The 144,179-nt window shown below is 33.6% G+C and overlaps 5 protein-coding genes, 1 non-coding gene and 1 pseudogene across 7 annotated transcripts in view; 4 read left to right on the top strand and 3 right to left on the bottom strand.

Annotated features, from left to right (window-relative positions):
• Positions 1-27,961: 27,961 nt before the first annotated feature.
• Positions 27,962-28,366, top strand: LOC120140529 (uncharacterized mitochondrial protein AtMg00810-like). The gene has a single exon (XM_039155500.1). It carries the CDS (start codon positions 27,962-27,964, stop codon positions 28,364-28,366), a length of 405 nt encoding a protein of 134 aa, XP_039011431.1.
• A 3,903-nt stretch (positions 28,367-32,269) lies between these two features.
• LOC120140527 (auxin-responsive protein SAUR40-like) lies at positions 32,270-63,437 on the bottom strand. Its single transcript, XM_039155499.1, has 2 exons — positions 63,345-63,437; positions 32,270-32,542 (listed from the first exon to the last, which is right to left on the bottom strand). The coding sequence occupies exons 1-2, from the start codon at positions 63,435-63,437 to the stop codon at positions 32,270-32,272; spliced, it is 366 nt and encodes a 121-aa protein (XP_039011430.1).
• Positions 63,438-73,667: 10,230 nt separating this feature from the next.
• Positions 73,668-74,383, top strand: LOC120140502 (annotated as a pseudogene).
• Positions 74,384-75,663: 1,280 nt separating this feature from the next.
• LOC120140501 (protein yippee-like At4g27745) lies at positions 75,664-77,110 on the top strand. 2 transcript variants are annotated; one of them, XM_039155480.1, is made up of 3 exons: positions 75,664-75,777; positions 76,133-76,260; positions 76,796-77,110. In XM_039155480.1, the coding sequence occupies exons 2-3, from the start codon at positions 76,168-76,170 to the stop codon at positions 77,021-77,023; spliced, it is 321 nt and encodes a 106-aa protein (XP_039011411.1). In that variant the 5' UTR covers positions 75,664-75,777; positions 76,133-76,167; the 3' UTR covers positions 77,024-77,110. The 2 variants fall into 2 exon arrangements, with proteins under 2 accessions (XP_039011411.1, XP_039011412.1); XM_039155481.1 differs by lacking the exon at positions 75,664-75,777 and adding an exon at positions 75,900-75,996.
• Positions 77,111-78,404: 1,294 nt separating this feature from the next.
• TRNAR-UCU lies at positions 78,405-78,477 on the bottom strand. Its single transcript has one exon. It is a non-coding gene; the product is annotated as a tRNA-Arg (tRNA).
• A 3,570-nt stretch (positions 78,478-82,047) lies between these two features.
• On the bottom strand, positions 82,048-84,023 carry LOC120140526 (pentatricopeptide repeat-containing protein At3g49240, mitochondrial-like). Its single transcript, XM_039155498.1, has one exon. It carries the CDS (start codon positions 84,021-84,023, stop codon positions 82,113-82,115), a length of 1,911 nt encoding a protein of 636 aa, XP_039011429.1. The 3' UTR covers positions 82,048-82,112.
• Positions 84,024-142,145: 58,122 nt separating this feature from the next.
• The window catches only part of LOC120140429 (calcineurin B-like protein 7), a 3,784-nt gene continuing 1,750 nt past the window's right edge, over positions 142,146-144,179 (top strand). The window contains exons 1-3 of the mRNA XM_039155418.1: positions 142,146-142,161; positions 142,192-142,226; positions 143,640-143,786. Of these exons, the coding sequence (XP_039011349.1) occupies positions 143,708-143,786 (79 nt within the window). The 5' untranslated portion in view covers positions 142,146-142,161; positions 142,192-142,226; positions 143,640-143,707. The remainder of the gene's footprint in view (positions 142,162-142,191; positions 142,227-143,639; positions 143,787-144,179) is intronic.

The raw sequence follows: 144,179 nt of genomic DNA, 5'->3' as shown, positions 1-144,179 counted from the left end.
AATTAATAATATTATTAAATAATTTAAAAATTAATATTTTATATTTCTTTGAAGAAATTAATAAAATTTGGTTGTTAAGCACGAACCAAACGATCTCGATGGTAAAAAAATTGTTGTTATTCCTTGAGGTCTCGAGTTTGATTACCATGAATGTTAGGGGTATGAGTGTTAAATGTCAAATATTTGAGGGTTATTTTTAATATATAATGCTTTTTACTAACCCTAAATTAATAAAAAAAATGATTGTTAAAAATGTAAATATAATAAATTAATAAAAATGAACAACTCAAATTTTACATTTATCAATAATTACACTAATTTTTCACTTTAGTAAAATATTAAATCAGATTTTGATAAACTAAAATAAAAGAATTAATTTTCAAATTTCATAAATTAGAAGGATAAAAATTAAAATTAAACCTATTTACTTTTTTATTTAACCCGCAAAACACGTGAATTAGAAAAATAACAACAACAATTTAATTCTAAAATTAGTTGTTTCTGAAATTATGATTTATTTTTTATTTCTAGTATATCGTAGCCGTTACATATTAATTATATATTTTCTTGCTGTTAACTATTTGTTCTAAAATTAGTTGTTTCTGAAATTATGATTTATTTTTTATTTCTAGTATATCGTAGCCGTTACATATTAATTATATATTTTCTTGCTGTTAACTATTTGTTAGCCGTTGATTCAAAATTTAGAAAACAGATTTAAGCCAAGGGAGGTGCGCCATTTACCGCCCTCGAAATGTAAATAAAAACATCCGTAGGAGCGCTATTCATCTCTCCATTTTCCTCCAAATCTTCTTCTTCTCTTTTCTTTTCATTTCCAGTTTCTCCTTTTTCTTTTTCCCTAAACAAAATGCTTGAGATCATTCACAATCAAGGAGGCCAATGAAGATGTAAATCTTATAAGTCTGGGTGCTCTTCTTCTTCTCTCCGATGTCTTTCGAGATCTTCTTCTCAACGTCAGAGATTTATCTGCTACTGACTTTTTTTCGATGGGCTTTTTTTCGACACTCGGCGCATACAATTATATTATATTAATTTATTCTTAAATTAAGTTAAATTAAATTATATTAATTTATTCTTAAATTAAATTAATATGTTTATAGTTTATGTTGGTTTCCCTTTAATCTTATCTTAAATTAAGTTAAATTAAATTAAAATAATTTATTCTTAAGCTAAAATTTGATCTGATGCACGTTTCTCTTGGAGATCATAAGTTTTGAATTTCAGTAATTGTTGGTTACTTTGCAGGTACTATTTATTAGTCATTGATTTCTAAATCATTGGTTGTGAAGTTCCTCTCTTCTAGTAGCTTGAAGTACAATCTATATCACATGCATGATATCAATTACGAGTGTTGATTAATGGAATATGTTAATTAAATTTATTTATTATATAATTATAAATATAAATTTATATTTAAATTATAAATCATAAATATTATAAGAATATATTAAGTTAATTATATCAATATATTCTTAGCTTGGAAGAAAAGCTTAGAAAGACATATTCTGAGGTGAAACAAAGTGAAGACATTGCTATGGAAGCAAGTTTACTGCACTGAATCTATTTTTATTAATGCCGGTAGGAGTTTCAGATTTCTGTGACCCTGTTTTGAATTACCAACTGGCTTGTTATTCTTTTGTTTAAACCATTATTTTCTATTTTCTATTTTTTTTATTTTTTATATACTGCAAAGGGATTTTTTCTTTTTCTTTTTTCTAATTGGTGAAGGCAAATTACAAATAAAAATAAAATATTTTATAGGGCATTCATCCAATAAAAATTGTTCGCTAGCTTTTATTGCAAGATAATTGATGATGCTAAAAGAGCTAAAAAAGTGAAGATATGCATAAAAATCGGTGTTAGATTAAAGTGTCAGTTGAAGCACAAAAAGAGCTGAATTTGTTTTTAAAACTTAACCCGACTGGCATGTTATATGGTAATATTTTCATTTTTTTCATTCCGACTATGATATGCATGCGCTGGTTAACATTTGGTAAAATACATTACTCACTGGTGGTTTGTTTTGTTTAGCTGGCATCATATGGTTTTACAATTTTTTTTGCTAAAAGATCAAACTTTGTTCTTCTGATATGGTAACACTTGATGGAAATTGTAAGCATAAAATTTTGATGAAAGATCCTCCTAGAAAATTTTCATTGGACTTAAAGCAGCTACAAATCCCTGGGTGCGTTTGGTTCACGGAATGTAAGATTATCAATGAGAATAAAAGATTACAAGTCCCTGGGTGTGTTTGGTTGGTTTAATATGAATGTAAGATTATCGTGTTTGGTTAAATAAATAAAAGATTATTGGAATGTATATTTTACCAAATTATCCTTATTATATATTTATTTTTTTAACAAGTTGAATTCTACTATAATATTACTATAATTAATATATATATATTTTTTAAAAAATAAATTAATATAATTAATATAATTTTTTTACAAAATTAAAAAGATAAATAGGTTTAATGAAAGAATAAAATTTTATTTTAACCCCTGAACTTCATATAAAATTCTAATTATAGATTTTTTTGTAAATCTAAATAATTTAAGGATAAATTTGTAATTAAACATTCGTAGAATTTTTATTATTCAATGATAGAAGAATGATATTTTTGAAAAATAAATAAAATTTAAGGGCATTTTAGTCCAAAACGCCGGTAATCCAACAATACCTAAAGGAAGGGAGGTAATGACATTCCCGGTAATATACCTCAAAAAATCTACTGTTAGTAAAAAAAGATTATCGAGGGTTGGGAATGTTGGCCAACCAAACGGGAGAATGAGATTCCATTCCCCCGATAATCTCAGATTACTTGAACCAAACACCACCTAAATGTTTTTCAAGATTTGCTGTCTTCAAAAGTCTTTTCTGATGTCACTGTTGAAATGAATGACAGATCTTACACAATGAATCAAACTGATGATAAATACAATCATAATTATGTAAAACTTCAACTTTATTAGAGTAAAAAGTTTTTTTCCTTTTATATTTTACTAAAAGGAGCTTCACTGGAATGGTTAACCTGCATACTTAAGTTTTCCCTGACCAAGCACACGAAGAAAATAACTACATGTCAGTTAACTTAATCATGTTTGATACATTTGCTGTTGCTGTTTTCCTGATCAAGCGAATTAGTCCCTCCCCCTCCCTGGTTCACCTTTTGAGCAGTTTTTCTCTTTATTATAAGCTAATAATATTCCTGTTGTTATATAAGGTGGCGTGTCTCTTGATCCACACAAAATCTTAATTTTATGGGAGATGAAAAAAATTACATCATTCTGCCCGTGTGTCATCCAAATTAAGAACCTTCGTAGTAACATAAATGCTCACCAGTTTGCCTTTGCCCGAGTGCCATCCAAATTAAGGACATTCATAATAATAGATTGAGCCATCAAACCAGATCTGAGATTGTCATCGATAAACCCTTGTAAACAAGTCCAAATCCACCCTCACCCAAAAGATTACTTTTGGAGAACTTATGAGTTATCAGTTCGAGCTCTTTGAGGGTAAATACATGAAGATTTAGGGGTTGTTTGTTTACCTCTTAATAGAACCATTCAGCGTTGAATGTTGAACCGTTCAACATTAAGCGTGTTTGTTTCTGCCCTCTGAATGAAGACTGTGCTGAATCATTCAACACAACAGTTTTGAATGATTCAACACCAATGAATATTCTGAATGATTCAGAACCATTATCAAACAACATGTCACATTCAGAGTTAATTCATATAGAACCTCTGAATTATTCAGCGTTTAATCATTCTGAAGTAAACAACAACCCCTTAGAAGAGAATTGGACAAATCACTCAGTAACAGTGGAGAGTCACAGTCATTGATAAACAAAGTGTGACCCATGGGGTTTGATGCAATTTGGGAGGATGCAATTCAATCGAATTAAAATTTACTCAAATATTAGTGATTATTCGTGTAGCTCCTTTTTAATTTTATATGTTCATTGTGTCACGTCAACAATCTGTTAAAAGTCTAACGGCAATTAACTCTAAGTAACCACATCTTAATTAAATAAAAATGAAAATGATCAAATATTATGTTTTTTGAATTTAGTGAGAAAAAATATACAAAACTTAAACTAAAGTGATCAATCATGTAATTTATCATTATATATTATACATAAATTATTAATTTAGTCTGTGTATACTAATTTTTTATTTTAGTTTCATACTTTTAAATCAGTTTCATATTATATACGAGGATGATAGGGAATTTGTTTCTTCAAGGTGATGCGGATAAAGATAATTATCTTATCAAAATTCTACTTTTGTTGCTAATGCAAAAATTTGTTTCTAGAAAATCATAGAGTTTAAGGATGAGTAAAATTTGACGACTCGAAAATTTAATATTTCTGATTCGATTTGACTTCACTTGACTCGACTCATAATTATATAAATTCAACTCAAAATTTTTTTACATTCAAGTCGAGTTATAAAATATAATTCGAATAACTCAAATAGTGGTTCGAATAACTCAAAACTTTTAGTAGTTAGAGTATTGATTTTCAAGTTTGAGTCAAGTGCCTTAATTCTATATGATATATGTATATCACATATGAAAATGTTAAGAAATATGTATGTATTGTTATAGAAAATCACTTAAATTTGAATAAAATTATACCATAATATTATAAATATTTACAATTAAATTTAAACATAAACTCGAACAACTCGATTAAAAAATTAAATAAAGTTTGAGGTATAATATTAGGACTAGTTAACTCGAATAACTCAATTTTTTAAACTTGACATGACTCTCCTCAATCAAACGTTCACCCCTAATAAAGCCCATATATTGATAACAAAAATGTTATAGGTACCTTTGTTGTAGTTCTGGAATAATCATTCAATCCATACTTGAAAATTAGATGTATTTGCTTCTTGTGATATGAAATGCCCAATTTAATTTTTTTCTTTAAATAATCTAAGATTTTAAAAATTCACAATCATTTGATAATAAAAGTTCAAACACTCTTATATAACCTCTTATGTTCAAACCTAAGACCTTTAGTAGGTAACAATCACCCTTTAATCATTGAAATAGCTTGGTTTGTGGCAGTTTAAAATTTTAATTATGATTCAAATAATACAAAAAATTATGATATATAGTTGATGTATTGCCTAAACCTCAAGGGTCATGATATGGTTACACAAGTTTGAATTCACAACCTATTAGATTTGCAATAATAAAATTAATTAATCTAATATCCAATTGAGATAGATAGATAATAGATATTTTAATCCTAATTATAATTTTTATTCTTAAATTAAAAAAAAAATCAATTTAGTCTTTGAATTTTCTTTCCTCATTTTTGTCAAATTAAATTAATTATAAAAAATTCATGTTAAACTTACATCAATTATCTTTTTAACAACGCTAGCATTATTTATTTTATCATTTAACGTAAACAAATTAAAAGTGTTAAAATAAAAAAATTATCAATGTAAAAATTTAATCAAATTCATAAAATGTAAAAATTTAATCGAAGTTAAAATGATAAATTAAGTATTAGTTTGATTTGTATGTACTATTGAATATCTAGAGAATTATTAATTTAAATAATTTTAAGTGAAATTAATTTTTGTTTAAGAGTCTAATTTATCATATTGTCCTACTAATTTATGGTTCAAAAGAAAAAAAAAAAAGAAGTGGTTCTAAAAAGATAGTTTCAGGGTTTATTAAAAAAAACCTTTAAATCAAATGGGAGCGTCACAGGAGCGTACAACCAACGTCTACTTTTGCCGCCCAACGGCTGTATATCTCCCAAGAAAACCAGAGTCCTCTTTGGTTAAAATCCCCAGTTTCTTTCAAATCTACCGCGTCTCTTGTCAAGCCTTGTTCCAAGAATGTTACCGGAAACCCCAAAGAGCAATTTTCAGCGAAAGCAAAGAGTGAGATTTGCAAGGAAGAAGGCAAGAAGTATTGCGATGGGAGGAAGGATTGTGCCTGCCAAAATCTCTCTCTGTATTTTCTCGAGCTTCATTTTCTCTGTATCTCCCTCTTTAACAAATCTTTTTTTTTCTTCCTAATATGCTTTAATTCGGATCAAATATCAGAAAAAGGTAGAATTTAATTTAGCTTTCAATGTCTTTGGTCTTCGTCTCATTGACTGCTGAAAAGGCAAAAAAAAAAAAAAGCTGAAGCCATAACTACACGGTTTGAAAACGTTGTGCTACTCCCTTTGCTTTTTTAAATAATCTAGAAAGTATCAATATAAAATAATTATTATTATATTAGTTTTATAATAAATTATTATAATATAAAATTTTAATAGAAATCTAAATTCAATATTAAAAAAAATCAAGGAAAAGTAATAACATGATTGATAAGACCAAGTTTTTCTAGGTTATTTCTCTGGATTTTCCTTTTCTTGGAGCTCTTAGTGTTCTTTTGCACTTGTTCTCGTTTCTTTGTGTGATTGGTGATAATCTTGATCTAGGGTTCTATCCTGGGATTTTTCGTTGCATTTGGTGTAGTTGGGATTTGATCCGGATGGCTCGGGGGAGATTTATTGCTAAGACAGTGCCCTAATTAACTGTAGTTGATTCAGAAATATCAGAAATCAAAACAATGTGAGATTATTATTATTTTCAGTATAATTTATTCTTAATTATATTAATTTATTCTGTTTACAATCTTATAATCTGCTATACCCTTTTATATCTGTTGACAATCTTTATCAGTATTTTGTATAGCAGGGAACTGCTTTCACTCCCAGAGGCGGACCCAGGACAAAAATTTAGGGGTTGCATAAAAAAATTCTTATAACTTTTTTTAGGGTTGCACAATATTAATGGTGACACTTGTATTAATTAAAAAAAATTAGAAAAAATTAACACTAAGTAGACAATTTTGTTGTATAAATTTTTTTTTTCTATAAAAATTTAACTGAAATATAGGGATTCTACCTAAAAATCATAAAATATATATATAAAAATACTAAAATAATAACATTTAATCAATATTCCTCATAATTTGAGGGTTTGCCCGTGCTATCCCTGGTAACCATGGGTCCGCCCCTGCTCACTCCTCTAAGTACATTTTATTTAAATTGCATATATTATTCTTTTAAATTATTTTTATTTTTTTTCATAAAGTTTTTACATGCACTATTGAGAGCAGATGGGAAAAAAATTCAACAACTAATTTGCGGTTTGCGAGATTAAACCTACTTGATCTTGCTGGCTCAGAAAGGTGCAGGGCTTTTGGGATCATATGGTGTTCAAATCAATCACTTCCGTAATGAATTCTGGTTTGCTAAATAAGCTTGACTTTGATGATTTGCTTTTGCTGCCGGCTGATATGGATCCTTCTACATGTAATGAAATATAAGTTGCTGGCAAGATCAGCAAAATAATTCTTGCTGAAATGCATCATTATTTAGAGCAATCTTCTATGCTTATGGATGGCCATATCTTCGTCTAGGTTTATTAAAGGTATTCTTACTCATTAAGACTGCTTGAGATGACATGAAGTTCTTTATGCTTCATTGAAAAAAAAATAAAAAAATACAAGTTTTTTTGTTGAATATATTTGTGTTCCCTAATGCATTAAAATGTTTTGAGAAATTGAGGTGTACCTGTTTATTTGGAATTCTGGGTTCACCTTGCAGAAAGGTAAAAAAATCCTTGACTGAAGTTTTCAAGTTGCTATATATGAATTTAAGTTTTTAATACTACAAATACAATTTTCTTTTTGCAGGTTTTTAATGATTTCATTGGTTTTGCTAGACCACTGCTTCTGAATAAGCTAATTCGGTTTCTTCAACAAGGTTTTCATATCTTAAATCTAATTCTTCTTGAAAAGATGGCAGTGGCCACCACATCTCTAGTTTTGTTGTATCACTCTTTTCATTCTGTAATATCTCTGCATGATTCAGAATGAATTTTTGCTTTTTCTGCATTTCAGTTAGTAAGATTTATAGTTTTATGCTGTTAACTTAAGTCTTCGATGAGTTGGGTCATGTTATTGTTCTGGACTTATGCTGGTCCCTGTTTCTGTCCCATATGAGATGATAAAGAGAGTTCAACAAAAGGTTTCTTAGTATACTAGGATTTTAGGTTTCTACCAGTTTCTAAAGGAAGAACTGGTGTTCCTGATCGCCTCTCAAGAAAAACCATCCTTGTCAGATTTGATTGGACCGAGGGAGTGAAGGGTAAGGGTAGGGAAGGAGGGAAAATGATACTTATTTTTCGACTGTATACAAAGTTAGCCTATAAACCAACATTATGAAAGTTAATCTATTTAATGTGGTGCTCATTGTTTCATACATCAATGATACCATGTTCTGTTAAATGCATATTGCTTTAGATCACAAGTCGGCTTTCATTTATATGCATATTCGGTAATTTTAATATCTCTTGCAAAGTTTATGAATTCAGTTAATCTAAGTTCCGTTCATTCTGTTAAGTTCTATAGTTTTCCTATGAACATGGCATCTTGACTTTTCCTTGTACTCTGATTGTAATTAACTAGGGTCTGTAATAAATAATTATAATGAAGTTTTAGTTGGAATACTTATGATTGACCTTGCTATTTCAACTTCTTTTTCTTTTTTCAGGTTCTTGAAATTTGGATGGCTATGTTCTTGCTATATCGTTAGGCCTAGTATCAGTTCTCAAGTGAGCTTTTTCCTCTCTAAATAATCAATAATGATTTTATACATTTCTCTATTGTTTTGTCTATGTTTGTGTCTCCATGTATTGATCCTTCATATTTTGCAACTAAGAAGTGTCCGAAAGTCAAGTTTGTCAAGAAAATATATGTTTAACATAGAACTGGGTATATAATTAGTTGAGATCAATATCAAGTAAAGTTACAATTTTTTCATGTGATGGGTTCTTGTTCTTTTATTCCTTCCAGACCACTAGTAAGTAGATAACATGAGGATTGATTTGTTGTCACAATGTAGATAACATGAGGCCGCCGTAGTTCCCAGACTCCGGCCACCATTGTTGGCGCCGACCGTCGCTCGCCGGCGTCAAAATATAAAAAATTTCAATTTTTGTGAACCCCCTCCCTTCCGTTTTAAAAATCCGAACGACTTTTCAAAAGACACTCGCCTCGGGGGCTAGATCTACGTACATAGATCTTGAAAACGCCCCCAGTTCATCGGCTAAGAAATGATTTTTGGGGGTTGATGTGTGACCAAACAACAAACCAGATCCCTACGCATGCAGGAACGACAAAGGTAAGAGATTTTTACCTTTACTTCTTTTCGAAATATAGTAAAACTCTTCGACTGTTTTGAGTTTTTTTTTGGATGATTCCCCTGGTATTTCTCTCAAATTTCAGTATGTATTTCGTGTATCCACTGTTGTAAATCGTTCCCAAAAAAAATCTCCCCTGGAATGGGTTCTGATTACATATATTATAGGAATAAAAATCCTTTTTAGGTATTACAACCGAATAAAACTCTAATGCAATCTTGTTTGTGTTTTTTTTGGTGATGACCGAGACTCTAGCGCCGGATGGTTCGGCAAGTTGAAGCGTGTTGGTTGGACCCCACACGTCCACGATCTTGGCTTGGTTTGTTTTTGGGGTTTCATGGGACCACGACGCCGAGAAAACTGGTGTTGTTGAGAGGCTACGGCTGTGGGCTCTCGTTGAAGCTTGCGGCGCTGAGGATGAATCTGCTAGGGTTCTAGAAACCCTAGCCCGAGCATGTTCGTGGGTCCAGTTCAGGGCTTCATTGGATGCGGGTTCTAGACTGGATCGCCCCTTGTAATAATTCTAGGCCCCGTTTTTAGGCCTGAAACAAAATTAAAATGGATGTAAATGTGATGCTTCAATAAAATAATAAAACTTATAATATATATAACAATATATATATATGTTTATTTCGGTCAACAAAAGTGTGTCTACATTAGCAATGAAATGGAACTCAAATAGAAAGGTCCATGCTTAATCTATAGTTTTTTTTATTCAGTTCCATTTATGTACATTCCAGTTATATTTCTATATCATAACCAGTGGGATCTGTATGATTACTTTTCTTCTCCTGTTGACAATTTGTTAAAGATATTGCTTTGGGGTTTCATTCTTGATAGAATATAAATAATGGGGATGTGAGTTCTTTCTAATATTTTATTGTTGGTTCTACAGGTTTCAGAATACATTAACAGGTGGAATGTATAGGCCAGATTCAGGGGATATGACGACAATATGATTATGATCGTTATAGAAACATGGATTATGATGATCAAAATGGTCATGGCATATGAGGGATTCAAAAAATGTGATGGAGATTGTTATGGTAGAGATTATGAAGACCGATACAACAGGGATGTCACTACCGAGGTAGAAGTGTTGTTGATTATCAATAGGCACAAGATCTAGGAGCTATGGTAAAGACCGTGCTTTTGATGAGGATGGTTCTTCTTCTTGGTATTATTTACTTTGAGGCATTTATATTGCTATGTTCTTTCATGAAACATTAATATTGTTGATTAAATTATGTTGAACATGTCTCGATTTTTGTTGATTAATAGTTCCTATTGCACTAGATTAGGATTCTTAAATGTTGCATTTACATGGTAACTTGCCATGGAATTTTTCTATCCAAATGTGCCTTGGGTGTCATTTCACCATATAACATGTCCATATTTAATACTTGAAATCCTTGTGAAATTTAAGTACGATGCTAATACGTTTTTGATATGCTTTACATGGGAATGAAATAAGCTTGATCATATTCTCTCCAACGGAAGTGGTGCTAGAGTTAATGATCACTCTTAGGATGGAAGGTAACCATGTGTTGATGCATATGAACTTATAGTAGTTGAGTTTTATTAAAGGACATTGCAGCTAGGAATAACGGAGGAGGTTACAAGTGTGAAATTTAAAGTCTAGACTTGTTGGATCCCACCTCTTAAGTGTGTATTCTTAAACAATCTAGGCTAAACTTTAATTGTGGTGATCAATCTTTTATGAAACAATAATTGTTGGTTCTTGTTCCTTAATTTTTCTGGGGAAAAATATTATTTTGTTCAGGCAGCATGAGCTTGAGCATTCTCACCAAAATGTCGGTGCTCCTCGCAGTTATGTAGAAGCAGTAAGTGATATTTAGATTCCTTCTTATAATGAAAGGTATTTATTTTCAGAGACATGGTACTTTCAATTGTGTTTTGCTTGACATGGGGAATGTAATTAGCTTGATCATCTTCTCTCTGTCAGGGGAAGCGGTGCTAGAGCTAGTGATCACCCTTAGGATGGAAGGTAACCCTTCTTATAGTGAAAGATATTTCTTTTTTGGGACATGTTACTTTCAATTGTGTTTTGCTTGATGATGTATATGAAAAATATCTTTTATGATAGGGTTGGCCAAACTTCTGTAGCAACTGCTCCAGGGGTTCTCCTCATGCTAGCGATAATAATCCTAAGCAGGAAGCCCTTGATCTTAATAATTCAACTTCTCGAAACCATCAAGTGGAGGTTTGATGAATTCGATCCCTACGGTTCAGTTTCAGGTATGAAATTCTATATGAATTCAATGGTTTCTATGGTCCAATTCTATTACCTGGATGGTCATAGTCTACAATTATGAAACTTAGTTTATGTGTTGTTCTTTTGTCTTGATATATTGCCCTGGAAAGTGTAATGTTTTTAGTTGTCCAAATATCAGGTTTGACATACTCTGTTGTTTCAAATTCCTTTTATTATTTTTTAATTTATTTTTTAGGTAGGTTTAGTGTACTTTCTATATTGAATTACATGTTTCTTGCCAAATTGTTAGTCATTTAAATAGGGATATTACTACATTTGGGGACCTAAACCTTTTACGGTTCAGTTTCAGGTATGAAATTCTATATGAATTCAATGGTTTCTATGTTCCAATTCTATTACCTGGATGGTCATAGTCATCTTCAATTATGAAACTTAGTTTATGTGTTGTTCTTTGTCTTGATATATTGCCCTGGAAAGTGCAGTTTTTTAGTTGTCCAAATATCAGGTTTGACATGCTCTGTTGTTTCAAATTCCATTTTATTATTTTTAATTTATTTTTTATGTGATAGGTTTTAGTGTACTTTCTATATTTGAATTACATGTTTCTTGCCAAAATTGTTAGTCATTTAAATAGGGATATTACTACATTTTGGGGACCTAAACCTTTTACTGTTAGTTGCATACTAGTGATAATTTTAAATTAAAACTAAAAGACTATTTCGCTGATTATTTCAGTTTTGATTTTAAATTGAAATATAAAATCCTTGAACCTGCTTTGGATTGTCTTCATATATGTAGAGTCTTTCTTTCTCGATTTACTATTTTTGAATGTTTATTTTCTTCTCTGTAGTCTTCAATTTTTTATAACATTAAGGGAAGACATAATTCATCTGAAATCCTGCTATTTTGAATGCTTATTGTGTTCATGTTTTTTTTTGTTCAATTTGATTTTGGAAATTCAAATGTTAATTTTTTGCATAATGATTGCAGACATGATCTGTTTTTATTTCCGTAAGCTTAAAAACTAATTGCCTCTGGATAATCTTGAGGGAGACGATGGTTTAGATGGTGGTAAAATTTTTCCTCTGTCTACAACAAGTATACTGAATATGGTTTGTGGTTTTGTTGATAATTGTCCTAATGATAGGTATGGACTCTTTGTCTGTTAACCTTGTTTTTAGTAGATTGCGATGCTGCAAGTGTTGAAGGTACTCCTTACTGCTATAGCATCCACAAATTTCAAACTTCAGAGGTAAATTGTCAGGGGACCAAAATGATAATGGAACAAGTTTAGGGGATGCACTACTTAACTGTGTCAATGATGCCACATTTTCATCTATCAAAGAACTTTGAATATTTGCTGGTGGTGCTGATATCAAGGTGCATCTTTCTATTTGTTGTTTTGATTTTTTTGATTTCAAGGTCTTAAGTTTTATATGATTGCCATACATTTTGCTCTTGTGAAGTTTCTTTTGGTTTTCATGGTCTTAAGATGAAATGTATTTTCTTTATAAGGTTTAGATGAAACATTATTTGTTTCATAGGGTTGAACTTTAGTATACTTGATGTGTTATGTTGTATATGTTGTTCACATAACAAGGAGACACGTTTATTCTACACATCAGTTACATTTGATGTCATTAATTTGTCTGTGGAAAATTTATTGAGATTGATTAAAGTGGTTTTAATATCCAAAGGTGTGGCTGTATTTTCTCATCCTTGCCTTTAATTGTAAGATATTCATTGTTCACGCATTCACCAGTTGACATCAATTTTTTCTTCCTTTCTTGAGTTATAAAACTTTGAGAATATTAGCATATTAATGGAACTCAAATAGAAAAGCTCCAAGTTTAATATAGTTTTTTTATTCAGCACCATTTATGTACGTTCGAGTTACATTTCTTGATCATGATCAGTGGGATCTGTATGTTTACTTTTCTTCTCCTCTTAACAGTTTGTTAAAGATATTGCTTTTGCGTTTCATTCTTGATATGAGAATATTAATTAATGGGGATGTTGACTTCTTCCATAATATTTTCTTGTTTGTTCTACAGGTTTCAAAATACATCAACATATGGAATGTATAGGCCAGATTCAGGGGAGATATGACTATAAATATGATAATGATCATTATGGAAATAGAGATTATGATGATCAGAATGGTTATGGAAGAGACCTTGAGTAGGACTATAGAGATGATGATCGGTATGGCAGATATGAGGATTCAAACAATTGTGATGGAGATTGTTATGACATAGATTATGAAGACCGCTACAACATGGATGGTCACTACCGAGGTAGAAGTGTTGATGATTATCAATAGGCACAAGATCTAGGAGCTATAGTAGAGACCGTTATTTGATGAGGATGGTGCTTCTTCTTGGTATGCACTTATTTACTTTGAGGCCTTTATATTGCTATGTTCTTTCATGAAACATTAATATTTTGATTAAATTATGTTAATCATGTCTCAATTTTTATTGAAATAATAATGAAAAACATTCAAAATGGAAGGTGTAAATATTAATAATTTCTGTTGCACTAGATTAGGATTCTTAAATGTTGCATTTACTTGATAACTTTCCATGGAATTTTTCTATCCAAATATGCTTTTAGGTGTCATTTAAGCAAATAACATGTCCAGATTAGTACTTGGGATCCTTGTGAAATTTGAGTACGGTGCTAATACATTTTTTATGTGCTTGACATGGAGAATGTAATTAGCTTGATCTTCTCTGCCAAGGGAACGATGCTAAAGCTAATGATCACTCTCAGGATGGAAGGTAATCGTGTGTTGATGCAGTATGAACTTGTATTAGTTGAGTTTTCTTAAAGGAGATCGCAGCCTAGGAATAACGGAGGAGGTTACAAGTGTTGAAATTTAAAGTATAGACTTGTTGGATGCCATTTCTTAAGTGTGTATTCTTAAACCATCTAGGCTAAACTTTAATTGTGGTTGATCAATCTTTTATTAGACAATAATTGTTGGTTTCTTGTTTCTTAAATTTTCTGAAGAAAAAAATATTTTTTGTGCAGGCAGCATGAGCGCAAGCATTCATACCAAAATGCTGCTGCTCCTGGAAGTTATGTAGAAGCAGTAAGTTAGATTCAGATTCCTTCTTATAGTGAAAGGTATTTTTATTCAGAGACATGTTACTTTTAATTGTGTTTTGCTTGACATGAGGAACGTAATTAGCTTGATCATCTTCTCTGTCAGAGGAAGCAGTGCTAGAGCTAATGATCATTCTCAGGATGGAAGGTAACCCTTCTTATAGTGAAAGGTATTTCTTTTTAGAGACATGTTACTTTCAATTGTGTTTTTCTTGATGATGCATACTAAAAAATATCTTTTATGATAGGGTTGGCCAAACTTCTGTAGTAGCTGCTCTCGGGGTTTCTCCTGGTAGCAATAATAATCCTAACCAAGCAACCCTTGATCTTAGTAATTCAGCTTCTCGAAATCATCAAGTGGATGTCTTTGATGAATTTGATCCATGCGGTTCAGTTTCAGGTATGAAATTCTATATGAATACAATGGTTTCTATGTTCCAATTCTATTACTTGGATGGTTATTGTCATCTTCAATTATGAAACTTAGTTTATATGTTGTTCTTTTGTTGACATATCACCCTGGAAAGTGTAATTTTCTAGTTTGACATGCTCTGTTGCTTCACATTCCATTTTATTATTATTTTTATTTATTTTTCATGTGATAGGTTTTAGTGTATTTTCTATACGTGAATTACATGTTTCTTGCCAAATGATTAGACATTTAAATGGGGATATTACTTTTTGGGATCTAAGCTTTTTGTTGTTAGTTACATCCTCTTTATCCCTTCCTTTGATGTAGTGTTTGACAGATTGGGACCATTGAATATAATTATGACAATTCAATTTGTGGTATGGCCATTCAATTTGTGGTGTGTGATAGAGAGTGGATATGCATCAGTTAAGTTGAGAGAAAAAGAACCAGGCTGAGAAACCTGATTATTGGTTAAGTTATTTTCAAAATTTGTAGGATTGCTCATCTCGACAAAATTTGGGGAATGGATCAAAAATCCTAAACTGGTACCATGTAAAAACTAATAAGAAATAGTTTGTTTTTTCATAAAATCTCATTCAATCTCAAAAAGAATACAACAGTCTTTTATAGATTGTAATACAAGAACTGTATCTGGTTAGGATTCTTATAACTTGAACATATCCATATAACTTTACAACATTAAACCCTAATTCTCATATAACTTTACAACATTAAACACTTAGATTGGAATCTTGTTGAACCTTGTTGCATTTATCACCTATAACTACGACTAATCTATCTATTTCTCATCAATTACAACTGCTCCGCCTACTGCTTCTGCTGCAATAGTTGTTTCCTTGCTACTGTTGTTTATTCTGTTTCGATCAAATTGAAACATACTTATTGCATGTTTTGTCTGATGCATTTGCTATCGTCCGAGTTACACTTGAAAACCCTGCTACTGATTCTGATGCCCGTGCCAACTCTGGTGCTATGACCACCTTTGTTACTATTCAGCCATCATCTAATTTTGGAAATCATGTAACATGATTCTTTTAATTGAGGAACTTGTTAAAGATTTTCCCCTATTTTGTCTTTCCTATCTCCCCCTTATTGACTCTAAGCTTTTTCTTTTTTTTTATTCCAGTGGACTTCAATATATATATATTAGTTAATCTATTACCATCTATATTTTTGTTATATTGCTTATGATTCAGGGTTTTGATAATCCATGTGGTGATGACCCTTTTAAAGTTGTCCCTTCAACTGATGTCGTCTCATCTGTGTAACAAATTTTTACTTAAAAATTTGGAGACAATCACAAACTTCACTTTGGGGACTCATTCTCTACCAATACTACTCTGCACCTAGTGTATCCTGCATTCAACCCCCATAAGCAAGTTCTCAGGTTCTGCCTCAAGAATTGTCAACTCCAAATAAGGAAAATGATATATTGGTTGATGTTTTTCTAGCTTATTGACCTACTCAACAACGGGTTAATATGTATGGCCAATCTATACAGCCAAGTGCTAATCCATATAGTCAATCGTCACAACCCGGTGCTAGTCATTGAGGCCAACCCTCACAGCCAAAATATTAATCCATATGTTCAGTGGACACAATTCATTTTGCTATAAGTCATTTAGTTATAAGTCATGAGTAGATCCGTTCAGGTTAAACTCGGCCCAATTTTTTGTAGCCCAAATCAAGAACCCCTCTTGGCAATTGGTTTATTTTGTGTATAGACCCGATTTTTTGATTGGTCTGGACCTAACCATCAAGTCCAATGGAATGAATTGAATTGAGTTTGACCCAAAACTAGTCTCGACCATTTTGTTTGAGCCAAGATGTTACATGCCTACTTAGTGTGACCACCTCTGGATTTTGTGACCAAGCCCAAGAATCTGACCCAATCGTCTAAACTAATTTGCTTGAGCTTAGGTTGTATGAGTTCAGAAGTATGCCGAGCCTAACTAGGTTTGACCTAGTACTAACCCATATCTCGAATAAACATTTTTAACTTGATTTTACTAATCAATTTTGACTAAGGTTGACCTTATTCAATTTTGACTCATGACTTGATTTGTTGATTGAACCAAGTTATTAATATTCTCTATGTCAGAAATATGTCGAGTCCAAATAGTATTGACCTAGTATTGACCCATATCTCGAATAGACATTTTTAACTTTACCAATTGACTTTGACTAAGGATGGCCTTGTCCAACTTTACTCATAACTCGATTCGTTGTGTAACATCCCAAACTATGGGTTAGTAACTAAATTGTAAAGTTTCAGAATTTGGTGACTAAAGTAGAACAATGAATTAATTCAATGATTTATTTGGAAATAAATCCTTAAAGTTATTAGTAATTATTAAAGGATTTTAAGGGCAAAATGGTCATTTGACTTGGAAAGGATAAGATAATTATTTATATGAGATAAGGTTGGGAGATTTCTCCAAAAATCTCTTCTTTCTTCTTTCTTCTTCTTCTTCATATGTGAAAGCTTGAACCAAAAGTGAGTATTCTATTTAGTTAATTTCTAATTAAATTTAAGGTTGGGTTATGATCATTAGATGATAACTAAGCTTAAGGAAAGCTTAAGTTATCTTAACAACAAAAGATAAAAGAGATAGAGAAGATTAAATATTAGAGGTTCTTGAATGAAATCTTAGAATAGAGTTCATAACTAGAATTGAAAGTTAAATTTGACTTGTCATCAATCTAGTTAAGATATACGAAGTGTTAGAAGTGAAATTAAAACTTGTTGCAAAATTGATGTAATTCTTGAATTACATATGAATGATAGGATTTTGAGGTTTAAGATGAAATAAATGAGTATAGATTGGTTTAAGTATGTGTACTGGAGTTAAGAATGAAAAAGGGGATGAAACATGAAGGATTTAAGCTAAAATGGATGAATTTTCGGGTTCAAAAAGAGGATTCTGGGCAAGTGCATCGATGCACATTCAATGTGTATCGATGCATCAAGGTTAAAACCCAGAAATTGTTGAAGGTGTACCGATGCACAAGTAGTGCATCGATGCACTTCTTAATAATGAAATATCGAATGCAATTAGTGCATCGATGCATAAGGCGTGCATCGATGCATCCCAGTAATAATACATCGAATGCATTTTATGCACCGATGCACAAGTAGTGCATCGATGCATACCTTCATTGAAAGATGAAATTTGCTTTTCTTTTAGTCTAAGGAGTGAATCATTAGAGTATATTAGTTATAATACTGATATAGATCAATGTGTGATTATGTAGATACTAAACGTTAGCTTGTTCCGGAACGATCAAAGGATTAGAATTGAATCAAAGCAAGGCTAAGATGAGTGCAATTTAAATTGTACTTATGTATCAAATAAACATTGGCTTGCGATGAGCCAGTGATGGAGTTACTATAGTAAGAAAAGACTTCTAAAATGTTATTTGTATGAGTACATGAAAATGGGTACATATGTTATATGAATTGAGTGAATAAATGTTAGTGTGATGAGTTATGTGAACTGGTTTAAGTAGTGGATGTGATTATAAGTTATATAAATATGTGATATAAGACATAAGTTAAAGAACTATATGATATGAGATAAATAAATATGCTATAAGTGACTATAGGATCACGAACTATGTAAAATAACAAAGACTTATGTGATAACAAGAGAAAGTGATATAAACTAGGTGGTATAGATATAAATGATAAGTTAAACGACATGGACATATGTGATTATATGAGAAATAATATAAGCTATGTGATTATGAACATGTGGTTATAGGTCTAGTTGAAGATATAATAACAAGATATAAAGTGCATTAGTTAGATATATAGGAACTGGTATAACCAACTTATGAGATTAGATGAAAAGTGAGATAAGTTAAATAACATTGATTTATAGGACAATATAAGAATAATATATAAATTAGGAGACATTGACAGAAGTGATGATATGAACCTATAAAATAAGTTATACGGAGATGAGTTATGAGCTGAAATGAACATATAATATATGAGTCATATGGTAAAGATTTATGAAGTTATAGGAAAATGTTATGGGAACTATGTGATGATAAGTTATGAGAAAATATTTATATAGGTAACAAGCTATGTGAAATTGAATTAAGTAATATATGAAACTAGAATATAATTAAGGTGAAATAAGTGATTATGTAAAACTGTGAGAAGTTATATGGCATTGTTATTCGAAGTATATGAAAGTATATATATAGATACATGTATAAGTTTATATGTTATACTATATGCTATGTGATGTATATATGAACACATGTGAACAAGATATGACATGTGAGTTTATATGAACAAATGAGAAATAATATAAGCCATATGAAATGATCTACGTGAATATATGCACTTGTGATACATGTGATATGATATGAAATATATGGTTACACATACATGTGGTATGTGACAGAAGAGAATGAACAAGTGATATGAAATGTATAAATGATAATGCCCATGGTATATGATACGAGAGCTATAGGTGTAGTTGACATGCCAAGATTCAAGGGTTCTACGTGGTCCTTCGGGACATATATGTATCATTTGGAACATTTACATGGTCTTTTGAGACAGATTTGATCCACTGGAATATGTATATGGTTCTTAAGGAGTAGTCTTACGAGACATATACAGTGGTCCTACGAGACATATACAATGGTCCTTCGGGACATAGTGGTCATTCGGGACGAATCCTGAACAAATGTTCGGTGCCCCATGAGGGAATTTATACGAGCTGTGGTGACAACATTAGTGCACAACCTCAATGTACTCACATACCTTAAGTTCTCACAGGTGTATATGGGCTATGAAATATGTTACATGAATTATATGATGTTTATATGTTTATTTGTGATATGATAAATGTGTTATATGATATACAGAAATGATAAATACAAGATCATATGATAAATAGAGATTTCAATAATGATGGTATATGTGCATATATGTATTTTGATATATGAAATGTACTATGATTTCTATTATATGTTTTATGCGAGTCACTAAGTTAATGACTTAGCGTGTGATTGTTTCACACGTAGGTACCAAGAAGAGGAAGATTGATAAAAGTTAAGCAAGACAGGCAAGTTCCTCCTTTCCAAAGATCAGATCAGAAAAGCATTGGATAATATGTATTCTATAATATTGATGGTAGTTGGCATGTAAATAAAGTCTTGAATATGATATGCTTTAATTAGTTTTGCTAAAATCATATGAATATCTTTTATATAATTTAGTCAGTAGTTTTTAATAAAAGTTTTAAAATTATTCACTATTTTGCACAAGTACAAGTTTTGAAAAGTCAATGTGACACCTCGGATTCGTATCTGAGTCGGGTACGGGTTGGGGGTGTTACATTTAATGGTATTAGAGCTACAGTTTAGCCGATTCTAGGTTAAAAACAAAGTCAAAAGTGTTTTAAAAAGTATAAATGCCAACACTAAGTGAATTTTTTTTTGATCTGATAGGATAAAGACTGTGTTGTCTTGTTAATAGAGTTAAATTGTTATGCTATATAAGATAAGTGAATACCTGAGAATGATTTATTAGATATATATGTTTATATGATATGATAGATGATATGTGAACATATGCAAATGACATATGTTATATGATATGAATTGGATGATTATATGCACACGTGATATGTGATAGAAGAAATGATATGAGCACATGAATATATGAGAGCTTCCAAAGTGAAACACAATGCGATAAACCTGAAGGTAATAGCATTCACCTGCCCTGGCCAAGCAAGGAGAAGAGCGAAAAACCTCAGGGAGTTCTTATATAAGATTAGAAAATTTTTCATTATGTCGAAAGAATGTATCGAAATAGTTAAATAATTAAGAGCACCCGAGCTCGAGGGTGAATTGGGAAATGTTGTTGTTACAGACATTTAGTTGAATGATATGAAGATAATGTTAAAAGGTTTTCATTTCTTCAAAGTGAAGAAGTTAAATTGATAAGTTTCGTTACTACGTGGGAAAGCTAGAGTATGGTGGACAATTGTTACCATAAGAACGTTAAAAGATCAAATGACATGGTTATTGTTTGTAGAATAGTTCAAGAATAAGTGATCAGTGATACGTTTATAAGATGAATGAAATCAGAGTTATGGATTTTAAATAAAATGATAGTATTGTGTATAAGCAAGAGTGTGGATATGATAAGGGTTTGTACTATAGAAGTAAGAGTTAAGCATTGGCTAACAATATTATATGATGAAATTGTGTTGATCAAATGAATGTGATATAGTGAAGGAAATAACGATTCCTATGTTTGAGAGAAAGTAAGGATTGAAAGAGAAGTATAAAGTAATATGACAAGATCATGTGTATTAAAGTACATATAAGGATTAAGAAATGATGAAAGGTCGGAAGATATATGATTGGATAATTAGGGCTTGTGCCCTATATTAACAGTTGATGTTTATTAACTGTAATAGTAAAGGTGATAGAGTTATAAGATTTGGAAAAAATATACGGTTAAGTTCATCAAGTATGATAAATTTGAATTTGGTTGTGTATTTGGATTATATAGATATGATAAAGGTAAAGAGAAGAGTATTTACAAGTTTTAAAAGGAGCTTTGAGGAAGAAAAATACAAATGCAAGAGATGATAAAGTATGAGGTTCTGTATAAGTGAAGTTGATTATTAACGTTATGAAGAGGTGATAAAGATATGATTTGTATATAAGAAGATCTTGATTATAAAAGGATAAATGGATAAAGAAATGGAAGGATGAAGTATAAAGGATCAGATGTGATAAATGTTATATGGAAGTGTAGATGATAAGTTCGATATAGAAGTAAGAAAAGTATATAAGGTTATATGAAGAGATTATGTGTATCGTAATACAGACAAGGATGAAAGAATGAGTAAAAGTTTGGTTATTGTTATAAGGTAATTAGAGATGGATTTATAATGTTGAGTGATGATATGGATGTTACTGTCTATATGATAAGTGACATGATAGAATGTATAAAGGAAAAAGATAGTTGGAAAACTAAAGGATTGAAAAGTAAGTTTTCTGATGATGACAAGAAAGAATAAGTCAGGGAAACAACATAAAAACTTTAGAAGATATGTTTTTATCAAGAGGTGCAGTGAAAATTCGAAGACGAATTTTTTTAAAAGGAGGGGAGAGTTGTAACATCCCAAACTATGGGTTAGAAACTAAATTGTAAAGTTTTAGAATTTGGTGACTAAAGTAGAACAATGGATTAATTCAATGATTTATTTGGAAATAAATCCTTAAAGTTGTTAGTAATTATTAAAGGATTTTAAGGGCAAAATGATCATTTGACTTGGAAATGATAAGATAATTATTTATATGGGATAAGGTTGGGAGATTTCTCCATAAATCTCTTTTTCTTCCTTCTTCTTCTTCATACGTGAAAGCTTGAACCAAAGGTGAGTCTTCTATTTAGTTAATTTCTAATTAAATTTAAGGTTTAGTTATGACCATTAGATGATAACTAAGCTTAAGGAAAGCTTAAGTTATCTTAACAACAAAAGATAAAGGAGATAGAGAAGATTAAAGATTAGAGGTTATTGAATGAAATATTGGAATAGAGTTCATAACTAGAATTGAAAGTTAAATTTGACTTGTTATCAATCTATTTAAGATATACAAAGTGAAATTAAAACATGTTACAAAATTGATGTAATTCTTGAATTACATATGAAGGATAGTATTTTGAGGTTTAAGATGAAATAAATAGTATAGATTGGTTTGAGTATGTTTACTGGAGTTAAGAATGAAAAAGGGGATGAAACATGAAGGATTTAAGCTAAAATGGATGAATTTTCGGGTTCAAAAAGAGGATTATAGGCAGAGTGTATCGATGCATCAAGGTTAAAACCCAGAAATTGTTGAAAGTGTACCGATGCACAAGTAGTACATCGATGCACTTCTTAATAATGAAACATCGAATGCAATTAGTGCATCGATGCATAAGGCGTGCATCGATGCATCCCAGTAATAATACAACATCGAATGCATTTTATGCACCGATGCACAAGTAGTGCATCGATGCATACCTTCATTGAAAGATGAAATTTGCTTTTCTTTTAGTCTAAGGAGTGAATCATTAGAGTATATTAGTTATAATACCGATATAGATCCATGTGTGATTATGTAGATACTAAACGTTAGCTTGTTCCTAAATGATCAAAGGATTAGAATCGAATCAAAGCAAGGCTAAGGTGAGTGCAATTTAAATTGTACTTATGTATCAAATAAACATTGGCTTGCGATGAGCCAGTGATGGAGTTACTATGGTAAGAATGGACTTCTTATGTTTGCATGAGTACATGAAAATGGGTACATAGGTTATATGTATTGCATATGTTACATGAATTGAGTGAATAAATGTTAGTGTGATGAGTTATGTGAACTGGTTTAAGTAGTGGATGTGATTATATAAGTTATATAAATATGTGATATAAGACATAAGTTAAAGAACTATATGATATGAGATAAGATAGACATGTTATTATAAGTGACTATAGGATCACGAACTATGCAAAATAGCAAGGACTTATGTGATAACAAGAGAAAGTGATATAAACTAGGTGGTATAGATATAAATGATAAGTTAAACGACATGGACATATGTGATTATATGATAAAGAATATAAGCTATGTGATTATGAACATGTGGTTATAGGTCTAGTTAAAGATATAATAACAAGATATAAAGTACATTAGTTAGATATATATGAACTGATATAACCAACTTATGAGATTAGATGAAAAGTGAGATAAGTTAAATAACATTGATTTATAGGACAATATAAGAATAATATATAAATTAGGAGACATTGACAGAAGTGATGATATGAACATGTAAAATAAGTTATACAGAGAGGAGTTATGAGCTGAAATGAACATATAATATATGAGTCATATGGTAAAGATTTATAAAGCTATAGGAAAATGTTATGGGAACTATGTGATGATAAGTTATGAGAAAATATTTATATAGGTAACTGTTGGAAATCCTAGAATTAAGGGACTGAATCTTCTTCCTTATTTTTAGGAGTTAACTTAATGTAAATATGTCTCTAATTGTAGTTCCTAATTTTTAGGGATACTTTCTTATTTTTTGCACTAATTCGTACTTTAAAAGATGTAATCTGCTGTTAGAGAAATATCATAATCATTTTTCTCAAAACTGTTCATGGTATTAGAGCTGTATGGATATTTCTGATCCATTCTACTTCTTTAATTTTCTCCCGTGTCTTGTTTTTCTATCATGGCAAACACTGGAAATATTTCTGATTCTGAGACTTCACAAGTAACTCAGAATGTCAACTAAACACTATCTCATAGTGATGTTAATTCGTCCCTCACAATCACTAATCACCGATTTGATGAGAAGATTTTTTACAGTGGTCTTAATCGGTACTCATGGTGATTCGAGGTCGTGGGAAACTAGGATATATCAGTGGTGAAATTCCACGTCCTCACCTTACTGATCCTACATATGCTATGTGGGAACTCAATAATTCTATTGTCATGGCCTGGCTGATCAACTCCATGGAGAGTCACATAAACCGAACCTACCTCTTGTTCAAGACTGCAAAAGAAATGTGGGATGCAGTCAAGGAGAAATTCTGATCTAGGAAATGCTTCTCAAGTTTTTGAAATCGAGCTAAAATTAAAAGATATTCAGCAAGGAACTCTTGAAGTTACAAAGTACTATAACAACTTAAAAGTCTTATGGCAGGAACTCGATATGTACTATGAAGTGGACTGGGGTGAAGGCTTGGAGCACACCAAGTTCATGTCACATCTCAATAAAGAACGGCTCTATGAGTTCTTAGCAGGGCTGAACCAAGACTTGGATGAAGTTCGTGGCCGTATTCTAGGTAGGAACCCTCTTCCAACCATTGGAGAAGCATTTGCAGAGGTTCAGAGAGAAGAAAATCGTCGCCAAGTAATGATGGGAGATTCCAAGGAACCAAAATCTGTGACTAATTCTGGTCATAGTCCTACTGAATCATCTGCCCTGGTCTCAAGGGGCCCTCAATCTCAAAAAATTCGTGCAGGGAATGATTCAAAACTAAGTCGCTCAGGAGATCGACTATGGTGTAGCTATTGTAACCGTACCGGTCACACAAAGGATAAATGTTTCAAGCTCCACAGTTATCCTGGTACAACAAAAATTCAGAAGGAAAATAAGGCTCTTTTATCCTTGGGCAGCTCATCCACTGCGACCCCTGTACCTACTGAAGCTGTTCAGGATGTTTGCCTAACAAAGTCCCAACTTGAAACTCTTCACAAGTTACTCGGTGCACCAATAAGCTATGGTTCCTTGGCTATTAAAGGTACTGCTTTTAATATTACTCTGAATCTAGTAATCATCCATCCTGGATTCTAGATTCAGGAGCATCCGATCACATGACATGTAATTTATCATTATTCCATACGTATGCCCCCTGCCACAACCAATCTCGAATTCGGATAGCTGATGGTTCATACTCATCTATTGCTAGAATTGGGGTTGTTCGACTCACTAAGGACTTCTCACTCGAGAAAGTTCTTCATGTCCCGAATTTATCTTGTAATTTACTGTCAGTAAGTAAACTTACTGAAGACAAGGTTGTTTGTGCTGAATTTTCTGCTGATGGTTGTATTATACAGGAATAGAAATCGGGGAGGATGATTGGCACTGCTAAGGTTGATGATGGACTCTATATTTGGGATGACTACAAGGACAAGAATAAAAAAGGAGTATTTGCTCTCTCTGCTTCAAACGAGGACACTATCATGATGTGGCATCGTAGGTTAGGACATCCAAATTTCCTGTATTTGAAGCATTTGCTCCCTATGTTATTTCGGAATAAAAAAATCAATTCCCTGAAATATGAAATCTATCAATTGTCAAAACATACCCGTGTTCCTTATCCTTTGAAGCCTTATATACAATCCAAACCTTTCTCTTTGATTCATAGTGACCTATAGGGGCCAAGTCGTGTTAAAAACATCACGGGTGCTAGATGGTTCATAACATTTACTGATGACCATACTAGAGTATGTTGGGTTTACCTTCTAAAAGAAAAAACAGAAACACCAAAGGTATTCCAGAATTTCCACTCCATGATCCGAACCCAATTTGACTCAAACATACACACGCTCTGCACTGATAATGGAAGGGAGTATTTCAATTATGTTTTAAGCCCCTATCTCTCTGAACAAGGCATTATTCATCAAAGCTCTTGTCCAGACACCTCAACAAAACGGGATCTCAGAAAGAAAAAATAGACATCTACTAGCTATTGCTCGAGCCTTAATGTTTATTATGAAAGTTCCAAAATACCTATGGGGGGAGGCTGTCCTTACTGCATGTTATTTAATAAACCGTATGCCCTCTAGAGTTCTTAATCTCCAAACTTCTTTATATGTCCTACAAAAAAACTTTCCCCTATTTCGTGTTCCTATTCTACCAGCCAAGATATTTGGTTGTAAAGCCTTTGTACATAATCATCAACCTAATCAATCCAAACTTGATCCTCGAGCACACCTATGCATCTTTGTTGGCTACTCATCCACATAAAAATGATACAAATGTTACTCACCCACCTTACGTCGTATATTTGTCTCTCGTGATGTCACATTTTTTGAAACCGACCTGTATTTTTCTGCTACTCATCTTCAGGGGGAGACTCTTAGTGAAGATGAGACTCTTCATACTCTTCTTATTATACCACCTGAGCCTATCCTTAACACTACTGTCACACAAAATTCTAAGGGTGACCCTGTCCTCATAACACCAGATTTGAGTGTTCCACTTGAGAGAAGTAAATTTTCCAGCGATGAAATCCACATTGGAAGTAAGTTTCAGCAACTTTATCCTTCTCAGAAACCCCAGCTACAACCTCCAAAAATCATTGTTTATTCTCGGAAATATTTTCCTCCTAAAAACGACACAGCAGCAGTGCCAAATTCATCCAACTCCAAGGGCTGTCCTGTTTCAAATCAGTCTCCTGGTTCGTCGGATATGGATCTTCCTATCGCTGTTCGTAAAGGCACAAGAGCTTGTACTCAGCATCCAATCTCTCGGTTTGTATCCTATGGAAATTTATCTAAAGCTTACAAAACTTTTGTAACTAATATTGACACTGTAGAGACTCCAAGAAATGTAAAAGAGGCTTTGGAATCAACCGAATGGAGACATGTTGTTTTTGAAGAAATGAATGCACTAAAAAAATGGGACATGAGACGTTACAAATCTGCCACAAGGGAAGAAAATCGTGGGTTGTAAATGTATTTTCACCACAAAAATCAAGCATGATGGGAGTATTGATCGACACAAGGCCCGACTTGTGGCAAGAGGCTTTACTCAAATCTATGGTCTCGACTATGATGAGACGTTTACCCCTGTTGCAAAGCTGAATACTGTTCGAGTGCTACTTTCCTTAGTTGTCAACCTTGATTGGCCCTTAACACAACTTGATGAAAAAAATGCATTCCTCAATAGAGACTTGAGCGAGGAAGTATACATGGACTTTCCACCAGGTTTTGAAGAAGAAAAAGGGCGAGTATGCAGATTAAAGAAGTCACTATACGGACTAAAACATCCCCAAGAGCTTGGTTTAGCCGGTTTGCCAAGGCTATGACCAGTAGGAATTATACCCAAGGGCAAGCAGATCATACACTATTTTACAAACACTCGGGAAGTGGGAAATACTCTATTCTTATCGTCTATGTTGATGATATTATTCTAACAGGGGATGATTCGAGTGAGCTGTTGAAACTAAAAGACTTCCTCAGCACAAAATTTGAGCTTAAAGATTTGGGGAATCTCAAATACTTCCTTGGCATGGAAGTAGCACGGACTCAGACAAGCATTTCTATTTCCCAACGAAAGTATTGGCTGAAACTGGCATGCTAGGTTGTAAACCTGCCGAGACCCCAATGGAGTTTAATTCTAAGCTAGGCAATGATGATGATGGGGAAGAAGTAGACAGGGGGAGATATCAGCGACTCGTGGGAAAACTAATTTATCTATCTCACACCCGACCTAATATTGCATTCGGTGTGAGTGTCATCAGTCAGTATATGCATGCTCCAAAGGAAAAACATTTGGAGGTAGTTTACAGGATGCTAAGGTATTTAAAGGTAACACCGAGTAAAGGTCTTCATTTCAAGAAAAACACCAGTCGTGACATAGAACTTTACACTGATGCTGATTGGGCAGGATCAGTGAGTGACAAACGATCTACAAGTGGTTATTGTAGCTATGTTTGGGGCAATCTTGTGACATGGAGAAGTAAAAAACAGTCCGTTGTGGCTCGTAGCAGTGCAGAGGCAGAATATTGAGCTTTATCTCATGGTATATGTGAAGGAATTTGGTTACAAAGATTAATGAAGAAACTTAAAGTATCCTATGTTAAACCTGTGAAGGTATATTGTGATAATCAAGCTGCTGTCAGTATAGCACATAACCCAGTTCATCACAATCGTACTAAACATGTGGAGATAGATCGTCATTTCATCAGAGAGAAGGTAAATTCAGGAGAAGTTTGTATCACCTATCTTCCTACTAAGCAAAAAGTTGTAGACTTGCTAACTAAAAGTCTGAGGAAGAATGTGTTTGAAGATTTTATTGGCAAGCTGGGATTGATAAATATCTACACACCAGCTTGAGGGGGAGTGTTGGAAATCCTAGAATTAAGGGACTGAATCTTCTTCCTTATTTTTAGGAGTTAACTTAATGTAAATATGTCTCTAATCGTAGTTCCTAATTTTTAGGGATACTTTCTTATTTTATCACTAATTCGTACTTTAAAAGATGTAATATGATGTTAGAGAAATATCAGAATCATTTTTTCTCAAAACTTTAAGTAACAAGCTATGTGAAATTGAATTAAGTAATATATGAAACTAGAATATAATTAAGGTTAAATAAGTGATTAGGTAAAACTGTGAGAAGTTATATGACATTGTTATTCGAAGTATATGAAAGTATGTATATAGATACCTGTATAAGTTTATATGTTATACTATGTGCTATGTGATGTATATATGAACATATGTGAACAAGATACGACATGCGAGTTTACATGAACAAATGAGAAATGATATAAGCCATATGAAATGATCTACGTGAATATATGCACTTGTGATACATGTGATATGATATGAAATATATAGTTACACATAAATGTGGTATGTGATAGAAGAGAAAGAACAAGTGATATGAAATGTATAAATGATAATGCCCATGGTATATGATACGAGAGCTATAGGTGTAGTTGGCATGCCAAGTCCTTCGGGACATATATATATATCCTTTGGAACATTTACAGGGTCTTTTGAGACAAATTTGATCCACTGGAATATGTATATGGTTCTTAAGGAGTAGTCCTACGGGACATATACAGTGGTCCTACAGGACATATACAGTGGTCCTTCGGGATATAGTGGTCCTTCGGGACGAATACTGAACAAATGTTCGGTGCCCCATGAGAGAATTTATACGAGTTATGGTGACAGCATTAGTGCACAACCTCAATGTACTCACATACCTTAAGTTCTCACAGGTATATATGGGCTAATAAAAAGACAATACCAAATTCAATACATATGATGTTACATATGTTATATGAAATATGTTACATGAATTATATGATGTTATGTATGTTTATTTGTGATATGATAAATGTGTTATATGATATACAGAAATGATAAATACAAGATCATATGATAAATAGAGATTTCGATAATGATGGTATATGTGCATGTATGTATTTTGATATATGAAATGTACTATAATTTCTATTATATGTTTTATACGCGTTACTAAGTCAACGACTTAGCGTGTGATTGTTTCACACGTAGGTACCAAGAAGATGAAGAATGATAAAAGTTAAGCAAGACATGTCAGTTTCTCCTTTCCAAATATCAGATCAGAAAAGCATTGGATAATATGTATTATATAATACTGATGGTGGTTGACATGCAAATAAAGTCTTGAATTTGATATGCTCTAATTAGTTTTGCTAAAATCATATGAATATCTTTTATATAATTTAGTAAGTAGTTTTTAATAAAAGTTTTAAAATTATTCACTATTTTGTACAAGTACATGTTTTGAAAAGTCAATGTGACACATCGGATTCGTATTCGGGTCGGGTACGGGTTGGGGTTGTTACACGTTGACTGATTACTAATTATATAAGGATTTATGTCATTTGTTACTATAGATTAGGAATTCGACATGTTTGCATGATTAGTTTTATAAAATGTATATTTTATTGGAACTTGTCATGCAGACATGATGAGTTCTATAAATAAATTTCATAAAATATTTTTTTTATTAAAATCCGTCATGTCTACGTGACAAGCTTCTAATCTATTGTAATAAATGTCTTAGATTCCTATATAATTTTTTACCAGTCTTATATTCTAAAATAATTTTGATGCCTAGATTATTTTATTAAATTTGTCAAAGATTTGATGTATAGATTCCATAAAATTTCTCTGCTTGTATTCTAAAGATTAGTTTATTAAAATATGCGTTTTGCTTATAATATTGAGTTTGAGGAATTTCAGTTATAGTTTCACAAATTTTTTTATTGTTCACATCATTTACTTATTATTTTTTTAAAATAAATAAATAAATTTATTTATTAAGTTATTTCTTTTTAGTTTTAAACGAAAAATATGATTTCAATGATTTTATAGTTATTTGAAGAATTGATTCTAATTATTAAAATTGTGTTCTGGGAGTTTAATTTGATTTTATAATTATATATTAATTAGTTATAGTTTATTTTGAATACAGCTAAGAGTGGTCCTTTGATTTTAAATTCTAGTGTTGCTATACATCGTAGAGACAGTCTAATGACTTGAACGCTTATCCTCATTTTATTGGGTATGTGTTTCAGTTGTGAAAAATTTGTGTATTTTTGTTTTAAAATTGTAGAACTTTTATTGTGAAACTCAATATAATTGTATTGTTTTGTTAAAATAAATTATCTTACATGATTGATAGGCATTTCATATAGGCATTGTCTACTTGATTCGTACATATCTTGATACATCATCTCTTAATTCATATATATGTGGGAAGCTTAATGATATATTTTTTATTGAAAATATATTTGTTTATTGTATACAATACTGTATTATATATAGGATATGTTGTGCAAGAGGAAGTCATTAGTTTTGTAGTATGAAAATATATTTGGCCTTTAAACTCGATTGAAAAAAATCAAATTAGTTCATTTATCACGTGTTAATCACGTCAAAAATCATTGTAGATTGTCACGTCAGTATTATAGATCACCACATCAACTACTGTCACGTGAAATGTATATAAATTTTAGATGTAAAATTGAGTAGAAACCTATGGTCATTTCAAATATAAAATAATAATAAAAAGTTGAAATTGCTTATGTTACAACGTGAACAAAAATCAAATGCGCATTTTAAATGCGAATCCCCTATTCCCTCACTTTAGGATGGTCATCTTAATTTGTCATTTATTTTTATTTATCTAATGATATATATATATATATATATATATTGTTGTACTTTTTTCAAATTTCTTTTATAAATCATATATTTATTGTTGATTTTTTGTCCAACAAAGTATTTAAAACTTTTTCACTGATCAAAGGTTTTGAAATTTCATATCTTTTAATCAGTCTCTTAATATCATTGACAATTCATATGATCAGACAAACAATTTTATAATTTGACGATCATATATATGTCCTTATACAAACCTTCGAATAATTATAATATTCTTTATATGACTGAAAGAAAGAGTAGAGCTCCCACTCTCTTCTTTTTACACACTTTACATTATATATATTTTATTTTAATTCAAAAGAATTATCAACTGTATTATATATAGAAAAAAAAAACCCCGCTCAAAACCGTCGTAAAATCACTCTTCACACCAACAGATATAAAAAACACAATATCATTGGGATGGATATAAAATTTTATGCGATAGATTTTAAGTAAAACCTGTTTCTACTATTAAATTATGAAGGTTACACTCCACCATTTTTCAATTACGTTGATATTTGCATCATCTTCCCCAAACATCTAATCCCATTTTTGAAAGGAAAGCGGAAACTGCGAGCATTCAAGATGGAGTGAGAAGTTTATACGATCAGCAGGGCTGTAAGCGAAGCTTCAAATCGGAGTCATTTCTCGATCATCGCCATTGTTGATCTCTGCTAAAACTCGGTTGAACAGATCAACATCTCAAGGAAGGAGTGGACCTTCATTGCTGAACCCGTACTCGAGCTCGGCGTCTTCTAACAACATCTGGAACGACGGATGGTTGGCGATCTCAGCCTTGATCGCGAATCTTCGTCTTTGGGCTCCAAGGTAGACGAAGAAACACCCTTCCGGTGCTATGTTTCCGACACCGTGGCCGTTCGGAGACGTCGGCGATCTTGATGCGTTGCAGAACCTTTCCCAGACCTTCATGACCATGTTCTTCCATTTCCTCTTTACAATATCCATTGCACTCCACTGAGAAAAAGAAGAGAGAGATTTCTTGATAAGAAAAAAAAACTATTGAGAGCCAACTTGTTGGTCTTCTTCAACCTCCATGCTTCCTAGTGGATAAAATTAAAACAAAAATAAATTGAATCAAACATGAATTGAACGTATGATCAACCAACAACAATAATTTTAAAATAATTTTAAGACAAAACATAAACCTCTTGTGTTGGGGATTGTTGTTATTCAGCACATGGAGAGCAGAGCACATTTAAATTAGTGGGGAGTTTTATATATGTATGTATATATATAGGAGTAGTCCTTTTGGGAAGAATCTGAAGAAAAGTTTAAGAGAGTGGGATAAGAGCCGGGTAATTATTATGGTGACGAAAGATTCACAACACGTAGTAGGACTAACCATGTAATCCAGATTCTATATTATTTATTCAACTCATGTCAATTAAATTAAAAACATTATATTTCATTACATGAGTCTAAGTGAATGGAATATATAATCTAGAGATGATAATGTATCGGGTTGAATTTTTGATTTATTTGAATTTGATCTGAAAGTTAAATCTCTTCATCCGTATTCGACTCGATCTGGGTTTAAGATAGTCTCATTCGACTTGAAACTCGACCTAATATTTTAGGTCAAAACTTGTACTCAATTTGATCCGACTCGACTTATATATATAATTCATTTTTATTAATTAGATAAAAAAACTAATTGAAAAATAATAATATAGAAACAAATATATTAGGGATAATTATAATATTATGTCGAGTTAAGTTGTTTTTTTCATCATAAACTCAAACTCAACCCGACCTGACCTGACTTCACCTTTAAATAATTCGATCCAACCCAACGTAAACCTAATTTTTTAAAATTAAAAATCAATATGACTGAATTGAGTCGGATCAAAATCCACCGGGTTCAGATGAAATGACCATATTAAATAATTACTCTTAGTTGTTTAATTTAAATATTATATATTTTTTTATTAAATATTATATAAATATATAAAAGGTAAACTACATGATTGATTACTTTCGTTTAAGTTTTGTATATTTTTTCACTGAATTCAAAAAACATAATATTTGATTGTTTTCGTTTTTATTTAACTAATATGGTCACTACGGATTGTTGATGTGAGACAGTGAATTTATAAAACAAAAGGGTAAACTACACAAATGGTCACTAATGTTTGAATAAATTTTCATTTTCTTCACTGAAGTTTTAAAAGTAACAAATTTATCACTAAAACATCAAAAAATTTATAATTTCTATTTTTTTCCAAACATCCCACCACCTCCATTATATTCACATGAATCATCCTTCACACAACACCAACCCTAGACAAAAGCAGGTCTGCGCTGCTATCGTGGGATGTAAAAAGATGACATGACCTATAAAATTGACTGAAACCAATTTGAGTCAAAGCTGTTTGTGACCTGAGCTATGGTCATCACAAATCGACTCGAGTCTGAACTGGTGTCTACCTAAACTCGAGTTGGACCTAGAAATTGTGTATTTGAACCCGACCTGCATCCGAACTGAAAATGACCCTGAACCCGAATTAAACCGATAATATAACAACCGAACTCGACCTACATCCAACTGAAATGAACCCGAACTCGATATTAACCTGGTAAATAACTGGTATTACCTGACCTATTATCAACCTGGCCTATTATGAACCTGATCTGTAATTGACCCAACTTGTAAATAATCCGACTTGTTATTGAACTGATTTAATATTTATCTGACTTGATGTTTACCTAACTTATAAATTACAATTAATGAAGTTGTGAGATTTTGAATTTATAATAAACTATATTACTTATAAGTTACAATTGATGTAGTTGTAAGATTTTGATTAAATTGTTAGATTTTGAATTTATAATAAACTATGATAATCAATATGATAATTTTTCAAAAGTTAAAACAAATCGTTAGTTATGATAATTAAATTAATAAATTTACTATCTATATTAGTTATAATCCTTATATTATAAATCTTAATTATAATCATTAAATTAATTTAATTAAATAATTTATTTATTGAACATGATTTTATTAGATTATATTAAATTAATTTAAATATTTATAAGTTTAATTTATTTTTTATGTAATAACTAATTAATAATTTAAATATAATTTAATATAATTTAAAATTTTAAAATATATATAAAAGATGAATTTATTTGAGATTGAAAATTAAAATTTTAAAAATTATGTATCGATTTAAAATAAACGGTATATATATATATATATATATATTCATGTGAGTTTAATAAAAAAAATATTCACATAAGTGGTAGTAATTTAAAGGTGGGAAATGATAATTTTTGATTTTATAATTGGCAGATTTAGTGGTGGTAAACTTTTTGAGGGAATTTTGGCAATCTGATTTTATAATTCTGAAATTTTTTAGGGAAATTTTCGGGCCTAGCTGGAAGGTTTTAATGCCCAAAGAAATGGTTTGGGTTAATTAGGTCTATAATCCTCCAACAATCAACATTTTTTTTTGTTATTTGATTTTTTATTCTTTTCATTTCAATCATGGTTTAATTGTAAATCACTTATTGATTTTTTTAATTCAATGCAATTTAGTCATGTATACATTCTAATTACTTTTAAGAGAAAATAACCTCAGTGACCAAAAATGCCTTATAATATACGATTTTAACCAACTTTTTTTGGATTTGCCAAAATGACCAACTAAATCGCAATGCGATCGATAATTTTGCAACGCGATCTCCGGTATCGCAAATCAGTTTCCAGATTCGTAACGCGATTCTGACTATCGCATTGCGATTTCCCAAATTCGCGTTGCGATTACGTAAATCGCAATGCGAATACGTAAATCGCAATGCGATTACGTAAATCGCAATGAGAATCTGACTATCGCGATGCGATTTACATAGCGCCATTCGTATTAACACGTATTTTTTTTTCAAATTCCAAACACGAATATATTAATATATCGGAACACTGAACCGTCCACATTATATCCCGTAATCGCAACTCATAACCTAAAACCCTAAATCACAACTCAGTCTCATCTCCATCTCTCACTCTCTAAGGCGAAATCCGTCCCCATCTCTGACGAAATCAGTCCCCACGACGATAACAGTCTCCATCTCCGGCGAAATCATTCACGGTCAGAAATGAAAAATCAACCAAATCAACCACCGAGGGTTAGTTTTTTTAATTATTTTTATTTTTAATTTTTTGCATTATTATTAGGTTTTTCATATTGAAATTGATGATAAGTTTACTGGTGTTTTCAATAATAGATTAACCATTTCACTTAGATTGCTTATTATATTCATTCGATTGCTGCCAATACTGCTAAAGTGTTTAGTCTTTAACCCTGTGAAGTTAGTATTTGTCTTTGTTTTGTCTTTTGGTTGAAGTAATGCAATCCATTCAAGTTTCTTTCAATTTTAGTATTTGAAACCGAGAATGACTATCGCAACGAGTGAATCGCAACGCGAAAATGACTATCGCAATGCGAATTTGACTATCGCAATGCGATTTTTATTTCGCGTTACGATTCTTGCGTTGCGATAGTCAAATTCGCGTTGCGATAGTCATTTTCGTGTTGCGATTTTCATTTTCGTGTTGCGATTTAAAGTTTCAGAAACTATTCTTCTTCTGCAAATTGAAACTTGAATGAATTGCATTACTTCAACCAAAAAACAAATACTAAATTCACAGTGTTGCAAATTTAAATTTGAAGAATAAACTACTACTCTTTATGTTTATTGTTCATATCTTCACAGTGTAGTTTTTGGTATATCTAAATTGGTATGTTTATTGTTTTTGCAGAACTTTTATTCGGCTCAATTGACCTTAAGAAATAAAGTAAGCCTGGCCAAAACAATTGCGTCGAAGCTTTCACCTGCACAAAGAAAAATATTTGAGGATACTTGCTTTGGGCCATGGCTGAAAGTACAACATCCGGGTGGAGATGCTATGTTGACCCATCTGTTTCTTCAAACCATGACTAGCGATCTACCAGAGACTATACAACGTCGTGATGAAGAGATATGGTTTGATTTTCCACCGGCATATACATGTTTTGGGCGAGAGGAGTTTTGCTTAATCACCAGTCTACGCTTCGGACACGATGATGTAGATCGGTACACTAGACATATTACCCGCCTATCATGGTTTTCCTGGGTTTTTCCTGAGCAGTCAACGGAGAAGTCGAATTTACACGTGGAAGACTTGACGAGATTATTGAATAAGAAAGATGGTTTTACTCGGATGGATGACATCGATGTTGCCCGAGTATGCCTTCTAATACTTTTGCAAGCCGACTTTTAGGCAGAGAGGCCCAACAACCTATTCCTAATATCTAATTAAATTGGTAGAGGACCTAAATGCATGGAACCTGTTTCCGTGGGGTTCGTATCTATGGAGAGCTATATGGAATAAGTTGTCATCTGCCTTTAATGATCGGAAAAGTTTGCGTGGTGATGGTTCCAAATACACTTTTTCATGCTTTATTTGGGCCTTTAAGGTAATAATTTTTATATAATGTTTCCAAAATTATAATTAATTCTTTAACAATTACTAATGTTTGTTATTATATTGTTTGTAGATTTGGATATTTGAGGCCTTTCCCGCCATGCAGACATATGCATTAAAAACTTCTAATGATATTCCTAGGGCTATTTCCTGGAAGAGGAAACGGTCCTTGCAGCAATGGGAAGATTTACTACCGTATACTACAATAAATAATGTAAGTTAACACAAATACTACCATATGTTTATAAACAAGTTATTACTAGTACACATTTAACTTTGTTTGAGCTTTTATATTGTTAGGAGGCCAATACTCCATTACAGAGGCTGACACCCACGGAAGCTGAGATTACCACTGATTGGTGGCAAGCTAGTAAGCTTTTTTTTATGGCACGGATGATGAGCAGCCACCACTTCGAGAGCCATCACCTCACCCAGAGCCATCACCTGATCGACCCGAATATACACCTCCATAACGAGAGTCATCACCTATTCTGTCACATCATCGAGCCTCTTCTCCACCATCACCTCATGATAGGCGACCGGCAAAGATGCCACGATGTTTATCTCTCTGTTTTCCACCTTCATCTCCACGGGATGAGTTAGGGGAGTTACGTAATGAGGTCAATGCCTTGCGTGAGGAGGTCGGTACTTTACGCGATGACAATGGTGCATGGCGTGTTGAGGTGTCTACTTTACGTGGTGAGGTAGCATCTCTACGTGAGATTGTAGCATCGTTGCAGAACGAGGTTCATACTCTACGCAACGAGGTAAGTTTAATATTTTTCATATTTAACTTGATGATAAATTTACTCGTAATTTCACTTAGATTGCTTAGTAAATTCATTCGGTTGCTGCCAATACTGTTTAACTGTTTATTCTTTAACCCTGTGAAGTTAGTATTTGTTTTTTGTTGTCTTTTGGTTGAAGTAATGCAATCCATTCAAGTTTCAATTTGCAGAAGAAGAATAGTTTACTATCGCAATGCGAAAATGACTATCGAAAATGACTATCGCAACGAGCGAAAATGACTATCGCAATGCGAAAATGACTATCGCAATGCGAAAATGACTATCGCAACGAAAGAATCGCAATGCGAAATGAAAATCGCATTGCGATTCTCTCGTTGCGATAGTCAAATTCGCATTGCGATAGTTATTTTCGCGTTGCGATTTTGTTGTTGCGATTTTCATTTCGCATTGTGATTCTCTCGTTGCGATAGTCATTTTCGCGTTGCGATAGTCATTTTTTGCGTTGCGATTTTAAGTTTCAGATTCTATTCTTCTTATGCAAATTGAAACTTGAATGAATTGCATTACTTCAACCAAAAGACAAATACTAACTTCACAGTGTTGAAAATTTAAGTTTCAAGAATAAACTGCTACTCTTTATGCTGTCATTGAACCTGCACTAAACCTATATGTTGTCCTTTTAAATGTTTATATAAGTTCTTACTTCTGGAATGTTATCTGATGTATTTTGTGAACAATGATATAATAATGACTTGGGTGAATACCTTGCAAGTTTGAAATATATTTGTCTTTGTTCTCACTGTTTAATATCATGTCTGTTTATTTACTGGTTTATGTATTAATTTATTTTTAGCGGCCTGCTAAGGTGGATGCTCTACGTCGGGTTTTTCTTGCAAGACGGAGTTCACGCATCAGACGGCGTGCATGTGCCATTACGTCTCCGTTCACCCCAATAGTGCAAAGAATCCGTAAGAAAAAGCCTGACTCACCTGTCATCGTTCAAGAGTCCTCCCCTATCATTCAAGAGGCCCCTATCATCCCTCAAGAGTCCTCTCCCACCGTTCAAGAGGCCACTGTCATCGTTGAAGAGGTCCCTCCCAACATTCTAGAGCCCGATTCACAGGGCGTAATATATCAAATTATTGAGAAGCCCCATCACGTGCCGGACATGATGGATGACTGTTGGCTTTCGTATAAGTTACCGGCCATTACCATTCCGACAGATGAAGTGGAGAGGAAACAACTACCGGAAACAATTCTAGATAATACCCTTTGGTCTAAGACCGCAGTTGATTTTTATCTACATGAGCGGAGCCAAGGGTGTTACGCTGACATATACAAACTCAACGATGATATGCATTTGTTGATTGAAGGGTCTTGGTGGGGTGTATTATTAGGGGTTGAAGACAACGGCTATTTCGATGGGGGGTAAGTCTTATATTTCTTATATTTCAGTTTGATTAATTTTTTTAAAATTTATGTAATTCACTAATATATGGCTTTTTTTGTAAAACAACATATTGATGCATGGGTGACACGTCTTCTAATTGTAAGGAAATTGAAGAAAAATATTAAAAAAACACGATATACAATTATGCCGACGTCTTTTCACGTAGTTCACTTGAAAAATCAACGACATGAATCTTATGTGTTGGCTAATGGACAAGCTAAACTTTATCATGCATGGTGAGAGGTCGATAAGGTTAGTATATTTGTTTAAATATTTTAAAGGTGTTCATAAATAAGTACAATTTGAATTATTACATTTCGATGCAGGTGTTTATCCCTGTTTTAGACCGTACTCATTGGCTTCTCGTCGAGCTTCAGGTCCCATCCCTAAAGACAATAGTATATGACAGCATGATAAATTACATATCATTGTCTGATTTGAGAGATATGATTAAGGGATGGAGCTCTCATTTGGCTAAATTCTTGGATGCAATTGATTATTGGACTAAGTCTGGAAACAAGAAGCCAAAGAAGTTCAATGTTACAGTTATAGAGACGAGACCGCCACAACAAACGAAGGAGCCAGAGGGGATTGTGGTCCTCTCGTATGCATGCTTGGAGCGTTTGACGACAGGAAGTACACATTTTCTACCTCCTACCGATAGAGATAGAGGTGCAGTAGGCTTGTGGTTTCGACATTTTATGGCTAGAGCGATATATGCGAGACGCTGCCTACCTGCATCCGCGTTATGAAAGTGTCCATAAACAATTTGTAAGTCAAATGCAAGTATTGTTAAACATATTTACTCTTTTTGGTTTGAAAATGTTTGGTTAAGTAGCTAGAATTCAATAATTTGCTGTTTGTAGGTTTTAGATGTGTAGAAAGTGTTGTTGATTCAATGTTTGGTTTCTGCAGGTTAATCTTGAAGTGAGCTGCGTGAAATGGATGTATGGGTGCAAAAGTTGATTTCATTATTATTTTTTGATTGTTTAATTGATTTGTAAAAGTTGATTTGTAAATGTTGATTTGTTTAATTGATGTGTACATAATATTTGTGCTTGTTTAATTGATTGAAATGTAATAGTTGATTTGTTGATTTCAATCTGCATTATGTTGAATGCAAAACAGACTATCGCAATGAGAGAATCGCAATGCGAAATGAAAATCGCAACAAGTGAATCGCAATGCGAAAATGAAAATAGCAACGCGAAACTAATTTGCGTTGCGATTTTCATTTTATTGCGATTCACTCATTGCGATTCATTTGGATTGCGATTTCATTTCGCATTGCGATTCTCCGTTGCGATAGTCATTTCCGCGTTGCGATAGTCAATTCCGCATTACGATAGTCATTTCCGTGTTGCGATAGTCATATTCGCATTGCGATAGTCAAATGAATGTCTAATAAGTGATAACAACTGAACATATCATAGCAATGTTCAAACTCAAGTTACTAATACATGCCTAACTGAAAATGTTAAAAGTTCACACATAATATACACATAATACAACGTTTGCATTTAAAAATCACCTAAGTTAACAGTCCCAAAAGGTGAAGCCGGTTGTGATTGGGATTTTGATGAGGATCCATATTTTGGTAGAGGAAAAGATGATTGTGATGGCACTGGTGATCCACATGTCAACCTTGTATGACCACTTTCCTTGCACCGACTACATGCGATCTCTTCTTCTCTTCACCCTTAGACGTATACGATCGTGACTTTTTGGTCGGCCAGGTAGCCTTCTATCCATGGCTGTGGCAAAACTGTTTGTAAGTCATCTGGTATGTCCCACTCAGAAGGATGTGGAATAGGGTAGACAATCTCGCCAAAGTCTGTCGATATACTTCTGTAGTGTAACAATCATAGCGTATGCGCTTGAATCATCTTAGTTTCGATGAAGATAAACTTTTATAACATGGCCACACGGATAACCAGATCATCATACAACTACACGTCTTTGCATTTAGATCGACAAGACCATTTAAGTTATTATCCAGTACTTCAAAAAAGTGTTTGAACATGGTTCTACTCTCCATGACGTTGACTTCACAACACGTTTCGTTATCTTTTTTTCTGTCCATGGTGTAACACGATGTTCCAATGTTCCTGTAAATTTAAATAAATAATACTTAGTAAAATATATGATAAGTTACGAATTTAAAGAAATAATACCTGCATGGTTTCTTTTCTTGTAGTACCACTGTTGAATAGAGGCTCGAAAAAACTCCATTAACATAGTAATGGGTAATTTCCGGGAATGACGACTTAGAGCGTTGATTGATTCTGCACTATTAGACGTCATGAAACCATATCTTGCTCCAAGTTGATGTACTCTTGACCATCTTTCAAACCCGACATCTTCTAGTGTTTGAGCACACTGAGGCAAAACATGTCTTAAACAGTTTATATGCTTATTAAAATCCACTTCCCGATAAGCTTTTACAGCCTTCCAGTATGTCCATTTGTGATTTTTTATACCACAGACCTTGATTTTAGATTTCTATACAAATGAACACCACAAAGTCCATGAAAAGCATCTGGAAACACCTTCTAACAGCGTTGTCAATTGAGTTTCCCTATCGGATATGATTGTCAGATTGCTAATAGGACCTATGCAATCCCTAAGATGCCCCATAAACCATGTCCATGAATCAGAGGTTTCAGATTTGCCAACCCCGTAAGCTATTGGCAGTATCCCATTGTTAGCATCCATGGCTACTGCTAATAAGTTTACTCTAAGGTATCGCCTTTTAAATGTGCTCCGTCAACTATAATAACTGGGCGCATGCAATTAAAAACGAACGAATCTACAAAATCATATACACAAGAAATATAATCATTTAAATGTGAAATGCATGTAACTAACAAAATGAGTCAACAAAATTATATTGATTTACTAACCGCAGCACCAATGGCATAAACAGCAACTCAAAGCGTCCATCTCTATCTGTTTTGATATGAGTTACCGACCCATGATTTTTCAGCTTTAAATTGTGACAATAAGCCGCAGTTGGGCAAACGATGCTTCTGGCGACCCCCTCAACAATTCCAAGGCATAACATTTGGCTCTCCAAGCTTGAGAATATGAGATACTAATCTTGAACCAAGCATTCATCAGTCATAATTTATGTCCCCGATATACCCTACCATTCAAAAACATTAACTCAGTCAGAAAACCACCCAACACCTTTTTGTTTGCCTGTCTATGGTGAGGAAAACTTGGGTTCTTGAACATGTATGTTTATCAATAAAAGTCCTAACTTGAAACATTTCGCAATCTTTTATCCTCTTTGCAATCATACGCCACATACAGTTTTTGTCAATCATACACCTTGTTTCGAAACGATCTTTGCTTGATTTGTTAACTTTTAGTTGATAGCCATCTTCCACACATTTCGTATACAAAGCTATCTTCAAGTCTTCCTTTGTATCAAAACAATCATCTTTCTTGATACGAATAATTTTTGTGTAACAATCAACTGCTATCTTTACCAACTCTTCTTCCGGTATCTGAAGTAATTCTGGCATATTCCAGTTATACTCCCATGGCATTTTCTTCGGGGACTTTTCTTTGGGGATTTCTTCTTATTCTTTTTTCTTCTTCAGTGTTATATGAATTACAGAATGGATGTTCAACATGTTCATTTACAGTCGTAACTTCCTCCTCATTATCATCAACAACATCTTCCTCGGCAACGGCTGTTTCATCATCAAAATTCGGGTATTGACCAATATCAAAATCATTACACGCAGGGTCTGTTTCTTCTTCTGAAAAATCATCAAAATCCGAGTATTGACCAAGATCAAAGTCCGGGTATTGACCAAGATCAAATTTCGAATACTGACTAGTACTCATAATTTTTTCTGTTGGCTCATCATCGTCTAACTGGTTAATACGAAAACCGGAATTTGGTGCTGAAAGTTTATTGGGATTTGGATTAGAGAAAGGTTGTGGGGTTTTGAGATTGTGTTTGGTATTGGAAATGTGGTGAAACAATATTTGCTTGATGATGAAATTGTGGTCGAACCATTAAATTTTGAGCACCATAAACTGGGGTTGAAAAACTTAGTTGATTACTACCCGCTACTGACCCAACTTCACTACTTCTAGGTTCAACAATATACAATGTAACATCATCACTTGAAACACTAATGTAAGCAATGAATCATTCAGCATCTTCATTGTCGGTTAACAAATAAACTTTACCATTTCTCTGATAAGATAGCCTAAATCCACTTAGGGGCTCTAAATTCAATTTATTTACAACACGCAACATTAGAGTTTCATAAGTTAACTTTTTTAATGACAATTTTAGTTGAAGATTCATGGGTAAAGGCATATATTGTAAAACACCATGAACATTCTCCCATGACCCTCCAAAACACAAATCTATCCAAACATGATCAACATTAGATGATTTCATTATTATGAATTAATTTACTAAACAAACGAGTTGCGAAACTAAAACCTGTTGCCGGATGGGGAAGGATGTCGTTGGATATAGGAACGGATGTCGCCGGAGAGAGTGATAGATGGAGATGAAATGAGTTGTGATTTAGGGATTTAGGTTATGAGTTGCTGCTGCTGCGTAGTTATATACCAAAAACATTTGTGTTGCGAAATTAAAACCTGTTGCGAATTCAGAAATCGAGTTGCGAATTTGAAATTCAGTATTGCGATAGTCAGAATCTCGTTGCGATTTACAGATTCGCATTGCGATTTACGTAATTGCATTGCGATTTACGTATTCGCATTGCGATTTACGTAATCGCATTGCGATTTACGTAATCGCATTGCGATTTTCCAAATTCGCGTTGCGATTTACGTAATCGCATTGCGAATTAGGAAAATCGCAACGCGAATTTGGGAAATCGCAATGCGATAGTCAAAATCGCATTGCGAATATGGAAACTGATTTGCGATACCGGAGATCGCGTTGCGAATTATCGATCGCATTGCGATTTAGTTGGTCATTTTGGCAAATCCAAAAAAAGTTGGTTAAAATCGTATATTATAAGGCATTTTTGGTCACTGAGGTTATTTTCTCTACTTTTAATTTTCCCTTCTTTCTTTAATGTGCATAATCATTAAATGTCAATATTAATTTTAAAATCTTTTATTTTAGTCACATATATATATATATATATATATATATATATATGCGTGTGTACATACAGCATACATATTTACTTATATATACATATGCTTATATATTATATACTTTATACTTTTATATATATATATATATATATATATGTATATACATTAGTATATATGTATGATGTATGTACTAACTATATATATAAAAGTAATATATATATACTTATATTATATATATACATATATGTTATACATATACTTATATTATATAATTATATAAATATATATTTATATTGTATGCATAAATATAATGTACAGTGTATATATATATATCATATTATCATAACATTCATCATACATATAATATATATATTAATATATATTATAATTGTTTCAAATTTTTTTCACCTTCCGAAATGAATGCAATTCAATCCATAACATTCATCATACATTATATATACATGTATGATGTATCATAACATTCATTATATATATATTATAATTGTTTCAATTTGATCCTTGCATGTTGTTTAATTTATTTAAATTATAGTTTGTAATTTCATGTTTAATCAATTTAATCCTTCAAATTATATTATAAAATCTAAAACTTTATAAACTTTTGTTCCTCAACTTTTAAATGAAAGCAATTCAGTCCATTTCTATATTAATTTCATCTTCACATTTCACAATTTTTTCAATTTGATCCCTATGTGTTGTATAATTTATTTAAATATTAACTTGTAATTTCATATTTATTCAATTTATTCCTTAAAATTATATTTGTATATGAAATTGACCCATACTTATTTATATTTTTATAATTTACTTCAAACCCAATAAATCAAATAATAAACTTCATTTCAAACTCTATAAATTATATCATAATCTCCAAACCCTTAAACTTTTTCACCAACTTTTTAAATAGATTCAATTTTGTCCATTTTTATATTAATTTCAACTTAACATTTTATAATTATTTCGATTTGATCTCTTATCCATGTGTGTTGTTTAATTCATTTAAATTCTAGTTTGTAATTTCACGTTTGTTCAATTTAGTTCTTAAAATTATATTTTTATTAAAATTGACCTATAATTATTTTTTTTAATTTACTCCAAATCATATACAATTACAAATTATAATTCGTCGTTTATGAAAATGAAAAAAATAATTAACCCAAAAATAACTCGACCTGAACTCAATCCATACCCGGTAAGATCCGACCTGAATTTTATCTATCAATTATGTGACCCGATCTGAACGAGATCAACCTGAAGTCCATCTGAACCTGAATTAACATGGTATTTAACTGCTTCGGACATGAACCATTTTGACATGAACTAACGTCGATCTGAACTGAAATTAACTCCATCCGAACCTAATATTTTAGGTCAAAACTTGTACTCAATTTGATCCGACTCGACTTATATATATAATTCATTTTTATTAATTAGATAAAAAATCTAATTGAAAAATAATAATATAGAAACAAATATATTAGGGATAATTATAATATTATGTCGAGTTAGGTTGTTTTTTTCATCATAAACTCAAACTCAACCCGACCTGACCTGACTTCACCTTTAAATAATTCGATCCAACCCAACGTAAACCTAATTTTTTAAAATTAAAAATCAATATGACCGAATTGAGTCGGATCAAAATCCATCGGGTTTAGATGAAATGACCATATTAAATAATTACTCTTAGTTGTTTAATTTAAATATTATATATTTTTGATTAAATATTATATAAATATATAAAGGTAAACTATATGATTGATTACTTTCGTTTAAGTTTTGTATATTTTTTCACTGAATTCAAAAAACATAATATTTGGTTGCTTTCGTTTTTATTTAACTAATATGGTCACTGAGGGTTAACTTCTGTTAGACCTTTAACGGATTGTTGATGTGAGACAGTGAATTTATAAAACAAAAGGGTAAACTACACAAATGGTCACTAATATTTGAATAAATTTTCATTTTCTTCACTGAAGTTTTAAAGTAACAAATTTATCACTAAAACATCAAAAAAATTCTAATTTCTACTTTTTTCCAAACATTCCACCACCTCCATTATATTCACATGAATCATCCTTCACACAACACCAACCTAGACAGAAGCTGGTATGCGCTGCTATCGTGGGATGTAAAAAGATGACCTGACCTATAAAATTGACTGAAACCAATTTGAGTCAAAACTGTTTGTGACCTGAGCTATGGTCATCACAAATCGACTCGAGTCTGAACTGGTGTCTACCTGAACTCGAGTTGACCTGGAAATTGTGTATTTGAACCCGACCTGCATCCGAACTGAGAATGACCTGAACCCGAATTAAACCGATAATATGACAACCGAACCTGACCTACATCCGACTGAAATGAACCCGAACTCGATATTAACCTGGTAAATAATGGTATTACCCGACCTATTATCAACATGGCCTGTTATGAACCTGACCTGTAATTGACCCAACCTGTAAATAATCAACTTGTTATTGAACTGATTTAATATTTATCTGACTTGATGTTTACCTGACTTATAAATTACAATTAATGAAGTTGTGAGATTTTGAATTTATAATAAACTATATTACTTATAAGTTACAATTGTTTAGTTGTAAGATTTTGATTAAATTGTTAGATTTGAATTTATAGTAAACTATGATAATTAATATGATAATTTTTTAAAAGTTAAAACAAATCGTTAGTTATGATAATTAAATTAATAAATTTACTATCTATATTAGTTATAATCGTTTTATTATAAATCTTAATTATAATCATTAAATAATTTATTTATTGAACATGATTTTATTAGATTATATTAAATTAATTTAAATATTTATAAGTTTAATTTATTTTTATGTAATAATTAATTAATAATTTAAATATAATTTAAAATTTTAAAAAATATATAAATGATGAATTTATTTGAGATTGAAAATTAAACTTTTGAAATTTATGTATCGATTTAAAATAAACGGTATATATATATATATATATTCATGTGAGTTTAATAAAAAAATATTCACATAAGTGGTAGTAATTTAAGGAGGGAAATGACAAATTTTGATTTTATAATTGGCAGATTTAGTGGTGGTAAACTTTTTGAGGGAATTTTGGCAATTTGATTTTATAATTCTGAAATTTTTTAGGGAAATTTTCAGGCCTAGCAGGAAGGTTTTAATGCCCAATGAAATGGTTTGGGTTAATTAGGTCTGTAATCCTCCAACAATCAACACTTTTTTATTTTGTTATTTGATTTTTTATTCTTTTCATTTCAATCATGGCTTAATTCTAAATCACTTATTGATTTTTTTAATTCAATGCAATTTAGTCTTGTATACATTCTAATTACTTTTAATTTTCCTTCTTTCTTTAATGTGCATAATTATTAAATGTCAATATTAATTTTAAAATCTTTTATTTTAGTCACTTATATATATATATATATATATGCGTGTATACATACATCATACATATTTACTTATATATACATATGCTTATATATTATATATTATATATTATATATTATATACTTTATACTTATATATATATATATATATATATATATATATATAAGTATATACATTAGTATATATGTATGATGTATGTACTAACTATATATATAAAAGTAATATATATATACTTATATTATATATATACATATATGTTATACGTATACTTATATTATATACTTATATAAATATATATTTATATTGTATCCATAAATATAATGTACAGTGTATATATATATGCATCATATTATCATAACATTCATCATACATATAATATATATATATTAATATATATTATAATTGTTTCAAATTTTTTACACCTTCTGAAATGAATGCAATTCAATCCATAAGATTCATCATACATTATATATACATGTATGATGTATCATAACATTCATTATATATATATTATAATTATTTCAATTTGATCCTTGCATGTTGTTTAATTTATTTAAATTATAGTTTGTAATTTAATGTTTAATCAATTTAATCATTCAAATTATATTATAAAATCTAAAACTTTATAAACTTTTATACCTCAAATTTTAAATGAAAGCAATTCAGTCCATTTTTATATTAATTTCATCTTCACGTTTCACAATTTTTTCAATTTGATCCCTATGTGTTGTTTAATTTATTTAAATCTTAACTTGTAATTTCATATTTATTCAATTTATTCCTTAAAATTATATTTGTATATGAAATTAACCCATACTTATTTATATTTTTATAATTTACTTCAAACCTAATAAATCAAATAATAAACTTCATTTCAAACTCTATAAATTATATCATAATCTCCAAACCCTTAAACTTTTTCACCAACTTTTTAAATGGATTCAATTTTGTCCATTTTTATATTAATTTCAACTTAACATTTTATAATTATTTCGATTTGATCTCTCATCCATGTGTGTTGTTTAATTCATTTAAATTTAGTTTGTAATTTCACGTTTGTTCAATTTAGTTCTTAAAATTATATTTTTATTAAAATTGACCTATATTTTTTTGTAATTTACTCCAAATCATATACAATTACAAATTATAATTCGTCGTTTATGAAAAATGAAAAAATAATTAACCCAAAAATAACTCGACCTGAACTCAATCCATACCCGGTAAGATCGACCTGAATTTTATCTATCAATTATGTGACTCGATCTGAACGAGATCAGCCTGAAGTCCATCTGAAGCTGAATTAACATGGTATTTAACTGCTTCGGACATGAACCATTTTGACATGAACTAACATCGATCTGAACTGAAATTAACTCGATCCGAACCTGAACTGAAATTAAATCGATCCGAACCTGAACTGAACCTGATTTCAAATCAACCTGAAAATGGTCCGAATTGATTTGACCCGGACCCTACCTGATCCGAGTAGAACCATAAAATTAACCTGACACGACCTGTATCCGATTTGATCTGACCTAACAGGATCTGACCGAAACCTGAACGATTACATGATTTTACATCCCTATGTGAAGCTTGGGTTTGCGTCTCTAGTAGTTCTCTGCAATGTAACATTGATGCTGAGCTTTGTTTTTTTTACAACAAGAACATAGAAACTTAAGCTCTAGTTTTGTTTCTAAAATTTGATAAGATAACTTGGAAGGTTATACATCCCTATTCTACTAGTGATCCAAAGATTCAAGTACATGTTCAATGGTTCATTTCCTGACATGGATCCATAAACCGGTTAATATTCAATAAGTTCTATGTTCCTTATGAAGAGTAAAGGATAACAATTTTCTATCTCCACTTAAGCACAAGGTACCATGTAATATCCTAAATTTTGGTATGGTGGCTAAAAAGTAAATTTTAAAAGTATGGGAATTAAAGTGTAAATTTGTAAACGTTTAGGGACTAAAATGTAATTTTTCAAAAGTTATATTTTGGGACTGTAATTTAGTAGCTCAGCCCAAGAACAAAATTTTAGTGGGTTTTAGAATTTTAATTTGAAGTTTGTATAAAAGTTTATTAAGTGATAAAGATCGGTAAAATATTCAAATAACCGGATCGAATCGGAAGTTTGCAAAAATTTGAAGGAAGGTAGTTTGGGGCTAGAAATATTATATTGATATTTTCATTTAGTGGAATTTGATGTGAATTAGTGAAATTGGATGAATTTCCATGTAAAGTGGAATAGTGAAATTTAGTGACTAAATTGAATTTTTAGAAAATTGGATGGGAAAAGATGGAAATTGATATATGAGATTTTTATATTTATTTAAGGATATTAAAATGGAGATAAAAGGATGGCATGGTAGTAAAAAATATGATTTATTAAGGGTAATTTGACTTTTGGGCTAAAATGAATTTTAATTCATTTTAAATTGGGGTTTTAAGGAGATATTTTGTAAGAAATTTCAAGAAATATCATATCATCTTCTCCATTCTTCCGTGACTCCATAGCCAAGATGTGCGAGGTTTTATTTTTCATTTTTGATCCATTTTAGTGAGAATTTGGACTAAAGTGTGAAATAAGAAAATGTTCTACACTTAATTTCTACAAATTTGTATAGGTATTTAATTGTTTCATGCTTAAATGGTGAAGTGGGTATTTATGGTGGTTGAAGAGAAAGTTGAATTTGATTGAGATAAGGTTGTAATATAACTTTAAGAGTGTTATGGAAGTATAACAAGTATGAAAATTGATTGGAAATGATTATAGGGACTTAATTGAAAGTTTTGGCTATGATGGGGTATTATGGAGAGATGTTAAAAATTTGTTAGTTGGATATGAATGGTTTAGAATGATCTTATATGCTTGGAATTGTGTTTTGGATCAAATTGGAACTTTGTTGGGTTTTAAGGACTATTTTGCATGGTTTGAAAAGTGAAGGATTAATCGTAAATTGTTGGAAAACTAGAGTACCATGCTGTAAATTATGATTTGATTGATGAAATGTTGCATCTAGATTAACATGGAATGATGTATTGGGTTGGTTTGGAATTTAAATAAATCTTAGGGATCAAGTTGTAAGTTTTGGAAAGATTAGTGATGAAATGAGAATTTGACAATGTTGAAGTATTGTTTGAAAGTATTGTGAAATTGGCTAAATGTGATGATTGATTTGGATTAAATGATCACCAAAGGATTAATTTAAATGTTAGTGAAATGTTGAGTTTAATTTTAAAGAAATGTTGAATGGTGACTAAAAATGAATGGTTGAAAAGTTAAGTGAAATTATTGTGATAAATGATATTTTAAGGATTTAATAGAGTTAAAGTTAGTTCTCAAGTGGGTGACTGAAATTTTTATCGAACTTATGTCGATAGCATTTTTAGAATATTATGCAAATTTGAGTTTAGTATATTAGTTGAAATACTAATATATGTTTGAAATTATATATGTCGGGAAATTGATTGACGTGTAGATCGCAACCGAAAACAAGCTCAAAGTGAATTTAAAGAGAATGATTAAGCTCGAGACTAAATCGGTAGTAGCAAATAAAGCTAATGAGGCAGGTGAGTGCAACTAACTTTTATATAAAATGATACAGGACGACTTGCGACGAGTCAACCTCAATCAAACTGAAAATAAAATGTTTTCAAATCGTATTTTAAAAATACACATTTTATTATTGTTTATTTTATAGTATGTGAATATTTTGGGTATGAACTGGTCAATACTGGTTTTTAAGAGATTTTTATTTATATTCGATTATATGAATAATTTATATGGAAATAGTATATGATTATGAATTAAGCCCATTGTATGAGATTGAGAGTTAGTGGTACAAATGACATGCATGAGATGGAGTGATATCTGATTACTGATATGATATGATATGATATTCGTGTACATCTGTCTGAAACTAAATATGCATTATGATATTCATAATGTTTTGACGTAATGAGTTATTATATATGTTTCTGATTCATTGCGGTGATAACGTGTTCTATAGTATATATACTTTTGTTTAGCACTAAAAGTACTATATGTTACTGGCAGTGGATTTACATATAACACGCACACTCGTTATCTAACTCACATACTATACGTTCTCATGAAAATACAGTGGGTGATAATTTGATCTGAATAGAAAAGTATAAACTTGAAACGACACAATATAATTGACTTATGAAATTTTTACAATATTGTTCTTCTTACAAGCATCTGTTTTGATAATTATATGTATTTAATTTTAATAATGTTTTTATATATCATCTATTTTATCTATTAAATATTTATTTATATTATTTTTTATCTCACTAAGTAGAAAACTTAGCGTTTGATTATTTTGTAACACCCCAACCCGTACTCGACCCAGATACGAGTCCGGGTGTCACATTGACTTTTCAAATCATTTGCTTTTACAAAATACAAAATTTAATTTTCCATTTCCATTAAAAACCCAATAAGTTCTATTATATAAAACATATGGTTTTACAAAACTTATCAGAGCGTATCCAATACCAATCTTTTATCTTACATGCCAAATATATTTACTATAACAAAATACATATGATTCTAAACTCTTCTGATCTGATCTTTAGGAAGGAGAAGCTGATATGACCTGCTAATCTTCGATCCCTTTTCCTCATCTTGGAACCTACGTGTGAAACATTCACATGCTAAGTCGGATACTTAATGAGCCATTAATAAACTTAAATATAAAATCCCAATACTAATTCATACTATGCACACTTCATATAACCATACTAAATTATCAAACACATTATGCATCAAAACATAAATACATACATATACAGATCATACCAACTCATACATTATTTTATGTAACAATTACCCATCTGCACACATATCATCATTTACATTCATAACCTTATCATATATAATCATTTATCCCTTATATCTTATCATCTTATTCTTATCTTTAACATACATACACATCATATCACCAAACAAACATATAACATCACATAAAATTTTCTCATATTGTATCTTTTTAATGACCCATGTACACATGTGAGAACTACATATATGTGAGTCTATAGAGGTTGTGCACATATGATGTCACCACAGCTCGTATAAAATCCCACTAGGGGCAATTAGACTTTGTCTCGAAGGACCGCATAGTAATATCCCGAAGGACCACATATAACACATATATCCCAAATGATCACTATGTTCCGAATGACCACTCCTTAACAACCATAACATATTCCAATGACCAAATAAGTTACCGAAGTACCACATATATGTTCAAAAGGATTACATATATGTCCCGAAGGACCACGTAGAACCCTCGACTATTGGCATGCCAACTATACCTCTAGCTCTCCTGACACATAACATGGGCATTATCTTTATACTTATCACATAGTCACTTATTCATATCACCTGGGCTCATAGCTTCTTATCATATCATTCACATTCTCTTACTTATCTCTTGTGATCAGGTAATCACTACACTTATTTTCATATAACTTATTGTCACATAATTCACATATCACATATAGACACCTAGAACACTTTCACATAGCTTATATCAACTTTCCAAGTCCTTTCATATTACTTAATAACATATATCATATATGTATATCATAACTTATAACATATCATCTACCTTATGCTTCATTTTTTTTGTATTCACTTATATTACATAACCTATGTCATATTTATAAACATGTATCAGTAGTTTATTTATATACTAATTAATCTATTTACTTAATTCAATTTCATATATTCCTTATAACCTTTTCATATAGCTCCATAGATCTTTAGCATATAACTTATCTTATATGTTCGTATCATCACTTTATATTCAAGTTTCCTAATTGATATACTATTCCCATTTCATTATATAATTCAATCTTATTTAGTTTCCTCAATTCTCATTAAATCATAAAACTCTATTATACTAATTCTCATAATTGATCATACCACTATGTACTTGTCCAACTCATGTTTCTATTATTCATATAATTGTTACACATGTTTACCTAGTTTCTATCGCTTCTCATGAATTCATTTTCATCATATTCTCCTATTATTATATTTTATCTCATAACCATGTATTCACATAGTCTTATATTTCATTATCATATAACTTATATTTGTTCTCTTATGACTCTTCATAGACATATATTTTCATTTCATATATCGCATAGATCTTATCACATGACTTATCTTTTATACTCATATAATTTTATCTTATTTTATATTCTCCCATTATCACTTAATAGTGTTTTTACATAAACCACATAGCACATACAAGAACATATCAACTCATATAATCAAGCATACATACACTTCATGTCATTCACATACTTATAATCAAGACTTCATGCACTATAACTATAGGAAATAGACTTATCGCAAGTCTAATTTCCATATAATCCTATAAAATAAGATGCACTCACCTGGCCTCACTACTCCATGCAATCACTTACGATTCTTGAAAAACCTTATAGCTTCAACTCGTCTTACACTTGTCTTCGGTCGATATCTACATAATCATACATTTATACACATATCAACATTCCAATATCATGATTCGAATCTTAATTTCTTGAACTAGAAGAAAGACTAAATTTTCTTTTCTATTTAAAGTAGTATCGGTACCCCCTATAGGGTATCAATACTTCCCCTAACTGAGGTATCAGTACTATGCCTAGGTATCATACCCATATTGCATTCTGAAATTTTCGTTTCAAAGATGGTATCGATACCACCTTAAGGTATCGGTACCCTTGGTATCGATACTGTTCTTCAGGTATCGATACCTCATGAATGACTTCCTTAATTTTACTCTTGAAGTATCGGTACCTGATGAATCGATACCGATACCCCTAGCCCAGAAATCACTTTTTAAGCCCAAAAATTACTTCATTTCAGCTCAAACACTTCATGTTTCATCCCTTTTCTTATTCTTAACTCACATACACATACTTAAACCCATTTGTACTCATTTATCACATCTTTATCTTCAAAATCCTCATCCTATATTTTGAATTTAAGAATTCTACCAAATTTCCAACATGTTCTAATTCCAATTGTATCACTTCATATCTCTTAATTCAACTATTGACAAGTCAAATTTAACTTCCAATTCTACTTATCAACTCTTTTCGAAGATTTCATTTAAAAACTCATTCTATTTAATCTTTCCTAACTTGTTCATCTTTGAGTTTTAAACCATTTAAAACTTCCCTTTAGCTTTCTTATCATCTCAAGAATTAAACCCAACTTAAAAATGAAAGAAAATCTTCACTTGAGACCAACTTACCTTATTCATGGTGGTACGAGAAGAAGAATAAGAGAACTCCACCAAGTATCCAGACTTTTCTTCATTTTCCCTTCCTTTCCACGTGGTAACATCCCTTATAAAGGGAAAAATAAAAATCTTTCATATCAAATGACCATTATACCCTTTCTACTTTCAAACTTTACTATTAACTCTAACACCCAATTTTTTTCCAATTAAGTCCCTAAACTTTTAATCTTTTCTGAAATTAATCACTAAGTTTCAAAAACTTCCATTTAAGTCACTAACTTGGTTTTTGGGATGTTACAAATCTCCCATCCTTTAAGAAAATTCATCCTCGAATTTTCACTGCATAAATCGATAAGTACATTGCCTACACATATCTTCTAATAATCTCTTATTGTTTCTCTTACTTTCTCTTTCATGTTCACTGCTACTAGACTTACCTTTTCATTTACTCAATTCTTCATCTACATTCTTTCTTATAGATCTATATAATGTTACTCATCATACATACAGTAATTCCAATCCTTACCACTCACGATCATGATTCAATTGATTTCTTTCATAATTTCCTAATTGCTTTGTTCCATAAACCAAATCTTTCTCTTGTTATCATTCAAAAATAATAGGCTTTTCCTTGCCAACTTGATCAAAATAATATAATCATTCGACTAGATCTTAAACTTCCTTAATACGTATAACTAAATTCTTATTTCTCTAATAACGTCCATTTGACCTAGAAACACAACCTTACATCTTCATCAAATATGATTAAACATATACTTTACTGAATCAAATAATCTTTCCACATCACCTTGCAAACTTTTCTTACTTCTATATCAAACTTATTATCTACACTTCCATATAACCTTTGTCATATTATTTAATTCCCTTTTTCATTTAATTTCCTTACTCATTTACTCCTTCACAAATCAAGATCTCCTTGTAATATAGATCATATCTTTTCTTCATGCTCTCATACTCTTTTCATATCACTTATATTTATCTCTGATTATCAATCTTTATCGCATTCTCATAACTCTGATAGTTAACACTACTTGCACAAATCTTATTCTTTGAAAAATCCTTGTTCAATTCACAATACACATATCCCTATTTTTCATCTTAAACTTTTTCTATCAATCCTTAGCTTCATTCCATGAATCCTCATCTCCTTCACTATATCACATTTACATAATAAAAATATACAACCAAATCCCAAATCCACTTCATCTTTGGTTATCTTAACCTAACAATATCTTAAAATCTTATAACTCCAATATATTTTCCACCACATAATCTTGTTAGCTAACGCTAACTCTTTCCATCTAGAATGCAAACCCTTATCATATCCATACTCTTACTTATACACAGTACTATTCATTTGTTTCAAATTCATAACTCTGGTTTCATTTATCTTATAAACTTGTCACTGACGCACATATTTTGAACTCTTCTACAAATTCTAACCACATCATTTGATCTTTTAATATTCTTATGATGACACTCGTCTACCATATTCTATCTTATCCGCGTAATAACGAAACTACTCACTATAAATTTTCGATTCAAAATAGTAGAGGCATTCTAACGCCATTCTAACATGATTTGAACTTCCTGAAATCAACCTTTAATCTTACGAGGCACTTCCTGATGTGTCCTTTCTTTATCCTGCCTGGAAAGGGCAGGTGAATTGCTACCACCATCAGGTTCACCTCTCGCTTTCTTTGGAAATTCTTATAATCATATTTCTACCATATCATACTAATTTTATTCTATTATCAAAACAACATACTCCTTACCCTATCAGATCAGAAAGTTTTCACTTTATGTTGGCATGCATATATTTTAAAACTCTTTTAACTTCGCTTTAAGCCTAGAATCGGCTAAACCTTAGCTCTGATACCATTAAATGTAACACCCCAACCCGTACCCGACTCGGATATGAGTCCAAGGTGTCACATTGACTTTTCAAATCATTTGCTTTTACAAAATACAAAAATTTCAATTTTGATATTTCCATTAAAAACCCAATAAGTTCTATTATATAAAACATATGGTTTTACAAAACTTATCAGAGTGTATCCAATACCAATCTTTTATCTTACATGCCAAATATATTTCCTATAACAAAATACATATGATTCAAAACTCTTCTTATCTGATCTTTAGGAAGGAGAAGCTGACCTGACCTGCTAATCTTTGATCCATTTTCCTCATCTCGGAACCTACGTGTGAAACATTCACACGCTAAGTCGATGACTTAGTGAGGCATTAATAAACTTAAATATAAAATCTCAATATTAATTATGACTATGCACACTTCATATAACCATACTAAATTATCAAACACATTATGCATCAAAACATAAATACATACATATACATATCATACCAACTCATATATTCTTTTATGTAACAATTACACATGTGCACACATATCATCATTTACATTCATAACCTTATCATATATTATTATCATTTATCCCTTTTATCTTATCATCTTATTCTTATCTTTAGCATACATACACATCATATCACCAAACAAACATATAACATCACATATAATTTTCTCATATTGTATCTTTTTAATGGCCCATGTACACATGTGAGAACTACAAATATGTGAGTCTATATAGGTTGTTCACATATGTTGTCACCACAGCTCGTATAAAATCCCACTAGGGGCACTTAGAATTTGTCTTGAAGGACCGCGTAGAAATGTCCTGAAGGACCACATATAACACATGTAATATCCCAAAATCAGGGCTAGTGACTAAAATAAAAATTTTGAAACTTTGAAGTCTGATTTTGAAAGATTTAAAAGTGCAATGATTAAATTGGAATATTTTATGGTTGTATGTTGGTAATTATGAAAGGAAATAAAGGGTAAAATGGTTATTTGACCAGAAAGATTTTTATCTTTCTTTTTAAGGTTATAAAACACGTGGATATGGTGAGAATGGAAAAGAATAGTCTAGAGCTTGGGTTATCTCCTTCCTCTTCTCTTCCCGTAAACTCCATAGAAAAGGTAAGCTTAATTTCAGTTGGTTAATTCTTGAATTTTAAGCTTAGTTTTGATTCTTAGGATGCTAAGAAAGATTATTTAGAGATTAAAGTATGTTGAAACTCCAAAATGGATGAGTTATGAAGGATTAAATATGAAGAGTTTTAAGTAAATTATTGAAATAGAATGAGTTAATAAATTTTGAAGTTGAATTTGACTTGTCAATGATTAAATTAAAAGATATGAAGTGTTAGAAGTGGATTTAGAACATGTTGCAAATTTGATATAATTCTTGAATTACATATGGAATATAGGATTTTGAGATTTAAGATGTGATAAATAAGAGTTAATGAGGTTAAGTATGAGTAGATGAGTTAAGTCTATGTAAAGGGGTATCGGTACCCATTCAACAGGTATCGATACCTCCAAAGTGAAATTTAAGAAGGAATTCAAAGGGTACCGATATCCTGAAAAACAGTATCGATACCCAGGGGTACTGATACCTTAAGGAATGTATCGATACCATCGTTGAGCGAAAATTTACAGAATGCACTTAGGGTATCATTACCTAAGGGGTACTGATACCTCAGTTAGGAAGGTACCGATACCCTATATAGGGTACCGATACCCACTCTCAATAAGAAAGAAAATTTATTTTTCTTTAGTTGGAGAAATGAAAGAGTAGAGAAGTAGAGCATGCCATTTAGAATACTAATATGAATCAATGTATGATTATGTAGATATCAATAGAGAGCAAGTCCAGATCAATCGACAAGTATTGGGTATCGAAGAAAAGATATGAGAACGATATTGACTAGTGAGGCCATGTGAGTTTATATTTGATAGTATATAATGGTTGATGGAAATGAGACTTGCGACAAGTCTATTTCCTATAGTATTACACATGAAATTATGAACCAGAACATGTGTTTAATATTCGTGTATATATGTCTATTTGTATGAATTGATATGTTCTTGTATGTGCTATGTGATCCATGTAAAAACACTATTAAGTAATAATAAGAGAATATGAAATAAGTCAAGAAATTACATGAGTATAAAAGATAAGTTTTTATGATAAGATCTATGAGATATATGTAAATAAAATATAAGACTATGAGAATACATGATAAGAGATTAATTAGGTAATAATATGAAATATGAAATAAGTTATGTGATAAAGACATACGAAATAAAATGAACATGTGACATAGGCTATAAGTTAAGGAATTATTTGATATAAATGCATGTGAGCAAAAGATAATCAAGTATAAATTATATTATATGGTATAAGAGATTATAAAGAAAGGTTATAAGACCTTATGAAAATAATATGTAACTTAGGGAAGATTCTTTTTATAATTAAAGGACACTAGGATTTAAGAGTTATAAGTGAATAACTACAAAGCTTTATGAAAGAATATTATAAGAGTCATGTGAAATGATATTAAATAAATAGATTAAACTAGTATAAATAATGTGAGATAAGTAATATAGGTTATATGATTTGTATGAATTCAAATTGGTGAAATTAAATCATGTGAACGATTATAAATGATTTATGTGAGGGAAATAGATAAGTGAGATAAGATGAGTAGAAATTACTTATAGAATAAAATAAGATTATATGAGCCTATATCATACACTCTATGAGGGAGAACTAGGTGAAATTATTATAGGATATGAGTATATAACATTACTAAGCAAATTACATTAAAGAGTACATATGAATACATGCGTAATTCTATATGTTATTGATAGAAATATTAGATTATATATGTGTGATAACATGAAAGAGTGAATAAGTTCAATGATATTGAATCGTATGGATATAAGTATATGTAATATGTGACAGATAATAATGAGATATATGAAGATAGTAATGTGATTACATGATCACAATATATGAGACATATTCATAGGTCCTTAGGGACAAATTTCACATGCCACTCAATGGATTTTATATGAGCAGTTGTGACATCATATATGTGCACAACCTCATAGTACTCGCATATCTTAAGTTCTCAATAATGTACATGGGCTAATAAAGAAATAACCTTGAATACAATGTGTGCAATATATATATATATATATATATGATGGGTGACATGAATTGTATGACATGTTATATGTGTTTTATGAGTTAATGTATATGTGAATAATTATAAATCATAATATATGAGTATGGTAAAAGCATAAATGATGACATGTATTTAGGTATGTATGCATGTGTTACATGTAAAAGTATATGAGTTATATGATATGTTCATACACGGTGAAGTAATTCGAGATTTATTTATAAGTTTAATGCCTCACTAAGTCATCGACTTAGCGTGTGAGTATTTCACACGTAGGTTCCGAACAGCGAGAAGATAAGCTTAGAGGAGCAAGACTGGTCAGTTCTCCTTACTAAAGGTCAGATCAGAAGAGAAATGAATAATATGTATTTTAGTATATAAAATCTAGTTGGCATGTATTTATAAGAGTAAATTGAATAAGCTCTGAACAGTTTTGTAAACGTTTTGAGTAGTTATATGTAAATTATTTAGTATGTTTTAAATTGAGTTTGAATATTTCTCTATTTGATATAAGAAAATGTTTTTAAAAGTTGATGTGACATCTCGGACTCGTATTCGGGTCGGATACGGGTTGGGGGTGTTACAACACATGTCCCGAAGTACCACTTCTTAAGAACCATATACATATTCCAATGGACCAAATAAGTGTACCGAAGTACCTCATATATGTTCCAAAGGATTACATATATGTCCCGAAAGACCACATAGAACCCTCGAATCTTGGCATGCCAACTATACCTCTAGCTCTCCTGACACATAACATGGGCATTATCTTTATACTTATCACATAGTCACTTATTCATATCACCTAGGCTCATAGCTTCTTATCATATCATTCATATTCTCTTACTTATCTATTGTGATCAGGTAATCACTACACTTATTTTCATATAACTTATTGTCACATAATTCACATATCACATACAGACAACTAGATCACTTTCACATAGCTTATATCAACTTTCCAAGTCTTTTCATATTACTTGATAAAATATATCATATATGTATATCATAACTTATAACATATCATCTACCTTATGCGTCATTTCTTTGTATTCACTTATATTACATAACCTATGTCATATTTATAAACATATATCACTTAATAGTAGTTTATTTATATACTAATTAATCTATTTACTTAATTCAATTTCATATATTCCTTATAACCTTTTCATATAGCTCCATAGATCATTAGCATATAACTTATCTTATATGTTCGTATCATCACTTTATATTCAAGTTTCCTAATTGATATATTATTCCCATTTCATTCTATAATTCAATCTTATTTAGTTTCCTCAATTCTCATTAAATCAAATAACTCTATTATACTAATTCTCATAATTGATCATACCACTATATACTTGTCCAACTCATGTTTCTATTATTCATATAACATTTACACATGTTTACCTAGTTTCTATCGCTTCTCATGAATTCACTTTCATCATATTCTCCTATTATTACATATTTTATCTCATAACCATGTATTCACATAGTCTTATATTTCATTATCATATAACTTATATTTGTTCTCTTATGACTCTTCATATACATATATTTTCATTTTCATATATCGCATAGATCTTATCACATGACTTATCTTTTATACTCATATAATTTCATAACTTATTTTATATTCTCCCATTATCACTTAATAATGTTTTTACATAAACCACATAGCACATACAAGAACATATCAACTCATATAATCAAGCATACATACACTTCATGTCATTCACATACTTATAATCAAGACTTCATACACTATAACTATAGGAAATAGACTTATCACAAGTCCAATTTCCATATAATCCTATAAAATGAGATGCACTCACCTGGCCTCACTAGTCCATGCAATCACTTACGATTCTTGAAAAACCTTATAGCTTCAACTTGTCTTACACTTGTCTTCGATCGATATCTACATAATCATACATTTATACACATATCAACATTCCAATATCATGATTTGAATCCTTAATTTCTTGAACTAGAATAAAGACTAAATTTCCTTTTCTATTTAAAGTAGTATCGGTACCCCCTATAGGGTATCGATACTTCCCCTAACTGAGGTATTGGTACCATACCTAGGTATCGATACCCATATTGCATTCTAAAATTTTCGTTTCAAAGATGGTATCGATACCATCTAGCACATAGCACATAGCACATACAAGAACATATCAACTCATATAATCAAGCATACATACACTTCATGTCATTCACATACTTATAATCAAGACTTCATACACTATAACTATAGGAAATAGACTTATCACAAGTCCAATTTCCATATAATCCTATAAAATATGATGCACTCACCTGGCCTCACTAGTCCATGCAATCACTTACGATTCTTGAAAAACCTTATAGCTTCAACTCGTCTTACACTTGTCTTCGATCGATATCTACATAATCATACATTTATACACATATCAACATTCCAATATCATGATTTGAATCCTTAATTTCTTGAACTAGAATAAAGACTAAATTTCCTTTTCTATTTAAAGTAGTATCGGTACCCCCTATAGGGTATCGATATTTCCCCTAACTGAGGTATTCGTACCATGCCTAGGTATCGATACCCATATTGCATTCTAAAATTTTTGTTTCAAAGATGGTATCGATATCATCCTTAAGGTATCGGTACCCTTGGTATCGATACTGTTCTTCAGGTATTGATACCTCATGAATGACTTCCTTAATTTTATTCTTGAAGTATCGATACCTGATGAATCGGTACCGATACCCCTAGCCCAGAAATCACTTTTTAAGCCCAAAAATTACTTCATTTCAGCTCAAACACTTCATGTTTCATCCCCTTTCATATTCTTAACTCACATACACATACTTAAACCCATTTGTACTCATTTATCACATCTTTATCTTCAAAATCCTCCTCTTATATTTTGAATTTAAGAATTCTACCAAATTTCCAACATGTTCTAATTCCAATTCTATCACTTCATATCTATTAATTCAACTATTGACAAGTCAAATTTAACTTCCAATTCTACTTATCAACTTTTTTCCAAGATTTCATTTAAAAACTCATTCTCTTTAATCTCTCCTAACTTGTTCATCTTTGAGTTTTAAACCATTTAAAACTTCCCTTAAGCTTTCTTATCATCTCAAGAATTAAACCCAACTTAAAAATGAAAGAAAGTCTTCACTTGAGACCAACTTACCTTATTCATGGTGGTACGGGAAGAAGAAGTAGAGAACTCCACCAAGTATCCAGACTTTTCTTCATTTTCCCCTTCCTTTCCACGTGGTAACATCCCTTATAAAGGGATAAATAAAAAATTTCATATCAAATGATCATTATACCCTTTCTACTTTCAAACTTTACTATTAACTCCAACACCAATTTTTTCCAATTAAGTCCCTAAACTTTTAATCTTTTATGAAATTAATCACTAAGTTTCAAAAACTTCCATTTAAGTCACTAACTTGGTTTTTGGGATGTTACATGTTTCACACGTAGATAAAGTGAAGTCGACAGGGAAGTAAGGAGCCAGGCCAGACATCCCATATTTTGAGATCAAGTTCAGACAACCAGAATCAATATGATAACTTTATGATATTTATGATATTTCTTAGTTGGTATGTACATATTTATATTTGATGCTCTGATTCGATATGTTTGAACTTTTTATATATTTAAACTATATAAATGCTAGTTTATTAAATGAACATTATTAGATATGAATAGTATTTTATTAAATAGTATTTTATTTTAGTTTAAATGAACATTAAAATGAATAGTTATTTTTATTATTTTAAATATATTGGTCGACTTTTAAAAGAAACAAAATTTTACTGATTTTCGAATAGTATTTATTTTGTATGACTGATGTGACATCTTTGACTCGTATACGGATACGTATATAAGTTAAGGGTGTTACATACTATCACCGTGTGGATTAATTGCAAACAGGTTGAATGTACTAGGTTCTTCATCTCTTTTCTCAATTAAGATTGGTTTGAAAATTGGTTAAGTATACCATCTTTTACTTGATGCACCTGCCCTTGTAATCCGCAAGTCATCTGAGCTGTAAATGCAGGCAATTCGAGTTTTTTGATTTTTTCATCACAGCTCCACATTCAACCCCATCAAAAGATAAGCATGGTAATCTGCTCTCAAAGAATAGGATATATATTTTAGTTAATTATAATATTCACCATTGTACCAAACACTACCTCAAACTTCACCCAAAACCCTATAAACATGTTCTAAACATCAAATCCATATGTTAATCCCTTTAAACATGCACCAATAACGAAAAACATAACGAAAACTATGTCTACATAGCGTGTGTTGTCAATAAATTAAGAATTTTAAAAAAATATTACCTTTTAATTATTTCAAACTATTATAAAAAATAACATAAGTTTTTATCTTCACACTTTAATGGCTTACAATAATGAGAAAAGTTAAAATCCAAGTATGGAAACTATGCAATAATTATGCCCCAACAAAACAGATGTTGTATTACAAGCATATTATAAACGAACCATTTTGTACTCTATGCCCCAACCAGATTGAATCAGGATTACACATCATCAAAGACTGTACGTTGGCATTAGCAGTTTGGCAAAAGCTGTCTTACCAATGGCTACTGCAAAGTCTGCAATGGAACTTCAAGGAGTGGCTAAGCTGGACCCTGAATAACACTCCTTCAGGAAAGCATGAGGAGATATTAGTAACCATCTGGGCATTATGGTACGCGCGCAATAAACGAGTAAATGAAGGAAAGATTTCTCGAGTAGAAGAAGTTATCATCTTTATTCAAAGCCACTGCCAACAGTTCAACACGACCAATTGCAGAATCTAAGAAGCAATATTTTCGGTATTTTTTACCAAATAACGACTATATATACAATAATTTTTTATTGTGTACTATAATAGTGATGGAAAATATTTGTTAGGAATCGAAAATAGTATTTTTATAATGAATGTTTTCATTATTCTAAATCCTCAAATTTCAGTGGGCACATAAATAGTAAAAAGTAATGATGATTTCTACTAATATATAATTATATCTTCATGCTTTCGTATTGTCCGAATATATGTTAGTATGAATATTTTAAGAAAATGAATAATTAGAGTAGCTTTGATATGTATTAGAGATGCAATATTAATTTTTTTACCGTAATTTTGTGGGTGAATTATCGAAGCTGGGATGCAGTACAGTTGGGTTCAGAGAATGAATTGAAAAACTTAAACCGTCAGGAAGCCATGGGGTCGACGTGGAAACGGAAGTTCGACAACCCTTTTGGCTGACTCCAGAAGCTCAAACGCCAACGCCGACGCCGTCTTTATTTATTTTGGCCTGTAATCCATGGACGTTCGCGTGAAGCGAGGGATTATGGAAACGTTAACCGCTGAAAGAGGGAAACTAAGTGTTGTAGGGGAACAAGTTTCCTCGGTTATCGAGCTCAGCAGCAGTACCAGTGATTCGGACTCGAGCGGTTCGGAAGATCTGGACGATAGCGAAGACGGTGTCGTTTCTGCCGGGTAAGGACTTGAAGGTAGTGCTTCGAAGAAGCGGAAGGTGAATGATGTTAATTTTTTGCTACCGCTGGGGTTTTTGGCTCCTCTACCGTCGGTTGATCCGGATCCTATTCCGTTGGCCTCATACGACGGTGCACCCGCTGGAACAGGCGGCAAGTAGTTGTGAGTTCAAGTGTGCTTTGCAAGCAGTTATGGAAGGCCAGGGATTATGATGGGGGTCCATCTAGCAATTGGGAGTTATCTACAGGTATTTCTGTCGATTATAATGTTATATTATAAATAATTCAGTTATATATCTTCCTTGCAAGTTGACAATGTTAATTTGGTTCCTAATTTGGAACCTGGAGAAACAAAAGTATTTGGAATCCTTTTTTAGTGTTGCCATCGGAAGATGAGAATCTATGAGTTATGAGCGAAGTTGAAGGCAGTGGGGTGTCTGCATTTTGAGTTTTGCATTGCTTGAAAATATGCTTACCTCTCTATACCCTTTACTCTGTTTTTGCATTGCTAAATTTATTGGAAAATTCAAGTTACCAATTTAATCATGCGGAACCTAAACTATTAATTGTACAATATCTGTTTCTTTATTTATTGATTTTGTTCAATGCTTGTACCCTTAATTTCATTTTACTTGTAGGTGGCATGGATCATGTCAGGGTTCATCCAAAATTTCTACATTCCAATGCAACGAGTCATAATGGGCCCTTGGAGGTAGAGTTGTCTGACATATATTTACAACTTTGCTATGCATTTTAGCCGTTCTTCTCTTGTTAACATTTCCTTGCTCTTATGGCCTTTTTGGCTATGTTTATTATTTTACTTCTACAGCTTTTGCGGAACCTCTAGACGACTCTTTGGACGAGGTACTTGATGCCAATACTTCCTATTGTGTAATATTTGCTTTCCTTTTCCTAGTTTTGCAAGTATCTTCATTTCTGATTTCAGGTTTGCAATGGAGCTACATATGTCAACATAGATGTGCTCAAAAGTAAGAAGGATGGGGACAGAATGCTGGTAATTGAAGGTATTTCACTATGTCCAACATGTACTTTATGTTTCTAATGATTATTCCGCATTTTGAGTTGCTTATTTCAGCATGTATGAAGGTGCTACTTGAAATAGTTATTTTCCTGGAGTATTTAGTTTTTTCACCATTTTAATGTGCTTAATGGCAAAAGTATCAGATTTTTTTCTCTGGTCCTGAAAGAAACAAGATCTTCATTTTTGTGATGATAACATGACAGGTTTTGGATGTTTATCACATTCCATTGCAGATAATTGTTGAAAGTTGACTTGCACCGAAAGTGCAAATGCATGAAGTCAAGAATTGGTGCAACAACTTGCACCGAAAGTAGCAAGTATTAAATGCACCGAAAGGCACAACAACTTTTGTTGAAATTTGTTAAAGGGATAATTACAATTTAGTCCATACACTTTAGGATATTCACAAGATTAATCCTTAAGCTTCAACTATAAATACCCTATCCCATTTAGTTTCAAAATCATCCCAAATCATTCTAGTTTTCTCCCAATACTAGAGAATTTAGAGAGTTTTCTTGAGAGTTATTTTCTCCTTTTTATCAAGAGAGAATTGTCATTGTTTTCTCCTTGTTAGATCGAGAGAAGTTGTAATTCCTATTTTCTCATAGTGAAATTCTTCTACCTTTGCCCGTGGTTTTTGCCCTATATTATTTAGTGGTTTTCTACGTAAATTTTGTGTCTTCTTTATCTTTATTTTCTCAAATTATCAGTTGCGATTTTGCTCTATCCGATAGCCGTATTCCGCAACAATTGGCATCAGAGCCAAATTAGAGTGTGTAATATCTACTTATTGTCTTTATAGTTGCCACCAAAAGGTGGATCCTCCAACATAAGAAAATAAGAAGGTATTACTCATTCTTTGAAGGTTCCAGAGAACTATTCACGATAGTGAAATAGTGGGAGCTATCCGTAATAGAAGCTATGGCAATGAAATTTGATATTGAAAAATTCAATGGGAGAAATTTCTCATTGTGGAAATTGAAGATGAATACCATATTGAGGAAAGACGGTTGTCTAGCAGCTATCAGCGAAAGGACGGTAGATTTCACAGATGACAACAAATGGATAGAATTGAACGAGAATGTTATGGAAAATTTTCATCTAGCATTAGCAGATGAAGTATTGTCAAACATCGAGGAGACGAAGGCAGCTAAGGAGATATGAGATCATCTCACCAAATTGTACAAAACCATATTGCACAATAAAAGTTTCCTTAAGAGGAAATTGTACACTCTACAGATGCCATAATCTACTTCAGTGACGGAGCACTTAAACACATTAAACACTTTATTTTCTCAGCTTACATTCTTAAGATGTACAATAGGAGAATAAGACCGTGCTGAACTTCTACTTCAAAGTCTACCTGATTCGTATGATCAACTCATCATCAACTTGACAAACAGTAATGCCACCAGTCTAGTCTTCGATGACGTTGCAGCTGCTGTTCTACAAGAAGAAAATCGGCGCAAGAACAAAGAAGACAGACAAGTAAATCTGCAACAAGCAGAAGCATTGAGAACGATGAGAGAGAGATCAACAGAACGTGGCCAAAGTAGCAGTCACAAATATGGTAGATCAAAGTCGAGAAGCAAGAAAAATTTAAAGTGCTACAACTGTGGAAAGAATGGTCACTTGAAGAAGGATTGTTGGAGTCTAAATAAAAACTTCAAACCACAAGGCAATACCGCAAACACTTCAGATGATGGAGATGCTCTATGTTGTGAAGCGTCAACCACCGTAGAAGGTAGAAAGAGATTTGCAGATATATGACACATTGATTCGGGAGCAACATATCACATGACCTCAAGAAGAAATGGTTCCATCATTATGACTTGTCTAAGAGGATCTGTGTATAGTTGCAATGATCATGCCTTAGAGATCGTTGGCGTGGGAACCATCAAATTGAAGATGTATGATGGAACAATTAAAGTTGTTCGAAATGTGCGGCACGTGAAAGCCTGAAGAAAAAATTAGTATCCTACGGATTGTTGGATAATAATGCAAGCAAGATTGAAACACGGAAAGGAATCATGAAGGTGTTCCGTGGAGCGCTTGTGGTGATGAAAGACGAAAAGATAGCAACAAACTTGTACATGCTGAAGGGACAAACTTTACTAGAAGCAGAAGTCTTTGTTGCCTCATGTAGTTCAGATCTGCAATGCTATGGCATCAGAAACTTGGACACATGTCAGAACAAGGAATGAAAGTCCTTGTGGAACAAAAGTTACTTCTAGGCTTAACAAAGGTATCACTTACTTTGTGTGAGCATTGCATAACAAGTAAGCAACACCGGTTGAAATTCAACACGTCAAATTCTAGATGCAAAAGTATTCTAGAATTGGTTCATTCTGATGTATGGCAAGCACCAGTTACATCCATAGGCGGAGGAAAATACTTTGTCTCATTTATTGATGACTACTCCATGAGATGTTGGGTGTACCCTATTAAGAAGAAGTCAGACGTGTTTTCAACATTCAAAAATTTCAAAGCGCGAGTGGAACTTGATTCTGGAAATAAGATCAAGTGTTTCAGAACAGATAATGGAGGAGAATACACAAGTGAAGAATTTGATGACTTTTGCATGAAATAAGGCATAGAAAGACAGTTCACAGTGGAGAACACTCCTCAACAAAATGGAGTGGCAGAGCGGATGAACAAACCTTGTTAGAAAGAACAAGAGCAATGTTGAGAGTTGTAGGCCTAGAAAAATCATTCTGGGCAGAAGCAGTCAATACCGCATGTTATTTGGTGAATCGAGCTCCATCAACTGCAATAGAGCTGAAGACACCAATGAAGATGTGAACTGGTAAACCAGTTAATTATTCAAACCTCCATGTTTTGGAAGTATTGTGTATGTGATGTACAACTCCCAAGAAATTTCAAAGGTGGATCCAAAATCCAGGAAATGCACATTCTTGGGGTATGCTGATGGAGTAAAGGGGTATCGCTTGTGGGATCCCACTTCCCGCAAAGTGATCATAGTAGGGATGTTATCTTTGTAGAAGATAAGCTACAAAGAAAAGAAGAAGATGATAGCACTGGAAAGTCAGAGACTACACAAATACATATGGAAAATGAGTTTGAACAAGGAGATTCTTCTGAAGCAGAACCAACACATGATGAACAAGAATTAGAGAGTTTTGAAGCTCCAACAACTCGCCAATCAGATTGTGTGAGAATACGTCCCAATTGGTACTCAGATTATGTTATAGAAGGAAATATTGCATATTGCCTTTTAACAGAGGACGATGAGCCATCAACATACCAAGAAGCAATAAACAGCTCAAATGTTTCACTATGGATGGTGGCGATGCAAGAATAAATTGAAGCCCTTTATAAAAATAATACATGGGACATTGTGCCACTACCACAAGAATGAAGCTAATTGGTAACAAATGGGTCTTCAAAATCAAGCGAAATGGTGACGATCAAGTTGAGAGGTATCGTGTAAGACTGGTGGTCAAAGGATATGCTCAAAAAAAGGTATTGATTTCAATGAAATCTTTCTCCTCTGGTTCGACTAATAACAGTTCGAGTAGTTTTGGAAATATGTGCTACATTGAACTTACATCTAGAGCAGCTAGATGTTAAAACAGTTTTTCTTCATGGAAATCTTGAAGAAGAGATTTATATGCTCCATCCTGAAGGTTTTGAAGAAAAAGAAAAGAAGTACTTGGTTTGCAGGTTGAACAAATCCTTGTACGGTCTAAAGCAGGCGCCGAGGTATTGGTATAAGAGATTTGATTCCTTCATTATGTTTCTTGGATACAACAGACTTAATGCAGACCCTTGTTCTTATTTCAAGAGGTTTGGTGATAATGATTTTGTTATATTGTTATTGTATGTGGATGACATGTTGGTTGCAAGACCCAACAAAGATCATATTGAAGAATTGAATGCACAACTGGCTAGGGAATTTGAAATGAAGGACTTGAGATCAGCAAACAAGATTCTAGCGATGCAAATTCCCCGATACATAAGTAATAGGAAGATTTGTCTTTCACAAAAGAATTATTTGAAGAAGATCTTGTCACGATTCAAATGCAAGATTGTAAGCCAATTTTTACCCCTCTTCCTATTAACTTCAAATTATCCTCCAGTATGAGTACTAGCAGTGAAGAAGAGAGGATGAAGATGTCTCGAGTGTCGTATGCATCGACAGTGTGAAGTTTAATGTTCACTATGATATGCACTAGACCAGACATTGCACAAGCAGTGAGAGTGGTTAGTCGGTACATAGAGAATCCAGGCCAAGAGCATTGAAATATAGTAAAAGGATCCTGAGATATCAAAGGGACCTCAAATTTTGCATTATGTTAATCAAATTTACTTATCAATGGGTATGTCGATTCTGACTATGCAGGGGATTTTGATAAAAGCAAATCTACTACAATATATGTGTTTCAAAGTTACTGGTGGAGCTGTAAGCTGGGTTTCAAAATTGCAGTCAGTTGTGGCTACATCCACAACAGAGGCAGAATATGTAGCAGCTACACAAGCCAGTAAAGAAGCAATTTGGTTGAAGATGCTATTGGAGAAGCTTGGGCACAATCAAGAGTATGTCTCTCTGTTTTGTGACAGTCAAAGCGCCTTGCATCTAGCAAGGAATCCATCATTTCATTCAAGGACAAAACACATACGAGTTTCAGTATCATTTCATTCGTGAAAAGGTGGAAGAAGGGACGGTAGATATGCAGAAGATCCATACCAAAGACAACATAGCAGATTTCATGACGAAAACGATCAATGTTGATAAATTTACTTGGTGTCGATCCTCTTGTGGCCTGTCAGAAACGTAAGCAACATGAAGATACAAGGTAGAAAGAATGGTGTGAAGATATGATTGTTACAATCAAATCTTCAAGTGTGAGATTGTTGAAAGTTGACTTGCACCGAAAGTGAAAATGCATGAGAGTTGTTTTCTCCTTTTTATCAAGAGAGAATTATCATTGTTTTCTCCTTGTTAGATCGAGATAAGTTGTAATTTCTTTTTCTCATAGTAAATTCTTCTACCTTTGTCGTGGTTTTTACCCTATATTATTTAGGGTTTTCCACGTAAATTTTGTGTCTTCTTTATCTTTATTTTTATTTTCTCAAATTATCAGCTGCGATTTTGCTCTATTGATAGTCGTATTCTGCAACAATAATGGTGGTGGGATGGATCCTGATAAAATGCGTCATTGTATGTCCCTTGGATATTATGCAAAAAGCAAAGTATCAGACACCATTGGACAATGTATTTATGAATATCTATTATCTGGAAAAGAGATGGTTTATAACTGCTCATTTGGATGCTCATAAGCAGTTTTAATTTGTATTCCTTTTCTACAAATGGCAACGGATTTAAGACTAGTACCATGGGGTTTGGTGCAGATGTTATTGTATTTTCTCAGTGTTGTGGAAAAGACGTAAAGGTTAGTCTTTGTTAATATTTTTAGGCCAGTATAATATTTGTTAATTCATTTTTTATGGGTTTCGTGTATGTTTATTTTCATTGAATTATTGGAAAAAAGTTTTCTGCTGTCTGTATGTTGTTTAAGTATTAACTGTGTGCTGTGTTTACTTGAGAATGTAAACAAGTTGTTAGATTTGGTTCATCATTATTTACTTAGTCCAAGGTGCTAGTGGTTAATGTTGTGTAGATTGGGTTCTTTTAGAGGGTAAACAAGTATTGTTCATTGACTTTTTCAATTTTGAACATTTTGCTTGTTGATACTTGGTCTGGCTAATAATCTTCACCTTAAGTTCACCCTCTCCTTATTGGTCCCCGATGCACTGTTGTAGAAGTAGCAATAATTTCGAAATCTCTGTGCAACCATGTTTTATGCTTTATTTTGTTTTTGACAGAGCATCGGATTGCTATCCTACACTTTTTTGACAAGCACAGGAAAGGAAGACATTGTGGTACCCATGGTAATGTCAACTTGAAACTTTACGTTGTCTGTACAATGAATATAGTGGTAGTAACTGTTATTGCATTTGGAAAGGGGCCTGTAACACAAAAGATAATCACTATACATGTAATAGCCAAGTGGATATATGTTCAATGCAATAGACCTAGATTTACTTATTCAGCGCAACTTATGTTTTTGTCAACATGCAAGCCTGAGAAAAATTGTCTTAGTGCAATAAATCACCAGTTCGTTACTCAATGCTATTGGATTAGTCTGTTATTTTCTCAATCATCCCATTTTTCATTGCAGAGGTTGTTAATTTATGTGTTTTTCCCTATGAATGGCTTGCAGAAAACTAAGTTTTGTCCTATGAATGGCTTGCATAAAGCTAAGTTTTGTCCTATGAATGGCTTGCATAAAACTAGAGGTTAAATAATCTCGCACATCAATCGTGTGTTTATTTATAATCCATCTTTTAATATTCTTTCATTCCAAAATCAAGTTTTTCTTATTGTTAGGCCCTTAATCGGATCATCACATGACATGGTAAGTCATAATAATATTCTATATCCTACACAATTTATGAATCGTGTATTTTTTTCAGACATTTTCTAAAACTTATTATAATATAGTAATAAGTGTTTTATATGTGTTAATATAAAAATAAATGTTTAAATTATATCTAAAGTTAACTTTAATGTTTAAAGATTTTTTCGTTAAAAATAAGTGTCTAACGTTTTTGACGTTACACTTTTAAGTGTCTGACATTAAATGACATATGTCATGCTTAAAAATTTAAAAATTTTATTGAACTTTTCTTTTAAAAAATTATATGTCAGACACATGTCACTTAACAACTAAATTTAACGGTGTTAATAGTCCAACACTTAAAAATGTAACGTTAGAAACGTTAGACATTTATTTTTAACGAAATTTTTTTAAACCTTAAAATTAATTTTAAATATAATTTAACACTTATTTTTACATTAACTTTATACTTAACTTAGCCCCCAAGGACACATGATGATGACTACTGAACCAATCATTCTTCTCACAAATTGTTTTATAGCTCTACCTTTGTTTTATTTAACCATTCCCAAACCCAACGTGAGTTCTCATCTCTTATCTAGTAGCAGAACTGGGAAATTCACCTTTAATGTATGCTTTCTTTTTCTCTTCAAGTTAACTTCTTGGATTATTTGGTTTCAACTCAAATCTTAATCTGAAATTCTGGGTATTAATTGTATAGCAAGCTAGCTTCAGTGGACATCAATGGAGTCCAGTGCTAATCCCTTGTACAGATGCAGCAACTGCCGCAATCCACTCGCTCTCGTCGAGGATCTTCTCTCTAAGAATTTCATAGTTATTCACTACAACCTTTGATTTCTGTGAATCTGACCGAAGATAATACCGATGATGTTTTTATCAATGATTTGGTTTGGTTTTGATTAACAGGCCAAATCTGGGAAAGCTTACATGTTCCAACATGCGATGAACGTGGTGTTGGGTCCGAAATACGACAAGCAGTTGATACCGGTCGGTTCAGCATTGCCGATATATTCTGCAGCAAGTGCGGTGAAGAATTGGGGTGGAAATATGTTGAAGCTTATGACATGAAAAGCAGGTTCAAGGAAGGCAAGTTTATCCTCGAGGAAATTAAGATATTCCAGCAATACTAGATTACCGGGTTTCAATTATGTCTGAAATATGTATCTATGTGTAATTTAATATTATGACGTCATTAAAATAAATACACTCATATAATTAAAATTTATACCATATATATATAATATTATTAATAATGTAGATTTGACCGACTACTTTTCTTGTGATTTAAACCACTCCCTGCCTACCATTAATATTGTCCCTCTTATCTTCAAAATTCAAATTCCGAGATTTTCCTTTTATATATTTATCAGATTGGATCGTATTCTAATTTTAAAAAATATTTTATATTCATAACCAAATTTGACTGTCCTTAACTTGTTTTATTATTAACTAGTTAAAAAATAATTTTATAATTAAATCTATTTTAAAAATATTATTTAAACTAAATTTAAGTCGAATTTAAATTAATTTTTTAATTCAAATTTAAGGTAAATCGAACAACAAGCCAATCCACAAACAAATCTACTTTTGTTATATTCAATGATTAACATTGTTTAAATCGTTGTACACACGAGTTCATTAGATGAGTATTAAATTATTATTCAATTTTAATTTTATAAAATTTAAAATATTCTTTATTTACCTAAATACTTTTAAAGGCTAAAATTAAATTACAAAATATTAAATTAAAATTGTATTATTGTCTTAGCTTCTATTTAGATAGTTTGTAAAATGATTAAGTTGACTCTAAAAATACTTCCTAAAAATAATACTAGACTAGCTTAAAAGCAATCAATTTAAAAAGAAAAAAAAAAGATTAAATCGTTGGTTTACGTATAGTATAGGGACTAATAAAAAGATAGAAAAAAAAACGGAGAAAAAACCAGAGCGAAATGTCAATTTCATCGAGACAACAGCCTTAACGTCATGGACCGACCGATCGGGTTGGTTTTTTTAATTCGTTTAGGTCGGGTAACTTTTTTTAATGTGTGTTCGTGTCAGGTTATGTTCGGTTTAGGGTGAAAAATAGTTGATCTGACCCAAAAAATATATAATTTTACTTATATATTTAGAAATAATTACAATAATACTCATTATATATTATTTTTTTCAATTAAGTCACTATTTTTATTGAATAAAAATAATATTATTTTTATTATTTCAGTGATTCGAATTTTTAAGTTATATATAGTCAGATTCGAGTTTGATGAAATCTTATTTTGATCAGGTCTAATTAAATCTACGGTGAAAGAGCGAATGTGATAGACCAAAAATCTAACCTGACCATTTCCATTCCTAAACATCACGAAGGATGTTTAAGCTTGAAGCAAGCAAAGCGGGCCCCGCTTCGAACGACAATGCATTATCACCATGGCCAGTTTGGCGCGTGTGGAACCCTACTACCGCCACAACCCATTTTTCTTCGACAAGACAACTGTGTCCTCCATCATCGTGACTGAAAAAGAAACAGATAAAATCTATCAAAATCAAAATCATCTCTTTATAAAAGACCCCAATCTTCCCATTCGATGAAATCAAGCTTTCGCCCTCAGAAATCAGGTCAGTGATGCTAAGAAACTCTGTTAATCCCTCTCTCAAAAGATTCTTACGTTGAAATATTTCTTTTTGTAGTTTATTTATGTTATTAATACCACCTCCCCTTTCTTTTTCACACGCCCATTTGTTTAATCAAAATGTATGGAATCTCTGTAATCCACTTGGGCTTAATCTTGCACGCAAATACTTATTTTTTATCAGTCTATTATTGCAGCGTTTTAGGTGAAAGAGATTCATCTTCTTTCTTGCTCTTTCTTGTTCTCTGGGTTTCCCCCTTTTCTTTTACTGGAAATTGGTTTAGTTTCTTTTTGCTTGTGATTTTGATTTCCGTTTTCGTTTTTGTCCCCTTGTGTCTCAGTATCGAGGGTGTTGAAGCTTGAAAGTTATTGATCAATGGCGGAATCATTAGGTCCACGATTGTATAGCTGCTCAAATTGTCGAAACCGTGTTTCTCTCCACGATGATATAATTTCCAAGTGTTTCCAGGTAGAGCTTTAAAAAAATGCATGGCTGAAATTCTGTTTTCAAATGTTTGGATTTGAGCTAGGTTTTTTCTGCATTTTGTCTAGGGTTTTCGGACCCCTCGACGATCCCGATATTGTCCCCTGTGTTTTGTATCCCGTTTTGTCGAGGGGTCGAAACCTCAACATATATGATCATTATTAGATTATAAAGAACTCATACAAAGGTAAGGACCTATGTTATCTGAATTCGAGTGAGCTTCGACTTTAGGTACTTGCATGTTTTGATCATAGCTCATACTAATGTTCGAATATGTGTTGAACACGTGTTTGAGTATGGGTTCTTACCTGTTTATGTTATGTTACTCGAATTTGGATGTGTCCAATACGAGAGCTTCGAGTAAAATGAACGGTCCTATTTGCATAGCTTGTTGTATATCAATATGAATGGAATTAATCATTGCAGAAATTCAATTTAGTTTCATATCTGATCAATCAAAAGGATCTTAGGGGACTTTTGCCCCACATTCTCTTTTTCTCCATGATTTTGTTACGTATAGGGAAGAAATGGCCGAGCATTTTTGTTCTCGCACGCAATGAATATAACCACAGGACCAAAAGAAGACAGGCATCTCTTAACCGGTCTCCACACCGTGGCCGATATTCACTGTGCTGATTGCCATCAAGTTTTAGGTTGGAAATACGAGCGAGCTTACGAGGCCTCGCAAAAGTACAAGGAAGGGAAGTTCATACTCGAGAAGGCAAAGATCGTTAAGGAGGATTGGTAACACCCGGCACCATTTTAAGATTCCGATTCCATTCATTCCTGTGTTTGATGTAATTGTTATCTATGCTCCGACGTTCATCTTGTACAGCAACACCTGTCGCATCATTTGGAAATTTGTTATTTTTTCGAACCATGTATTCTTAACACGCACTAAAAAATCTGGAGGATGTGCGACAGATTGGTAATTCCCGTGTTCATAAAATATGGTATTGTTAATTTACTATCCATGACATTCTATTGTGTACTAGATGTGATTAAAATGTTGTTTTCTTTTACAAGAATCTGAGACATTTCTCCATTGTTGAAGCTCTAGGAGAAGAAAATATTATAGGTCAAATTCATCTATTAGTCCATGTACTATGTGAAAGTTGTCGGTTTGGTCTATTTACTCTAATTTGGTCATTTTAGCATTATGATGCGATCCAATAATAGTATCTATCATATTTTTAGTCTAAATAAAACTCACGTACATCATGCAGATAACGTTGTTCGAATTTGAGTCATAAGCAGAAAATGTTGTTTGAATTTGAGTCACAAAGCTATATCCTGATAGAGCTCGTCTCTTGTTTGAGAAATGTGTCATAAGTTGAGTGCCTTTTTAGACTTGTATACCGGTTTCTTTACATAGTCAATGTTAGGCAGATGTTGAACTTTGTTGGGAGATTTTGGTGCATACATAAATAGGACAGATACAACAGACCATTTGCTTTTTGCAATTTATAATATAGTTCAATGTATTCAAAACCACGGCATTATAAGAATGAAGTTAATCCAAGAATCTTATTAACCCTTTTTCGGGGTTTGCTTCGACTATCTCCTTAAATTATTTTCTTAATCCGATCAAAGGAAATATTTTACGATAACTCGATAAGAGATCAGGAAAACCAGAAAGTATACAAGTGTTCGTCGTATAACACACCATGTATAGAAATCAATTAATCCAAAAGGCAAGACGATTTTCAATTCTCATTCAAAACATCTTCAAACTGTCCGAGGAAACGAGTTTCTTTGCTTCGTTTTATCAACAAGACGTATGCATCATCCAAACAACCAAACTTCCCTTACATTTGATATCCACAAACTCCTCCCAGAAAATTATTTAAATGGTCATACATAGTTTTTCAGCATGTCATAGAGAGGTGACTCCCAAGAAGAAGAAGATGGTGAGATGACTCGATGCTGATACTGAGTCCGGACATTAAATCAAACCGAGTGGGGCTCGAACGCACAATCACCTGATTAGAAGTCAAACGCCTTTTCCATTAGGCCATGGGTGCTTGTTGTCTAGTGTTCATGGATAAATTATAATAAAAAAGAAGTCAAAAGAAAAAAAAGATAAAGGTGATTCGAACTCGTTCCTGAGTCTGGCCAAAAGAGGATTTCACACCCAGTGGGGCTCGAACCCACAATCGCTTGATTAGAAGTCAAGCGCCTTATCCATTAGGCCATGGGTGCCTCTTTTTTCAGTCTCTACAATTGTTTTAATAATCTTAAATAACACCCTTGGAGTCATGGAATGTAACTTTACTTTTAACACGTTCTTAATTGGTACATACCTTTTATTGTTTGATTAATGTAATGTAAGATTATCTAAAAATGTATCCTTCATTCGACGCATGAAAATCCCATGAGCAAACTTGTACTTTGGGATGTTGATGTATATGGCTAATGGGCTACTCTTAAAAGTATTTTATGGATTACTAACATCTGGTGTATTAGTTCCTGCATTTTATTTGAGCATAGGTGTCATTTTAGCTAGGTGAGGTGTTTGTTTTTATTTGTCTCGATTCGTGTATTGATAATTTGATTCTTCACAGGTGGAGATACTAAGGCCTAGATGACTAATGTGAGCTGAAGACATATACTTTATGTATATTCAGGTGTGAATTTATTCTTAACTTTATGGCTTCAAATCATACAATTTTCTGAGGGTGGCAGCACCTTTTGAGTTCAAGTTATACTCTTCTTACAGTAACTCCAACATAATAATTTTGACATGGCCTTTGCAGTTACCTTCTGATTATAGAGTTGTTGATGACTGTGGTAAAATATTTCGGGAGTACTAAAGGATCTTGTTGCTTTTCAAGTTAATGGTGTTGTTTTAGCTGAAATTCAAGGCATCGAAGCTGCAATCACCAACTTGCATGTTTGCAACCTAATCCTCAAGAATTGCTGATTGTTGAACTGCAAACGAATCAGTCTGAGAAAAGCTTTGTCAAATTTATGATTACCAGTTCCACAACATATTGCTGATTTCATTCTAAATTGCCGACTTCGATCTGCAGATTTCTCCTGTACATGCTCCTATAGTCGGGAACAGTGACGTTCAGGGCCACACTTCAGATGGAAAGGTCTTATTCCTGCAGAACTCACCAATTCTCAAGAAAGAGAACGTAGCACATTGCTGATTTCATTCTAATTTCTGGTTTCATCTGCAGATTTCTCTTCATGCCCCAGAAGTCGAGAAGGATTAGTTTGAGGTGCACATTTCAGATGGAAAGGTCTTATTCCTGCAAAATTTACCGTTTGTCATGAATGACAATGTAGGAAACCTACTGTCCCTAGTGAAATATGTCAAGGTAAGGGGGCCTGTCCTATTTGTGTATTTTCTCAATTTAACTGCAGTTTAATTCCCGAAGTGGACTGCTTCGTGAACTTGAGAGTGAAGTGCACACAAATACTTGGGTGAATCAAACGCTTGCGGTTGTGTGCAAATCATATGATGCAGCACGTCCTCTGGAGCAGTACGAGCATAACGGTGAAGTCGATGCTAAGTTCAGTCTTCATGCAGAAGCTACCGCACTCGGTCAACCTATAACTGGCGGATTTGTTGTTGTCTGCCTCGAGGATATAAGGTAACCACATGCATGATACTTATCGGTTTTGAAATCTTAACGAATATTATTACATCTATTCTTATAAATGTAAACGGTGACATTGAAAGACTAAATCTTCGAGAACTAATATTCAATCATGCAGGCCTTATCTGGGAGGGGTTGAAGTCTGAAAAACCCTAAAAGGAAACTAGTCTTACCGGATCTTAGCTTACCATTTGGACACTGTTGATTAATCGGGCAAAGTAAACGAAATAATACAAGAATTTTAATGAGGTTCGACAATGTGCTTACGTCCTCGGTGCCTAAGCGGCGCTAGAAAATTTTATTCAATTCTCATAGGTTTAGGTTACATCTCTATTTATAATAGAAAATCCTGGTACATAATTACAAAATTAACCCTGTACCGTACCGCGGGACGCTGCCCCGCACCCTCAACCCACATAATCGTAACCCCCTCTACGAGACTTTCTTTGTAAGGACAGTTGATGTTCGCTTCGCTCACTCCGCTCCATCCCCTGTCCTCTTTAACGGTATATTTATGAGCCATACCTTACACACACCTTCCTCCCGGTTTTATCGGTTATGCAGTTAATATGGTTAACCTGAAGTGACTTCACATCGACTACAGAACCGGTTCTGGCCATGGTTCATCAGAGACTCTATTCTACATACTTTTTGACAAGGTTCAAGTATACGAAACAAGGGAACATATGGAAAATGCTCTTAATTACATTAAAACAAGGTGCTGTGTCTCTGGATGGAGGGATTCTGAGAGAAAATGGAGATATATCTCTTGTATTCCAGTATTTAATACTCTCTCCCGCACTATGCATACGCGTTTTATATATACTTCATGTCTAATTTCTCGAGTTTGACTTCCACGAGTCCGGAAATGTGTTTTCGGGTCGAGAAGATGAACGCCTCTCCATAAAACCATGGATTAGATCAAGGAAAAACAGTTTGAACTAACAATAACCTTGCAACGTTTACGTACATGGAGAATACCGATGACACGATCAACGGTATTGCAACACCGAGTATGAACCCACTGCAATGCACCCAAGAGCTCAGAACTCCCTACCAATGTACTCCGAGGTGATTATATTTCTAACCAACTGCTCTTTATCTGCTTTATTTAGTTAACTTCTGGGAGTTTCGAGTTCATATACAGATGTAAACTGCTGCAAAATGAAGGAAATAAGTGTTCTCCGGCAACTTAAAGCATCAGAGAGTCATCTCGGAATCCAAACTCATTATTTGTAATAGCTTGTTTATGATTACGCTCTAAATAAACATTATAGATTTATGTTCAAAAATTTGTGTTAATGTTCTTGTTATCATCTTTAGAAGTAATTTTGATAATATGTTTCTTTAAATATATCAGATTTTCATGAACGTGTATCCTCAAGATTAAGCATCGGCACAATAGCTGATGTTAGTCTACTCCTCCTTTCTCCCTACTCACTTCCCTTCCTATATCTCCATAACCATCATCCAAGGATGGGTTTAGCGATAAGAGTCGGGAGTCAGAAGGGTCACTATTTCTGCCTGCACTTTGAAGCTTTCCACTTGGGCATGGGTCCCTGTCTACCGGCAATTTCTCTGTTTGATGATGAGATGCAGGCTAGGAGCTATAGCTGTAGCCTCGAAGTCAGAGCAAATGACCAGAATCGTATATGGGAAGGTACTTCATGCAGCATCCGTGATAGTAACAGGAAAGTCGGGGACAGAAAAGACGCCCTAATCATCCAACAAAACATGACACTTTTTTTCTCTGGTGGGGATAGAAAGGTGCTAAAGCTGAGAGTTACAGGAAGAATATGGAAGGCAGAACCGCAGAACAAAATCCAGATGCTGGTATGTGCATACCAAACTACTGTAGTTGACACAATCGATTATTATAACTTATTTTCATCTCTTTCCAGCTGTTTTTCCATTATAATAGACGAAAGAGTATAGCTTCTATGAAATGTGCAACAAGAAAATCGATGTTTAGATTCATAATGGAATGCACATTAACAAGTATCTCAACATCATTAATTGCATTCATGTCATAGTTTTCAATGATATGTCTCAACTCATTCCATCTGATCCTTTCCAGAAATAATTTGAAATTATACCGACTCAAAACCAGATTTCTTCTTTGATCCCCTAATTACAGAGAAGCAGATAAAACTGAGCCCATAAATGAACATAAAAGATTCCTTCAAAATATAGAGCTATCTTTTGCAATATCAGTTTAAGACAATTTTATCAGAATTGCTGCTTTGCTTCAACAAAATTAGAATCTGCAACAGTCTCCATAGAAGTAGCTTCCTCGGTAGGCCCTTCACTCTCATCTTCTTCCGGCACTTCACCTTGAGAGGAAGCATCAATGGTGTTTTCGGTGGCCAAAGACGACTCAGATTCACCTTTTTTCCCAAATAAATTTGATGGAAGTAAAGATGCGACTGCGGCTTTGGCACTTCTCTTGGCTGCTTCTGCAGCTTCGATTTCCCGATCTTTAGCTTCGGCCTTCAGTCTCTCTTTCTCCTCCATAAGCTTTGTCAAATCATCTTCTCTCCCTACATTTCTTAACAACTCTCTAACAAATTCTTGCAACTCCTCATTAAAATCAGAGCTTTCCTCATCCAACATCTCATCAACCATCTTCAGCACATCATCCAACTTCCCCACATCACTAAGTGCTTTCATCATAAACTTATAGCTGGCATCATCCATCTTAAGCTTCTTCACCATTGTATCATAAAACGATTTCGCCTCATGCACCTTCCCAGCTTTAACCAATTCGTCGACCAACCTATTATAAACAGACAAGTTTGGCCTCAAACCCGCCTCCACCATCTTCCTAAAATACGAAGCCCCATCATCAATCCTATTCACTTTAAAGCAAGCATACATCAACAGAACATAAGTATACTCATCGGGGCTAACACCATCGGCACCCATTTCGACATATAGCTCCTCAGCTTCACCCAACAATTCATTTTGGCACAGCTGATCAATCAAATTGTTAAACGACAAAGTATCCTGACTACACCTATAATCTCGCATTGACCTGAAAACATCCATGGCTTCCTCAAACTTACCTTCGGTGCAATATCCATCAACAATCACATTAAAGCTTCCCAAATTCACTGCTAATCTCCTAGGAGGACTATGCTCATTTTTCATCCTATCAAACAATCTTAAAGCCTCATCAAACTTCCCGTTCTTACTTAATGCGTCAAGAACGTAGTTATAAGCAACAGCACTCATCTTAACCATCGAATTCTCTCCACAAACTTCTTCATAACATTCCATAGCTTCTTTCTCCATTCCCTTCATGAAATACCCGTTCATTAAGCTCCCATAAATGACCCCATCTTTATTCTCTTTTAACTCCTCAAAAAGCTTAAAAATCCCATCTGAATCCCGGTTCTTGGCACAACCGAACATTAAAAAACTATAGACAATAGGATCAGGAGCCAAACCTTTCTCGGCCATTTCTTCCTTCATTTCCATAGCCTTATCCAATTTCCCATTATCCACCAGCCCTTTCACTAAAATCCTATAAGTAGTAGGAGAAGGACTAACCGGGGACTCGTTGATGAACTGCTTGTAATGCTCAAGGGCAGTATCGGGTTTTTTGCAATCAAGATAAGTTTGGAAAATAAGATTGTGTGTTATCACATTGGGGGCGATTCCGGCCAGGGTTACGAACCGATGCAGAGAGAGTAGATCCGCGTATTTCGATTGCCGCAGCTGGGCGTTCAAGACAGCGTTCACAGTGTAAATCGTGGGGCGGCAATTGGAGTAAACAGAGTGGCGCGTGTATAGAGCGGCCTCCTCAAGGTCGTTCTCGCGGATGAGCTTCAAGATCTTGTTGTGGAGGTTGAGGCGGTTTCCGGAGAGAGCGGTTACGGGTTCAGGGACTTTAGGGGCGTTTGGGTTTTGGATTGGTCTCGGTGGAACAACCTGCTGGGCATGTTGTTGAGAGCGTTGAGCAGAGGAGAGCGGAGGTTCGACACGGAGACGACGCTTGCGGCGGCGGCGTTCGGCGGCGGCTTCTTCTGGTGTACTAAATGAGAGGCAGCGGAGGGCAATGAAAGAGGGCGGCAGACGGTGGCGGGGATTGGCTAGGATTTTGAGGTGGTTGAGGAAGGCGGGTTTGAGAAGCGCCATTTCTTAGTGATGTAAAATGGAAGGAAAGTTAGGGTTTTGGATTCGCTGGTGGCCGGTGGGCAAATTTCATAGGTTTTAAGGGACTGTTAAGGTCGAAAGATTTGATAAGCATATGATGGAGTCGGGTCGGGTCGGGTCTGAACAATGTACCGGACTTGAGTTTACGTGTTTGGGCCTGCCTTATCGTCCATCAACTTCAGCTAAAAATGACCCAACTATGCAATGTCTTTTTCTTTGGTTAAAATATGCTCTATGTTCCTGTGTTCTTTGTACATTTGGAACTTAATCCTCCTGCTTTTAAATCCCAAACTCAACAAAAATGAATTATGATGCAAGCTTCAAACAAACCGAAAAAAATCTAACATCTCATCTCAATCTTTAATTCTCATGTTAAAGCATTTATATTCAGAATTCATTTTTAGATAATTACGATAATAAAATATAAGACATTAGGTTTAGAATTTATATATATATATATATTCTTTTATATTCTCTTTGATTATTGATTTTGAACCCACTAAAAGCATTCTCCTTCATTCCACTATAATCTTTTCTTTCCCTCCCTTCTAAGTGAGATTAGATTTAGAATTTATATATATATATATAATTTCTTTGATAAGAAGAAAGAGTTATGATAACATTTTTTTAAAAGCTATGAAAGGGTAACAATCAACAATTTTATATAATATTTTAATCAATTTTCAACTCTATAAGAAATTAAATTTAACATTAGCCATTGCCGAACTCGAAAGTGAAAGAATTGACAAAAGATTTCCAAACGTAATATATATTCACATACGTAAGCGTAAAGATTAGCCGTCAAAAGATAAAAACTAAACTAAATTATGTTAATAATACGCTGGAAAATATGCCAAAAAATCATTGAAAATATGATATAAACAAATCTTGAAACAAAACAAGTTGGAACATCGATGTTGATTTATTTTAATTATTTAACTAAATTAAATGTGGAAATTCTCGTCTTTGTTAGGACAAAACAAGGATGCATGCTTGTATAGCAAGGGGGAGAAAGGGACTTAAAACAATTACTTTAATATATATTTAAATGGTAATAATGTTTTTAACCACATATTTGCCACATGACACGATAACCACGTAAACCTATATGATAATGCTTTATGCTTCCAACCAGACGTGACTGTGCGTATTTTTGTTCATTGGTTTTTATCATAGGCCTCATTTCAAAATTTTGAAAAAATAATACTTGGTATTCCATTTTTTAAAAATTGGTTAATTTAAATTTAAATTTCTTTATTTTTTTAAGTTCACCATTAAGTTTTTCTTTTTTGAAATACTTAGTTTAGGCTTTTAATATTTTTATAAATCGTAAGTAGCTTCTCAAATAGTTTGTCCAGATTTGTCATTGTTTTTATGTTAGGATTTAAGGATAACGTCATAATTGGTATTTCCACTTTGATAAAACGGGTAGAGTTAATTGTATCATACATCTTTAAACTATTATTCTAATTTTAAATTGGTTTGTGATTTTTTAATATTTTAAGTTCATCACCAAATTATAACTCACATTTTAAATTAATCATCAAACTTTTGAATGATTTACATTCATCCATTAAGTTTGTCCCTCATTCTAAATTGGTCATCAAACTTTCAAACATTCCAATTGAATCCCCTAAATCATTCAAAAGTTTATCAATGAAATTAGAATATTGAAAATTTTGGGGATCAATATAGAATGAGAGTCATAGTTTTGGGATGAATTTGAAATATTTACAAGGTTGAGGATCAATTTAAAATAAGAATCATAGTTTAAGGACGTGTACTGCAATTAACTCAAATGTTTAATATGATAGGATATGTAAGGATTGCAACTAGTCATATTAAAGAGTATATATATATATATATAGATATATAGATACGACTCGACATAGTAATAACAAAACCTTAAAACTCGAACTTAAAATTATTTTCATCCACCTTAAACCCATCCTCAAAATTTGAATTAGAAATAAACTTCGATCTGAATCGATTTAATTCAAATTTTTTATCTTTTTACATATTTCTTATCAAAATAATAAATAAATAAATATTAATTTATTTAATCTAATAATACAAAATCAAAATACTTTTATTTAATATCATAAATTTAGTATTTTGTATACTAATTTAACATATATTTTTATAAAAAAATCAACTAATGATATATAAATACATATACATATATATATCGAAGGTAAGATCGAGATGAGTTCTTCATAAGCTTAAACTTGATTCATTTCAAAATTTGGATTTCATTAAAAAAATAATTCTCTCATGTAGAAAACATCACGTACAAACTTTTTTACTATCCATAGTAGGGGTGTGCAAATCCGGGTACTCGGATTTTCGCGTACCCGATAATATCCGGGTTAGTGATTTCTCGGCCAGTGTCTCGACCCGGATGTTTCGGGTACCTGGATACCTTGATTTTTTTCTTCAAATTATTAAATATAAAAAACACAAATTTTGAGCGATTTCGAGATACTTACAAAGCTTGGTTCACAATTTTGAACGGCGGAGAGCTCGATTTCAATGAATCGAAAACTTTGACCACTTCACCTCCTCACGCGCCGCCGTCGTCGGAGACCAAGGATGACACGGGTGGACTCGGAACGATGCAAGGAACACGATGGTGCGGGAGGTGTCGTAAACGGATGCTCGGATCGTCGTGAATCGATGAAAAACCAACTGAAATCGGGTTATTACCGACGATACTTCCGACTGAAATTAACGACGAACGGCAATGATTCATGACAAAAGGTTTGAGGGGTTTTATTCCTCAGTTGACAACGAACACGATAGTGGTTTCGGCTCGTCGATCATAGGTCGGACGACGAGTAGATCAGAGTTGAAAGGAGGGTTGTTGGAGAAGGGAAAACTGGAAAAATGAGAACATGCGCACGGGGAGGGGGTTTATAATTCAACTCATAATAAAAATGGGTAAACCATGAGTTTAGCCACTGAATTTCATGCACTTTATAAAACGGTCTGCCAACTTTAAAACCTTATAATTTAACCCACTGTTTCTTTCAAAAATACCAATTAAATTCACCACTTTATAATTTCTTAATTTTAGCTCCTAAATTGGGGTGTTACAATTCTCCCCTCCTTAAAAGAATTTTTTCCTCGAAATTCATTCATATCACATTATTACCGAAATGAAATTTTCATCAGTTCTTTCAGATATTTCATGTAGCTCTTTTAGAAATACGGATCCTCCACTAATCCTTAACCAGTTGAGCATACATTCTTATCAGAACTTTTCCTTATTCCAATAAAAGAATCCGAACGAAAATTTCCTTGAGTAATAAATTCAGTCTTGGTCACGAGAATAGACTCATAAAGAGTAGCATATCCCAATTTCATTTCCGAAGTCGGGTCAAAATTTCTCAGATGAATAACTCTCATATGGCTCGTGAGGTACTTCATAGCGTTTAAATAAATGTTACTGGTATTCCTTTTTGTACAAGTATAGCCTTAACGGATAGAAACTTTGGTTTACTCGTTACAGATAGGGACTCAGCCCTGGAGTTCCGGCTCAGAGAGGTACGATTGCAGTCTAGGGGCATGTACTGATCAGACATATTTTGACATTCGACCGGCCGGTCTATCTTGAAAATTTTTGACTCAAACAATAGCTCTGATACCACTAAATGTAACCCCCCACAGACCGATGCGGGTAACCAGATCTGATCCGGGGTGTCACATTTGGGCCACCGGAGCGACCCACTGTAAAAAATAGTGGAAAATTTAAAACTTTTATTGAAAGATGTAACTTATAAAATCAGTTGTCACTATTTAAAAATAAAACAGATCTCCAGACTCGTATATAAATCAAAATACAATTACATGCCCCCTAATCACATGTACCATTCTCTAGAAACAACGCCGGAAGAATTCCTTTACTGATGTCGATAAATGCACTGGTACAATTCTTTTAACCTGCAATGGTGAGTAATAGAATGAGCTTCGGAAAGCTCAGTAATACAGAACTACCAGATGATGCTGAAAAACGTGCAGATACAGATAAACATATTTTCCTTATTGGTTCAGATATTTACAGATCTTTATGTTGAGCTGAGGTCCATTGATATCGCATGTAGTAACAAATAGTATTCATTTCATATGGAAATATTTCGGATATCTAGGTTCAGGAGATCAGAACATGTTTTCTAGTGTGTTCCCAAAAATCATGTAACTTTTCAGATCTTTTTAAAATATATATATATATACCCCTATCCGTCAAGTCGAAAATGTGTAGGTTCCCCAGAACCATACACCCAGCGTCAAGTCCAGTAGGCCCTGAGTACACAGCCGAGGAGCCGGTAAGTAAGGCCCTGAGCACACAGCCGAGGAGCCTCCAAGTATACTTCCTCCAACATTACCCCCAAGTAAAATATATCCGTCCGTAAACGGATATATCAAAAATCAAAACATAAATCAGGTCAAGTATCATATCAGAAATCAGGTCAAGTAACAGATCAGAATCCAAGTCAAGTATCATATCAGAATCTATGTCAGATATCAGATCAGAATCCATTTCAAGTATCAGATCAGAATTCAAATCGAAAATCAGATAAAATATTCATGTGAGTATGGAACACACCAGAGTTTATGGATATTATTTAGAGGGACTGGATAATCTTATTAGGCAAAGAAACACGAATCTTTAGTTTACCGATAGAATGTCGGTATTTAGAATCACTATAGGAATAGTTCAATAACTATCGGAATCATCAGTTATTCAGAATATAACTTGAGTTGATAAGGAAGAAATGAAGATTCAGGACATTTACAGTTGGCGTCGATTTATCGGATTATTGAAATAACTTAAGTTTATCAACTCCCAAAACTAATGCATGTTGACATGTCCATTCGTTGTCCTACCAGGTATTCACTCTTTAATACCAACAATTATTGTCCCTAAATTAACTTTTGAGTCATCACTGAACATATCTTAAGGAGACGAACAAATACTCTAATGGTTTTTATTTCCTTTTCACGCTTTCACGATACCATGAAATGCTGACGTACTTGGTTTGTGGTTCATAATCCATAGGGATGATACATCATGTAAGTTCATTCAAATTTCCAGACTTATCCTAATCACTTACTTAATCCTCAGTCATTGAGGTTACTTAGTTATTTTAGCATTCAAGTCCATTCCAGTTACTTCGAGATTTTCCAAAGTAATTCAAACATTCCTAATTTCATATACATATTGTACTTACGATCCATTCAATTTGGTCTTCGTAGTTGATTTATCGAACAAACGTCCAATTCTTAGTACTGAATACGATCTAGAGTTGAGCTGAGTTGAGTACTTCCAAAATTATCATCGTGCCAAACTTGAGAAGACGAACACACATTCAAGTAATATCTATGTCATTCAGGTATTGACATAGCTTTAGGGTTGATCTATTCACTTAAATTATGTTCCATTACTTTTAATGGTAATCCAATACCTATGCTTATTTGGATTCTTTAATTAATCCAAGACATTTACTTAGTATAGGCCATAAGGGTATTTTGGTCATTTTGGCATTTAGTTTTATTCTATTCAATTCTTGGGTTATTTCTATTACAAGGGTATTCTGGTCATTTTATAGATCCGATGTATTTTAATCATTTCTTTCTATTATGTCTTATTATTTAATTCCATCTTATCATTTATTCCAGACCTTTCAAACAATTCTGACACAAGAACACCCTCGATAATTTATTCTTAACTCTGAATTTTCAGGTCATTGTCTTCTCAGAAGTTACAAACAAGTTATCAGGAATTTTCTGTACAAAGACGGGATTTCAACAATTAAATCCGCACTTAATCGAGTTAAGTACGGATCCTCAAAGTATTTTCTTATTCAGGGTCAACTTGGACTATTTTACCTCTCAAGGGCATTTTCGTAATTTCTTAACCAGATAATTTCGGTATTAACTCTTAACAAAAATAATATAATTTTGAGATCCTATAATTAATTGTTTTCTCGAACCTTTTCTGATCTTGAAATGATTCCTTAACAGACTTCTAGTATCTTCCATAAATCCTCTTGGGGTTAAAAACCGGTTATCCATAATTTCCAAGTAAACTACATTTCTTATGCACATCAGTAGTTATATCGGATCAATATGTCTTTTCAGAGTTATTAACCAACTTCTAGGGACAATTCTTGTCATCCTACAATATAAGGGTATTTTCATAATTTTACCCTATCAAAATATTCTCATGATTTCTCATACGAGTATCTTTAACATTTAACATTTGATGAAATAAATTATAAGTTGCAGATACAAGGCTGATTTCTTTATCACTAATCACAAACTTGTAATTCAATCTAACAATTCCTCAATCTCTTATATTAGTCATTCGATCCGTAATCAGTTACAGAATTTCTACCACATCATATCGAGTGTATAAATTATTCAACTCCACCAAAGTGACCAACATTATCTTGTTCATGCATTTATCAATATAAACATGTTCCATAAAGCATAAAGAGGTAGTAAAGTATTACCTCGATTTCTGTGTAATACTGATCGACCATAAAAATTCCATTCGAATGCCTTTGATCTTTAATTCAACTTCCAATAATTCCTCAGATACATATCAACATAAATTATATAAAAAACGGAGCTTAATTCTGAAAATCGGATCGAATCAGATGATAAATCAGTGAAAAATAGCTTACCGGGTTCGAATTTGGCGAAACGGACTTCGGATTCGGATTCAGGACGTCGAAAGCATAAAATATGACTTTTCAGAAACTTGGAAATTTTCGTCAAAATCAAAGTTAACGGGTTTGACTGGTAATTTTGAGGTCTTCGGGTTTGAATTTCGAAAAAGGGATAGCGGAATCGGATTTGGAATGTCGAAAAATGTCAGGATAGATATACTCGGTCAAAGTCAAAGGTCGTTTAATGCCCGGTCAAAGCCAGTCAAAGTTTTGGTCAACGCCGGTCAACGAGTCAACGGGTCGGGTCAACGGGTCGGGTCGGGTTATGACCGGTTAAACCGGTCAAAATAGGAGCAAAACTAGTCAAATCGGTCATTTTTCTTCCTCACGCGCAGTGGCGGCGCGTGGGGGGCGCGTGAACAGTGCTAAATTCCCGGAAAAATTTCTAAAAATTATTTTGAGCGATTTCGAGATACTTACAAAGCTCGGTTCACAATTTTGAACGGCAGAGAGCTCGATTTCAACGAATCGGAAACTTTGACCGCTTCACCTCCTCACGCGCTGCCGCCGTCGGAGACCAAGGATGACACCGGCGGACTCGGAACGATGCAAGGAACACGATGGTGCGGGAGGTGTCGTAAACGGATGCTCGGATCGTCGTGAATCGATGAAAAACCAACTGAAATCGGGTTATTACCGACGATACTTCCGACTGAAATTAACGACGAACGACGACGATTCATGACAAAAGGTTTGAGGGGTTTTATTCCTCGGTTGACAACGATCACGATGGTGGTTTCGGCTCGTCGATCGGAGGTCGGACGACGAGTATATCGGAGTTAAAATAGGGGTTGTTAGAGAAGGGAAAACTGGAAAAATGAGAACCTGCGCATAGGGAGGGGGTTTATAATTCAACTCATAATAAAAATTTGTAAACCATGAGTTTAGCCACTAAATTTCCTGCACTTTATAAAACGGTCTGCCAACTTTAAAACCTTATAATTTAACTCACCGTTTCTTTCAAAAATACCAATTAAATTCACCACTTTATAATTTCTTAATTTTAGCCCCTAAATTGGGTGTTACAACCTGGATACCTTGATTTTTTCTTCAAATTATTAAATATAAAAAAACACAAATTTAAATGTTCAAAATTTTAAATTACATAGTCCAACATCGAACCACAAAATTTAAAAGTTCGAAATATTAACATATCAATAAATATGAAGAAATCAAAAATGGAAGATTGAAATAAAATTATGAGCATGTTGGTTGCAAGTATCGGATATGGGTGTGTTAGATTTTCCGAAAGGTTTTTCCATGTACTCAAAGGACTTGGGTATCATATTGGGTATCATATTAGTCATATCGCCATATCTATGTCTAATATGCAATGGAAAATTAATTAATATAATAATATATATATATATATATATATATATATATATATATATATTTAACCGGGTACTCGGGTAACCGAAAAAATTAATTTTTGTGACTCGGGCCTGACCTGGAAAGTGTCGAGTCGGGTACCTTACCCGGCCGGGTAAATTTTTTTAAAAAAATTACTCGATTTTTTTAGATCTGGGTCGGGTATTTTTGTACACCCCTAATCCATAGTGATATATGTACTTAAAACAAAATATTCATTAAATAAAATTAGCCTCATCGAATCGGATTAAAATTCGTCTTATATAATTTTTTGTCACCTCTAATGATGTATATATCTAAACAAAATATTAAATATAATATTTTAAAATAAACAATTTAATTCTTACATTTTAATAAATTGTCTAATATAATAGATTTTTTACATGTTTTTTAAAATATAAACTCAAACCATTTAACCTCGTTACTAAGAGACATGGTGAATCCAAAACTTGATTTTATTTTTCATCAAAAAAGTTTAAACATGGTTCGATAAACATACATGAAAATCATTGTATAAAGTTGGCGTTTTCCCTTAAAAATCACCGGTGACTGGTATATTTACCGATCTAACACCGGTCAAACTATATTTCCCGATCTAACACCCTTAGCAGTAAAGTGCGCCCCCTGAACCGCGTTATATGCTGATTTGGCACCACGTGGTGTAAGGCGCATCCCCTGAAGCGCGCCTTATGCTGACATAGATACACGTGTGTAAAGCGCGGCCTCTGGGGCGCGCCTTATGCCACGTAGGGGTATAGCGTGGGACAAGGGCCGTGCCTTACCTTTAATTCTGATTTATATATAACGCGGGGCAGGGGCATACCTTTAACTGATACCCTTCTCCCTGATTAAGTTCCTCACATCTCTCCTCTCAACTTATAAATTAATACAACAATTCCGTCAACGAGTCAATAATTCTGGCAATCTTCTCATATTTGATTTAGAAGTTTGTGTGATTTTTTGTTATAAGGTAATTTTGTTATAATTTTTTTTATTATACTTATTGTTTATTATGATTATTTGAAAAAAAAATTATACTAATTATTTTCAATTAATTTTTGTGTTTGTAAAATTAGAAAGCGGGAGCATACGTCGAAATAGTTTTGCGGTGCAGGTAATAATATAAAATTGTATTATTTAAATTATTTATGTTGATGTGTAAAAATTTTATTGTGTTATATTTTCGTTCATATATTATTTATTTAATCAGGTTTGTTTCAGTTATTTTTTTGCAGATATATTATTGTCGCACTTTTAAACTCAAAGAATGGCGCGACTTTCAGCTATTGTTTATTATGATGGTGAAATTCGAGAAGATGAAATCGACGTTGTTTTCGTATCAAATGAGCGTTTTAAAATATCATTCAAGAGAAACATAACTCTTGAGGAGCTGATAACGAAGATTTCGAGGAAGATTCATTTTGGAAGTAGTAGAAGAATGTCGTCGTTGCAGTACATATTTCCAACATCATTGTTGCCATTAACTTATACAGCGTTCGAACTTTCGAAAAATGATGATGTTGAAATGATGGTTGAATCTCAAAGTAATTATTCAGTCACCGATGTTGAGATGTATGCATATTTTGTTCAAGTGCGTGTTGTTCGGGGTCAATCATTAAGCTCCTACTATGGGTTGGCTGAACAAGTTGATCAAGTTGACAGCCCGACTACAGTAATGTGTAGTGATTTTAATGCCATAATGGGAAGATATTCATCCTCAACTCCTTACGATATGTACCGAGGTGGGTCCACGAACAATCCGTATGGCAACACCGCGTCCAGTTCAAGGGGAAGGCATTCATCTGCAAATTTCTTTGACCACATGGAGATTCCATTGACGCAACCATCTGTGCAGTTTCTATTTGACACGATGACTTCAAGCTCCAGGGGGAGGCATTCGACTGCGAGCTTTTTCGATCTCAATGTCGATATATCTTCTAGTTCAAGGGGAAGGTGTGCAAGTAGTAGGTTCTTTGACCTAAATGTGGAGCGCATGGAGGAACCATCATCTCCACCAGAAGAACCGCTTCGTGAGCCTAGTGCGGATGGTGCTGAGACTGGACTATTCATTCACCCAGAATCACCGTAATTTAACTCCGATAATGATGAAGTTCCAGGAAATGTGGCACAAACTGACCCTCCTGCACACATGTATGAAGCTGATTATGATGCAATGTACGGGCCAGAACTTGCGGATATGCCTTATCTCGGTGACTATGGATATTACTTATCAATAAATAATGGTGAGTTATCTTTAGGCATGGAGTTTTCAAGCAAAAAAGAAGCGATGATGGCTATCAAAAATATAATATCCGTAATTGTGTTCAGTCCAGAGTCGACCGCTCAACGACCGAAAAATATGTATGCTACTGTGTCTGACGCGAAAATGAATGCAATTGGATGATTCGCGTATCGAAGAGGAAGAGGAAAAACAACATATGGGAACTAACAATATACAATGGTCCTCACACATGTTGTGCTGGAGGGGTCAACCAAGATCATCCCAACTTGGACTCTGAAGTGATATGCCAAGCCATCATGCCCATGGTAAAAGCAAGCTCTCATATAGCTGTTGCAGTGTTGATTTCAGCTAAGTATGAGTACACTATCTCTTATAAAAAAGCTTGGTTGGCCAAACAAAATGCCATTGTCAAACTTCATGGCGAATGGGATGCATCTTACAACGAACTTCCATGTTGGTTTAGGCTGGTGCGGACGTTGAATCCTGGGATAATTGTGGACTTCGAAACCTCTTATTCATACCATAATGATCGAGTTTTTCATGATCGATGCCAATTCAACCGGGTTTTTTGGAGTTACCCACATTGCGTTAATGTTATCAAATACTGCAAGCTTGTGGTCCAGATCGACAAGACTTTCTTGTATGGAAAATACAAGCAAGTTTTATTATTGACAGTTGTCCAAGATGGCAATCGTAATATTCTTCCAGTTGCTTTTGCTCTTGTCAAAGGAGAAGATACAAATTCTTGGGCTTTTTTCCTCCAAAATTTACGTGCATATGTTATCACGAGGGAAAATATATGTGTCATTTCAGATCGCGGAGCTGGGATCAAAACATCAATGGAGTCTTTGGGTCCAATGTGGAAACCACCCTTTGTCCAATATAGGTATTGTCTCTGACACATTGTTGCGAACTACCATGGAAGGTACAAGAAGAATGATGAGCGTCAATTAATTGTGCGTATGGGTAAGTGAAACTGATGTAGTTTGTTTTCTTTTCGATTGTTTTAATTTTGCAAAGAAAGCAAGTTAGTAAGTTATACATTTTTTGATCAGGTTACGAACTACTTCCTCGAACGTTTGAATCAATGCTTCAAGATTTGAGGGCGAAGAACGAGGAAGGATACAATTACATCAGCCTCATCGATAAAGAAATGTAGACGAACGCATATGATGGTGGATATCGATATGGACATATGACGACCAACTTGGCAGAGGTAATGAATTCGACCTTAAAGGGTGCACGTCACTTACCAGTAGCGACTTTGGTAAAGATTACATACTTTCATTTGGGGGTGTTTTTTGCGAAGCTCGGGGGACAACCTCAAATCTGGATGCAAGGTGGTCATGTCTATCACCCTAGATTAGTTGCAGATCTACAGGAAAAAAATTCTGCATCAAATGGAATGTTTGTAACAAGCTTCTCTAGAAGGTATGAAATGTTTCGTGTCACAGAGTTGCCGTGACCTCTTCAAGGGATTGAAGTTGTGTTGTTAAGAGTAAATCTAAGGGACATAACGTGCGATTGCGGGTTTTTTCAAGCTCTGAATTATCCATGCTCTCATGTGATAGCAGCTTGCTGCATACACGTCAAGACTATAACCATTTTGTGGATCCCTACTATTTGAAGTTTTTAAGGTATACGAATTTGAGTTTCCCCCATAGGTAATGACAAAGACCCTGATGAGGTTCAAGATTGGCTTCCGATCGTACCAAATCTGAGTTTATTGAGGGAGCGTGGTCGTCTAAAATCCAATCGAAATCATTGAGATATGGATATTTGTTGGAAACATTTTGATGTTTCGATATAACATATTAAGTGTTAATGAATTTTAAGATTTTATATTGAAAATTAAAATATATATTCGATTAACTTTTTCGAATATCAAAAATATTACTCCGAGTTTTCAAATGTATTTTTCAATCCTTACTCAAGTGTAAAATTAAGTTTCAATCTTAAAATAATTTTGAAATTTTTTTACAAAGTATTTCGAGCCAAAAATAAGTTTTTTTTAGTATGGTATCGATACCCCCATATAGGGTGTTGATACCCCTATGAACATTTTGGTTCCGAGAAATAACAGAATATTTGGATGGTACGATACCCCTAGTAGGTATCGATACCCCCATGCTATGGTATCGATACCCCCCAATAGGTACCGATACCCTCAGGCATTTAACGGTCGAAATATTTGAATTTTACATTATAGGTACCGATACCCCTATGAAGGGGTACCGATACCCCCCGCTCCCAGCACACTTTTTCAAAAAGGTTTTCACACCACAACGGCTCAAACTTCACCCAAATGGTTCCCAACGGCTAGAATCATCTCAAGGGGTATTTATACAAGTTCTGAAGCCATTGATCAAAAAACAATTAAGAGAGAATCAAAGAGAAATCTTTAAACATCAAGTTTGAGCAATTCAAGCCATTTTTCACTCAATATTCATCTTTGCTTTCAAGAACACTTGTTGTACTCAATTGTATTATTCTTGAGTGTTTTTTCTTTGTTCTAGAATTGTGCAAACATCTTTCCTTGTGAGGATTTCTGTAAGTTTGCGAAATTTGTATTGTTCTCTTTGGGAGAGAGTGTTCTCAAGAATTTGGGGTATAATTCTTGAGGGATTTATAAGGTTACTCTTTGTTCTCAAAAGAAAGACAAATTAGTGAATTTGTGGAAAATCCTTAGTGTGGATAGCTAAGGTAGTGGACGTAGACTTTGGTTGAGAAAGTCAAACCACTCTAAATCATTGTGCAATATTTTTCATTTTCCGCAAAAGTTTCCACCAAAATTTTTATTGCCAATTCACCCCCTCTTGGCTGATTCCGTCGATCGATTAACTCAACAATTGGTATCAGAGCCTCACTCATTTGAAGGTTTAATCGCCTCTTGAGTCGATTCGGGAAGAGTTACATCGATAATCAAGTCATCAATGGCCTCCGCTTCAAATTTCGACTCCGATCTCGATTCGATGCCTGTCAACAAGCCTCATTTCTTCAATGGAGCTAACTATGCCTATTGGAAGAATAGGATGATGTACTTCATTCAAGCAAGTGACATGAGAGCATGAAATGCCATAGAAGAAGGATACATCAAGTCTCTCACTCATCCAAGATTGTGGAGTGAAGGAGAGACAAGAATGTTCCAGCTCAACTCCAAAGCCATCCATATCATATTTTGTTCTCTTGGACCAGATGAATATGTAAGAGTTTCATCTTGTACAACCGCCAAAAAAATATGGGACAAGCTTCAAGTCACTCATGAAGGTACCGATGAGGTAAAAAAATATAAAATTAGTATTCTAACGCATAGCTATGAAAATTTCAGGATGAAACCAAATGAAGATATCAAAGCTATGACGGATAGATTTTCAACGATTGTCAACGGTCTCAAATCATATGGAGAGATCATTTCAAATGAAAAGCTTGTGAGGAAGTTGGTTTACTCTCTTCCAAAAGTGTGGCAATTATAGAGGCTAAGGACCTAACGTCCTTAACTCTTGAAGAGCTAATCGGTTCCCTCTTCACTCATGAAATGATGCTTGAAGATGAGGTGGACCTCGATAAAATTGATGAGACACCAAAGGAGAAGGAGAAGAACAAAAACATTGGAGTTGCTCTCAAATCCACAAAAGATGAGAGTGATTCGAATGACGATGATGATGACGAGGAAATGGCATTATTTGCCAAACGATTCAGAAAATTGATGATGCCCAACAGAGGAAGAAAGTTCAAACGCAATGAAGGCTTCAAAACTGAATCAAAGGAGAAAGACCCAATCAATTTCTACGAATGCAAAAAGTTGGGGCACGTCAAATACGATTCCCCTCAATTGAAGAAGAGTCAATCCAAAAAGAAACACAAGGCTTATGTAGGTACATGGAGCGATGAAGAAGGTTCTGATGAAGAGGAACAAGAAGTAGATAACTTGTGTTTGATGGCCATCGGGGAAAACTCTCAGGTAACCTCTAACTCATTTGATTCAGATGAATTATCCTATGATGAGTTATTAGAGGATTATAATGGTTTGGCTTCGGATTATAAGACTCTATTTTCAAAATACAAAAATGATGTTTCAAAATTGAAAAATGAAAATAGTCTTATATCCAAGACCAACAATGAGCTTGAAAGTAAGATTAAAGATTTGCAAATCAAAATTGATGATTTTGAAAAGAAAAATAAAGATTTGCATAAATACTTTCGAAAGTTCATGATGATCATCAAAAGGAAATTGATGATCTTAAAACTTCTTGTAATAAAGTTGGACCAAAACATTTTGAAAAAGGTGAGAATTCAAAATCCAACTTTATTAGAAAAAGTTTTAGAAACTACAATCATAGAGGTCCTCAAATAACCTTAAATGGTAAAATCTTTAGAAGTATGTGGGTTCCTAAAGAACTCATTACTACTAAAGATAAGGATATCCTACACAAATGGATACCTAAGAGGACTAGAATTTTAGAAACTAATGAATATGGACCCAAAAGAATTTGGGTACCAAAAATTAGAAATTAATCTATGTTTGTAGGGAAATGAGCATTGCTACAAGGCACAAGGAAATAAATTCAAACTCATGGTACCTTGATAGTGGATGCTCAAGACACATGACCGGAGACAAAAGCCGGTTCATTGAGCTTAAAGCCAAAAATGGAGGAGAAGTGACTTTTGGAGATAATTCAAAAGGTCATATTGAAGGTATTGGTACAATAGGTAATACCTCTTCCATACAAATTAAAAATGTCTTATATGTGAATGGATTAAAGCATAATCTATTGAGTATTAGTCAATTATGCGATAAGGGATTCAATTTCTTGTTTGAAATTAATGGTTATAAAGTCATTGACATTGCATCTAATCGAAATTATGCTTATTGGTCATAGAATAGGAAACATATACATGGTGCATCTAGATTCTTTTGATATGACTAATTTGTGCCTAGTTGCTAAGGATGAGCATGATAGTTGGTTATGGCATAGGAGACTAGGACATGCTAGTATGAGTGTTTTGCAATGACTAATTCAAGGAGACTTAGTAAGAGGGCTGCCTAAGCTTAAATTTAATAATGATAAAATCTGTGATGCTTGTGCTAAAGGAAAACAAAAGCGAGTTTCTTTTAAATCTATTAATGATGTATCAACTAGTAGAGTATTACAATTGATCCATATAGATCTTTTTGGGCCAACTAGAACTACTAGCTTGGGTGGAAAACAATATACATTTGTCTTGGTAGATGACTATTCTAGATATACTTGGTTTTATTCTTAAGTATAAAAGATGAAGCATTAGAAAATTTCATCACATTTTCAAAAATAATCCAAAATGAAAAAAGGTTACTCTATAACTAGTGTTAGAAGTGACCATGGTATTGAATTTGAAAATCTTGGATTTATTGAGTTTTGTAATTCTAATAGTATTAGTCATAATTTTTCAGCACCTAGAACTCCTCAACAAAATGGAGTTGTTGAAAGGAAAAATCGAACTTTAGAAGAAATGGCTAGAACCATGCTTTGTGAAAATAATTTGCCAAAATATTTTTGGGCGGAAGCCACAAATACCGCTTGTTATGTTGTAAATCGAGTAATGATTAGGCCAATTTTAAAGAAAACTCCATATGAAATTTTCAAAAATAAAAAGTCTAACATTAGCTATTTTCATCCTTTTGGATGTAAATGTTTTGTTTTAAACAACGGTAAAGAAAACCTTGGCAAATTTGATGCTAAAAGTGATGAAGAAATTTTTATGGGTTATTCCTTAAATTCTAAATCTTATCGTGTATTTAATAAAAGAACTTTAGTTGTAGAAGAGTCTATACATATTGTTTTCGATGATAATTCCCTTCCTAAGAAGGATTCTTGTTTGAATGATGATGTAGGTATTATAAATACAAATGACGTTAGACATGACGTTGGAGAATCATCATCAAAGGAAGAAACAAAAGATGAGGAAACTCAAGATCCTCTCGAAAATCCAACCATTGAAGAAAGGGAAGTATCTTATCCAAGAGAGTACAACTATGTCAAGGATGGTGAAGTTTTAGGTGATCCATCAAAAGGGGTAACTACTCAATCTTCTCTTAGAAATATTTGTAATTATGTTGCATTTATCTCATGCATAGAGCCAAAGAATATTAAAGAAGCATTAAAAGATGAACATTGGATTACGGCTATGCAAGAAGAGTTAAATCAATTTGAGAGAAGTAAAGTATGGACATTAGTTGAAAGGCCTAGTAATAAATCTACTGTAGGTACTAGATGGGTGTTTAGGAATAAGCTTGAAGAGAGTGGTAATATAGTGAGAAACAAGGCTAGACTTGTTGCTCAAGGCTATACTCAAGAAGAAGGCATAGACTATGATGAAACATACGCTACCGTAGCTAGGATGGAAGCAATTAGAATGTTATTAGCATTTGCATGTTTTAATGAATTTAAATTATATCAAATGGATGTTAAAAGTGCATTTTTAAATGGTTTTATAAAAGAAGAAGTGTATGTAGAACAACCTCCAGGTTTTGAAGATTCAAAATTTCCGGATCATGTTTTTATATTGACAAAAGCTCTTTATGGTTTAAAACAAGCTCCTAGAGCTTGGTATGAAAGATTGTCAAATTTTTTAATAGAAAAAGGTTTTTCAAAAGGAAAGGTTGACACTACACTATTTTTAAAGCATAAAGGTAAAGATTTATTAGTAGTTCAAATTTATGTTGATGATATAATATTTGGTTCTACTAATGATGTTCTTTGCCAAGAATTTTCTAAGCTAATGCAAAGTGAATTCGAGATGAGCATGATGGGGGAGCTCTCATTTTTTTTGGGACTCCAAATCAAGCAAAGAAAAGATGGCATCTTCATCAATCAAGCAAAATACGTCAAGGATATGCTCAAGAAATTTGGATTGGAAAATGGGAAACCTTATGACACTCCAATGAGTTCTTCTACAAAGCTTGACTTGGATGAAGGAGGTAAATGTGTAGATGTTAAATTATATAGATCTATGATTGGTTCATTGCTTTATCTAACCGCAAGTAGACCAAACATTATGTTTAGTGTTTGCTTATGTGCTAGATTTCAACCATGTCCTAAAGAATCACATTTACTAGCCGTTAAGAGAATCTTTAGATACCTTAAGGACACTCCTAGTATAGGACTTTGGTATCCTAGAGACTCTAGCTTTAGATTGCATGCCTTCTTAGATGAGGATTATGGAGGATGCAAATTAGATAGGAAAAGCACCTCCGGTACTTGCTAATTCCTTGGAAATATGTTGATTTCTTGGTTTTCAAAGAAACAAAATTTTGTTGCATTATCTACCACTGAAGCGGAATACATTTCAGTCGGTAGTTGTTGTGCACAAATTTTATGGATGAAACAATAACTTTTTGATTATGGAATTGAAGTAGGTACTATTCCTATCAAGTGTGACAATACTAGTGATATTTGTCTCACTAAAAATCCCATCCAACACTCTAGAACTAAGCATATTGAAATTAGACATCACTTCATTAGAGACCATGTCGCTAAGGAATATATAGTTCTAGAATTTGTTGATATTTTGCACCAATTAGCGGATATTTTTACAAAACCCTTAGATAAAGAAAGATTTTGGACACTTAGGAGAGAATTAGGTTTAATTGACCTATCTTCACTTAGTGTTTAAAATATTTTTTTTGTCACTTTTAAGTACAAGTGAAAAATGCTTATAAATAACACTTTTGAGTGCATTTCTTGCTAATAGTTAGGGGGAGTTTATAATTTTCGATGAAAAATTAATTTTATGTTCAAATATTTTTTAAAGACAAAATTGATTGATTGAACATTGTTAATTTTCATTATATGAGTTACCTATACCACTTGAGTAGTTTAATTTAGCATTTTGAATGTTCAAAAACGGATTTTTGACATTTTTGTGCATAGAGTATCGATACCCCCTTTGAATAAGTATTGATACCCCTTGAATAGGTATCGATACCCTCTTTGAATGTGTATTGATACCCTCTTTGAATGTGTATCGATACCCTCCCTTATGGTATCGATACCCCCTATCGGGTTTAGGCTTAAAATCCCTAAAATTATCATATTTGTTTAAACCCTAAAAACACTCCCTTGTCGCCTCTCTCTCTAAATCTCCATTTGCTCAAAATCAACAGAAAACCATCGGAATCTTCGAGTTTTTCATCTCCCAAACCTACTACAATCATTAAATCGTGCAAAAGAACTCTACATCCCACTTAAATCCGAAATTTCAAGGTAATTTTTTCTAAAAACTCTATTTTATCAATTTTTGATCTTAGGGCTAGTTTTGATTAGTTCTAGGATGAACATTATATCGGGCATTGATTATATGTTATTTCTAAACTAAATTTTACAACTAATTTCATCAAAAACAAACAAATTTTCAAAAATTTTCTTTGAATTTCGAAATAAAAAAATCGAAAATCATTGATTCAAATTGATGTTTTTGATTCAATTATGTTGTTTTCATGAAAACTATACATATTATACTCAACACATTATTTTCAAAATAGTTTTCAAAAATATGCCCATTAGGATTGTTTTAGAGAACCTTGGTTATTGAAGACTCATTTGAGTTTTGGGATTGATATATTTGCATACATGTGTTTTGTAAATTGCAGGTTATCCATTCTATTCCGATTTCCTAAACCATGTCAAAACGTCCTAGGTCTTCCTTGAGTCGTTCGATTCGGTCTAACCATCCTCCAAACTTTCCTCAAAATCCTCCACCTATTCCTCAAATTCCTAATCCTAATCCTGATGATCCAAATATGACCATTCGTAATTCTTGTTTCAATGAACCCGGTCCTAGGACAATTCTTTTCTCTAGGTATTCTGAATACTTCGAGTCCTACAAAATTCGGGAAGAAAGAATTCCATCTCTTCAAGCCATGTTAGATATCAATTTTCGATATCTTCCTACTCTTATGGAATGGAAATTTGACAAGCTCTTTGAACTAGAACCAATTGTTTACCATCAACTTGTTTGAATCTTCTATTCTAATGCCATTTGTATTAAAAATCGGGATCAAACTCATACTATAGGAATTCGCTCTTACCTTCTAGGGCAATTTATCTCTCTTGACCCGGTTTACATTGCTAATGCATTAGGCCTAGATAATGATGGTTTATCTAATGAAAAACAAAACTTGGGTTCTCGTTACAAAAGAGGGGATAGTGTAAATATTTTAGATCTTCATGATCGTTTGCTTCATCTTATGATCTCTTGGTGGTTTCGACCATCCGGAGGTAAATACTCTACCCTTCGTGCTTTAGATCTTTGGTGGCTACAGTGTATTCAAACCAAAACCAAAACTAAAATTAACCTTCCTGAAATTATTTTTGCCGAGATTGTTGAAACCGTAAACCTTGCCCCTAATATGAAACATTGTTCTTCTCTTGTTTACGGTTGTATTCTTAGTAATCTCTTTTTTAAAGCCGGTCTTAGAGTTGATCTTGATGTTGCCTTTCCTCTCAAAAATCAAATTAATCTTCTTTCTTTAACAAGATCGGGATGGATAAAGGATAAGGAAACCAGTGAATGGGTTCGATCTTCTAAGCAAACTCCGGGAGCTAGTTCTTCACAAGCTCAACCGGCAGCGGACGATGATCCCGAGCTTCAATAACTAATGGGAGATATCGACGATGTCGATGATGAGCCGGAGCAGCCCGAGGAGCAAGCACGTCAAGCGGAACAAATACCTCCATATTTTCAATCTTTTATGGAGACATTCGACTTTCGTTATGCATCCATGGATTCGCGCTTTACCTCTATTGAGACCCATCTATCCACTATGGGAGCTCAACAATTGGAAATTCTCCGGGAGATGCGTGCGAACAATTGATAACTCCGTAAAAAGACTATTTTTTAAGGCCTTTTCAACTTAAGTTATTGTTTGTTTAAGGGTACATATAGGTCATTTTAGATGTATGTAGCTGCATATAATTGTATTTGTGGTGGTTGTGTTATTTTATTTTATTAAGGTGCTATATGACGAGGAAGGTGTGGTTTTTAGTGATGTGCAGAAAATAATAAGCAAAATAGGCAAGCTGGGAAGTAATGCCGCGACATCACAAGTTGCTGAAGCAGATTAAAATGCCTCGGTATTTCTGAGTAGAAAACGACAAAAATATATAGATGTATGTGGACAGCTGGCTCTGCACGTGAAATGATGGTTGTAACAACATGTTAGGGGACCACCGACACTTGGAGGATAAGGTTCATGCACAACATGTGATTCTAAGGGCATGAGGGGTATTTTGCACCCAATAATATCCCAACAACCTCATCATTACCCCTAGATATTTTTATTATATATTACATCTCACAAGAGAGAGAGAGTGTGGAAGAAAGGATACGCATATTGTAGCAGAAAAATCATATTTTTATTTTTCCCTTTTCATTTCTTGTTCCTTGGGTTTTCCTCAATTGATAAAGCTTCAAGGAGTGGTGACCTATGCGCCGAGAGGAGCTAGCGAGCTAAGGCGGTTCGTGGTGGCCGAGGAGACCTCTGGTGGCGTGCGTCGAAGGCTCTTTCTCACTTCCCTTTGCTGTTATTTTATTTATTTTATTTGTGGGTTGTTGGAACGAATATTTTATGGATTTTTCTATGGATATTTTGAACCCCACCATGAACCAACTTATTTGGTGGTGGTTGATTTAATGGTTGTTTAAACTTTATTTTTAATGGTATATTTAAGTTTACTTTGGTTCTTTATTTGCTTTGCTTATATATGCTTCACCATCTAGGCTTGTAAGAGGCATGGAAATGTCCATTTCTTAGATGAAGGTAGGTGTTCGGAAGAATCCTAAGCTAAAAATACTTGTAAGTATTAGGAAGAAACGCAAGACAAGATCCTCATAAGCAATAGGTTATAGTATTTTTAAGGGGCTTTGAACCCGGCCTAGGAATATTATAACATAATCCCTTAGATCTCGGAAGAGACTAGGATAGGATTTCAACGACTAAAAAGGGTGTCTTTATCAATATGGTAGGCTGTCCAACATCGTTGAGTGAGAGCAGATGCCTTGGCATCCTATTCTGTTAGGTTCCTGTGAGAACATTTTAGGAAAGCCCTGTCGAGTAACTAAAGACCAGATAGCTTAAATCTGCCTAAGAGATCAGTTTAGCATTCTTAGATCAATCCCTACATTCATTCCATTGAAAGCTTGTCACGTGAGGATTATCTTCTTTTTATTTTATTTATCTTTTATTTATTGTTTTTACCATTTTTCATTGTCTTGACATTTCATCATTTCCATCATTGAATATCTGTTCTTGCCACTGTATTTCCATTTGCTACACCATCACACCATCAATCCACATTCACCAGCATACACATATACATTACCGTGATATTTGTATATATCAAGACTAACTATACTTAGATAGAATAGTGCATAAACTTTACTTAATATCCTTCCAATCCCTGTGGATACGATACTCACTCATCACTTTATTACTTGAGCGATTATGTATACTTGCACATTATTTGGGTATATTTTATAGTACTCACAACACGCAAACAAGTTTTTTGCGCCGTTGCCCGGGGATTGGCAATTGATGATGTTGAGTTTAGTTATTGCACCGTTTTATTTATTTTCTTTGTACATAGTTACTTGTTTTTGTGTTTACCTTTTTCAGGTGTTACGTTGTCACATGACACATAAAAGACCCAAAGAACCATTATTTCATATAGAACCTGAGGCTCATGTTGTTCAAAATCAAGTGAAGGATCCTGCAGTTCTAAATACCACGACAATTCTAAATGCTAGGAATGTTGCTCGACCACAAACTATTAGAGATTACTTAGCTCCCACCTTGGATGACCTAAAACCTGCTATTATAGCTCCCAAGATTCAGGCAACCCAATTCGAGCTCAAACCGGTTATGTTCGACATGTTGGACTTGATTGGAAAGTTTGGTGGTGCTCCTCATGAGGATGCAAGGCAATATGTTCGAGAATTTTTGGAGGTCTGTGAATCCTTTCGACAAGAAGGTATGCATGAAGATGTGCTGAAACTGAAGTTATTTCCATATTCTTTGAAAGATGATGCCAGGTCATGGCTCAATGGATTACCTTCCGGCTCTATAAGGTCTTGGGCTGAATTGTGCAAAACAATTTTGCTACCGCATAATCCACTGAATATGAACAACCATCTTAGGAATGCCATAGCATATTTTCACCAAGCTGATGACGAGTCAATGCATGAGTGTTGGGACCGCTACAAAGAATTGCTTTGTAAATGTACCAACCATGGATTCCATGACTGGACTCAAGTCATGATGTTCTATAATGGAGCCAATGCACCCACGAGGATGATGTTAGATGCCTGGACAAATGGCACTTTACTTGACAAATCACCTGAAGAGTCTTTTAGCATTATTGATCGAATTGCTAACCACGATTAGCAATTTCCCTCTTCAAGGTTTGAAACTAGAAGGAAGATATCTGGGATATTCAAGTTGGAAGCTGAAGATTCAGTGTCGGCCCAACTCTCTACCATCACCAATATATTGAAGAATTTGCAAAATTCTAAGGAGGTGAAAGAAGTGAATGTTGATAGCTTGGTATGTTTGTTATGACAAGGCAATCATCATGAATGTAAATGCCCGAACAATCAAAAGTCCATCAACTATGTGGGAAGCTTCAATGGATGGAGTCAGCATCCCAATTTCTCATGGGAAAATCAATGAGCTTGTAATGTCAGTCATCTCGCTCAGCAGCAGTATATGGATGAGCCCCTAGCCTTGCGAACGAATATGCCATGGCATACTTTTAAGGGGACAACATCTTCACTTAATATAAGTTCTCTAGAGGCCACTATGCAAGACTTTATGGCAACTACAAAGGCTCTATTACAAGATCATGATGCATCTATTAAGAGTCAAGAAGAATTATTACAATGCCAAGGGGCATTGTTGCAAAGTCATAATTTGTCTTTGAGGGCTTTGGAAATGCAAGTGGGTCATATTGCCACGGCATTACAAGAATACCAACCAGACAGATTGCCTAGTGATACTGAAGTCACTAAGGCTACAGGCAATGAGCAATTTAATACATTCACCTTAGGGAGTGGCACCCAGATCTACAAAGATACTAAGTTTGGGGGGGAAACACTCGAAAAACCTATCTATGAGATTGTGCATGAAGAGTCTCAATTGCAAGAGGACTTACATTCGCTGGAGAACAAAGCTGGATGTTCAATGAGTAAACCCAATGATGGCAAGCAAAATAATGCCACGGCAAAAGAAAAACCCCCACTAGCACAAGTTGATGACCAAAGGGAAGCTGCAGAATTATGCCACGATAATTTTGTAGGCACTTGTGAGTACTTGAAGCTCGATGAAGAAAAAGATGAGCTTAAGGATATTTCAAAGAGACGGGTCAGTCTAGCTTACTCATAGTTAGACCAGGTATGAAATCTGAACCTGTTGATTTCATTGAATTTACTCAACCCCAATTAGTTGCCCATTTTTCTAGGCTAGAAATTGTTAAAGCACTAAGGAATAAAATGGAGAAACAAATTCCCTGATGAGAAATTATTATTTGCCACGGCATTGCCGTGGTACGCTGACATTGTCAATTTTCTCGTTAGTGGTGTTTCGCTTCCGTTCTTGAATAGCCAGGGCAAGAACAGATTGATGCAGGATGATGACCCCTACTTCTGGAAAGACTTTGCTGCCCAAGCAATTAAAAGATACCACGGCAACGGGGAGAGAAAAGAGAGGACTACTGCAAAGGTCCTACAAATCGGGTTCTATCGACTTACACTAAAGGTGGCGCTGTTATATAGGTGGAGCATTTTGGTCTATACTGGTGCTCCAATCGAATGCGACAAAAATGCCATAAAAATTCATGATATTTTGGAGTTTGTATCCCTTGAACCCTTTTTAATTTATGTTTTAGAAGTTTTATTTTGTCATGAGTGTTTGTTTGTTTATTTTTATTTGTTTTATTTCTTTATTTTTAATTTTAATATTACTTTTTTAGGACAAAGGGTGTTTTGAAGGATGAATATGATGAAATCTCATGAGGGAACTTCACAGGCTGCTGCAAATCAATATGTCACGACAAAGATAGATGTAATCGAGGCTCTAACAAGATGCAGTCGTTGCACCTGTTCACAAGGAGATGCTCCCACATTGGGCTTATAATCTTCTGGTCATCCTGGACAAGATCTTGCCATCATTTTAGGATGCCACGACATTTGCAAATTTCAATCAACAAGACAGTACACCCAAGTCAGAGGATGTTAACCCAGTCAGCATGGACTAGATGACGTCTGAAGTCATCTGTTGGGCGTATGGAGACCTCAACATCTAAGAACACTAAAGGCCCTAGCACACCACCTGATGAACCCAGTTCTGATCCTGACAAAAGCCCTATATCACTAAGGAAGTGCACCAGACGTAATACTACTAGCACTGCCAGCGCGACTCCACCACCATCTTAGGAAGACAAGGTACCTTGCATTGTATTGCATCGCATCGCATATAGTCTAGTTTTAACTTAGTTTTTATTCAACATTGAGGACAATGCTTCTCTCAAGTTTAGGGGAGGTAGTGTTCTTTGTAGAACATGTGCATGATAATATTAGCATAATGTTATACCATGGCATCAGTAAATGGTAGGACAGTTAGATGAAATGTTTTGATGATACCTGATAAAGATGAATTTTTTAGGCTAGAAATTGAATGTAAATGACTGTTGAGAATGATATAACTGACTCTAGGGCTTGATGCTTTGTGAATTATTCTTACACGATTTGTATGTTCTCTATACTTAATGAACTTAGAAAATTTTTATGAAAGAACTCTAGTTAGCCTTGGCATTAAAATATGGTATTATGCTTAAATGATAAATCAATTAAAAAAAACTCCCTTATCTCTGAATTTTGTTTAATCGTGAATAAATGCTTCGACATAGCTGTAGAGGGACACTACTCTTTGCCGTGGCATTGCCTGGAACTCTCTTTAATAAATGGCAGCCACACGCATATGAGTGAATGAAAGTAGTCACGGGATGACTTTGCCCTGACTAGCTTGGGGGTGGAAGGTATGCTCACTTTCACCTAGAGTGTGGGATGGTAGGAGTGATGAGCTGACTCCCTTCGTAGCAGCGTAAAAAAGTGAAAAAGTTAAAAAAAAAAAAGAAAAAAAAAGAAAAAAAATGTGTACTAAATGAAAATGGAGTATAAATGTGCTTAATGAATGAGTAATTGTCGTGGCGAAACTAGGGAACTCAATTAGAAATTGCCTAAATTCGTTAAGTATAGATTAGATACAATCAATTTACACACAACACCATAAAGGATCTTGACCTAGGGAAAAGTACTTGAATTCTTAATATGTCTAGCATGTTGAAACCAATTATTCTGAGGGTTGAAATTCTTGTCTTGTTGTCCTACTGTTGAAATTGCCTCGACATTTTGATTGTGTTAATTGTTATCCATTGCTTGAGGACAAGCAATAGCTTAAGTTTGGGGGTGTGATAACTCCGTAAAAAGACTATTTTTAAGGCCTTTTCAACTTAAGTTATTGTTTGTTTAAGGGTACATATAGGTCATTTTAGATGTATGTAGCTTTATATAATTTCATTTGTGGTGGTTGTGTTATTTTATTTTATTAAGGTGCTATATGAGGAGGAAGGTATGGTTTTTAGTGATGTGCAGAAAATAACAAGCAAAATAGGCGAGCTGGGAAGTAATGTTGTGGCATCACATGTTGCTGAAGCAGATTGAAATGCCTCAACATTTCTGGCGTAGAAAATGACAAAAATATACAGCTGTATGTGGACAGCTGGCTCTGCACGTGAAATGATGGTTGTAACAGCCTGTTAGGGGACCACTGACACCTGGAGGATAAGGTTCATGCATAACATGTGATTCTAGGGGTATGAGGGGTATTTTGCACCCAACAATATCCCAACAACCTCATCATTACCCCTAGATATTTTTATTATATATTACACCTCACAAGATAGAGAGTGTGTGGAAGAAAGGATACGCATATTGTAGCAGAAAAATCAGATTTTTATTTTCCCTTTTCCTTTCTTCTTCCTTGGGTTCCTCAATTGATAAAGCTTCAAGGAGTGGTGAGCTAGGCGCCGAGAGGAGCTAGCGAGCTAAGGCGGTTCGTGGTGGCCAAGGAGACCTCCGGTGGCGCGTGTCGAAGGCTCTTTCTCACTTCCCTTTGCTGCTATTTTATTTATTTTATTTGTGGGTTGTTGAAACGAATATTTTATGGATTTTTCTATGGATATTTTGAACCCCACCATGAACTAACTTATTTGGTGGTGGTTGATTTAATGGTTGTTTAAACTTTATTTTAAATGGTATATTTAAGTTTACTTTGGTTCTTTATTTGCTTTGCTTATGAATGCTTCACCATCTAGGCTTGTAAGAGGCATGGAAATGTCCATTTCTTAGATGAAGGCTAGGTGTTCGAAAGAATCCTAAGCTAAAAATACTTGTAAGTATTCGGAAGAAACACAAGACAATATCCTCATAAGCAATAGGTTATAGTATTTTCAAGGGGCTTTGAACCGGCCTAGGAATATTATAACCTAATCCCTTAGATCTCGGAAGAGACTAGGATAGGATTTCAACGACTAAAAAGGGTGTCTTTATCAATAGGGTAAGTTGTCCAACATCGTTGAGTGAGAGCAGATGCCTTGGCATCCTATACTGTTAGGTTCCTGTGAGAACATTTTAGGAAAGCCCTGTCGAGTAAGTAAAGACCAGATAGCTTAAATCTGCCTGAGAGATCAGTTTAGCATTCTTAGATCAATCCCTACCATTCATTCCATTGAAAGCTTATCACGTGAGGATTATCTTCTTTTTATTTTATTTATCTTTTATTTATTTTTTTTACCATTTTTCATTGCCTTGACATTTCATCATTTCCATCATTGAATATCTGTTCTTGCCACTGTATTTCCATTTGCTACACCATCACACCATCAATCCACATTCACCAGCATACATATATCCATTGCCGTGACATTTGTATATATCAAGACTAACTATACTTAGATAGAATAGTGCATAAACTTTACTCAATATCCTTCCAATCCATGTGGAGACGATACTCACTCATCACTTTATTACTTGAGCGATTATGTATACTTGCACATTATTTGTGTATATTTTATAGTACTCACAACACGCAAACAACAATGAAGCAACAAACGCTCGTATTGATGCACTCTCACATGAAATGACAACTATGCGAGCTCATTTCTCTCCTCCTGATCCTCCTACGGATGCTTGAACGTGACTTTTCTTTATTTGATTGAATTGAACTTAGATATTTGCATTATTGATAAAACATTTTGAATGCTTTTGGATTGTTTTACTTTGGTTTTTTGGATGTTTGGATTGTTTGAATGGTTATTTTGATTTGAATATTAAACTTAATTTTGGTTTTAAATAATTCTTGCATCATTTACATTATTAGTTCAATTATGACCAATTTCCATTACACATTTATTTATGAATTTTGATTATGGAACTAATGGCTAATCTTTCTCTTGATTTTGATCTTAGCAGCTTACGCTTTATCTAATTAAAATCAATTGGCAAAAACTTGTTTTTATAAACTTTTTCGAGTCTTTTTTTTTTATTTAACAAAAAGGGGGAGAAGTGTTAGAGTAACGGGGAGTAATTTTTCAAAATTGAGTAATTAAATGATTTTCAATTAGAAAATCTTAAAATTAATAAAATGTTTTGTTATATAAAAAAGGGGGAGATTGTTGAAAACATTTTGATGTTTCGATATAAAAAATTAAGTGTTAATGAATTTTAAGATTTTATATTGAAAATTAAAATATATATTCGATTAACTTTTTCGAATATCAAAAATATTACTCCGAGTTTTCAAATGTTTTTTTCAATCCTTACTCAAGTGTAAAATTAAGTTTCAATCTTAAAATAATTTTGAAACAATTTTTACAAAGTATTTCGAGCCATATTCGAGCAAAAAATAAGTTTATTTAGTATGGTATCGATACCCTCATATAGGGTACGGATACCCCTATGAACATTTTGGTTCCGAGAAATAATAGAATGTTTGGATGGTACCGATACCCCTAGTAGGTATCAATACCCCCATTCTATGGTATCGATAACCCCCAATAGGTACCAATACCCTCAGGCATTTAACGGTCAAAATATTTGAATTTACACTATAGGTATCGATACCCTATGAAGGGGTACCGATACCCTATGAAAGGGTACTGATACCCCCCGTTTTAGCACACTTTTTCAAGAAGGTTTTCACACCACAACGGCTCAAACTTCACCCAAATGGTTCCCAATGGCTAGAATCATCTCAAGGGGTATTTATACAAGTTCTGAAGCCATTGATCAAAAAAACAATTAAGAAAGAATCAAAGAGAAAGCTTTAAACATCAAGTTTGAGCAATTCAAGCCATTTTTCACTCAATATTCATCTTTGCTTTCAAGAACACTTGTTGTACTCAATTGTATTATTCTTGAGTGTTCTTTCTTTGTTCTAGAATTGTGCAAATATCTTTCCTTGTGAGGATTTCTGTAAGTTTGCGAAATTTGTATTGTTCTCTTTGGGAGAGAGTGTTCTCAAGAATTTGGGGTATAATTCTTGAGGGATTTGTAAGGTTACTCTTTGTCCTCAAAAGAAAGATAAATTAGTGAATTTGTGGAAAATCCTTAGTGTGGATAGCTAAGGTAGTGGACGTAGACTTTGGTTGAGAAAGTCGAACCACTCTAAATCGTTGTGCAATATTTTTCATTTTCCGCAAAAGCTTCCACCAAAATTTTTATTACCAATTCACCACCCTCTTGGCCGATTCCGTCGATCGATTAACTCAATAATATTTGAGAAAGATCTAGACAAGACAGAAGATGTGGGCATTGTAGAAACCCAGGACACACTAGAAAAACATGTCAATTTCTGTTGCCATCAAGTAACAATTGATGAGGAAATTATGTATTTGTTTATCAAATAATAATTCTTGTACTTTAATTTGCATTTACTTCAAGTTAATGTCATTCGATAATCGCTGATAAAGATTAAAAAAATGATACAATAATACGAGATTGGACGTTTGCGTTATATGTGATTATAATAAAAGAGATAATAATTGACAAACTTAATAAAGTTATCGAACACAATCATTAAATTTTATCAAACTGATAACAATTTGATATTTCAAAATAATTTTAAATACAACAAACTTACAATAAGTATTAAATGGTAAATGATAACCAAATTACAATAACTGATATTAAATTGTAATAAACAAAAGTAACTGAAATACATTAAAAAAATCCAACAAATTTAACAAAATAAAGTAAGTATTAAATGAGAAATAATAAAAAAATTACAATTAAAAAGTCCAATAAACTAAATACAAATATAATAAAAAAAACAAATTTTATCGATGCCTGCGACGCGAATGTATTCCGTAGGGCGGTGGATGTCGATCTCGAGGAGGATTTCTTCGTATCACTGGTTGTGACTCATCGCTGTCATCATCGTCGTCGTCGTCCTGAGTAGGTACATTAGGTTGATGAGGAGCTAATGACGATGAAACACCTCCATAGAATAAAGACCCTGGAGGTGTATGACTGACTATCCCACCGACCTGCGAAAACTGGGAAAACTCATAAAACCCAGACATCGCTGAGTGTGAAAACTGTACAGGAGGTGTCTGTGCTGCAGCCATGGGTGATGAGGCTGAACCCGCCAAATATCCAATATATGAACCCTAAGTCGGATCTACAAGCATAGACCCATAATAGCCTCCAGGAGGGGTCATCTGTGATGGTGGCAGCGGCGGGGTCATAAAACTAGGTGAAGGCGGCGGCGGCTTTTGGTAATGGAAAGGAGGTGGAGGCATCATATATGGCTGCGGTGACTGCTGTGAAGGTCATGCTGGTGCAGCTGAGGATGAACCGGAAGCACCTGCTCTCCGTCCACAAGTCGGGGGACGATGGTGCTGCGTCGATGAACGTCTCTGTCGACATCACGGAAATGTCTGCCCTCGTGCATCCTCGGGAAGCAGAAACGGTTTCCCGTTACTGTTGAACCACTCATAATAACCGTCAGCAACCATCAAGAGGTCAAGTAAAATGGGCTCTCTACGAGGAAAGCACCGATATCGATCCTCCCACAACACGACCCACTCATGATGCCTCACCAGCCAATCTGTATCTGTCTTGCCGCGTCTATCTGTGTTATGCAACTCGTCCATATTGCGAGGTGCTTCTGGAATTGGTTGAAAACAACCAAATTGTCGGAGCACGCGATCAGTGGAGTGCCACTCGACGGTCGCATAACAGATCAAGGGGACCATCGCCATCCAAACATCTGATGGGCCCTTCAACTCAGGGTGGGATCACCGCCCTCACATCATCAGTAGAATATGGCACCATTCAAACTAAAATAAATATATATAATTTTTTATCAAAATAATAATCTAATTATATAACTATAATCTAAAATCAATTTTTAAACATTAAAATTCATATCTGTGTGCCAGCCTGCTGATCGATGAGCACCCTAATTTTTTCTAAATCATCAGGTAGCTCCTGATGATTTTTCCTATCAGTAGACCACCTATTCGAGGAAAATAAATTATTATACGTTGTATAAAATGATTAATATACGAAATCAGTTTCACAATTACCTCAATAGTAGTGGAAATACGAATGGATTCTTGACAACGGGACATAAAAAGGGCAATCGATACCATGCCCAAGACTGCAACAGCAGGAGACATCCGCCGATAGCATTACGCCTGTAGTCAGTGGCTCGACACATCTCTCTGTACAGGAAAGCCAAAACTGCCGAGCCCCAACTGAGTGATCCGGCCAGATGAAAGTCGCCAAGGTGTCGCAACCACATGCAGTGAACTTGGTCGCGCGATTTGTCTGGCATCAACAACCATCCTATCAGCTGCAGTATGCATGCCCGTGCATACATTTTAACTTCATCCTCAGACGCGTCCTCTCTCAAATCACGAAAATTGGCATCTAACCAATTTAACGGTATCCGACCACCGTTAAAATTTTCCGGGACACGTCCTAGATTATCCCGACACAAAGCAGTCCATGAACCATGCGCGATCCCCGATATCACATATCCATCCACCAGAATCCCCAGGTGCATAGAAACATCCTCAAATGTAATCGTGCACTCTCCGCACGGAAGATGGAATGTGTGGGTCTCCGGCCTCCACCGCTCTACTAAGGCAGAAATCAGGTCTGGCTCTATCTTACAGTGACCCTGATATGTACCTATGTAACCGAACCCAGCCTCTACTAAAATACGACAAGACACGACTAGGTATCACTAACTTAAGATTCCTAATAAAAGGATCTAATGCACGATCCTTCTCCTAAAATTAAATAATTAAAAAAATTAATTCATAATCTAATAATCATGAATTAAATAAACCAACAAATTATTACTAATAATTTAAATTAAATTAAAACGTTAAAATGTTACCGTATCAACAAAGTGTCGAGATATATGATTTCCATCCAAGCGAAGTAGACCGTCTGCCATTTATATATACAAAAAAATTAATTAAGTAAAATATTAAATAAATTAAATACTTAAATAAATTAAATACAAAATATTAAAAATATAATAAAATATACCTTAAATAGAGATTATAATAGTATTTGAGAGAAGTTGAGAGAAATTGAGAGAATTTGGTGTGATGAAAATGATTGAGGATGAGGGTATTTATAGGGAGGATGGGGTGTGAAGCGTCGGGGGTATGGGTGTAATTATGGGTATAGCGCGGGGTAAGGGGAGCGCCTTCCTGACGCTTGTCAGATTCTGGGGTAAGGTGCGGCCCCTGCCCCGCGTCTTAGGTGTAATTACACACCTATCCCGCGCTTTACACACGTGTATCCATGTCAGAATAAAGCGCGCTTCAAGGGGCGCGCCTTACCCCACGTGACGCCAAATCAGCATATAGCGCGGTTCAAGGGGCGCGCTTTACTGCTAAGGGTGTTAGATCGGGAAATATAGTTTGACCGGTGTTAGATCAAAAAATATAAACTGACCGATGTTAGATCGATAAATATACCGATCACTTGTTATTTTTCAAAAAAACACCTCTAAAGTTTGCATTATTACATTTATAGGATTGGCGATAAATCAATTCTTTTAGATAATGGAGCCCATTCTTTTGTGTTTTCCCCCTTTTTCTGGACAATACAATCCACTGCTTCTTTTTTGGTACGACGCTTCTCTAGTTAAACATGGCCGAAGATAAGATCGTGATCGGTCGTCCTCTAGTTAAAAAGATGTTGGATACTGAATATCCAAAAATTAAATTATCCATTCCCACTAAATTTTAAATTGGATTACGCCTAGATAAGAAAAAAATTCAATATACATATTGTATAAATTTATTTTGCATTATATGTTTATTCTAATATTATTTATCATATCTAGAGTTTAGAATATTGGATTTAAAACTTAAAATTTAAATAACATATTATGAAAAAAAATTATCATCAAAAATATTAAATAAAATAATACAAAATTTTATTGATATATTTTAAATATATCTAGCTTTTTCTTTTAAAGTTAAGTGATTATCTAACTTTTCTTTTAAAGCGGTGTCAATGACTGTCTAAGTGTCGTCATCTCTTTTGTTCTTATTTTTTATTCAATCTAAATAAACATTCATCTAATTTTGATTTATTCTTTTCGAATTCTTGAAGAGTTAGATTTTTCGCCCTATTTGATAGCACGTTTGCTCTGGCACACATTTCTTTATTGTTACGATAGTTTGACTTTTTATGTTATTTCATGGTGTATCTCTTGATCAGAAAATGTCAACGATCTTTTATAGTTAATTTTCTTTTACAACAGTTTATCGATGTATTTATAACTATTTTTTGAGTAATCTCTCATATTGATTCTTTCAATCTTTATGTCTATATTAATATTGTGTCTAGATTCAATTAGAGACAAATAAATTATTGATAGTTGTTAAATTTTTATGGAATATAAAACATATATTCAAACAAAAAATTTTGATTTTATTTTTTTTACACTCTTTAAATTTCATGTTGAGGTTATATTATTTTAATATATTGTATATTTTTATTGGATGAAAACTAAATTTATTTAAAAAGAAGTATCTACCCGAAAAAGAAAATGAAACTTAATTGATGATTGTAGTGTATAAAATACGAAGATGATCATTCAAAAAGCAATGTACGATTTCTCGAAATCTCTCGGATTGAACCACCCCCAAATTTGATGTTGAAACAAATATTTTTATTTTGAAAAGCTTTAATAAAGTTATTTTAACATGTTGTATTTATTTTAGAAAAAGTATTTTTATATAATCAAATATATATTAATAAACATATATTCATTATTTTTTTAAATAGTGAAATCTGATATTTTGTCCAATAGACTCGTAAATCTAAAATAATTTAAGATGGATGGCGTTGGGTCAGCTATGTACATTGAATTAAGGTGGTTTTCTGGAAATTGAATTCTGAAAAATAATAAGCGTTTTCTGGAAAACATTTTCTTGAAAATATTTTTCAGAAAAATGAATTATATTTTTCTGAAAAATATTTTCTGGAAAACGTTTTACGAGGTTTGGAAGATGTTTAAATATTTTTTCCACTAGTTGATGAGTTTTTTAAAAATTATTTATTACAAATATTAAATATAATAAATATATTATTTATAATACAACTTAATATTATTATTTTTAAAATATTAAAATAATTTATTTATTATTAAATATTATTTTTATAATTTTATTAATAAAAATATTAATATTAGTATATTTTATTGAAATAAAAATATTATAAATTATATTAATTATTTAGTAAAGTAATAGTATTATATTATATTTTAAAAATATTAATTAGTATATTTTAAATATCTTTATTAAAATATTATTAGATTATTATATTAATATTAAATATATAAATTATATTATTCATTATTAATAATTTCATAATATTATTTCTATGAAATTAATAAATAATATAAATTTTATTAATAATTTATTATATATTATTAAAATAAAAATATAATATCTTTATTATAATATAATTGATTATTTTATTATAATATTAAAATTATAATATTATATTAGAAATATTAATAAATATATTTTAAATATTTTAATAATTAATATTTTGATTAAAAATATATTAAAATATTTATTAATATTAATTAATAAAATAAAATTATTTTGAGTATTTATTCTTTGGAGTGAAAAGTTCGAAAAATGACTTACGGAAAATCAGACCATAAGTTATTTTCCAGAAAATATAAAGAAAAATTTATTGATTAAAAAATATTTTACATTGACCAACTAATTTTCCTCCAACTAAAAACTGAAAATTATTTTTTAAAAAATAAATTATGCGAAAGAAACACGAGATTTGGGGGTTGGTGGGGGAATTGGCCAAAAAGTTCCATGCAAAGTACAAAGTTATTTGGTGTCAAAACCGTCGTCACATTATTCACGTGCTCGATGCCCCTCCACCACCATCCACGTGTCCACATACGCATTGAAACCTTTAGAAAATAGAATAAAGTAAAATATCTCCGACTATAAAATTATATTTTATTAAGTTGTATGACTATTAAAATCATTAGATTATAAGATATAAAATGATCACTTGATTATTTATTAATTTTTAAATTTATTTTTTTATTAAAAACTAACGGTCATTTGAGTTGAACGAGAATATGTTGACTAAGATATGATATTTGTTGAGATTATAAGATCATATTTTATTATATATCAGTCAATAAGTTAGCGTCTATCTCATATTGTCGTTAATTGTTAACAAAAAATAATAATGAATTTAAAATATAATGATTAGTTGAGTGACCATCTTATAATTTTTAATAGTAGAATGACTCAATAAAATAAATATTATTTTATAATTTTAAATAGTTGAAAGATTCAATAAAAATAATATATTATCATTGAACCATTTATGTACTTTACCTTAAAAATATTATTTATAATAAATTGTGTTTTGATTATAAAGCACTTAATTTATTATTAATTTTAATTGTTTGAAAATTTTTAATAGATATTTTTAAACCGTGTTATTAAAACCCGATATTAATTAAATCTCTTCTCACTTATAAATATCTTTACTTTTGATCATTATAAAAATACATTATTTTTTATAAATAATTGAAATAGTAGTAAATTTAGTAATATATATATTAAAGCCGAAAACTCGGAAAATGGATTAAGAAGTAGTGTTTGAATTGTTTACTTATCTCTGTTTGAAAATTTTGTAAATAAGCGGTGGACTGGAAACCAGCTGCCGGAAATATATGATACATTTTTATTTTACTATTACATTTAAGTTTTAATTGTATATAATTTTATATGGATAATTTTATTTTCTTGTATATAAATAATTTTTATTATACAGTGACAGTATGTGAATTTAAATTTTTAATTTTAAATTTAATTATTGATAAAAAAAATCCACTCACTGTTTTACTATAATAGCTTTATTACGAGCAATTCATTTTTTATATGAAATGACTGTCCTTCTAATATTATATCTATTTTATTGGGATGTAGACTCAAGTGAATGGAATTATTTCCTTCTAAATCTGTATGGAATTACTATAGTAACTAATTTCTATTTTGTATTGAATTATTGTCCTTCTAAATCTGTTACTTTAGAAATTAATTTTTTTTTTCAAATTTAGTTTAGTTAAACATTTTATGTGTTTATCCTATATATCCTAATAGAATTATTATTTCATATACAGCAGAGATTAAAATAATATTTTATGTTAAAAAGATAAATTTATAAAAAAAAATTAAAAATAATTTATTAAACTTTAAAAAGATATAAATAAAATTATGAATAAAAAATATTTAAATTATATGAAAATTTAGAATTTTCAAATAGAACATCCCTGCCAACCGCTTGATCTATCCCTAACAAGCAAGTTGTATGGGGGCTATATATTATTGTTTTTTTATATATATACATATAATTAAAGGACAGTGGCAATCGTATACTCGTGGAATAATTTTTTTCTCACCAGAGAGAGTACATATACTATATAGAAGTGGAAGCCAAGGATACGGAAAAATAAACTACATACATTTAATTAATTAGAATAATGTATTGTCATACTCTTGACAATTCTAATTAATTAAATATACTCATTACTTTTAATGCAGTTTATTTTTCCGTATCCTTAGCTTTTCCCTTGTATATAGTATATGTATATGAAATATTTGGCAATATCAATAAATTACAAATTAACATGTCTTATAATTTCAAATCAGTTCATTTTATTAATCATATTTTACAAATACATTCTAAAATTATTAAATCGATTCTAATCAAATACTTTCCAAACAAATATATATAAGTCAACAATTTTCGGGACAAGTAAATATAGTCAACAAAATATCATAGCACTTATCTGACAACATGTAATTTTATATATAAATCATATGACTAAACGAAAGAAAATAATTTAATTTTTTTTAGGTGATAACAGAGGATGTAAGGATTGTTTTTTATTAAATTTAAAATTTTAATATCAAATAATTTTTTATTTAGTTTATTATTATTATTATATCATGGATAGAGACGAAGGATAGGTAAAGTGGACGGATTTTGAGCCTTCAAATTTTGAGTTTGACTATTTCTAAAGAGTAAAGTATAAAAATATCCCATATTATTTTATTGAATACCCACTATTAAAAGTTAGATAAAATAAATTTTAATCTTTTAGATTCGATTATATTTGTATTTTTCTAGTTTTAAAATTTAGTGAATTAGATTTTGGCCACTATTTTTTTATACAGTTAATTTTTTAAGTTTTTTTAATTTTGAAATCAAAAAAAAGTAAGCATTGACCTATAACTTTTAGTTTAAATATTTTTATCTTTTTAAATTTTAAATTAAATAACATAGATTTTAATTCTTATATTTTTAATTTAATCTGACGATTTAACAATCTATATCCTGATCATGATTTTATTCTTATTTATATTTATACATGAAATTTCATCTTAATCATGAATTCAATTGACATAATTTATTCTAGAAATGTGATATTTTTACTTATATTAGTCTCAAGTTTTCACACCCCAATTTAGGGACTAAATTTTATTAATTTAAAGTATTGAATTAAAGTCGTAACAATGGAAAAGTTGAGGACTAAAATGCTTGATTTCATAGTATGATGGTTGTTTTACAAGCTTGACGATAGTTGAGGGACCCAACCCTGAAATTGTCAATATCTTGTCAGCTAAAAAAATAATAAAAATAAAAATATTTTAGGTGAGGATGCAACTGTAGGGTCTTGAACCCACGTGCTACAGTAGTGCAACCCTCATCCCTACCACATAGGCTAGGTTCCTATTGAATTTTAAATTATTAAAACTCATTTTTATTGGTTTTCAATCAGCTAACACCCGAAAATCCCCAAATTTCCTACCCAAACCCTAGCTGTCGTAGCCCCTTTCGTCAAATCATCGTCGTCCGACCACCTTTAGAGCGGGCCGTCACCCTTAACTGACACGTCGTCGACCGGCGACCAAAGCCCAAGTGCCACCGTAGCGTGATTCGATGTCAATCGGTGCGAATCGACATTTGAATCACCACATAACCCCCTCCCGTCACCTCGGTTAATTACAAAATATGGCAGCCAGTGTCGGTCGTTTGCCTCACTGTCTGCGTGGTTTGACTCATCACCTCCATGCGCTTAAAACCTGACTGAGACTGTAACCCATTGTTGCTTTGTCACTGATCGTCGGTTTGGGTAAGTGTTTCGATATTGTTCTCTTGACTATGATGGTTTTAGCTGGTTTTGAATGTTGAAATAGATTTGTAGTGATGTCTTGGTGCTCCCGGAGTAGTCGGATGCCACCCCCGATTCTGTCGCTATCTCCACGTGCCACCATGTACGCGTGGGGCTCCTCATCTAGTCGTAGCTCATTCTAGAAACGGTTTAACTGGACTGAACCAGCCCAACCAGGTCTGAATCGGGTCTGTTTGACCCGACAAGTCAACTTGGATCGAACTGAGTCAACCTGAACTGGTCTGACCTGTTGACTTTGACTCGAACCGTTAACTTTGACCTGGCCATTGACATGCCCATTGACTTTGACCAAAAAGTCAAATTTTTCGAAAAAGTCATATTTTATGTTTTTTTTACATCCTGAGTCCGAATTCAAAGTTTGTTTTTCCAAATTTGAACACAGTACGCTGTTTTTCAGCATTTTATCTCCCGATTCAATACGATTTTTCATGTTTAAGTTATGTTTCTAATATAATTGGTTTTGTCATGTGTTGAACTATGTTTTATAATATTTTGATATAACAAATTAAGGCAAAATGTTTTTAGACTTGATTGAATTTTTTCTAAGTTTTCAAAAATAATTCAAAGTCCATTAAACTAAAATTTGAGCACAAAATAGTTTTTCTGGGTACGTAGTACCGATACTGTTCTTACAGTATCGATACTATATGAACAATATTGATATTGTTTATGTGGTACCGATACCAAATGTAAGAGAAGTATCGATACTCTCTAGGTAGTGTCGATACTACCTATTGATTTCCAAATTGCTCAAATTCCAGAATGCAAAATAGGTACCGATACCCAAGGGGTACCGATACTACTTTACATAGTAGTATCGATATTGGTCAAGCCCAACGATCTTTAACGGCTAGTTTATTTAAATGTTACAAAGGTAGTACTAATACTCATTAAAAGAGTACTGATACTCCCTATATTGGGCAACTTTATTTTGCAAAAAATTAATCTCAAACGGTTCCAAAATATCCCCAACGACTACAAATAACCACAAACTCATTTCAACATATAAAAAAAAGTTGAGGACACTTGAAGAAGGTTACCAACACCTATCCAAGCATTCATACATAAGAAAAAAGTTTTTCAATCTTTATTTTCTTTCTCTTGTACATATTTGTGTTTTTTGAGCTTATTACAAATCTTTTATTTGTTTTTAGTGAGCTTAAATTTTGTAAACACCTTCATTGTGAGAGGTTTTCTTGTTTATATCTTATTCCTTTTGTAAAGGGGATTAGTTATAGCTTAGACTTTGAAAAGCTAGAGATTTGTAAAGGTTATTTCTTTATCCTGGAAAAAAGAACAAATTAGTGAATTTATTAGAAAATACTTAGTGATGAGCTAAGGTAGTGGATGTAGACTTGTTTGAGAAGTCGAACCACTATAAATCCTTGTGCAAATTTTCCTATCTCTTTATACTCCTTACTCCCTAAACTTAAAAAGCCAATTCACACCCTCTTGGCAAATCATTTAGTTATTCATTTGAGTTTCATCGAATCCTAACAATTGGTATCAGAGCTTGACTCATTAGAAGGTTTAACAACCTTGAGATGATCTTTAAAGAAGCTCTATCCATTTTTGACACAACCGAGAATATGGTTTCCACCTCCGGCTTATTCTATATGCAAGACTCTCAACCGATCGACAAGCCTACATACTTTAATGGAGTCAACTACCGTTATTGGAAGAAATTAATAAAGATATTCATCCAATCTAATGATCTTGATGCATGGGAGATGATCGAGAACGACTACTATTCTCCAAAGAAGAAGGTGAATGAGTTGAGTGCCCTAGAACGAAAGAACGCCCAATAACATGCCAAGGTCATGCATATGTTATTTTGTGCATTTGGTCCCGATGTCTATGAAACTATTTCTTCTTGTTCAAATGCCAATGAGCTTTGGAATAAGCTCGAAGAACTTCATGGTGACAAGAAAGAAGAACCACCAAAGGTAGTGTGCTTAATGACTCTTGAAGAGCCCGATGTATCTTCTAACTATAGTGAATCTAATTCACATTCTTTTGATAAGTTAAAAGATGCATACGATGAATTATTTTTGGAGTTTGAGACCATGAACTCCAAATATAAGAAAATTATTTCAAAATTTAAAGTTGAAAACGATTTTCTTTTGAAATCAAAATTGGATTTTGAAAAACAAAATGAAAGTTGAAAAATGATTTAAAGCTTTCAAAAGTAAAAATTGAAAATTTTGAAAAGAGTGTTTTGATTTAAAAGTTAAGCTTGAATGCTTAACAAAAGAAAATGAAATAATTTTAAATAATTTATCTAATTTTATAATGACAAAATGCTCACATTGTCATTATCATGGTCATAAGGAACATACTTGTCCTTTAAAGAAAGGAAAATGTTTTAAAATTAAACAAGTATGGATTCCTAGGGGAACAAGGGGCATTGAAACTAACGTTCAATTATCCAAAGCAATTTGGATACCAAAATCCAAATAAATGTCTCTTATAGGTATGTGGGAGCAATGGTGATGAAAGTGAAGATATTCAAATGCTCTAGCCACACTTGAAAAGGAATGGGTAACCTCTAAGCTTAATGTTTTTTTATTAATTGGTTGCCTATTTTTTGTATGTATGCATGAGTTTTGAACTTAAATGATTTTGTGTTGATTTTCTATCTCATGTATGTTAAAAAGAATTGTGATGAATATTTTATAAAGTTTTAATGATTTTTCATAAATGTTTGTTCATCATAATGAATTTTGGTCAAAATTGGTTTTAATACTTTGATTTTACAAATTTTAATTTTTGACCTTAATTAAAATGCTTATGCATGTGATTTATTGCAAATGATATCTCTCTAACAATTGATATCAATTTTTCAAATGCATAACATTTTTGGATAGCTTTATGCACATACTCTTAAATACAACAATTTGTATTGCATAAAGTATATTAGACTTGTATATATTGAATTTCATGTGCTACAAACATGTTTGTTTATCTTTGTTGAAATTCAATTTTTTAAGTGTCAAGCTTTTAAATTCATATCTTTTTTGGAATGCTTTTATTTAGGGGGAGCTTTGATTTTTCAAATGATTTTATGCTAAATTTACCACTTACTCTCCATTATTATTATTTTAACTTTAAAGTTGAATTATTTTTTATATAACAAAAAGAGAGAGAAGTATGAGTTTGAACAATTCAATTTCAAGAATGAAAAAAGGAAGCTTTAATATTTTTCAAATATTTCTCTTTTTCATGAAACAATTTATTAAGGGGGAGTTTTGCCAAAAACAAAATTTCAAATGTTTTGTTATATAAAAAGGGGGAGATTGTTGAACTATGTTTTATAATATTTTGATATAAAAAATTAAGGCAAAATGTTTTTGGACTTGATTGAATTTGTTCAAAGTTTTCAAAAATAATTCAAAGTTCATTAAACTAGAATTTGAGCACAAAACAATTTTTTAGGTATGTAGTACCAATATTGTTCTTACAGTATCGATACTATATGAACATTATTGATATTGTTCATGTGGTATCGATAGCAAAGGTAAGAGAAGTATCGATACTCTCTAGGTAGTACCGATACTACCTATTATTTTCCAAATTGGTCAAATTCCATAATGCAAAATAGATAACGATACCCAATGAGTTACCGATACTACTTTACACAGTAGTATTGATACCATGAAGCATAGTATCAATATTGGTCAAGCCCAACGGTCTTTAATGACTAGTTTATTTAAATATTACAAAGGTAGTACTGATACTCATTAAAGGAGTACCAATACTCCCTGTCCTGAGTAGTTTTATTTTCCAGAAAATTAATCCCCAAAGGCTCCAAAACATCCCCAACGGCTAGAAATGACCACAAACTCATTCCATCATATAAAAACAAGTTGATGACACTTGAAGAAGGTTATCAACACATATCCAAGCATTCATACACAAGATAAAAGTTTTTCAATCTTTATTTTCTTTCTCTTGTACATATTTGTGTTTTTTTTAGCTTATTGCAAATCTTTTATTTGTTTTTAGTGAGATTAAATTTTGTAAGCATCTTCATTGTGAGAGGTTTTCTTGTTTACATCTTATTCTTTTTGTAAAGGGGATTGGTTCTAGCTTAGCCTTTGAAAAGTTAGGGAGTTGTAAAAGTTATCTCTTTATCCTGGAAAAAAAAAGAACAAATTAGTGAATTTGTTAGAAAATCCTTAGTGAGGAGCTAAAGTAGTGGATGTAGACTTGGTTGAGAAGTCAAACCACTATAAATCCTTGTACAAATTTTCATATCTCTTTATACTCCTTACTCCCTAAACTAAAAAAGACAATTCACCCCCTCTTGGCAAATCATTCGGTTGTTCATTTGAGTTTCATCAAATCCTAAAACCATGTATCTGAGAAATTATGGGGCGTGGAATTAAAGTTTGAGGGTGATTAAATGGAGTTTAATTGGTTAACTGATATGACTAAAAAATTGAGGTAATACTTTACTACATCTTTGCATGCTTTATGGAACATGTTGATACTGGATAAATGTATGGATGCATATGATGGGTCTATTATACATGTTTGGTTATGGATGGACTCGAACTGAATATAATTTAAACGATAAATTGGTTGAGACTCGATTGAATTACATAAAGGAATTGGTAGATTGATAAGAAATAAATTTAAGGTTAGTGATTAATAGACAAATGAATTAATCTTAAAACCCTTAAACTCTGAATATTATCGTTAAATATTTTGATGTCAAAAATGTTTGAAAAGAAAATTACGAAAATACCCTTATGAAGTAAAAAGATAACAAAAATTGACATAAATAGTGTAATTAACCTGATAATTCATTCTTGACCTGATAAAACTACAGATCCACCGACTGAACTCCTGACTTGTTTGGAAGACCTGTAAATCGGTTGAAAGACCTGAAAATCAATTCCTAATCCTCAAGATCAGTAATAACTAAAATAATACTAAAACATCATCATTGATCTAATAGACTAATTATTCACTTGATAAATACTTGGTTTGTTCAGAAACATCATATTTATTGATTTTAAATTCCCGAGGCGATAAAAGATTTAGAATTTCTGATTTTGGAATAATCACTCGATGATTAAATTACTAGAAATGATATATATATATATATATATATATATATATATATATATATATATATATATATATAATATATATATATATATTTGACTGAATCAAAGAAAATGATTGGAATACCTTGAACTCTAATATGACCGAAGAATCTCGAGTACAAAAATGACCTGATGATAACTTCGTAAAAAGCCATATTTTGGGACCTTTTAACTTAAGTTATTAAATGTCTAAAGGCTCATTTAGAACCATGTAGACGCATTTAGAAGCATTTAGTTGCATGTGGTGGATTTCGATTTGTCGTGGCATTTATTTTTACAGCGGTGCTGCCTTATGGGAAAGGTGTTTGTCTGATGATGTGCAAGTATTGAGAGCAAGGAAAAGAGGAAAGAAAATGCCGTGACATAAGGAGATTGCTGAGCTAAATAAAAATGCCAAGATCGACTGGCATTTAGAGAGCGCATAAGGTGAAAGAAGATATTTTCTAGCCAATTGTCCCCGACTATCCGCTCCCTCTGTCCGAGAAATCCACCTCGAAGATATGTCTGGAGGGACCGGCACTGCAACTGCCGGTTCTGCTGATGACGCCGCCTGAACCTGTAGATCTTGTCTGTCCTTGGGCTCCTGCAATGGGATTATACCAGTCACTCATGCCAGCTACCCAGGCTATAGCATCACCTGTTTTGCCCGACTCCCAAGCAATTTAACCATGGTTTGGGGAAAGTCAACTCTTAGTTTAAGGGTTAGTTTTCTCCTATAAATAAAGGATGAAGCCACATGGTTAAAAGACTTTAGTTCCCCACTATTTTGAGCTTAAAATTTTAGAGAGAGAATGTCTCACTCTTCTCCGTCAATCCTACTTGCCGTGGCATTTCTCCTTGATAAGCCCGAGGGAGTGGCGTTCTAAGCATCCGAGAGGAGCTAGTTCGCTGGGGGCAGTTCTTGGTGGCAAAGGAAAGCATTTGGCAGTTCACGTTGAAGGCTTTTTTATCCTCCCCTTTGTTCTAGCTTTCATATTTTGTTATTGGGTTGTAAGGAACGAATGAAACTTGCTTTGTGCTTGTTTATTTCGAACCCTACCATGAACTAATCCTATTTGGTGGGAGTTTGCTTGGATATTTAAGTTTTTTATTTCAATGAATGGTTGTTTTTCTATGCTTTATTCTGTTTTGTTTGTGAAACTTAAAGCCTTAAGGTTGTAGGAGCTACGAGAGTAGCCTTTCCTTAGGAGGTTCTTAGGGTTCGAGAGAATACCTTGGCAAAAAATCCTTAGTATTCGAGAGAAACTAGGGAAGAACTACATAAACAAGTGGTTCTAGATAGTAACTAGGCCTAATCCACCTTAGAGATAAGGATAGGATTTCATTAAACTAAAAGGAGTGGTGATTAAACGATAGGTTAGATGTTAATGCTGCCGCAAAAAGGTATTGCCGAGACATATCATGTTATTTGTACCAATAGGATCACTGTAGGGGTTTACGCCAATCAGTTTTGCCAGGCCATCTTTAATCTGTCGAGTCCCTTACTAGAGATAGCATAGGGCACCTTAGTATACTTTGTCGGGCAGGCTAGGCATAGAAGAGATATTATTCAGAGAAATAGACTTAGATTTTCCTGGTGATTCCCATCACTCATTCCCATTGCTTCTTGTCATTTGAGAAAGCTAAAGTCTTATATTTATTATATCCAGTAATTGTATTTTATTTTGCCTTGACATTTCCATTTGTTTGCATGCATCACAATTTAAATTGCCACAACATATCCAATTGCTACTGCACTACTATCATTCTATTTCCACATCAGTCATTCTATTTTGCCACATTATTCTCATTTGTATATATCATCACTAACTTTACTTAGGTGACAAAGTAAAGTGCCTTGACAAATCTATTTGATTTCTCCAATTCATTGTGGAGACGATACTCAACTTATCACTTTATTACTTGTTCGATTGTGTATATTTGCACATATATCCGCACTCATTTATAGTACTCACAAATAGCGGACAAGTTTTTGGCGCCGTTGCCGGGGACTTGGCAACTGAAAGTTAAATTGATTTGTCATAGCATTTTTATTTTACTTGTTCATATTTTCTTTTCAGTTAGCTTTACTTTTTATTTTCCTTAATTTTATTCATTTGTTTTTCTAGGTACATGACCAGAAGCAACCTTTGAAGAGCCATTAGAACCGATTGATCCTGAAATTTGAGAGGCTTTTTAGGCAAAGAAGACGCGTTCAACGTGTAAACATGTACCAAATCAGAAATCAAGGCATTGGTCATGAGGAAGATCAGAATGCCGGGGCAAATCCAAATGCTGGAAATGCAGCCAGGCCTCGCACTATTCGTGACCACTTAAACCCGATCTTAGATGATTTAAATCATGGAATAGTGGCCCCAGAAATTCAGGCAACCCACTTTGAGCTCAAACTTATCATGTTCAACATGTTAAATTCTATAGGACAGTTTGGGGGTATGCCAAATGAAGATGCCAGGCAGCACATTCGCAACTTCTTGGAGGTGTGCGATTCTTTTCGTCAATAAGGGGTGCACGAAGATGTTCTGAAATTAAAACTATTTTCATATTCCCTGCGTGACCGAGCAAGGGCATGGTTGAGTGGAGTTCCAGCGGGTTCAATGGAGTCGTGGAATGATCTATGCAAAAAATATTTGTTGCGGTATAATCCTCCGAACATGAACACCCAACTGAGGAACTACATTGCTTCTTTTTGTCAAGCTGATGAAGAATCGATATATGAATACTGGGATCGATACAAGGCATTGCTTCGCAAGTGCTCAAACCATGGTTATCAAGATTGGACACAAGTAGTGATGTTCTACAATGGAGTAAACGCACCCACGAGGATGATGCTAGATGTCTCGGCAAATGGGACGCTACTTGACAAATCACCAGCAGAGGCATTTGACATACTGGATAGGATTGCCACCAATGATTACCAGTTTCCATCTACTAGGCTTGGACTTGGGCGCAAATCACACGGAGCTTTCGATCTAGATCCTAAAGATAATGTGTCCGCCCAACTTGTCATTATCACCAACATGTTGAAGAATTTACAAAGGCCAAGTGAGGGGAGAGAAGTAAAGGCAGCCCATTCAGCATGTTTATTATGCCACGGCAATCACAATGAGAGTGACTGAACCAATCAAGAATCCATCAACTTTGTAGGCAACTTTAACCGAGGCAACAACAACCCCTATTCCAACACCTATAATCCTGGATGGCGTCAGTATCCAAACTTTTCATGGGGAAATCAAGGAACCAGAAATGCCCATCAACTAGCTCGGCAGCATAATTTCAATGACTCCCAAGGTTATCAATCGAATATGCCATGGCATAATTCTAACAAGGGAGGGTTATCTTCATCTACCACAAGTTATTTGGAAGCCACAATGCAAGAGTTCATTGCAACAATGAAGACAATGCTGCAAGACCATGCGACCTCCATCAAAAATCAAGGAGCCCTGCTTCAAAACCACAGTTCGTCATTAAGGGCGCTGGAGAGTCAGGTTGGTCAATTTGTCGCGGCATTACAAGAACGCAGACCCGGACATTTTCCGAGTGACACTGAAGTCACCAAACCTCATGGAAAAGAGTAATGCAGTGTGCTAACTCTCTGAAGTGGTACACAAATTAATATTGAAGACAAGTTTGGGGAAGATCGAAAGATGATTCACCCCCTAAGACCAGTCACGCTGATCAAGAGGTACTGGAACAAGCTCTAGAGGAAGAGGATAAAGCTGAGGGTTCATCAAGTAAAGAAACTGAAGGGGCAAACAAAAATGCCACGACAACTTCTGTTCGCACCCCGTTAGTGCAGGAAGCCAGACCACCACTTTTTTTTCCGCAAAGACTGAAGAAGCATACCGAAGATATCCAGTTTAAAAAGTTTGTTGACATTCTGAGTCAACTTCAAATCAATGTTCCTTTTTTGGAGGTTATGGAACAAATGCCCACCTATGCTAAATTTCCCTAGGAGATTGTCACCAAGAAGAGAAATGTTGAGCAGTATAATACAATTGCCACGGCAAAAGAATTTTGCTCTTCCATAAGCAAGCTGCCACCGAAGAGACATGATCCAGGCAGTTTTATCATCCCTTGTTCGATAGGAGATAAGTTCGTTGGGAAGGCACTATGTGACCTTGGCTCAAGTGTAAACTTGATGCCTAAGTCAATATTTGTAAAGCTTGGGATAGGGAATACAAGACCCACCTCGGTCATCTTGCAATTAGCCGATCGTTCACACGTGTATCCAGAGGGGCGAATTGAAGATGTCATCGTGAGGGTTGACAAGTTCATTTTTCCTGTTGATTTTCTGATTCTGGACTGTGAGGTCGACGCCACAGCGGCCATCATATTGGGGAGACCCTTCCTAGCCACCGGTCGTATTCTCATCAATTGCGAGAGGGGAGAACTAACCATGCGAGTGACTGATCAACATGTCACTGTGAATGTCTTCTGATCTCTCAAATACATGGATGATTCTGAAGAATGCCAAAGCATTTTTGAAGTAGATACAATAGTTGAAAAAAAAAAGATCAATTTTGCCGAGACAATTTTATTCAGCTGGATATTGATGAGAGGCTTCTTGAAGAGCCGAATGACTTTTCATCCGAGGAGCAGCAGGCTAGCTTCCTTAAAGCTAGCCCAGGTACGCACTTTGAACCTCTTAATTTCGAAGAGTTTGTTCCTCCCAAACCCTCATTACAGCATGCACCTACCCTTGAACTTAAAAATTTGCCACAACATCTTAAATATGCTTATATGGATAATAATAAAACTTTACATGTGATTATTTCCTCTACCCTTACTCCTAACCAAGAATCTAGTTTGCTAAGTGTTTTTTTACAGCATAAGAAAGCGTTAGGGTGGACGATGGTAAATCTCAAGGGAATAAGTCCAACAATCTGCATGCACAAAATCCTGCTGAAAGAATGCCACGGCAAGTCCATAGAGCCACAGCGAAGATTAAACCCAATCATGAAACAAGTTGTTATGAAAGAGATTCTCAAATGGCTTGACGCTGGAGTAATATACCCTATTTTGGATAGTTCGTGGGTGAGTCCAGTTCAATGCATGCCAAAGAAGGGAGGCATGAACGTGGTGACGAGTGAAGACAACGAGTTGATACCTACTCGCACGGTCACCGGGTGGCGAATCTGCATGGACTACCGCAAGCTCAACAAGGCCACCAATAAGGATCACTTCCCTTTGTCATTCATTGATCAAATGCTGGATCGGCTTGTTGGCAAGGCATTTTATTGTTTCTAGGACGGTTACTCGGGGTATAACCAGATTGCTATCGCATCAGAGGACCAAGAGAATACCACATTCACGTGCCCTTATGGCACTTATGCTTTTCGAAGAATACATTTTGGACTCTGTAATACTCCGACAACTTTTCAACGCTGCATGCAAGCCATATTTTCGGACATGGTTGAGGAATTTTTGGAAATTTTTATGGACGATTTTTCTGTTTCTGGAGACGACTTTCAGAAATGCCTCGGCAATTTGGCAAAGGTACTGAAGAGATGCGAAGAGGCTGATCTAGTGCTGAACTGGGAAAAATGCCACTTCATAGTGACTGAAGGCATTGTTCTAGGCCATAAGATCTATGCAAAGGGCATTGAAGTAGACAAGGCCAAGATCGAGGTGATCGAGAAACTCCTCCCACCAAATTCCGTGAAGGGCATTTGGAGTTTCCTTGGACATGCTGGATTCTATAGACGATTCATCAAAGATTCTCCACACTATCCAAGCCCTTGTGTACCCTGCTGCAACAGAACCAACCGTTCGTGTTTGATCAGAAATACCATGGCGCATTTAAAGAGCTTAAGCAAAGACTCATCTCTGCGCCGATCATAGTTCCCCCAGATTGGACGGCCCCGTTCGAATTAATGTGTGATGCAAGTGATTTTGCCATGGGAGCTGTGCTTGGGCAACGTAGAGGTAAAATATTTCATTTGATATATTATGCTAGTCGTACCTTAAATGACGCACAATTGAATTACACGACCACTGAGAAAGAATTACTTGTCGTGGTATTTGCATTTGACAAGTTTAGGCCGTACTTGATAGGCACCATGGTCATAGTTCACACTGATCACTCCGCTATAAAATACTTAGTGAACAAGAAAGATGCCAAGCCTAGACTGATTAGGGGGATATTACTCTTGCAAGAATTCGACTTAGAGGTAATCAATAGAAAATGTACTGAAAATCAGGTTGTAGACCACTTATCTAGGCTAAAGAATATTTCAGAATACCATGACATTTTTTATATTAAAGAAGAATTCCCTGACGAGAAAATTTTATATGCCACGACAATTCCGTGGTACGCTGACCTGGTTAATTTTCTTGTTAGTGGTGTTTTTCCTTATGAACTTAATAAACAGGGCAAAAAGAGGTTTATGCATGATGCCAAGTTCTATTTTTGGGACAAGCCATACTTATTCAAGCAATGTGTCGATCAAATGATTCGTCGGTGCGTCCCCGAAGAGGAGCAACGTGATATCTTACACCACTGCCATACAACAACCTGTGGAGGGCATTTTGGAGGTGCGAGGACTGCTGCAAAGGTCCTCCAGTCAGGTTTTTATTGGCCATCATTATTTAAAGATGCCCATGCATTTTGAAAAGCGTACGACAGATGCCAACGCACTGGAAACATTTCCAGACGACATGAAATGTCGCTGCAAAAAATTCTGGAGATAAAGCTCTTCGATGTTTGGGGCATTGATTTCATGGGACCATTCTCATCTTCTTTTGGGGACTTATACATTTTTCTTGCTATGGATTACGTTTCAAAGTGGGTTGAAGCAATTGATACACCAAGGAATGACTCTAAGACAGCGTTCAAGTTCCTTCACAATAACATATTCACTCGATTTGGAGTCCCAAGAGCCATCATCAGCGATGAGAGCACTCACTTTGACAACAAGCTGATTGCCAATGCATTACAGAAATATAGAGTGCGACATAAGATTGCCACAACATATCATTCGTAGACAAATGGGCAAGTTGAAGTGTCCAATAGAGAAGTCAAGCAAATCCTTGAGAAGGTGGTGAATCCTCGAAGGAAAGACTGGTCCTCAAAGCTCAATGAAGCACTCTGGGCTTATAGGACGACATTCAAAACACCTCTGGGAATGTCGCCCTTCAAGATGGTATATGGAAAAGCCAGCCACCTACCGGTTGAACTAGAACACAAGGCATACTGGGCGATAAAGAAGCTAAACTTCGACGCACAACTTGCTGGGGAGAAATGATTGCTCGATCTGAATGAAATGAAGGAGTTTCGAGCCCAAGCATATGAAAATGCCAAGTTGTACAAGGAGAAAACCAAGAAGTGGCATGACAAAATGCTTTTGCCACGGCATTTTCATGTGGGACAGAAAGTGTTGTTGTTCAACTCCAGGCTCAAACTCTTCTCAGGCAAATTAAAGTCACGTTGGTCGGGACCATTCGAAGTCTACCATGTTTACCCTTACGGCGCTGTTGATATCAAAAACACGGACGATGGATCCATCTTTAAAGTCAATGGCCAGCGCCTGAAGGCCTACCAGGGAATCCCACCTGCGCGTGACAAGTCGGCGCTGCTCTTGCACGACGTCGACACTGGTCCGACATCTTAAGGATACCGTGGCATTTTAATTTTACTTCTGTACATAAAATATTTTTGTCTTGCCATTATTTTAATATTTCTCATTTTAATTAATTATTTATTTTTTTTGCAAGGGTCATCTCACATGGAAAGCACGTGAATTGTATGAAAGAAGCTTGTGAAAAATTGGGCGGTAAATGAAAAGGAAAATGAGTGAAATTTTTACCTTCTTGACTTTTGACTTGGCACCACTTTTTATTTTTGTCTTCTTCCCGCCTAGTCACTACTTTCTTATTTAATATTCCTCCCCCACAAAATTTTTTTCCTTTGTTTTTATCTTATTTTCACTTTTACTTTTCACTTTCACTTTCTTTCATCTTCTTATTCTCCTTTTCACTTTAACCGAACCTCTATAACCGACCACGCTTCAAGTTTTTTTCATTTCTTCTTATTTTGTTCTCACGATGGTCCGATCTCGTCTCCCTCCACCACCCTCACCACCACGATTTGTAGATGATTCCGCCGCGAACGGTACCAAACCATCAAGAATTGGCGAGTCTTTCGAGTTGAGGTTTGTCTTCTCTGAGGAGTAGGATACCGACTTGGGAAGCAAGGTGCTCGATATTGTCACCAAACATAAGTGGCAGAAATTTTCCAACCATCCTGCCACCGTCAACGCCACCTTAGTAAAAGAGTTTTATTCAAACATCACCGAGCCAAATCAGAATGCCGTAGTGGTTTGTGGCATTTCTATTCGTTTTACTCCTACTGCCATTAACCGATATTTTAAACTGCAGGTTACTGAAGACCACCATGCTAGCTTCACTTAAGAAACTGACAACGAAACTTACCAAGGCATCCTAGAAGACCTTTGTCTTTCCGACACTCAATGGAATGGTCAGCAAATGAGCCGCAAGATCGTGGACCGGGAGAGGCTGCTCCCGCAGGTGAAGTTGTGGAACCATTTTATGAAGCACAAGCTCTTGCCCACTTCCCACAACACCACCGTGTCCTGCCAGCGGATGCTTTTGTTGCACTTAATCATGTTCGGGCGACCCATCGACGTAGGGAAAATTATCATGGAACAGGCTCATTTGTGCCTGAAACGACACACAAATGCCTTGGTATTTCCGAATATCATCACCGCCTTATGCCGAAAAAAAAGGTACCTGAAGAAATGTTTGATGAGATCGTACCGGGTATTACTGGAATTACCAAAGTAAAAATCCTTGTGTTGTTGGGTTACAAGGAAGCCAAAAGAAAGGAAAAAGAGGCAACTACATCTCGCACTGCACCATCTCCACAGTCCATGGCAGGCAGTCCAGCGCACTCAAGAGCACGTCGGGCAGCTGTCCGACAAATTGATGACATATTTTGCCTATGCCAAACGAAGAGATGAATTTCTTACCACCGCCTTGATGGAGTTTCTCTCGCACACGAACTTCACCATTCTTGTCTTCCCTGCCACACTCGTGCCACCGAATGAGGATGTCAGGGCATCTACAGAAGTACCCCGTCCTGCTCTAGCCGATGCTCAACACTCATCCAGTGGAGAAACTCACCAGCCTACTGAAGCAGAAGAGCTCGTTGACCCTGATCCAGTCCATGTTATGTCGCTCGATGCAGACCGAGAAGCCAACCTCCAACTCGCTAATATCCCGGAACCAGCACAATTGGTTGAACCCTTGGCGGCAGAACATCCTGATATGTCGCAACCTACCGCACTAATGGAAGAAGAGCACCCAGAAGTACCTCGCCCCACCGAGTCAACCGATGAGTCACAATCTGAGATGCTACGACAAGCTCCTTTGCGTAGGAGTCGACGTCGCCTTATGAAAGCATCTCAGCGTGAGAAGTCCCCCGCTCCCAACCATCCCAGAAGGACCTAACACTCCTCCAACCACACCGGCCTCTGACTGCGAGCATTCTAGCCCCACCAAGTTGAGAAAGCGCACACGCCGTGCGACCTCTGCACCACCGCCCTCTTAAAGACAAGGTACCTTACATTTGTATTGCATTCATCGCATGTAGTTTCATTTTCCTAAGTTTTAGTAAGTATTGGGGACAATGCTTCTCTCAAGTTTGGGGGAAGTATGGTTCTCGTATCATTACATGATAGTAGTAGTAAAATAAATATGTCATGGCATTAGTAATTGCCTGAATAATTTTTTAGAATTAGTTAAGGATGCCCGATGATGATGATGATTTTGATGGCTAAGTTAGAATGTACATGACTGGTTGAGAATGATAGAACCAACTCTAGGACTTATTTCTTTGAAATCTTTTAATACATGATTGTATGTTTTCCATGCTTGAGAAACTTAGAAATTCTTTATAAGAGAATTCTTAAAATGTCGTGGCATTAAACTTTGACTGCTGAAACCCCATAGTTATGTGTTTTTTAAAAAAATTATATATTGAAAAATGAATGAAGTTATGAATAAATGCTTCGGCATATCTATAGAGGGACACTCTGCTATGCCATGGCATATGAGTGAATGAAAGATGTCACAGGATGACTTTACTTGACTAGCTCGAGGGTGGAAGGTATGCTCCCTTTCACCTAGAGTGTGGGATGGTAGAGTGATGGGCTGACTCCCCTCGTAGCAGAATTAATAAAAGAAAGGAAAGCAAGGTGGGAGTAGATTTTGTGATTGTCATGGCAAATTAAGAAAGCTTGCGTAGAAAATTTTTAGGTTTGTTAAGTATGGACTGGATACAAACACGCACACACCCACACAAAGAACTTTGTTCTAGGGCACAGTACTTGAATTCTCAAACCTAGTCTAGCATGTTGAAGTCGTATGTGCTGAGGGCTGAAATTTTATTCCATAAAACTATTTTGCTTCTGAACTTATCATGGTATTTTTGTTTTGCTAAAGGCTCGTTTAGAGCCATGTAGATGCATTTAGAAGCATTTAGTTGCATGTGGTGGATTTCGGTTTGTTGTGGCATTTTATTTTTACAGCGGTGCTGCCTTATGGGAAAGGTGTTTGTCTGATGATGTGCAGGTATTGAGAGCAAGGAAAAGAGGAAAGAAAATGTTGTGACATAAAGAGATTGTTGAGCTAAATAAAAATGCCAACATCGACTGGCATTTAGAGAGCACATAAGGTGAAAGAAGATATTTTCTAGCCAGCTGTCCCCGACTATCCGCTCCCTCTGCCCGAGAAATCCACCTCGAAGATATGTCTGGAGGGACCGGCACTACAACCGCCGGTTCTGCTGATGACGCCGCCTGACCCTGCAGATCATGTTTATCCTTGGGCGCCTGGAACGAGATTATGCCGATCACTCATGCCAGTTACCCAGGCTGTAGCATCACCTGTTTTGCCCGACTCCCAAGTAATTTAACCATGGTTTGGGGAAAGTCAACTCTTAGTTTAAGGGTTAGTTTTCTCCTATAAATAAAGGATGAAGCCACATGGTTAGAGACTTTAGTTCCCCACTATTTTGAGCTTAAAAAGTTAGAGAAAGAAGGTCTCACTATTCTCCGTCAATCCTACTTGTCGTGGTATTTCTCCTTGACAAGCCAGAGGGAGTGGCGTTCTAAGCATCCGAGAGGAGCTAGTTCGCTGGGGTGCAGTTCTTGGTGGCCGAGGAAAGCATTTGGCAGTGCACGTTTAAGGCTTTTACTCCTCCCCTTTGTTCTTGCTTTCATATTTTGTTATTGGGTTGTAAGGAATGAATGAAACTTGCTTTGTGCTTGTTTATTTCGAACCCCACCATGAACTAATCCTATTTGGTGGGAGTTCGCTTGGATGTTTAAGTTTTTATTTCAATGAATGGTTGATTTTCTATGCTTTATTCTGTTTTGTTTGTGAAACTTAAAGCCTTAAGGTTGTAGGAGCTACGAGAGTAACCTTTCCTTAGGAGGTTCTTTGGGTTCGAGAGAATACCTTGGCAAAATATCCTTAGTATTCGAGAGAAACTAGGGAGGAACTACATAAACAAGGGGTTCTAGATAGTAACTAGGCTTAATCCACCTTAGAGATAAGGATATGATTTCATTCGACTAAAATGAGTGGTGATTAAACGATAGGTTAGATGTTAATGCTGCCACAAAAAAGTATTGTCGAGACATATCCTGTTATCTGTACCAATAGGATCACTGCAGGGGTTTACGCCAATCGGTTTTGCCAGGGCATCTTTAATCTGTCGAGTCCCTTACTAGAGATAGCATAGGGCACCTTAGTATACTCTGTCGGGCAGCTAGGCATAGAAGAGATACCATTCAGAGAAATAGACTTAGATTTTCCTGGTGATTCCCATCACTCATTCCCATTGCTGCTTGTCATTTGAGAAAGCTAAAGTCCTATATTTATTATATCCAGTAATTGCATTTTATTTTGCCTTGACATTTCCATTTGTTTGTATGCATCACAATTTAAATTGCCACAACATATCCAATTGCTACTGCACTACTATCATTCTATTTCCGCATCAGTCATTCTATTTTGCCACAACATTTCATTTGTATATATCATCATTAACTTTACTTAGGTGACAAAGTAAAGTGCCTTGACAAATCTATTTGATTTCTCTAATTCCCTATGGAGACGATACTCAACTTATCACTTTATTACTTGTTTGATTGTGTATACTTGCACACATATCCGCACTCATTTATAGTACTAACAAAGAGTGGACACCTGACTACCCTTATGACCTAGAAATAAGTGAATGTTATTTGATAATTCTGGAAACACCGAGAAAACCTAAGTATTATATCGCCCCTAAAGTTTGTAGATTACGACTCAAGTATGTCGGTCATGTTGGAGACTGTTGCAATATAAATAAAATAAATACTATCGGAATACATACAGTTCCTCAAGATTCATTCAACGATGGTTCTGAAGATGATCAATTTGACTAGCATTGTCATTATTAAAAGTGTGAATCTTATTGAAGTGCATCGATTTGAGTGGTTGAAAGGTATCGCAGTGTTGGGATTTATTCAGTTCGAGTTGACCGATATCCTGATAAATCGACATGAATCTTAAATATCATAAATCATCATTTCACCCGTATTGAATTAAGTTGCTAAGAATCCATTAGAAATCAAAGTATCTGAAATACCCTGGCATAAATAATGGAATCACTTTGGTTATATCTGAAATCTTAATTTATTCTGATGTAAAGGTTCCTAAATACCTTTATGATACACCTGAAATCTTAAATGGTCCTGAAGCATCAATATATGAATGTATGTTTAGATATGTTAGCAATTAAACCCCTTTTTAGTAGGGATCCCATTTCTGAAATCCAATCAACTTACAGAAGCTCGTGTTCCCCTTTCTTATAATTACTACGTGCCTCCGAAAAATAACTGAATTTTCTAGTGTATTCCCTATGTATTATATGATTTTTATCGGTCCTAGAATATGATTTACCGAAGTTATTGATTTACTAACTCTTTTAACTTTTCAAAATTCTGAATTACTGATTTATTGATTTACTGACTGTGAACTATGACTACATGATATATTTCATTTGGTTAAATGTTTCTACTGGAAAATATAATTATGTCTGATTTATGGATCATGAAATTTTCTGTTTACAATATGAACCGATTATTGGGATACTGTCTGGGTAGGATTATGGAATATGGAGGTTAAAATTTGATCAAGCTGGTAATTCCTTACGGACCTAAGGTGACCTTGGGTAGGCTCTCAGGCCTCAAGGCATTCCCTTAGGTTAACTCTTAGGTCCATTGGGCTTAGGGTAAGTCCTTATGGATGCAATTCTTGGGAATTGCATATGGTGTCTGGGTTTAGGGCGTTTATGTGATTTAAATAACTACATTGTCAATTTTACAAGATTCTTTTGGATCATTATTTTGATATTATAGCTTATTGTTCAATATGATTTCTACTGGATACTGTATGGGTAGGAGTCTGCAGTACGGAGGTTCAACTCTGATCAAGCTGGTAATTCCTTACGGACCTAAGGTGACCCTTGGGTAGACCCATAGGCCCCAAGGTACTCCCTTAGAGTGGCTCATTTGATGTGTGCTTAGGGTATGCCCTTATAGATGCAGTGTTGGGGAACTGCATATAGAGTGTTCGGGTGAAGGGTGTTGTAGTGATTTTAAAAATTTGTTTTACTGAAATAAAATACTACTATTTTAATCTATGATTTTAATTATTATGGATTTGTGGGAACACACTAGACATCTTATGTCGATCTCCTGAACCTGATCCTCTAAACTTTTTTTCTGAACTGTGAGCTTCCTGTCTTTTACTTAAACAAATATCAGTGGAACCTCAACTCATCATGAAATCCTATAGATGCTTGAATCAATAAGAAAATTTTTATACTTGTTAATTATCTACATGTCCTTCAGCATCATCTGATAGTTCTGTATTATTGAACTTCCCAAAGCTCACTCTGTTATTCACCATTTCAGGTTAAAATATCGATCCAATGCAGCTATCGACTTTAGTTATGGGAGTTCCTCCGGCTTTGCTTATAGAGTATGGTATAAGTGTAATTAGGGGGTATGTATGACACATTTGATTTTTATATTGAGTTTAAAACTTTTATGATGGAAGGTATGAATGAATTCTGTTTTACAATTTGAAAGATTTATACACTTGTATTTTTATATGTTTTAATAAAAAATTTAAATTTCTCTATTATTTTTATTGTGAGTCGCTCTAGTGTCCTAATGTGACACCTCGGATCGAATCAGGTCACCCGTATCGGTCTGAGGGTGTTACACAAGTTGATCCTTATTTTAATTTTCGATTGACGTCAATTTTAATTAAAAATATTATTTTTAATTAAGTTTTTAACATCAAACCCATCATTATAGAAATATAAAAAATTAATAAATATTAGTCTCATTTCACATTTGATTCAAATTTTAAAATAAAGTTTAAATAATAATTTAAATTAAATCAAATTCCAACCAAATGGTTATTTTTCTAACGGTAGACGTGATGCGTTTTTTTTTTGTCTCTCAAAGGTGAAGCAAATTTGACGAAATTTTTATTTTTTTGGTAAAAATAAATAAATAAAAGAGAAAGAACAAATGTTGAAATAAATCAAATCAAAGGTGACAAAATGACAGCCAGCTTGTGAAAATAATAAATTTATATCGAATTATATATAAATATGTAGTACGCTCTATATTCAATTCATATAGCTTCATTTTTCCAGGTTCTGATACGAGGGAGAAGAGTCGAGAAACAAGCTTAAGGCTGGTAATATAATCGAAATATATAAGCTAAGTCCTGAGCTCCAGAAAGATTCAAGAAGGAGAAAGCGTTAAGATCAAATCAAGCTCCAGCTGCATCGGTCAAGCAAGTAATCGGTAGTTAATTCTTTTGTTCTTTGTTTACATTGCTTTGTTTCCTAGATTCTGGGGTCATCTTTGTTTGAGGCTTCTTTTCAGCGGTCGAAATGGATTCGCTTTCAATTGGTCATTTTCGTTTTTCTTTTAAACTTTCTGGGTAGTTGGTTTCTTGTTTGTTTGCTGAGAAAAGTCGAGAACATCAGAATAAAAAAGATGGTAGCTGCAGTCAGCTCCTTTGGATTTAAACCTTTTCTGGGTATATATGATTCCTTCCTATTTTTTCATTTTGATTCTTGAAGAGATTCCGGTTTCTAGCTTCTTTTCATAATGATGATAAAGAAGCTCAGAATATAATCTTTTTTGTTAGTTATTCTTTACTCAAATGACAGATGTTAGAGGCTAACTGAACCGCAGGATATTTTTGGTGGTTCATACATCACATTAGTTAGAAGACAATAGAAATAGTAATTACATCATAAACAAATTGAATACAACTTCTGTTTGGTTGCTGAGAAAACAAAAAGGAAAAAGACCAAAAGTGTTTTTTTTTACTTTTATTTCTTTTGAATTTTATATTCAATGAACCGGACCATGCTTTATGTAATTTGCCAATGGTCCCAATTCTAGTATTTGAAAATGTTTGTCCTGGGTAGAAATCTTCGTTGAGTTCGATGATTTCACCCAATAAATTCAAGTTAACGAAGCCTACAAGTTGAAATATCTAGGATTTGATTTTCTTAAGTTCAGAAAATATCAGAGTTTAACTTAATTTGTTCATCCGTCTAGCTCTCGAATCTTATTAACATCTATACTAATATTTTCTCTTATTCCAAGCTATTACCTCTTTTAGTACAGTGATTAAAAGATGCCAGAGTATCCCCTAGGTTAGATTCTGTGTTCCATGTGCTCTTTATTCAGATTGGGTCTTGGATTACTTGTAATCTTTATTTCCAATTGAAAAGTTCCATTTACAGCTAATTGGTTTTACTACAAGCCTTTACTTGCTATAATTGATTTCTTTTTTAAAGTAGATAAATCCATGCCCGCAATATAACCGTATCCGATAGTCACACCTGAACCCGAATAATCATGCTTGTAATTGGTGACCATAGGTGAATGCTACTCTTTTGCTTTCCATGTCTTGGAATCATTGCATAATCTTGTGCTGGGGTAGTTCCCTTAAACACTTACAGATTTGTAGGATGTCCTGCATTCAAATATGTTTTCTCATTTAATTATTCTTCGGTTTCAACATGTGGAAGCTTTTTAGCGGTCCTTTTTCCTTTTTAATATTCGTGATAGTCGACATTTTGATTCAAGACTATGTTACTGTTTAAAATATCTAGTAATTGTTGATAAATATAAATCCTTTTGGTATTGGCAGGTCAACCTTTTGCTGCAAATGAGTGTATTGTTGACAATTTTTGTGACTGAATAGCATTGGTTGTTGTCATGGGCTGTGGAAGCTCGAAGAGAATCAAACGTGTCCCCGGTTATGAAGACCCAAATGTTCTTGCTGCCGAAACACCTTGTGAGTAGCAATTCTGGTTCTTCATGTAGCTCGCAAATATGCCTTTTGTTGCTTGGATTTTTTTATTTTTCTAAAGTATTTGTCCCAGACACATTTGAATATACCTGTATCGAACACATACTGATATTGAACATTCATCTCGAGTCTAAGCAACAAAGACTATGCTATCAAAGTTCGTCTCCACTTGGTTTTGTCTTTCCAATATTACCGCTCATAAATCAATTTAGATTCTCAGCATGTATTAAGCTGTTATCTAGACATGTATTATCCAAGTACAATTTAGTTTAGACATCTACAAATTGAGAACAAGTTCGGAGTTTTAAATTTATTACCACCTATGTTGCTCTAACCCTTAATTTATTTTTTAAGTTTCCGTGTCTGACATCCACTTTT

The sequence above is a fragment of the Hibiscus syriacus genome, unplaced genomic scaffold (assembly GCF_006381635.1).
Source record: "Hibiscus syriacus cultivar Baekdansim isolate YM2019G1 unplaced genomic scaffold, ASM638163v2 tig00110785_pilon, whole genome shotgun sequence".
Taxonomy (NCBI): domain Eukaryota; kingdom Viridiplantae; phylum Streptophyta; class Magnoliopsida; order Malvales; family Malvaceae; genus Hibiscus; species Hibiscus syriacus.
The sequence above is the reverse complement of the archived record's forward strand: the minus strand, read 5'-3'. Positions and strand labels throughout refer to the sequence as shown.

What these genes read in the sequence shown, in the direction of transcription:
- LOC120140526 (XM_039155498.1), bottom strand. Translation starts at nt 84,023, where the DNA reads ATGGCGCTTCTCAAACCCGCCTTCCTCAACCACCTCAAAATCCTAGCC.
- LOC120140527 (XM_039155499.1), bottom strand. Translation starts at nt 63,437, where the DNA reads ATGTTACCACGTGGAAAGGAAGGGGAAAATGAAGAAAAGTCTGGATAC. An exon ending in CCCGTACCACCATGAATAAG is followed by an intron (nt 32,543 to 63,344) that starts GTAAGTTGGTCT and finishes TCTTTTTCTCAG; the next exon opens with TGGAGTGCAATGGATATTGT.
- LOC120140529 (XM_039155500.1), top strand. Translation starts at nt 27,962, where the DNA reads ATGGAGTTTAATTCTAAGCTAGGCAATGATGATGATGGGGAAGAAGTA.
- LOC120140501 (XM_039155480.1), top strand. Translation starts at nt 76,168, where the DNA reads ATGGCGGAATCATTAGGTCCACGATTGTATAGCTGCTCAAATTGTCGA. An exon ending in TAATTTCCAAGTGTTTCCAG is followed by an intron (nt 76,261 to 76,795) that starts GTAGAGCTTTAA and finishes TGTTACGTATAG; the next exon opens with GGAAGAAATGGCCGAGCATT.